The 144179-nt window shown below is 37.0% G+C and overlaps 2 protein-coding genes across 5 annotated transcripts; both read left to right on the top strand.

The window, feature by feature from the left end:
- The first annotated feature begins 78485 nt into the window (after positions 1 to 78485).
- On the top strand, positions 78486 to 118583 carry LOC140871448 (DExH-box ATP-dependent RNA helicase DExH5, mitochondrial-like). Of its 4 annotated transcripts, none has more exons than XM_073273969.1 (19): positions 78486 to 78971; positions 80317 to 80471; positions 80555 to 80642; positions 80967 to 81194; positions 82341 to 82436; positions 93242 to 93430; positions 93939 to 94098; positions 94179 to 94309; positions 104922 to 104984; positions 105068 to 105340; positions 110770 to 110964; positions 115088 to 115291; positions 115440 to 115509; positions 115595 to 115743; positions 116169 to 116474; positions 116776 to 116835; positions 116933 to 117085; positions 117213 to 117323; positions 117489 to 118583. In XM_073273969.1, the coding sequence occupies exons 1-19, from the start codon at positions 78606 to 78608 to the stop codon at positions 117957 to 117959; spliced, it is 3468 nt and encodes a 1155-aa protein (XP_073130070.1). In that variant the 5' UTR covers positions 78486 to 78605; the 3' UTR covers positions 117960 to 118583. The 4 variants fall into 4 exon arrangements, with proteins under 4 accessions (XP_073130070.1, XP_073130069.1, XP_073130068.1 ...); XM_073273968.1 differs by having other exon boundaries at positions 104817 to 104984; positions 115595 to 115651; positions 116173 to 116474; XM_073273967.1 differs by having other exon boundaries at positions 104817 to 104984.
- Positions 86799 to 92949, top strand: LOC140871449 (uncharacterized). Its single transcript, XM_073273971.1, has 5 exons — positions 86799 to 87236; positions 87332 to 89042; positions 89148 to 89267; positions 89352 to 90628; positions 90777 to 92949. The coding sequence occupies exons 2-4, from the start codon at positions 87336 to 87338 to the stop codon at positions 89754 to 89756; spliced, it is 2232 nt and encodes a 743-aa protein (XP_073130072.1). The 5' UTR covers positions 86799 to 87236; positions 87332 to 87335; the 3' UTR covers positions 89757 to 90628; positions 90777 to 92949.
- Positions 118584 to 144179: the final 25596 nt, after the last annotated feature.

Genomic DNA, 144179 nt, shown 5'->3' with positions numbered 1-144179 from the left:
CTTGAACTAGCCTAGAGGTACGTACACATTGAGTGAGATTGTCAGCGAGTATACATGTTTATATGTTGCATTTATTTGGCATTATTATGTGGCATGATGTATGTTTTATCGCTTTCTATATTCATATATCATGTGCACATACACGTTGAGCCTATACCTTGTTATACCTGATTATAGAGCCGCTCAGCACTATACTCGATAGTCTGTCACTGAGAGTACCGCGACGGCGGGGATATGTATGTCTGACTACTCTGGTGTACTAGACGAGTGTGGTTGCACCCAGAGGTTGATCCGTGCGGTGGCAGCACTCATGTGGCGCCGGTACTGAGCATGAATTTTCAGATGACCCTTTTTCAGTCATCATGTTGCATGCATCATATATATACGTGTACTCATGTTTATGTACTGGGCGTTAGCGCTCACGTCTTAGTTGTTATCTTGGACACCCTATTCCTTGGGGCAGGTCGCAGGATGGACGGATCCAGTAGCTCGAGGCAGGACTAGGGAGCCGAATCTTTTCAGGGGATTTTATACAACAGGATTTGTTTAGCTGTATAAATGTTTTAGACAGGTTACTTTAAGTTTTTCGATATGGTTGTATCACTACAATATTAGGCCTGGACTTGTTTTACTAAGCTGATATGTAAATTATGGATTATGTTTCCGCACGTTTTACTCTGTTAAGAATTTTGCTGTATTAAGTTTAATGCATGTTATTAGTTGTCAGTTAGTAGGTGATTCCATGCAGGGTCACTACATTTTTGATATCAGTTTAATGCATGCTATTAGTTGCCAGTTAGTATGTGATTCCATGCAGGGTCACTACATGATATTTCCTCAGTATAGACAAATGGAACATATCTAATCCTATCTTCCTGAAGAATAAAGATCCTGACGAATAAAGAAAACCCCTAACTCTGTCTAAAATCTCAGACAGTGCAGTTAAGCTTTTATGACAACTTCGTTCCTGTCCTATATCGTTCTATGTTCTACAAAGAACATATATCAAGTCTATGTTGTCATTCTTTTCACAGCTTCAGGATCTGATGTGAATCTTATGTATGAAAGGCAACACGATTACAACGAATCACACCTCAATTCGATAACAAAAGAAACAACGATTTTTCCCTATCTTTGAAACAAGTAAGTTTGCAAAACCCACCTCTAGTTGAACCCGTAACTAGCAACAGATAATTGCGGAATAAACAATCGATCATAACGGGACCTTCAAAGGAACCTGTATTTGACAACCCATGAAGATAATCAATCGACAAACACCACAAAATTGTTAAACTTTGATAAGTTTGATTTTGACAAAGCAAAAGCTTCAATAAAATTCTAGAGAGAATTTTAGACTGATAAAAATCAATAATATGAACTATGTTATTCAATAATGAATGTCATTGTTATATTTATAATACAACTACAAAATAATAAAATATATCGTAAAATAATTCAAAATATATCTAAAGATATCTCCTAAAAATTTCCTAATAGAATTATAACACTAAAAAATAACGCAATATATCAAAATATATCAGAAATCCCCGAACATACACAAACACGCCGAAGTGTGTGAAAATCTCGATAGCGCTGGCGCGCGAGTAAATAGCGCGGGCGCGCTTGACATGCGCAGAAACGGCGCGGGCGCGCGGGGTCTTCGCAGGAGTAAGGCGCGGGCGCGCGGATGTAGGAGCGCGGGCGCGCTTGGGCTTCGAACCAAATAATTTAATTTCGTGATTTTTTCAATGTTTTCTCCATTTTCTTGATCCTTTTGGCCTCCGAAAACATTACAATAATGTTCAAAGTTATTTTCATGCTCTCCAACCAAGTTTCCATGGATCCCAAATCCTTCAATCTTTGATGACATTTTAAGAGACATCTCTTGTAACAATATGAATCGTCGGATGCCTCCTAGATTCATATCAGACTCCCCTTCTTCAAAAAGATTTTTCCTCAAATCTTGCCCCTTATCTACAAAAACCAAGTAAGAATGAGAAACTTGAAAATTATTTCCCATAAGCAATAATATACCTTGCACACTTATAATAAGATCAAAGAACATAAAATCCTTCATGCTTAAACTAAACTCCTTATAACCATTCACATGCTTAAACATTATTAAAACTTCATTAAGCATCACAAACACTAAATTCCTCCCCTTCTTAGACCTAGTTAATACCATCACAAAATTCATAGTTATATATAACCATTGTACCCTAGGAATAAGAATTAATTCGCATACAATTTATTTCACACAATTCCACTCAACAAACCTCTTCATATTCAACCACAACAAATATTCATTTAACTTATTCATTGTTCTATAATCGTCTAAACAACATATCAACTTTATACAACATGCTCCCACAACAAGTAACTTATTCAATGACGAAAATGGAATAAAAGTTCTATTCGTCTTAAACAAAAACTTATTGTTCACATAGAATTTCTCAAGAGTTTCATGAAAACATAGCTCAAACACATCTTTCAAACCATTATCCAATGCATATAACTCATTGACATTCTCAATCCATAAAAACTTTGTAACCAAAATAGATAAGAACTCATACATTTGTGATAGTGTAGTAACTACCACATATTCCTTACCTTGTTGACAATTAATCACCTTTTCATCAAGAACTCTCTTTCCTTGAGGACGCACACCATAAAAAAATACAAAAAGTTCTCTTGTGCACAATACACACACTTTTAAATTTTCATAAAAATCCCTTTCACTATGTGTAGATAACACAAGTATCAAATGTTCAACATACCCATTCAAAATTTTGCTACATACTAGGATATAATCAAAGTATACCACAACAAATTTACCCATAGATGCATGCAAAACACAACCCATCAATCCCATGAAAGTATTACGCATATTAGCTAGCCCAAAAGTTAATACTAGCCACTCAAGCAAATATGACTTTCCACCTATGCTATTCATGCAACACTCGCACACAACAACATAAACCAAATCACTCAATCTCATAACATACAACGATTCAAACACCTTGAGATCAAAAAGTGACTTCAACAAATCAATATGATCCAAATCAATCACTCTTGTAGTATGCAAAATTTCAAGAGACTTAAAATCACAATTTGAAAGCATATTTCATAGATATCATAGTCACAAATCTCTCAACAAAATAATTAAATCCCAACAATTGAGAATTGAGATCATACCTTTGAAAGTAGGCATTTGATTGGTATCCAACATTTAAAGTTAAATCATACCTCTCGAATGGAACAACTCTCAAATATCTAACCTCACTTTGTGTATGACCAACTTTACATGGATCCAACATGTTGTATCTTCTTTGCTTACTCATCCCAACATCTTTCACAACCTGCAAAGAAGAAAGAATACTGCTCGGGATTGAACCGGCTATTTCATCACAATGAGATAAAACCTCTCTGTACATAAGTACTTTAAAGATCTTATTCAATTGCACAAATTTTTCAACCTCACAATTTTGGATCATAATATTTTCTTTTTTTATTGGTCTCTTTCCTCTCTTTTCTTTCCTCTATTTTTTTACCTCAAAGGCCATCTCACTCTTTTGAACTCTCTTTCTTTCGCCCTCAATTATATCTTTTTTTTTTCCATGGCTATCTCACTTTTTTCATCACTCTTTTTTTCAGCCATATCACTCAATTTTTCAAATTCCAATTGATCCTCAAGAAGTTCTTTTGGACTCAATTGAATAGAAAGATTACAAGACTCATCCAACAAATTACTATTCCCACTATGAAAATTCATAGGACTCTCATCTACCACAAAAATATTAGACGACTCTTCAACACATAAAAAATCATCTACCACTTCACATTCTCCAACACTTAAATCACTATCAACCACACCATGCACAATAGAAGATTTTTCATCAAGTCATTCACCTTCTACCGCACAAATTTCAACAATAACTTCATCATTCAATGAAGTTTCATCCTCAATTTTCTCAACTACTTCTACTTCACATTTAGATTCAACCTCTATACGAGAATCCGACACTTTCATCATAGCCTCCGTAAAACATTGGCTCATATCATGCTTATCTTTTCTACGACACCATAAGCATGCAATATCAAAGGTACTAGAATTTGAAAGTTTAGATGTACCTTTATGTTCACGTTTGGAAACTCGACGTTTCCTCTCATTAGGAGCAAAACGTGTCCGCATAGCTCTCTTCAACTCATCCCATGTAGAAATAGGATTCATTCCATGTCTTTTCCTGTTCACCACAACTTTATCCCACCAAGTGCAAGCATAGTCGGTAAACTCTTGTAAAACAAGTTTAAACTTCCTAGCTTCAGAAAAATCACGACCTTTAAATATATTATCTACTCTTTTCTCCCAATTCAAGTACGATTCCGAATCCGAATATGCATCAAATGACGGAATTTTATTTTTCTTAAACATATTCAAATAATAATTAAAATCTTTTTCTCCACAACAACCATCATCATCTCTATACACATCAATTTTTCTCTCTCTCTTACTCCCATAATCAAACCTCCTTTCACTCTCCCTATACCCATTGAATTTTCTTTCAAACATTGTACCTGCAAGAAAAATGTTAGTAATAAAATATCCTCACCCAAATTCTCACTAGTCACTCCAAAGAAAATCACTCAATCACTCTTTTTTTTTTTCACTCAAATATATGGAATAGCTTATGCTTTGTGATTTTAAATATCAAACTCACAAGTTCAAAACTTGTGAACACTTGCCAATCGACCCACGTAGATTGCACAAAAACAAGAAATTGACTTTATGAAGATTGAAATAAACTTGGCACCCAAGACTCACAAGACACAAGAAATTTTGACCACAAGTTATTTTGCTTCCTTTTTTTTTGACAATTTCGGTCTCTCTTTTTTTTTTGACCGATTATTGATTTTTTTTTTTTTGAATTTATAACTTGTAGCACAAGACACGAGACTTGGATAACAAGTTTGAAAGAATGGCACAGAAATTTGAGAAGATATAGATGAAGAACGAAGAACAAGGAAAGATGAACGAAGAACGAAGAAAGAATATAGATTAAAGAAGGATACGACTTACTTGAATCAAAATCTTAAGCTTTGATACCAAATGATGTGAATCTTATGTATGAAAGGCAACACGATTACAATGAATTGCACCTCAATTCGATAACAAAAGAAACAACGATTTTTCCCTATCTTTGAAACAAGTAAGTTTGCAAAATCCACCTCTAGTTGAACCCGTAACTAGCAACAGATAATTGCGGAATAAACAATCGATCACAACGGGACCTTTAAAGGAACCTGTCTTTAACAACCCACGAAGATAATCAATCGACAAACGCCACAAAGTTGTTAAACTTTGATAAGTTTGATTTTGACAAAGCAAAAGCTTCAATAAAATTCTAGAGAGAATTTTAGACTGATAAAAATCAATAATATGAACTATGTTATTCAATAATGAATGTCATTGTTGTATTTATAATACAACTACAAAATAATAAAAGATATCGTAAAATAATTCAAAATATATCTAAAGATATCAAAGATATCTCCTAAAAGTTTTCTAATATAATTATAACACTAAAAAATAACGCAATATATCAAAATACATCAGAAATCCCCGAACACACACAAACATGCCAAAGTGTGTGAAAATCTCGATAGCGCGGGCGCGCTTGACATGCGCAGGAAAAGCGCGGGCGCGCGACATTGTGGAGCGGGCGCGCGGGGTCTTCGCAGGAGTAAGGCGCGGGTGACCGGCTAAATCGGTGTGATATAAATCTACTGGCAAGCGTACCAGGTCAAGTAATAGTAAAGTGGACAGAGAGTCCAAGTATCGATCCACAGGGACTGCAGTCAATTCTCAAGAATAAATTATTTTACTTAATCTAGACAAAATAATAGAAGGATTTTGAATTAACTAAAATAAGAATATAAAATAAAAACTGATTAAGAAATAAGAATAAAAATAACTGAAGATAAAAATAATCAAGACAAAGACAACCAAGACACACGTAGGTACCGAACAAATTTTGTAACATGTAGTCGATTCAGGACTCAGATTTAATCTTAATTCACGGGAATTCTCCTAATTTGTTCAAAGGACTATTTCTAGAACAATCAAACCTATTCAAATATTGATGAACTAATCTTTCATAATTCTAATCAAATTTGAATGCATTAAATATTTGTGAAAATTCAGTTTACACCTAAACCGCACACTGAAACCGAATTCTATTTCTAGTCGGTTTTACAATATGTTAATTATCAGAGTGATCAAAATCAAAACCTCCTCTGTACAAATTGGAATCGATTAACATGCAAGCAAACAGTTGATCAGACTATTCACAAGACAACTATAAATCTGACAATCAATAAAATAAAATCAACTCTGAAAAATCCCAAAAAAACATCCAAGTTTTTTACATGAATTTGTTCGGCCCAATCACACCGTCTTGGTTGAAAATAAACTACTCAATAATTAAAAACAATAATTCAAAAATAAAAATAAGAAGAAGAAAAGAAAGAAGAAATCTTCTCTCCCAAGCCTTGTAGCCGCCTCCTCTTGCGTTGTGCGCTCTGGAGCTTCCGAAACCCTCAAAAATATGTTATATCTTGTATATATATGGTCCGGAACGCCTATCAGTTAATTTCCTCTCAAAACAAGGATTTTTTGGAACACATATGACCCCCGAACACGCGCGCGCGCGCGCAGAAGTTAAAAACAGAGATCTGATCACGAAACTCGCTTGCGCGCGAGCTTGATTCTCGCGCGCACGCAGTACAAGTTTTCTGCACCGAGCGACAATTTTCAAAAATTCATATCTCAAGATCTAGCCGTCGGATTGAGCTGAAATTTGGACAGCAGCTTCAAAACATCGGAACTTTAATCTGACCGGTGGAGATCGGATTTGGAGCTCTCTAAAATTAAATTTGATTTTTTGAACAAAGCTGGTCCGCAATTCACTCTTCAACAATATATTTTCCTACAAAATTAACCCAAAGAGTGAAATACACACACATGCACTAAAACACATAAAAACACATAAAAATAATATGAATGCACACAAAATAGACATAAAAATAACATGAAATAATGCATACAAAATGCACTTATCAACACCCCCATACTTAACTCTTGCTCGCCCTCGAGCAAGACATGCAAAAACAAAATGCAAACAAAAACATAAGTAAGGACGATTCATAAATGTGCAAAGCCTCTGAGAAGTTTAATCACAAAACAAAAAACACAGACATGCTCTCAAATTTTCATAATACACCTTTGATTTAACGTGAACGTGTGTGTGTGAAATGTCATTCGAGTTTCATACAACTTAGACCGAATTCGTCTCAAATCTGCTTAGCGACCTATGACAAATCAGTGCAAGTTTCACTCTTCAAGTGCCCATTCTTTCCAACGACCTCTAGACTAAACCCACCTCCCTTGAGATAATGAATTACACACCTCCGGATTTTGCACCCGGTATTGCATTAGCCCCAATAATGACCCGCTGACTTAGCTATAACTGGCTAGGATACGAAAAATCATTCTATTTTTTCTTTCTAATCCCCTCGTCTATAGCCCGGATGGAGCATCAATCCCATTGAATCCGCATACTTAGCCTTAAATTAATTTTTTTTTTTTTTTTTTAGGATTTTAATCCTTTCAAGGCCCGGATGGAATTGTAAATTTTTTTTTTCTAGGTGCGCCCAAGATCATAAGTGTAAACTAGAGCCTCATCAAAATTCATAAAACACAATCAAGATCCACAAACCACCTATTGCCGTGCAATGGTCAAACAGACAGAAACTTCATCAAATCTTTTGTTACAGTCCACTGGTCTAACATTAGTGCTTAAAAAATATTCACGGTTCAACCTACAGTATCTCATGTCCAGTCAAGAGCAAAATTTTTCAAAAAAACATTTTTTTCAAATAAACTTCATCATCATTGGATATCATGACTTATCCTACCCATGCAGGACAACACAAAAAACAACAAAAACACACTATATGCAAACAGACATGAAACGAACTTTATGCAACACAAACACAAAACATAATGAAATAAACTAGTCTACCCCCCATACTTATCCAAAGAATTGCCCTCAATGCTTCAGACAATGAACAGAATTCAAAACGAACAAAAACACAATGAAAACAGAAATAACACTCCCCTGGTTTTTGTTTCATTCTCTTCCTTCTTGACGGCATCAGCTGGGACAGTAGCATCAGTCTAGATATATCGGCAGGCATGACCAACTGGCATGGGAAAGAAAACAAAATCAAATAAAAACAAAATATAAAAAAAACAAAATAAAAACAAAAGCAAAAACACTGGGTTGCCTCCCAGTCAGCGCTAAAATTATAGTCTATAGCCCGACTATGCAGAAGCCACCATCAAAGAGCGGATGCCGCCCATAGTAAGAATCATACGATTCTACGTATGGGTTTTGAATTTCTTCGCCCTCAAGCTTGGCGTGATATTTGCAGTTTAAGCTTGTCGGTCCAACAGTACTCGGCATGAAATTTTTCCTTTGGAAAGAGACTCTGATTCTAGGCTGAAGCTCAAAGAGGATGTAATACTGTGGAGGTGGCGTCAATGGCAAAAAAGTATCTTCTAACGGTGTACATAAAACGACCACTGACGAGGTAAAATCTCTCTCCTTATATGGTTCTTCCTCCTCCACTATCATGTTTGGCTCATCCTCACAAGAAGATTCCTCAAAAATGATTTCTTCATGCTCTGGCTCAGTTACTTCACTCAATTGGCAGATATCCAAAATTGGTTCTCTAATAAGCGCAATCTGTTCATCCAAAAGACTTATGCGGCTTTCTAAAAATTGATTTGACTCTGTCTGCTGTCGCACAAGATTTTCCAACTGAGTCACATAATCTTCGGAATGCCCTATGCACTCTTCTTGATGCTCCGGTGGCTGGTTCGCAGAATTTTTAGAGTTGATATCTGGAGGATATTGATGACTCCAACCCTGCAGTGAAGGATCACAATGCCAATGGTAGTCAAAATCTGCCATATCATTTAACAAGTGCATCGCACTGTCTTCATCTCTTCTAAACAATTGACTGCCAGTGGCCAACGCTCCATAATCCACCCAACTTCTTGTAATCTCATCCAAACCACCATAAAAAAATTGAGTGAGGGTGTAGCTCGAAAATTTATGGCATCGAAATCTGTTCGCCAAATCATTGAATCTCCCCCAAACAGCATAGAATGGCTACAAGTATTGCTGGCCAAATCTTGTGAACACCTGATGATGATCCATCTCCAAGTACCTCACAAGCAAAAGAAAAGAAAAAAAATCAAAATTAAAATAAAATAAAAAAAACGAAAAGATAGAAATAAAAAAAAATGTCTAGCCTCAAGCAAATAATCTATCCTAATATCAACTAAACAGTCCCCGGCAACGGCGCCAAAAACTTGACCGGCTAAATCGGTGTGATATAAATCTACTGGCAAGCGTACCAGGTCAAGTAATAGTAAAGTGGACAGAGAGTCCAAGTATCGATCCACAGGGACTGCAGTCAATTCTCAAGAATTAATTATTTTACTTAATCTAGACAAAATAATAGAAGGATTTTGAATTAACTAAAATAAGAATATAAAATAAAAACTGATTAAGAAATAAGAATAAAAATAACTGAAGATAAAAATAATCAAGACAAAGACAACCAAGACACACGTAGGTACCGAACAAATTTTGTAACATGTAGTCGATTCAGGACTCAGATTTAATCTTAATTCACGGGAATTCTCCTAATTTGTTCAAAGAACTATTTCTAGAACAATCAAACCTATTCAAATATTGATGAACTAATCTTTCATAATTCTAATCAAATTTGAATGCATTAAATATTTGTGAAAATTCAGTTTACACCTAAACCGCACACTGAAACCGAATTCTATTTCTAGTCGGTTTTACAATATGTTAATTATCAGAGTGATCAAAATCAAAACCTCCTCTGTACAAATTGGAATCGATTAACATGCAAGCAAACAGTTGATCAGACTATTCACAAGACAACTATAAATCTGACAATCAATAAAATAAAATCAACTCTGAAAAATCCCAAACAAACATCCAAGTTTTCTACATGAATTTGTTCGGCCCAATCACGCCGTCTTGGTTGAAAATAAACTACTCAATAATTAAAAACAATAATTCAAAAATAAAAATAAAAAGAAGAAAAGAAAGAAGAAATCTTCTCTCCCAAGCCTTGTAGCCGCCTCCTCTTGCGTTGTGCGCTCTGGAGCTTCCGAAACCCTCAAAAATATGTTATATCTTGTATATATATGGTCCGGAACGCCTATCAGTTAATTTCCTCTCAAAACAAGGATTTTTCGGAACACATATGACCCCCAAACATGCGCGCGCGTGCGGCATAGGCCTCGCGCGCGCGCAGAAGTTAAAAACAGAGATCTAATCACGAAACTCGCGCGCGCGCGAGCTTGATTCTCGCGCGCGCGCAGTACAAGTTTTCTGCACCGAGCGATAATTTTCAAAAATTCATATCTCAAGATCTAACCGTCGGATTGAGCGGAAATTTGGACAGCAGCTTCAAAACATCGTGAACTTTAATCTGACCTGGTGGAGATCGGATTTGAAGCTCTCTAAAATTAAATTTTATTTTTTGAACAAAGCTAGTCTGCAATTCACTCTTCAACAATATATTTTCCTACAAAATTAACCCAAGGAGTGAAATACACACACATGCACTAAAAAACATAAAAACACATAAAAATAATATGAATGCACACATAATAGACATAAAAATAACATGAAATAATGCATACAAAATGCACTTATCAGCGGGCGCGCGGATGTAGGAGCGCGGGCATGCTTGGGCTTCGAACCAAAAAATTTAATTTCGTGATTTCTTCAACGTTTTCTCAATTTTCTTGATCCTTTTGGCCTCCAAAAACATTACAATAATGTTCAAAGTTATTTTCATGCTCTCCAACCAAGTTTCCATGGATCCCAAATCCTTCAATCCTTGATGACATTTTAAGAGACATCTCTTGCAACAATATGAATCATCGGACGTCTCCTAGATTCATATCAGGATCTATATCCACTCATTAATTCAAGTATTGAGCAGGAAAAACAGGACATGATGAATGTTCCTTATCCTAATGGAGTTAAAAGTATCATGTATGTCATGGTGTGCACTCGACCAGATCTTTCATACGCAATTTGTGTGGTTTCAAGATTTATGTCAAATCTTGGTAGAGCTCAGAAAACATTGGACTTATGTTTAAAAGAAAAGAAACTGCAGCAGTATCAGTAGAAGGATTTGTGGACTCTGGTTATGCAGGAAACATAGACTCAAGGAAGTCACTTACTTGATTCATTTTTACTGACTTTGGAACTGCTGTAAGTTGGAAGGCTATGTTACAATATGTGGTAGCTCTATCTACCACAGAGGCCGAATACATAGCCGTAACTGAGGCAATCATGGAAGCAATTTGGCATAAAGGATTTGTGAATGAGCTTGGCATGAAGCAAGAGACAGTGACTGTTCATTGTGATAGCCAAAGTGCTATACATCTATCAAAACATCAAGTATTCCATGAGAGGTCCTAACACATAGATGTACAACTCCATTTTGTAAGGGATATCATTGCAAAAGAGGAAGTGAAGCTAAAAAATATAAATACTGAAGAAAATCCAGCTGATGACTTCACCAAGGCACTACCTCAACTTAAGTTCAAACACTGCCATGACTTAGTTTGGGTGGTGGAAAGAACTTAGTTTCAAATGGATGATTGGGAGGTAATTCAAGAAAGCCCATTTAGAAGAATAAAGCCGTTGGAACTACTTTGAGCATCGGTTGAAATACGGCTGAGATGCAAGATAAGAGATTAACAGAATCACTTCTGAGAGACACTTAAAAATTCACAAGAGATCGACAAAGGGAATAAAAAGAAGCATTGAATCTAGGTCAAGATTAAGGCGATTGCATAGATAAGAAGGGGTGTGAGGAATTCATTCAAAAGCTCTGTAATCTTTATTATTGTTGTGTGATCGATTGATTGTGTGATTGTCCACTGTAATCTTTGATCGAGAATTTTCAGTAATAAAAGTGATTATCCTCCCCGTGGATGTAGGCTATGTAAATAGCTGAACCACGTAGATCTGGTGTATTGTTCTTGATTGTTTTCTTTCTGATTCTTTGTTGTTGATTGTGCTGCAAAATTTCTTGCATATTTTGGATTATATTTGACTTCTCTTTGTTCGATTGTTACTATATTTGATTCATTAAGTTTCTCAGTGAGTTGTGCATTAGAATCAGAAGGTTCTAATGTGCAATCATCAGAAACTTGGTGAGTGAAAGTCGAAGAAGGTTTGAGTCCCATAACAATTTCGAACAATTAGATCATCCCAACATTTTTTTCCTTTTATTTGTTTAAAAAAGTTTTCTTAAATTTTTTTTAAATTGGCGGGCTTCACCACGCAAGAGGGCTCCGCACGAGGCCCTTCACATCTCGTGTGCTAGATCCTCGACCCTTGGAGGGGCTAGGGATGTCAACAGGTCTAGGTACACCCAGACCCGCAATGGGTCTGCCCCATGTGGGCGAGTTTGGGCCCATTAAGTGGGTTTGGGGGGGGGGGGGGTGGGCCTTGGGTATATTTTTTCAGACCTAGGAGGGTATGCTAGGCCGTTCCTATTTGGAGACAGAATAGTCGTCCGGCTCCGGCCTATTTTTTTTCGAAGCCCATAATTTTGAAAAAAATATTATTATATAAAAGTGTAAATTGATCCAATATAAATTTATTATTCTTGGGCTTTTTTCATTCATATCACAGGAAATTATTTTTCCTTTGCCTACAGCCTAGTATAAACTTTTTTATTATTTCTGGGCCTATTGATAAATTTATTTATGAAGTTTATTATTCATAGATCTCTTTATAATTTATTTCCAATATAAATTATTTTTCATGTGCCTAATATAAACAAAAAACCTTATTTATTCCCTAAATTTATTATATATTTGTGTAATTGGACCAACATAAAAACATATTTTCTGACTCATAGGGGTTGTTCTGATATTAATGAGGATGATTTATTTTTGTAGTTGACATTTTTGAAGTTCTCATTACCAAAAAAAACAAAATCGGTAATTGATGTAGTGAATTACTTGAAAAATAATAGATGAATATTTCTCAAATGCTCACATTTTTTATAAAATCTTGTTGACTATACTTGTTACAACAGAACTTAGACATGCAATTAACTTAATCAAATAGTAAACCAAAATTAAGCTGCAGAAACAATAAACATTAATACAATCCCAAGGAAAAGAATCTGCAATACCCAAATAGTTATACAACCAAATCGAATACTGTATCAATCAATACAATAAAACCCTAGGCGAAGCTCCAGCTTGTCATCCACTGCCTAGCCCCTCTTGGATCCACCCGCCTCATCCAAACGCAAACCTGCCCAAAGAAATAAGGTGTTCAAATACACAAAGTACGAGATGTGAGCATAAAACGCTCAGCATGAGAGTATGAGTATACATGCATGCAAGTGTACCTCCTACTGACTAGAGGCCAAAAATTGGTTAACAAAGACAGACCGGGCCCTGGTATGTAGCACGCTGTGCCGTCGCTTCAGGAGGTGGCTCACATACCAAAAACCAGTGGATACTCCGGACCCAAATCGATGGAAGTCCATCCACTAACAGGATAGGGTAAAACCCTACTAACAGACATCTCAAAAGAGATAGATCAATATGCAAATGTATGCAGCATATAATCATGTCATATAAATCATGCAGTCACATAATATATGCATACTCAGTCATGATATCTCGAACATTACTTTCGTACCTCAAATACTAGGCAAGCTCTACCAGCTCTAGGTCCATGTCTATAATCCGCACTACACTGCCAAATGATACTAATATCATTATAGTGCTCTAAAAGCCTTAACTAAGCTATTGCATACTCCTAAATATTTTTAGGAAGCAAAAGCTATACCTGCGTCCGTCGTCAGCCCGTTGCTGTTGCTTGCCTCAAAACTAGGCCACAGCTTTGCTATGACACCTGGATCGCTGCGCCACTTCCTAATTCCCAATGGGACGCCTAGAATTTCCTAGATCTAAGCTAGAAGACTAAGGAATCGAGAGAAAAGAGGTGAAATGTGCATCTGAAACTGAGGTTCGACACCTCTATTTATAGACAACGAACGGAACGTCCGTTCCTCATCGTTGCGTCCGTTCATCCGACGAACGTTGCGTCCGTTACCCTTCGTGGCTTTCGATGTCCCATCAAGTGCATAAGCAATGACGCATTCTAATGGCACGAACGTTGCGTCCGATCCCCAGATGTTGCGTCCGTTCTGCCTGACCCTTCGGACCATTTCTGATCATTTTGGGTCTATTTCCGGACTCCATTTATCCATTTGAAGTTTCCTTAATCATGTTTAATCTAAACTAACATGATTTTTTGAATTAATAACAATTACTCACTAATTATGGGTACGGGCTACTACATTCTCCCCCACTTAAGATATTTCGTCCTCGAAATCAGATCTTAAGTACTGAAAGAACAACATGCAGAAACATCTTTTATTCAATCAGAATTTTACAGAGTTCATAACTGAATACAACTTGAAAAATGAAATCAAAATAACTCAGGATGTTCTGAACGCATCCTGCTCTCGAGTTCCCAAGTGGCTTCTTCAGTGACTCAACGCTTCCACTGAACTAAAACCAGAGGAATGACTTTATTCCGTAAGACTTTATCCTTATGATCCAGGATACGAATAGGTCTCTCTACATAAGTCAAATCTGTATCCACTTGAACTTCGGACGGCTGCAGAATATGAGACTGATCCGCCACATACCGTCGCAACAGAGATACGTGGAACACGTTGTGAATACTGGACAGATACGATGGAAAAGCTAGCCGATACGCTAAATCGCCAATGCTCTCCAAGATCTCAAATGGACCAATAAATCTGGGAGACAACTTGCCCTTGAGGCCAAACCTGAGAATCCTGTGGAAAGGTGAAACTCTCAAAAACACTTTCTCCCCAACATCAAACTGCAAAGGTCTACGCTTAGTATTAGCATAGCTGGCCTGACGATCCTGTGCAGTCTTAATCCGTTTCTTGATCTGATCAACAACATCTGATGTCTGTTGGACTAACTTCGGTCCCTCATCCTGTCTCTCCCCACTTCTTCCCAGAAGAGTGGAGTACGACAACTTCGTCCGTACAACGCCTCAAAAGGTGCCATCCCAATGCTAGTATGATAGCTGTTGTTGTACGCGAACTCAATCAATGGCAAATGATCCTGCCAGGCTGAACCAAAATCCATAGTGCACGCTCGAAGTATATCCTCCAAAGTACGGATAGTACGCTCTGACTGTCCATCAGTCTCCGGGTGATAGGCAGTACTCAAACTGAGAGTAGTGTCCATCGCACGCTGAACACTCTCCCAGAACCTAGAAGTAAACCTGGGTTCTCAATCGCTGACAATGCTCACAGGCACTCCATGAAGTCGAACGATCTCCTGAATGTACAATCGCGCCATACGATCTACAGAGTACTCTCGGCTATAGGCAATGAAATTCACTGACTTGGTGGGTCGGTCCACCACAACCCAGATAGCATCACAATTCCTTGAGGATACCGGCAAATGAGTCACAAAATCCATCATGATAAGCTCCCATTTCCACTCAGGAATAGGCAGACTGTGAAGCAAACCTCCAGGTTGTCAGTGTTTTGCCTTGACTTGCTGACAAACCAAGCATCTCGAAACATACTGATACACGCTGAGTTTCATTCCCTTCCACCAAAACCGAGTACGTAGATCCTTGTACATCTTGTTGCTCCCCGGATGAATACTCAGCTTAGTGCGATGTGCCTGAGAAAAAATCTCCTCTCGCAACTCTTCATCCTCCGGAATCACAAGCCTACCAGACAAACACAGAAATCCATCTGACTGATAGTGAAATCTAGATGTAGTACCCTCGTTGGCTAGACGAGCCAAACGCTGGGTCTTCGAATCAGACATCTGAGCTTCCCGAATCCGCAAATACAAAGCTGGCTCAGATAGTATCGCAAACATCTGGATACTCTGCATACCTTTCTTGTGCTTGAAGGTATACCCTGAAGAACAACAATCATCGATCACACTAGACATCGAACAAGTCTGAAGTGTGGATAGTCGCACCTTGCGACTCAATGCATCAGCGGTGAGATTTGCAGCTCCCAGATGGTACTTAATCTCGCAATCATAGTCCTTAAGCAAGTCAATCCAACGTCTCTGCCTCATGTTCAACTCCGCCTGAGTGAACAAATATTTGAGACTCTTGTAGTCGGTGAAGATCTCAAATTTCTCACCATACAGATAATGACGTCAGATCTTCAAAGCGAACACAATAGCTGCCAACTCCAAATCATGAACTGGGTAATTGTATTCGTGTAACTTTAACTGTCTAGAAGCGTATGCAATCACATGCCCATTCTGAGTCAGAACACAAACTAGCCCCTGAAGAGAAACATCTGTGTACACCACATGCCCTCCAAATCCTGACGGTAATGCCAACACTGGTGCAGAAGTCAACTGCCGTTGAAGCTCACAAAAATTCTCCTCGCACTCTGAGGACCACTCGAAATCAACACCCTTGCGGGTAAGCTGCGTCAAAGGTCAAGCTAGCTGCAAGAAGTTCAGAATGAAGCGACGATAATATCCTGCTAGACCCAGAAAACTACGGATCTCAGCAACCGTCGTCGGGCGTGACCAATTAAGCACAGCCTCGATCTTGCTCGGATCAACAGAAATCCCCTCCCTAGAGATGATGTGGCCAAGAAAGACCACTCGATCCATCCAAAACTCACACTTACTCAGTTTGGCGTACAACTGCTCATCCCGAAGAGTCTGCAGTACCAACCGCAAGTGAGAAACATGCTCGTCCGCATCACCCGAATACACCAAAATGTCGTCAATGAAAACCACGACAAACTTATCCAGAAACTCCCTGAAAACGCGGTTCATCAAATCCATAAATATATTCGGTGCATTAATCAAACCGAAAGGCATCACTAGAAACTCGTAATGCCCATAGCGAGTACGAAATATAGTCTTGGCTATGTCCTGATCTCGGACTCTCATCTGATGATATCCAGATCTCAAGTCAATCTTGGAGTAAACCAAAGTACCTTGCAATTGATCAAACAAGTCATCAATACGAGGCAAAGGATACTTGTTCTTCACAGTAACTTGGTTCAGCTGCCGATAGTCAATGCACAACCGCATAGACCCATCCTTCTTCTTCACAAAGAGAACAGGAGCTCCCCATGGAGATACACTAGGACGAATGTACCCCTTGTCCAAAAGATACTGTAACTGATTTTTCAACTCTCGCATCTCTGACGGAGCCAGACGATACGGTGCTCGAGAAATAGGCAAAGTACCCGACATCAACTCTATGCCAAACTCGACTTCCCTAGCAGGCGGAAAACCCGGAATCTCATCAGGGAATACATCTGGGAATTCGTCCACAACCGGAATATTCTCTATCCCAACACTCTCAACGGACAAATCAACTGCATAGATGAGGTAACCTTCCCCGCCAGACTCTAGAGCTCGACAGGCTCTCAAAGATGATACCAAGGGCATCGGGGGTCGCGCTCCCTCACCATAGAAAAACCAGCTATCACTCCCATCTGGATGAAAGCGTACTAATCTCTGATAGCAGTCCACTGAAGCTCGATAGGTAGTCAACATATCAATCCCTAGAATGCAATCGAAGTCATCCATCGCAAGAACCATGAGATTCGCTATTAGAATGCTTCCTTTGAACTCTAAAGGGCAACCCATCACTAGACGCTTAGCCAAAGCATATTGGCCCGTCAGAGTAGAAACAGAAACTACTACGTCTAGTGCAATGCATGGTAACTTATGTCTCTTAAAAAAAACATGCAGAAATGAAGGAATGAGATGCACCAGTGTCAATGAGTACAAGAGCAGGTATACCATATAACAGAAATGTACCTGCGATGACCTTCTCATTCTCCTCCACTTCCTGATCGTGCCTCAAGGCAAACACCTGGCCAGAAGTCCGCGGCTTCAAGTGAGAACTCCCAGTAGACTATCCCTGCGACATCAGCTAAACGGTAGCCTGAGAACCTGATCCTGAACCAGAACCGCCTCCCCCAGATAGTGGACAATCCCTCAGGATATGACCCACCTCTCCACAACGGAAACAAGCTCCAGAAGCTTTATGGCATATGTCGGTCGGATGGTTCTTCCCGTAATGGTCGCATTTCTCCTTCTTACCAAAACAAACAACACCAGCAGAACCAGAGGAAGAAGAAGTAGATCTGGACTTCTTGAAAGACTGAGCACGGGGACCCAAAGAACTCGCAGGCCTAGACTGAGAGAAAGACCTGTTACGCCGAATGTTATCCTTCGCTTGGTGACAACGGCTCACCAAACCATCGTAGGTCATATCATCACCGATCGCCACACGGTCATGAATCTTCGGGTTAAGGCCTTGAAGAAACAGATTGTACTTCATCTCAGAGCTGTCAGCAATCTCGGGACAATAGGATAACAAATCGAAGAACTTTTTTTGATACTCGTCAATAGACATGGCTCCCTGACGCAGACTCAGTAACTCACCCGCTTTCATTGACGGTCATTGACGGAGTGCAGGAGGAAAATACAGCTTCTGAAAAGCTGTGGGGAACTCGGCCCAAGGGGAAACTCCTCTCGCCGCAACAAAGGGTGCAGAAGTGAATCTCCACCACTTCCGGGCTCGCCCATCCAGAAGATAACCAAGTGTCTCCATCTTCTGCTCCTCAGTACAGTGAAAAGTCTGAAAAGTCTTCTCCATGCGATCTAGCCAGTTCTCCGCATCCTCCGGAGACTCGCCTCCAACCAAAGGCTTAGGACCCATCTGTAAAAATCGGCGCACACTGAAACGCTGGTCATCATGGTGACGATGATGGCATTCTCGACGACGCTCCTAATTGTCATCGCCCCAACGTCCACCTCCACTACCATGGCTACTCTGATCATCACGATCCGCCATCTACAAAATTAACCTCACGGTTACCTTATGCAGAATCTAAATCCCAAGAATACTACGCATGCTATAATACCATAAATGTAGTGACCCTTACCGAGATCACCTACTAAACATAACTTAGACATGCAATTAACTTAGTCAAATAGTAAACCAGAATTAAGCTGCGAAAACAATAAACATTAATACAATCCCAAGGTAAGGAATCTGCAATACCCAAATAGTTATACAAACAAATCGAATACTATATCAATCAATACAATAAAATCCTAGGCGAAGCTCCAGCTGGCCATCCACTGCCTAGCCCCTCTTGGATCCACCCGCCTCATCCAAACACAAACCTGGCCAAAGGAATAAGGTGTCCTGATACACAAAGTATGAGACGTGAGCATAAAACGCTCAGCACGAGAGTATGAGTATACATGTATGCAAGTGTACCTCCTACTGACTAGAGGCCAAGAATCGGATAACAAAGACAGACTGGGCCTTGGTATGTAGCAAGTTGTGCCATCGCTTCAGGAGGTGGCTCACATACCAAAAACCAGTGGATACTCCGGACCCAAATCGATGGAAGTTCATCCACTAATAGGATAGGATAAAACCCTACTAACAGAAATCTCAAAAGAGATAGCTCAATATGCAAATGTATGCAGCATATAATCATGTCATATAAATCATGCAGTCACATAATACATGCATACTTAGTCAGGATATCTCGAACAGTACTTTTGTACCTCAAATACAAGGCAAGCTCTACCAGCTCTAGGTTCACGCCTATAATCCGCACTACACTACCAAATGATACTAATATCATTATAGTGCTCTAAAAGCCTTAACTAAGCTATTGCATACTCCTAAATATTTTTAGGAAGCAAAAGCTATACCTGCGTCTGTCGTCAGCCCGTTGTTGTCGCTTGCCTCAAAACTAAGCCACAGCTTCGCTACTCCACTTACGGATTCCCAATGGGACGCCTAGAATTTCCTAGATCTAAGCTAGAAGACTAAGGAATCGAGAGAAAATAGGTGAAAGGTGCATCTGAAACTGAGGCTTGGCACCTCTATTTATAAACAACGAACGGAACGTCCGTTCCTCATCGTTGCGTTTGCTCGTCCGACGAACGTTGCGTCCGTTCCCTTTCGTTGCTTTCGATGTCCCATCAAGTGCATAAGCAATGACGCATTCTGATGGCACAAACTTTGCGTCCGATCCCCGGACGTTGCGTCCGTTCCTCCTGACCCTCCGGACCATTTCTGATCATTCTGGGTCTATTTCCGGACTCCATTTATCCATTTGAAGTTTCCTTAATCATGTTTAATCTAAACTAACATGATTTGTTGAATTAATAACAATTACTCACTAATTTTGGGTACGGGCTACTACAGTTACACTAGTAGTAAGTGCAAAACAAATTTTCTCAAATTTAAAGCTCATCAAAACATTTCCTCAATAACCATGTCATAAGAAAATATTGAATGAATTAGTTATGCTATTAACTGAGAAAAAAATTACTGAACAATTTGATTAATATTGTTAGCTCTAAACTGTCAGACGAGTTGTTTTATAGTGATAATTTTGTACATGTTTGATCTTATTACTCAATTAAAATAGAAATATTTTGACGATTACGCATTGTTTAAATCGAAAAATTTGTTATTAATCTAAAATAATATGAACGCATATTATGATTTAGGGGACTCTTTTTAAAGTTATACTCAGGATAAAAAAATTGTTAGGATCGGCCCTGGTTATGGAGGCGGGCAATGGGTCCTACAAGGCCCGCCCAAACCCGTCTCATATATAATGCATAAACTTCTAGGTTTTTAATTCTTCAAAGATTCTTCCTAGCCGCTCCCTCCCATTACTTGCGCCATCATATTTCCCGCTCTCATCTTAATTCTTATTGATTTTAATGAAATTCTGCTGCCCACCACTTGTCTGCCTTCCCTTCGACGTTTGTCTGCCCTCTGATGTTTGGCTAACCTCCAACTACCACCTACGTCCGTCGTCCAGTGCTTATAAGATACATGTTTCTATCATGAAAGACAAAATTTCATATTTGAATTTAAATCGAGAAGTATTTTAAAATTTTATTTTGCATATTACGTATGGAATCTGAATATGTGATATTTTAAGGTTTTATTTTGCTCTCTGAACACCAATTACGACTAAATCTATTTTTCATTTTGTAAAAATTGCGGGTCTTGTGGGTTTCACGAGTCCGAACCTCCACGTTTCGGATTTGGGGTGGGTTGTTCCAAGGCATAAACGGGGTGACACGGGTAATGGGTCCATATTTTCTTAATTGGACAGGTCTCAAATTTGGTCATACCCACCCCATTGACATTGTAGTAACCCAGATTCTATTTTAAGATAATAATATGTTAAACATGATTAAGGGTTAGTAATTAAACAATTCCGGGGTTTAATCGGACTTCAGAATTAAGAATTGGACTTTCAATATTTTGGCCAGTTCGGATGGTTTGAAGAGGACTTCGAACGATCTGAACTCAGCAAGCCAGGGGCTCCGAAGAATGGCAAGTTGACTTCGGAGTTAAGGCACGTTCGGACGGTTCGAACCAGGATCAGACGACCCGAACTCCCTTATGCCAAGTAGGCAGGATTACTCAGCCATAGATTTTGACAAGTGTCGGAATTAGAACACTTAGGACGGCCCGAAGTGGCGCTCGGACGGTCCGAACTCGATGTGTATCGCATGCAGGAAGTGAGCTGGATCGAACAATCTGAACCTGAGTTCGGAGGCTCCGAACTTGACCTGAAATTTTTCCTATAAATAGGGGTCTTCTGAATTCATTTTGAAATACGAATTCCGAGTTTCCTTCTTCAGTTATATAGTGTGAGATATACATTTGAGGGCCCTATCGGTTATAATAGAAGTTCTGGAAGAACCGAGGTGTGGTTATAGTCATCCGGGAATCTATTTAAGTTTTGGGAGTACTTATTAGCTTAGTTAAGGCTTATAGAACTTGTGTAATGATACGGTGAACTCTTGAATATAGGCTTGTAACCTAGGATCCTACTAAGACTTGACCTAGCCTAGAGGTACGCACACATTGACTGAGATTGCCAGCGAGTATACATGTTTATATGTTGCATTTATTTGGCATTATTATGTGGCATAATGTATGTTTTACCGCTTTTTATATTCATATATCATGTGCACATGCACGTTGAACTTATACCTTGTTATACCTGATTATAGAGACACTCATCTCTATTCTCGATAGTCTGTCACTGAGAGTACCGCGACGTCGGGGACATGTATGTCGGACTACTCTGGTGTACTAGACGAGTGTGGTTGCACCCAGAGGTTGATCCGTGCGGTGGCAACACTCATGTGGCGCCGGTACTGAGCATGACTTTCAGATGACCCTTTACCAGTCATCATGTTGCATGCATCATATATATACATTTACTCATGTTTATGTACTAGGAGTTAGCGCTCACGTCTTAGTTATTATCTTGGACACCCTATTCCACGGGGCAAATCGCAGGATGGACGGAGCCGGTAGTTCGAGGCAGGACTAGAGAGCCGAAGCTTTTCAAGGGATTTTATACAACATGGTTTATTTACCTGTATAATGTTTTAGACAGTTGTATTTTAAGCATTTCGATATAGTTGTATCACTACAGTATTAAGCCTGAATATGTTTTACTAAGCTGATATGTAAATTATGGATTATGTTTCCGCACGTTTTACTCTGTTAAGCATTCTTGCTTTATTAAGTTTAATGCATGCTATTAGTTGTCAGTTAGTTGGTGATTCCATGCAGGGTCACTACATTTTTGGTATCAGAGCATGCTTAGATTTTGGGAATTAGTACTTGGGATTTAGTCTAGTATTGAATTTTGCGCATTTGGTATTTTAAATATGAAAATCTTTTCAAGATATGGCCGGAAGAGGTGATGAGAGCCATGGTAGTGTTGGCCAGGAAGGTGGTCATCAGCATCATCACTATCACCATCATCATGAGGATCGACATCGTGCTCATGGGAGTAGACGTTGCTACACTATCAATAAGTTTATGCAAGTAGGACCGAAGCCTTTATTGGGTGGCGAAAATCCTGAACAAGCAGGAGGTTGGATGTCCAAACTTGAGAGTGCTTTTCAAGCTTTCGATTGCACTGAAGAGCAGAAACTGGAAGTTCTAGAATTTGTTCTAAAAGATCGAGCACGCTTATGGTGGGATGCCAAGGCTACTCAGGCATGTACGGAGAGAGGACGGGTGACTTAGGGGGATTTCTGTCAGCAGTTTCAGAAATTATATTTCCCTCCAGCAGTTCATCAGGCACGATCTATGGAGTTGCTGACTCTGAGGCAAGGATCAATGACTATTGATCAATATCAGCAACGATTTCTTGATCTGCTACCTTTCAGTCCTCATATCAATGACTGTGATGCGTCAAAGTATGATATCTTTCTGCAAGGCTTGAATCAAGATATCTATTCACAAGTTGTCGTCTATGATGATCCGACATCTTATGAGACTTTGGTGAACCGCTGCCGTCAAGTGAAGAACAACAATAGACGAGCACTATTGATTATTCGAGGACTGCCTGGTGGATCTCTTGGGCCTAAGGCTCAATCTATTGTGCAATTTGGACCTATATCTTCTTCTAATACTACTTCATCTGGTTCTTGTGGCTCGTGAGGTACGTTCCGTTTTGGGGAGAAGAAGAAGGAGGAGGAGGAGTTTTGCAGTCACTGTGGTGGGAAGCATCCTGCAGCTTCGTGTCGGAAGGCCACTGGTGCATGTTATATTTTTGGTGAGCAGGAACATTTGCGGAGAGATTGTCCTCAGCGTATGGGTTCTGCGAGTGGATCGGGATCATAGGTTAGATCTCAGGCTTCTAATTTTCCACGTCAGCAGCCAGCACCACAGAGTTCTTATGGTTACCGTTCACAGACTCAGGGGCAGGTATCTGCTCTGTCTCAGGAACAGGATAATGAGGGAAGCGATCGCATGTTGGCAGGTACCTTTTTACTATGTGGTATTCCTGCACTTGTTTTAATTGATACTGGAGTATCACATTCCTTTATTTCTAGTCGCTTTGTTAAGAGACATAGATTACCTTATGTATCATTAGATATGGATTTAGTTGTATCTACTGCGTTGGAGTAGGAGGTAGTAACTAAGCGTCTAGTGATGGGTTTCCTTCTAGAGTTTGAGGGTCATGTGTTATCGGCTAATCTGATGATCTTAGCGATGGAAAATTTTGAATGTATTTTGGGAATAGATATGCCAACTTTTTATCATGCTACTGTGGATTTTTATCAGTGTCTGGTACAGTTTCATCCTGTTGAGGGTGATAGCTGGTACTTTTATGGTGAGGGTGTGCGACCTCCGATGCCACTCATTTTGGCTCTGAAGGCATGTCATGTCTTGGAGTCAGGGGGGAAGTGCTACCTCATTTATGAAGTTGATATGTCCACGAGTAGTCCAGGTATTGATCAGTTACCGGTTGTCAGCGAGTTTCCTGATATATTCCTAATGAGATTCCTGGTTTTTCTCTGGTTCGAGAGGTTGAATTTGGTATTGATTTAGTACCAGGAACTATGCCTATATCCCAGTACCTTATCGTCTGGCACCGTCAGAGATGAGGAAATTGAAATAGCAGTTGCAGGATCTGCTTGATAAGTGATATATTCGTCCGAGTGTTTCTCCGTGAGGAGCACCTGTGTTATTTGTCAGGAAGAAGGATGGATCGATGCGATTATGTATTGATTACAAGCAGTTGAATCGTGTCACCATCAAGAATAAGTATCCTTTGCCGCGGATTGATGATCTGTTCGATCAATTACAGGGTACTTTTGTTTACTCTAAGATAGATCTGAGATCGGGATACCACCAGATACGGGTACGAGACTCAGATATTTCTACGGCTGCTTTTAGAACCAGATACGGGCATTATGAATTTCTGGTGATGCCATTCGGTCTGACGAATGCACCAGCAGTCTTTATGAATCTGATGAATCAGGTATTTCGAGAATATCTGGATAGATTTGTCATCGTCTTCATTGATGATATTCTTGTCTATTCTCATGACAGGGATGAGCATGCACAACATCTGAGAATTTTATTGCAGACGTTACGAGATAAACAGTTGTATTCAAAATTGAGTAAGTGTGAATTTTGGCTTGATCGGGTAGTGTTTCTCGGTCATGTGATTTCTAATGAAGGAATATCTGTTGATCCTAGTAAGATAGAGGCAGTGCTGAACAGGTCTCGTCCGAAGACGGCTGAGATTCGAAGTTTCTTGGGTCTAGCGGGATATTACCGTCGATTCATCGAGAATTTTGCACAGTTAAACAGGCCTTTGAATCAACTTACAGGGAAAGATGTTGCCTTCATATGGTCCTCGGATTGTGAGGAATTATTTCACGAGCTGCGTAGATGTCTTACTACTACACCTGTGCTAGTTTTACCTTCTGGATCAGAAGGGTATGTTGTCTATACTGATGTCTCTGGTCAGAGGTTAGGATGTGTTCTGACACAGCATGGACTTGTTATTGCCTATGCTTCTCGACAATTGAAGACGCATGAGAACAATTATTCGGTGCATGATCTCGAGTTAGCCTCCATTGTATTTGCGCTCAAGATATGGAGGCATTATCTTTATGGCGAAAAATTTGAGATATTCACCGACCACAAGAGTTTGAAATATTTATTCACTCGGGCGGAGTTGAATATGCGACAGAGACGCTGGATGGACTTAATGAAAGATTATGATTGTGAAATCAAATATCATCCAGGTTCTGCCAATCTTACTGCTGATGCCTTGAGTCGGCAGGTGAGACTTTCTGCACTTCAGACTAGTAAATTATCTCATATGATTCTAGAATGCTGTTCACTGAGTTTTACACTCAATCACAAGAAAGGAAGAAATGAGATTCGTTTGTATACTATTTTTTCTGAGCTGGCTTTGTATTCTCGGATTAGATAAGCTCAGATATCTTATGTTAAGACTCAGTATTTGGCACGTCTAGCCAATGGGGTTAATACATCTAGATTCCATTATCAGACATATGGTTTATTGTGCTTATTGAATTGGGTGGTTGTACCTGATGTTGCGGGGCTCAGGAATGATATTCTATCTCAAGCTCATAGGAGTCGATTGTCAGTTCACCCTGGAAGCATGAAAATGTATAAAGACTTGAAAACTAGACTCTGGTGGAAGGGGATGAAGCGAAGTGTATATCACTTTGTTTTTCGATGTCTTGTTTGTCAATAGGTCAAGGCTGAACACCGACGACCAGGTGGATTATTGCAGAATCTTGAAATCCCCGAATGGAAGTGGGAGCACATTACTATGGACTTTGTCACCCACTTGCCTATGACTTCACGTCAGTGTGATGCTATTTGAGCCGTTGTTGACCGTTTGACGAAATCAGCACACTTTATTCCTTACAATCGGGAGTATTCTTATGATCGCATGACACGTTTATACATCCAGGAGATAGTGCAATTGCATGGGATTCCAGTGAGCATAGTCAGTGATAGAGACCCGCGATTTACCTCACGTTTCTGGGGTAGTTTTCAACAGGCGTTGGGTACCACTCTGAGTTTAATTACTGCATATCATTCGGAGACTGATGGGCAGTCAGAACGGAAGATTCGTACTTTGGAGGAATGCTACGTTCTTCTGTCATGGATTTTGGTTTATCTTGGCAGGATCAGTTACCTTTGATCGAATTTGCCTAGATTAACTGTTATCATCGTAGTATTGATATGACACCTTTCGAGGCATTGTATGGTCTACGATGTCGTACTCCATTATTCTGGGATGAGATAGGAGAACGGAAAGTTGAGGGTCCTGAGTTGGTGCAGCAGATTGTAGACAAGGTAGATTTGATCAAGCGGAGGATCAAAGCTGCTCAAGATCGGCTAGCCAATTATGCTAATATTCACCACAGGCCACTTAAGTTCGAGCCTGGTGAATATGTTTTTCTGCGAGTATCACCTTTTCGGAAGGTGATGAGGTTCGGTTTGAAATGTAAGTCATCACCTCGTTATATTGGGCCTTTCCAGATACTGGAAAAGATCGGAGATGTTGTATATCATTTGGCGTTACTGTTGGGATACCGGATCTCTCGTGCCCAAGACGCAGCGAAAGTTTAAAAATTTTATTTTGACATTCAAAAATCTTGAACACTCGTATGGTTAATAAATTATTCGTAAGGAGTTTATGAAGTTATACCTTCGGTGAACAAATTCACTTGACTCCAACTATTTTGAAAAATCAAAATAGTTCTTGTTGTATATTCCTACGAACAATCAACTGAAATTTTCCTCCTTTCTTCAAATCAGGTCCACGACTGGATTTCCTGTTCCTCTTCTAAAACACACTTAAAGAAGAAGAAGAAATTTTTCTTTGAGAAAAAAAACAACGAAGAACACTGGCCGAGAGGAAAACTTTGAGCTGAGAAGAAGTTTTTCTTTGCTATCTTTTATCGAGAATTGATTGAGGCAAACAAAATGGGTTGTCGGCTAACAACTCATTTAATTAATTTTTTTTAAAATTATAATAATATAATATATATATATATATATATATATATTATAAACATAAAGTCCCACAATCATAAATATATATTATATATATTCATATATATATATATATATATTGTATGGGTCCTTAAATCCAAGTCCAACTTGAAAAAAATTAATTAAACCTTTTTAATTAATTTTACTCTTAAAAATTTTTATAAGCTCTTATAAACCATTTATAAGCTTATATATCGATCCAGTCTAATTTTTTTTATCATAAATTCAACTCTTTGAATTTATTATCTCAACGGGAACAGAAAAAACCAGTACTTGTGTAACCCTCAATGGTTCAGGGATACAGCTAGCTGTGGGTTCACAACTCTTTGTGATTCAGGAAATATTCCTTTATATGGGCTTACCCTTTTAGACCCATTTTATGTATCAACCCCTTGATCATAAAATGTCAGAACTCATTTTTGATTTAACCCATCAAATTATGGTAAAAGCGTTAAGTAGCACCGCCCCATGATTCCCTAGGTATCACTGATAGTGCCTGCAAGACCAGTCGATTATGGTTAACGTATAGTACAGTCCCTTCATCTCATATATCATGATCGAATCAGCAATCATTGGTATATCGAGAGCTGCCTTTGATTCGATAACGATATTATATCTTCTTGGATAATGCATAGTGATATTGTATATGTAACTAGAGAAAACATTTCCCTAAAACATATATCATGCTCTGGCCAGACACTGAATACACTATCATTTCCTCAGATCATATAGGATATCCACATTTCATAAATGTGCGGTGAATCTCCGACTACAACCACTGAGTCCCATGTATGTCATAGCTACACCCAATCATGCCACTGTGGTGCTCTCCTGGAGCCAGTAAACTGATCAAAATGCAGTATTAATACACAGAGCCTAGTGTTGTCCCGGGTCATAAGGACTAATGGTGTACAACCATAATCAGGACTTCATCCACTCGAAAACTGATAACCACTTGGAAAGTCTTACGAGGGTAGTTCAATGAACACATCCTATATGTCACCACCTGTATGCTTCGAACATCCTATGTCCATTACCAATGAAACATGGTACTCCACATCACAGATGATAGTCTCAATCTCAAGCAACCATTATCATTCTTTTGGGCGGCTTAATCGACTATGAACTATGTTTAGAATATACAGTGGAATAAAGATGTGTTTCATGACTATCATCCAATGATATCTTATCTCTCATGCACTATAGTATATTTAAGGTCTTTTATCAATGCAGCTTGCATGGGTATAGAGATAAAGATTTCCATATACAAAAGATAAATTGTATTAAATAAATATTGTTTGTACATAGAGTCAATAATATCCTGCCAACAGTTGGCCTTATGGGCACCTACTCTAACAATCTCTCACTTGCCCTAATGCTAACTACTCATTAGTTTTAAACCCATTGCTTCGCGATGCTTTTCAAACAATGGTCCTGGCAGGGGCTTAGTAAGCGGATCAACAACGTTATCTGTAGAGGATACCCTCTCAACAATGATGTCTCCTCTTCCCACAATCTCCTGTATGATGTGGAACTTTCTCAGTATATGTTTTGATATGTGATGAGATATGGGTTCCTTTGCTTGCGCAATGGCACCAGTGTTGTCACAGTATACCGGGACTGGATCAACAGCACAAGGAACAACACCCAAATCTTGTATGAAATTTCTCATCCAAACGGCCTCTTTAGCTGCATCCGATGCTGCTATATATTCTGCCTCAGTGGTGGAATCCGCTACGGTGTCTTGCTTGGAACTCTTCCAAGAGACAGCGCCACCATTTAGCGTGAATATAAATCCAGAGGTTGATTTCGAATCATCCACATCTGATTGGAAGCTAGAGTCGGAATAGCCTTTCAATTTTAATTATCCACCCCCGTATACTATGAACATATCCTTAGTTCTTCGCAAGTATTTCAGAATATCTTTCACATATTTCCAATGCATTGGACTGGGGTTTGCCTGATATCTACTCGTGACACTCAGAGTAAATGCAACATCAGGCCTTGTTGAAATCATACCACACATGACACTACCAATGGCTGATGCGTACGGTACGTGTGCCATCATCTCTATCTCCTCGTCATTTTTAGGGAACATTGACTTATATAGAGAAACTCCATGACACATTGGTAGTTGTCCTCTCTTGGACTCTTCCATAGAGAACCTCCTCAGTATGGTATCTATATAGGTGGCTTGGGTTAAACCCAACATCCTTTTTGATCTATCTCTATAGATCTTTATGCCCAAAATATAGGATGCTTCACCCATATCTTTCATCAAAAATTTACTGGACAACCAAACTTTAGTTGATTGCAGCATTTCTACATCACTCCCAATGAGTAGAATGTCATCAACATAAAGTATTAGGAATGTTACTGCATCCCTATTAACCTTTTTATACACACATGGTTCTTCAGGATTTTTAAAAAAACCAAACTCTTTGATAGTGTCATCAAATCTGAAGTTCCAACTTCTTGATGCCTGTTTGAGACCATAAATAGATCTCTGAAGTTTGCATACCTTATTTTCACTTACCATGGATGTAAACCCCTCTGGTTGAGACATATAAATCTCTTCTTTAATGTTGTCATTAAGAAAAGCTATCTTTACATCCATTTGCCATATTTCATAGTCATACCATGTTGCTATGGCTAGAAGTATCCTAATGGACTTGAACATAGCTACTGGTGAAAAATTTTCCTCAAAGTCAATTCCTGGCCTTTGAGTATAACCTTTTGCCACCAATCGAGCTTTGAAGGTCAATACCTTCCCATCCACCCCAAGTTTCCTTTTGTAAATCCATTTACAACCTATGGGAACGATTCCATTAGGAGGATCTACCAAGGTACAAACTTGGTTGGAATGCATCTAGTCAAACTCTGATTGCATAGCTTCAAGCCATTTGGATGCATCGACATCAGATAGATTCCTTGAAAGTTCTTGGATCACATCCAATATCAGGTCCTAACTGATCATTCTCAAGAAGCAGATCATACCTCATAGGTGGTCTAGAGATCCTTTCTAGCCAGAAGAGATCCTTTCGGATCTTCTTATTGTGTGTATATCTTCAATTGGCTGTTGGGGTGTAAGATCTTCTATAGGTTGTACTTGAACCTCTTCAAGCTCTATTACACTGCCTTTTCTATCCAATAGAAACTCCTTCTCGAGGAAGGTGGCATTCCTAGAAACAAACATCTTTGTTTCTTTAGGATAATAGAAATAGTATCCAATAGAATTCTTTGGATATCCTATGAAGTAGCATAAAATGGATCGACTATCCAATTTATTTTTCACTTCCTGCTTTACATAAGCAGGACATCCCCATATTCTCATGTAAGAATATTTAGGAACCTTTCCTTTCCATATCTCATATGATGTTTTGTTCACTGCTTTAGTATGAACATTGTTCAACAACAGCATTGCCGTTTCAAGCGCATAGCCCCAAAACGAAGAAGGTAATTCAGTGAAACTCATCATTGATCGGATCATATCCATCAATGTCCTATTTCTACGTTCTGCAACACCATTTAATTGTGGTGTGCCAGGAGGAGTTAACTGAGAGAGAATTTCATTCTCTTTTAGATAGTCTTGAAACTTGGTACTTAAATATTCTCCACCTCGATCAGATCGAAGAGTTTTAATATTTTTACCAAGTTGCTTCTCAACTTCATTTCTGAATTCTTTGAACTTTTCAAAAGATTCAGATTTGTGTTTCATCAAGAACACATACCCGTACCTTGAATAATCATCGGTAAAGGTAATGAAGTAAGTATGTCCATACTTAGTACCAATAATAAGTGGACCACACACATCTGTATGGATCAAATCCAATAGGTTATGTGCACGTTCGACTTTACCATCAAATGTTAACTTGGTTATTTTTCCTTTAAGACAAGATTCACAGGTTTGTAAAGAGCTTATATCGGTCATGTCAAACATGCCCGCTCCCACTAGCCTATTCATCCTTCCTTGGGATATATGTCCAAGTCTATCATGCCATAAGTGTGCAGGGTTGAGACTATCAACCTTTCTTTTTGTTGTTTGAATATAGTTCAATGAGATTTATTTAATTTCTAAGTTATATAGATCGTTTTCCAATTTCCCATTTGCAACCAAACATTCATTCTTGTATATTTTACAAAACCCTTTTGCAAAAATACAAGTGAATCCATCTCTATCTAGCATAGGAATGGAAATTATGTTCTTTACAAGATTAGGGACAAATAAAACATCTTTCAAATACAACTTGAAATTATTATTCAAAAATAAATAAACATCTCCAATGGCTTTTGCAGCAACTCTTGCTCCATTGCCCAATCTCAAGAAAGTCTCACTTTCTCGGAGCCTCTTGCTTCTTGTCATCACCTGCAAATCATTGCATAGATGAGAATCACATCCGGTATCTAATACCCAAGAAGAAGAATTAATTGCAACGTTTACTTCAATGTAGAATATACTTTTTTTCAGAACGTTTTTGAACTAGATAATCCTTACAGTTTCGCGTCCAATGCTCTGGCTGTTTGCAGTGATATCATACATCGTCTTTCTTGTTGGATTTGGGAGCGTTCTACAGACGCTTCTTGTTGGGTTTGTTTTTCTGGGTTGGAGCAGAACGTTTCTTGCCTTTGCCCTTTGGCCATTTCTTTGCACAAGACAAAGAGCCAACTAGGAGAACCGGTTTCTCCTTTTTCATGGTTGCTTCAAATGAATTAAGAATGTTGACCAACTCTTCAAGGGTGGCCTCAATATTATTCATGTTGAAGTTTACCACAAACCCATCAAATGAATCTGGTAAAGACAATAGCAGGACGTCAACTAAAAGCTCATGGGGAAGTACCATGTCTAGGCTTACCAACCGCTCAATGTACCTAATCATGCGTACACCATGCTCATGAACCGAAGTCCCTTCTCGCATACGTGTAGTCATGAGTGTCTTTACGGTTGTGAACCTTTCAGCTCTTGTTTGTGCACCATACAAGTCTTGTAGGTGTAGGTGAATGCTAGCAGCATTCACTGCATCCTCAAATCGCCTTTGTAGTTCATTTGATATTGAAGCCAACATATAGCACTTGACTTTAAGATCATGGTCCCACCACGTCTCAAGCTTCTTCAGCTCATCAGGGCTGATGTCCTTAGCTACCTCTTTTGGAGGTGCTTTTGTTAGTACATATGTTAACTTTTCCGATGCAAGTACGATTTTTAGGTTTCTTAGCCAATCAGAGTAATTTGGTCCAGTAAGTTTGTTGTTTTCGAGGATAACAGATAGTGGATTGCGATGAGCCATATTCGAAATTTTTTTACTGAAATTAGAAATAGATAAAATGTTACTGATTATTTAATCAATTTAATAAGACATAAAGTATGGTCTTTTATTTTATGAATTACTCTCCCACTGTTTTGACATTTTCACCACCCTTTAATGAAAACGAGAAATCATATTTCCTCAGTGAGAACATGAAGTCCAACTGGCTAATTTTGATCCCTGAATAATATCAGCCGATCTCAATTTCCAAAGGTAGTTTCCAATTACATCCAATGTAACCTTCATGTTATTCGCCTCATGATTATATATGAGCCCAATAATATGATGCCTCATATAAATTTCATGTCAAACCGACCCATCAATGTCGAGTTACTGTGGACGGTCCCATAAGATCCCCCAATAATATGAGCCGAAGTCATGAGAGTTCCACCTAACTCACATCACGTATGTCAATGGAAGTCACAGCTTTCCGATGTCCAGGCCTCCCCAATAATATGAGCCAAACCTGACCATGGGTAGCGTTCATCATGCAACCACTGTTGATGGAAGACAGAAATCATTAAACAATTTAATTTTATCTTTAACGATCTTGATATAAATTTTGAATCATATTCAAAATAAGGGATTTTAATTTTTAAATTTATCTCATCTTTTGAACATTTCAAAATCGTGTCATGTTTGTAGTATTTTTGCCGGATTCATGCAATTTTGTTATCGTATAACATACAAACTATTTTACCATATATATTGCATATATATAATAAATATTTAGGATGATCGATCACCGAGAGCTATGTCGATCCTTGTTTTACCGAGACAAGGATCTAGGTCGTACCCTAGGTAATGCAGATATGCAATACAATCCTATTGCATTGTATCATTTATTTTACACATCTTCGGTCTTCAAACTTGATCACCATCTCCCGTCTTTGAGCTCCCACTAATTCTAATGTCGTAAATTAAAATTCCATGGCACATAAAGGGATACATCACAAGGGTGGGGATTGAGTCATAGAACAAGCTCATTATGCAATGATAATTCATTATTACAAAACCGAATGAAAAATAAATCCGAGCATTCACCTAGCACATTGGTCATGACTCTCGATCATCCACGGAATAATAATATCATATATTACATAATCCATCAATTCATGTATCTTGTAATTTTATCACTAACCGCCACAATTATTCAATGAATTAACAAATTAAATAAACTCTTTTATTTAATTTCTAATTAATTCAATAATAATTGATTTCTTGTCAAACCCTTTTACTATAAATAATTAAAATCACATTACAATTATTTATTTCATAAGAAATATAAAAATCGCATCGAACCCGAAACTCTTTCGAAATCCCTCAGGTGAGACTACTCGAAACAATTTCGGGAAGCCCCATCAAGACCATACACTGCCCGAACAATTTGGGCAGTCTGCAATTTGTCTATCCACATTTGCCTTCAATTATTGCTATTGGTCCACATTTGCAATTGAATTAAATTTCAATTCGATTATTGCAATTCAATTGCAATTTGCAATTCACGTACTGCATTCGGTCCAATTGCAATTTCATAATAAAATGTTATTTTTAAGAATAAGCAAATATATATCTCTATATATATGTATCGCATATATATATATATATGTGTGTGTGTTTAAATTTTGAAAAATATAATATTAAGGCGTTGCAACTTTTTCTGAATTTTCTTATGCGGTTAGAAATAAAAATACTCAACATGAAATTTACCATATGATATAGAGAACCCGGCTTTGATACCACTGTTGGGATACCGGATCTCTCGTGCCTAAGACGCAGCGAAAGTTTAAAAATTTTACTTTGACATTCAAAAATCTTGAACACTCGTATGGTTAATAAATTATTCGTAAGGAGTTTATGAAGTTATACCTTCGGTGAACAAATTCATTGGACTCCAACTATTTCGAAAAATCAAAATAGCTCTTGTTGTATATTCCTACGAACAATCAACTGGATTTTTCCTCCTTTCTTCAAATCAGGTCCACTACTGAATTTCCTGTTCCTCTTCTAAAACGCACTTAAAGAAGAAGAAGAAATTTTTCGTTGAGAAAAAAAAAACAACGAAGAAGATTGACCGAGAGGAAAACTTTGAGCTGAGAAGAAATTTTTCTTTCCCATTATTTCTTCTGATAGCTTATGCTATCTTTTATCGCCTCAATCAATTATCAATTGATTGAGGCAAATTAAATGGGTTGTCGACTGACAACTCATTTAATTAATTTTTTTTAAAATTATAATAATATAATATATATATATATATATATATATATTATAAGCATAAGTTCCCACAATCATAAATATATATTATATACATCCATATATATATATATATGTGCATTTATATATATTGTATGGGTCCTTAAATCCAAGTCCAACTTGAAAAAAATTAATTAAACCTTTTTAATTAATTTTGCTCTCAAAAATTTCTATAAGCTCTTATAAACCATTTATAAGCTTATATATTGATCCAGTATAATTTGTTTATCATAAATTCAACTCTTTGAATTTATTATCTCAATGGGAACAGACAAAACCAGTACTTGTGTAACCCTCAATGGTTCAGGGATACAGCTAGCTGTGGGTTCACAACTCTTTGTGATTTAGGAAATATTTCTTTATATGGGCTTACCCTTTTAGCCCCATTTTATGTATCAACCCCTTGATCATAAAATGTCGAAACTCATTTCTGCTTTAACCCATCGAATCATGGTAAAAGCGTTAAGTAGCACCGCCCCATGATTCCCTAGGTATCACTGATAGTGCCTGCAAGAACCAGTCGATTATGGTTAACATACAGTACAGTCCCTTCATCTCATATATCCTGATCTAATCAGCAACCATTGGTATATCGAGAGTTGCCTTTGATTCGATAACTATATTATATCTTCTTGGATAATGCATAGTGATATTGTATATGTAACTAGAGAAACCATTTTCCTAAAACATATATCATGCTCTGGCCAGAGACTGAATACACTATCATTTCCTCAGATCATATAGGATATCCACATTTCATAAATGTACGGTGAATCTCCGACTACAACCATTGAGTCTCATGTATGTCATAGCTACACCCAACCATGCCACTGTGGTGCTCTCCTGGAGCCAGTAAACTGATCAAAATGCAGTATTAATACACAGAGCCTAGTATTGTCCCGGGTCATAAGGACTAATGGTGTACAACCATAATCAGGACTTCATCCACTCGAAAACTGATAACCACTTGGAAAGTCCTACGAGGGTAGTTCAATGAACACATCCTATATGTCACCACCTGTATGCTTCGGACATCCTATGTCCATTACCAATGAAACATGGTACTCCACATCACAGATGATAATCTCAATCCCAAGCGACCATTATCCTTCTTTTGGGCGGCTTAATCGACTATGAACTATGTTTAGAATATACAGTGGAATAAAGATGTGTTTCATGATTATCATCCAATGATATCTCATCTCTCATGCACTATAGTATATTCAAGGTGTTTTATCAATGCAGTTTGCATGGGTATAGAGATAAAGATTGTCATATACAAAAGATAAATTGTATTAAATAAAGATTATTTGTACATAGAGTCAATAATGTCCTGCCAACAGTTGGACTTATGAGAACCTACTCTAACAGTTACCGCCATATCTTTCCAGTATACATGATGTTTTTCATGTGTCGTTCCTTTGATAGTACATAGCTGATGAATATCATATTATCCATCCTACTGATGTTCAGCTAGAGGCGGATCTGTCATATGTTGAACGACAACTCTGTATCCTAGATAGGAAGGAGAAAGTTTTTTGAAACAAGACTATACCACTTGTAATGGTACAGTGGCAACGCCAAGGCGTTGAAGAAGCAACTTGGAAAACGGAAAACTGTATGCGAGCAGAATATCCTGAGTTGTTTGCTTTGTACTTTTGATTACCATGTAAAGATGTAATTGCAGTTGATGTAATAAAACATGGTTTGATGTTTCATATTGTTATCTTGATTTGTCTTTAGATTTTATTTCGCGGACGAAATATCTAAAGGTGGGGAGAATGTAGTAACCCAGATTCCATTTTAAGATAATAATATGTTAAACATGATTAAGAGTTAGTAATTAACCAATTCCGGGGTTTAAATCGGACTTCAGAATTAAGAATTGAACTTTCAATATTTGGCCAGTTCGAATGGTCCGAAGAGGACTTCGGACGATCCAAACTCAGCAAGCCGAGGGCTCTGAAGAAGGGCAAGTTGATTTCGGAGTTAAGGCACGTTTGGACGGTCCGAACCAGGATCAGACGGCCCGAACTCTCTTGTGCCAAGTAGGCAGGATTACTCAGCCATGAATTTTGACAAGTGTCGGAATTAGAACACTTCGGATGGCCCGAAGTGGCACTCGGACGGTTCGAACTCGACGTGTCTCGCATGTAGGCAGTGAGCTGGATCGGACGAACCGAACCTGAGTTCGGAGGCTCCAAACTTGACCGGAAATTTTTCCTATAAATAGGGTTTTCAGAATTCATTTTGAAATACGAATTCCGAGTTTCCTTCTTCAGTTATATAGTGTGAGATATACACTTGAGGGCCCTATCGGTTATAATAGAAGTTTTGGAATAACCAAGGTGTGGTTATAGCCATCCAGGACTAGCGACTCCAAAGGGCTTACTGCGGACGAATGTATGGTCCGGAAATCTATTTAAGTTTTGGGAGTACTTATTAGCTTAGTTAAGGCTTATAGAACTTGTGTAATGATCGGTGAACTCTTGAATATAGGCTTGGAACCTAGGATCCTACTAGACTTGAACTAGCCTAGAGGTACGTACACATTGACTGAGATTGCCAGCGAGTATACATGTTTATATGTTGCATTTATTTGGCATTATTATGTGGCATGATGTATGTTTTACCGCTTTCTATATTCATATATCATGTGCACATACACGTTGAGCCTATACCTTGTTATACCTGATTATAAAGCCGCTCAGCTCTATACTCGATAGTCTGTCACTGAGAGTACCACGACGGCGGGAACATGTATGTCTGACTACTATGGTGTACTAGACGAGTGTGGTTGTACCCAGAGGTTGATCCGTGCGGTGGCAGCACTCATGTGGCACCGGTACTGAGCATGACTTTTCAGATGACCCTTTACCAGTCATCATGTTGCATGCATCATATATATGTTTGCTCATGTTTATGTACTGGACGTTAGCGCTCACGTCCTAGTAATTATCTTGGACACCCTATTCCACGGGGCATGTCGCAGGATGGACGAAGCTGGTAGTTCGAGGCAGGACTAGAGAGCCGGAGCTTTTCAAGGGATTTTATACAGCAGGGTTTTTTAGCTGTATAATGTTTTAGACAGTTTTATTTTAAGCATTTCGATATGGTTGCATCACTACAGTATTAAGCCTGGATATGTTTTACTAAGCTGATATGTAAATTATGAATTATGTTTCCGTATGTTTTACTCTATTAAGAATTCTTGCTTTATTAAGTTTAATGCATGCTATTAGTTGCCAGTTAGTAGGTGATTTCATGCAGGGTCACTACAGACATCCTAGGAGGGGCAAGCGATGAAATGGGCCAAGGAGGCCCACCTTATTGCATGAATTCCTCAACCCTTAGTACATGTCATAAGTTGATCATAATAGTTTATCCAAATAATTTAACAACTTATTTTTTAAAACAAGTGGCTTACAAGTTCTTAAAACATCTATATATATATATATATATAAACAGAAAAATATTCTAAATAAACTAGCATTTTCATGCCTAAAGTTTCTTTCCAAAAATATATAGTAAAGACATTGAATAAATACAAATAAAGAAATAATTGAATTTAAAATTATAGAAAAAGATAATATTAAAATTCAAAAAATAAAATTATATTATAAGTGATAGACTATTTTATTCAGAAATTTTAAAATATATATAAAAACACGATTAAATTTAAAAAAAATTAAAATATCCTTTTTCGTGGTCAAACAAAATTTAATTTTGTTTTTAACAGGCTGGTTTTTTTTGCCTATATACATTTATACATATACGTAGTAGATATTCAAAATAAATGATATTATGAGTGATATAATTTTTAATCTAAAAATTTTAAAATCTAGATAAGAATATGATTGCATTTAAACAAAATTTAAATTAGCATTTTTTGTGATCAAACAAAATTTAATTTTTTTTTTCAATCTCCTACTTATTTTCACTATATGGTATTTGGTTAAGCTTATTAAAAACAACTTATAAATTCTAAGAGATTATAAGCTATTTTAGGAGCTTTTAAGTTGTTATGTCTTATTTTAAAAATAAGCGGTTAAAGTATTTGTATGAACTTATTTTAAACACTTAAAGAAGTTGATGTGTTTGATAATATAAGATCCTTTTATTTTCAAAATTACAAAAAAAAATGGCACAATACTATGAAGCAATATAAGTAATTATGTACATACAACTCGTCAAAACAAATATGTATATACAAATTAAGGTGGAACAATTTTTTAAAAAACACATTATAAGCGGTCAAATAGATTATTTTGATATTTTATAAGTTGTTTTTTTTATAAAAAAAATTCGAACAAATTTACAAAACTTATTAGCTCTGTCAAACACCCTCTAACCACAATGAATTTCAAGTGAATATATTTCAAATCATTCTAATATTCTAAGGATTTGAAATCCATTATGATGAGCTCAATTATAGTGTAAACTAGTACTCTGGTGTTAGAACTTTACATAGTTTTGATATTTGCGAAACTGACCAGTCAAAGTTGTTAAAGTGTACTCGCTCAACTTCACTTACTCAAGAAGCAAAACCAAAGAGGAAAAATGTAATGTCCCACAACTCGGGAATGCTACTAGACATGCATAACTTAAAGTTTGGGAAAATTGCGGAATAAAAATCTTCATTTAAAAGAGTGATTGTGTACTACAACTTAACGAAATGATTTCAAAAATCAATGCCCTCAAAAACCATAACGATAAAACTTGTTTCTTTCAAAATAAAATAGAAGTAAAAGTGTGCACAATAAAATTGTTCTCAAAACACAGCGCTAATGCATCTCCCGCCGGCCCGACCGTCGACTCCTCTTCATGCACGACTCCATACTCATCGATAAAATCATCGATAGCATCATTACCTGCACCATTCAAGTATAGCGAGTTTAAAGAATCAGGAAGAAAATGCATATAAACTCATATATAAAACTTGAAACTCAATGTAGTGCCACATGAACATAACATAAAACTTGTTGTTTAGGGTAATGAGATACATGTAATTGTGGTAAACATATCATATCGTATTGTATGAGCACATGGAATTCCCGTAATCAAGGTCATTGTACAACAAGAATATAGATGTGCCATCCCTACTAGCCTTGGCCGATATGCGCACTGAATACCGTTCCATATTGCCCTTGACCATTATGCATACCTTATTTCTTTGGAAACAACCCTCCGAAACTCATCCCAGAGGACCAATTTCGTACTTCTACCACAAGAACACATACGACATCAAATTATTTCATGCATCATTGAAACATCATCATACTTCTCATAGCTTAATCATTTCATGCTCTGGAAACTTTCGTGATAAACATCATGCATGCTTAAAACTGATGTAAAACTCATTCATGCATATAATTCTTCATAATATTTCATGTCTTTTATAATAAACATAGCTTTCATAAATTAATGTAACATAAAGATGCATTGCATAGCTTAATCGATTCACGTGAATCGTTCCGTCCGTCTCGGACATCAAAACTTGAAACTTTTTGCATAAGAACTCTTAAAAATACTTAAAATACCTTAAAAGAACATAAACATGTTTTTGAAACTCAAACCACAAAACCTAAAAATTTTGAGCACAACAAAATGCATTCGGGTGCGCATTTATGCGCGCCCTAGCGTGCACCCGCGCTCGAGCACGCGACCCACTGTCCGGGAAACCAAGCAGCGACGCGCAGGTGCTTATCGCAACTACCTCGGCCCTTTTTGGTCTTTTTCAACTTCTTTTCACCCAAAAACTTTTGACAATTGAAAAATAATAATCTTGAACATGTAAAAAAACTTCAAAACTCGAAAAGAATTTGCCTAACAACAACCAACATCAACTAACGTTGTTCAAAACTTAGATCGAAAATACTCTCCCAAAAAATATCAAAATTTTACATCTAAATCCATAAATTTCAATAAATTTTCACCCAAAAACATAAGGAACGTATCACGCTTCACGACTATGCATCAGACTTCAAAAGTTCTTCATAAATCATGCATAAAATCGACATATACACCTATGGTTCATATCAAAATAACTATACTCTTGAATGACGGATTCAAAACGTTAAAAACTTGCCTGATCATTGATGTGTGGATTTACTCTGCACTTTGGGAGAGATCTAGCCTCGAATCTCTTAAGAGCTCGACTCAAATCTTGGATGCAGTTTTGAACGTGAGAAAGGGGAAGGGGAAAGGCGGCGTCCAAAGTGAGAAAAAACTGGCATATTTTTTAACGCTTACTCAGTTTGTGACTGATGGGCTTAGTAGTGGCACATTAGTTGCAAACAAAACTTTTAAAATTACTCCACCCAACTTATAAAATACACTGCATCAAATTTTAAATTTAAATTAAACATAAAACATTTTCTTAAATCGTTCAAAGGCTAGTCTCGTTCTTTCAGTTCAGAATTAAATTCCAAAAATGAAAATATTAAAATAACTTCAACACATAAAATATCAGGCATAACATATTATCATATAAATCAGTGTTATAAAACGCGGCCTAGGTGGAGCCTAGGAGCTAGGCGGCCGGCGGCCGGCGGTCGCACCGAAAAAGTGGTAATCGGTCGCCCTACGCGTCATGGCCGCTTAGGCGGCAGTATACGGTCTAGGCGCTGCAGAAAAAGAAGTTGTAGGCGGCTGAAGAATGCTGCAGAAGAAGAAAAGATGGGCTGAAGAACGTCGTAGGAGAATGAGATGAAGGCGGCTGAAGAATGAAGACGTTTCATTTATGTTTTGTTTTTTAGGTTTTGTTTTTGGGCTTTTAGTTAAAAGCCCAATACCTTTGAAAAAAATGTTAAATGCCCAATAAAAAATTATTAGCCAATATTTTTTTAGAGGCCTTAAACTAAAGTCCAATAAGCAAAGTCAAGTCTACCCTAACGTGAAAGGTAATGATATATATTAATTTGTAATGAAAATTTGAGTTTGAAAGAAATTTCGAAGGGATTTATGATTTTTTTTTGTTGATATCGAGGAATCCGCCTAGCGGCGTCTAGTCCTCGCCTAGGCGGCCTAGTCGCTAAGTGCTGGTCAGGCGCCCGACTAGTGCCTAGCGAATTTTAGAACCATGATATAAATTAAACATAACAATTAAATATCATGCATAAAATCATATAAATCATTTAAAATCATCATGATCAAGCTAGTGGACTTTCAGATCTTACAACTCTACCCTCCTTAAAAGAATTTCGTACTCGAAATTCGACTTACCAAACAGCTCAGGATAGCGACCACACATATCCTGCTTGGTCTCCCATGTAGCTTCCTCTACCAGCTGGTTACGCCACAAACTTTTCACCATCTTTATCTCTCTATTTCTCAACCTTTGGACTTGAGTGTCCAGTATTCCCAACGTACTTCCTCAACATGGAGATACGAAAGATATTGTGAACACCTTCTAAGTTTGGAGGCAACATTACTCGATAATCTCGAGCCCTAACTTTCTATAGGATCTCGAAAGGTCCTATGTACCTTGGACTCAGTTTTTCTTTCTTTCCCAACCTTATCACTCCTTTCCAAGGTGACACTTTCAAGAACACATGGTCACCTACCTCGAATTAAAAGTCCCTACGCCATTGGTCGGCATAGCTTTTCTGTCGACTCTGAGCTGTCAACATTCTGTGTATGATTTTGATATCAGACTTACTGTCTGAGTCACTATCTCTGGTCCCAACACAACTCTTTCTCCAACTTCATCTCAAAGTAAGGGAGTCCTACCCTTTCTCCCATACAACGCCTCGTAAGTAGCCATATTAATAGTGGTTTGATAACTAATGTTGTAGGTGAACTCCACTAAAGGAAAATTTGACTCCCAATTTCCTCCGAAATTGATAATACAAGCCCTCAACATATCCCAAGTATCTGGATCACTCGCTCAGACTGTCCATCTGTTTGTGGATATAATGCGGTACTGAAAGCTAATTTCAAACCTAATCCACGGTGTAAACTCCCCAAAAACCAGAGGTAAACCTAGGATCTCTGTCAGACACAATTCTGGCTGGAACTCCATGCAATATAACTATCTCTCGAATGTAAAACTCTGCATACTGATTCATTGAAAAGTTAGTACTAACTGGTTGGAAATGAGATAACTTTGTCAATCTATCAACTATCACCCAAATAGAATTCATCCTTCGTGGTGTAACAGGAAATCTTACCATGAAGTCCACGGTAACATCTTCTCACTTTCACGTGGGAATCGATATTGGTTTCAGAAGTCCTGCTGGTCTCTGATGTTCAGCTTTTCCTACTGGCATGTCAGACACTCGTTCACTAACTTAACGATGTCTTTCTTCATATCTGGCCACCAATACAATAACTGTAGATCCTTAAATATTTTTGTACTCCCTGGATGAATGGAATACGGTATAGTATGATCTTCTGTCATCACCTCTACTCTCAGTGAGTCCACGGTTCGAACCCACATTATGCCTTTTTTATGCACAATACTATATTTCACTGTATACAATGTACCACCCTTGACCTAATCTCTTTGCTTCCACGCTACCAACTGCTGGTTTGAAGCTTGGCCTACTCGAATTCTATCAAGTAAACTCGATACCACTGTTAAAGCTGATAAAGTGCATGCTTCCTTCGGTTCGACCACCTGTAACCTCGATCTCTCAAAATCTGCAATCAAATCCTATTGAGTTGTCAACTGATTCAAATATGCGGAATTGCGACTCAAAGGATCTACTACTACATTATCCTTACCCGGATGGTAGCTAATGTCACAATCATAATCCTTCACTAATTCCAACCATCGCCTCTATCTCATGTTCAATTCCTTCTGAGTAAAGAAGTACTTTAGGCTCGTGTGATCGGTGAAAATCTGACACTTCTCTCCATACAGATAATGTCTCCATATCTTAAAGGCAAACACAACTGCAGCCAACTCAAGGTCATGAGTCGGATAATTTCTCTCATGAACCTTAAGATGTCAAGATGCGTAAGCAATCACTTTGTCATCTTGCATCAAAATATCCCCTAGAACACTCTTAAAGCATCTGTAAATACTACAAAACGGTCGGTTGTCTTTTGGAATTGCTAGCATTGTGTTGTCATCAGTATTTCTTTCAACTCAACAAAACTTTTCTCACACTGTTCTGACCATTTGAAATCCACACCTTTTTCTGGTCAACGACGTTAGTTGTAGAGATATCTTGGAGAAGCCCTAAATAAATCTCCGGTAGTAACCCGCTAAACCCAGGAAACTCCGTATTTCTGTAGCATTCTTTAGAGCAACCCAATTCCGAATCGCTTTGACCTTAGACGAATCAACTTCTATTACTTTCGCTGAAACTAAATGACCCAAAAAGGCTATTTGCTCCAACAAAAAATCACACTTACTAAACTTAGTGAATAATTGCTTTTCTTTCAGAATCTGCAAGACCGTCGTCAACTGCTGACGATGCTCATCCAAAATACGAGAGTAGATCAATATGTCATCTATGAAGACTATGACAAACTGATCCAAGAATGGATGAAACACCCGGTTCATCAAATTTATGAACACTGCTGGGGCATTGGTCAACCCAAATGGCATAACCAGAAACTCAGAGTGGTCGTATCGAGTCCTGAAAGCCGTTTTCTGCACATCCACATCATTCACCTTCAATTGATGGTAACCTGACCGCAGATCGATCTTAGAGAACACCACTACTCTTTGAAACTGATTGAATAGATCATCTATCCTTGACAATGGATATATGTTCTTCATCGTAACTCGATTCACCTCTCTGTAGTCAATGCACAACCTCATTGACTCATCCTTCTTGTGACCAAACAACACCGGTGCACCACAATGTAACACGCTCGATCTGATGAAGCCCTTGTCCAACAGTTCTTGCAGCTGATCTTTTAGCTCTTTCATCTCAGTCGGTGCTAACCTGTACGGTGTCTTGGATACTGACATGGTTCCAGGTACTAGCTTTATTCCAAACTCAACATCCCTAACTGGAGGTAATCCCGCAACATCATCAGGAAAGACCTCTGGAAAATCCTTCACCACCTTGAGTTCTTCAAGTTTCGGTCGAGGTAACTCCCGTTCACTAGAGATACTGGCTAGAAAACCTGTACACCCTTTATTCAGCAACTACCAGTCCTTACCTGCTGAAATCATAATAGAAAAACTCCTCCTCGGTGCAGCATAAAACACAAATGGTTCCCCATTCTGAGCTTTCAAGGAAACTGTCATCTGCTTACAATCTATGGCAGCTTCATGCCGAGACAACCAATCCATTCAAAATATTACATCGAAATCCACCATATTTAGCACCACAGAATCTACATACAACTCATGATCTTGCATTCAAATCTTAAAATTTCACAACATATTGTTGTTGTGCATTTTTTCTCCCGAAGGCAAAGACACCCTATAACCTGAAACCAGACTATCTAGCACTACCCCCGAATTAGAAACAAAATTCTCAGATACAAAAGAATGCATAGCACCCGAATCAATCAGTACACGTGCAGGAAAACCAGGGATACTTATAACAATTGTAGAGTCTGGATCCACCTGCTCCTGAGTCATAGAAAAAACCCATCCAATGTTGGGTCCTTTGGACAGTGGGCAGTCCTTCTTGAAATGTCTCTGCTTCTTACAAAGGAAACACACATTGGTTCCAACATGCACCCATATTCCACACTTCTGACAGACTGCTCCGTTCACAATTTTTGGAGCATTAATAGCCAAGGGTCTCGGTCCTTGCGGTCGAGGCTGTAACTATTGTTGTGGCATTTTTTGAGACGGAGCTTGATATGGTCTTTTTCGGATAGACCCCAGTTGATCACGACCTTGGTATCTTGTCCTCTTCGCTTGGGAATCTTTTATGATATCGTTTCTATCCTTCTCCGACAGCATAGAATGGTCCACTGCCTCCCTGTAAGTGGCTTCCCCACTTAACCTAACATCTCGTTGAATAGAGGCATTTAGTCCCTCCATAATGTGCTTTAGCTTCTCTGCGGGATTTCCAAAAATCATTGGCACAAAATATTGTCTCCTCTCAAACTTCTTAACATATTCAGCAATACTCATGCTTCCCTGACGAAGCTCCAGAAACTCCCTCGCAAGTCTATCCCTCGTGCTCATAGTGAAATATTTCCCGTAGAATACGTCCTTGAACCCATTCCACGTCAGTGTGATCAGGTTCACAACAGATCGGGCTCCTTGCCACCAGACACAGGTATCATCCTGGAACATGAAAATTGGACACCTGACTTGGTCTGCATCAGTCAACTGCATGAACTCAAAGATGGTTTCCAAGGACTGAATCCACTCCTCAGCCACAATGGGATCATCTCCTCCCTTGAATTTGGATGGCCCCAAATCCTTGAACATCTTGAATATGGGGTTCGTTACCACTCCTATGCAATTATTTCCTTCATTGGCCATCTAAGCTTGGAGCAACTACTAAATCTGCTCCCCTTGAGCACGGCTCTGCTCTTGCAGTAGGGTGGCTAGTCCCGCCAAGAACTGATTATTTTGGTTGTTCTGGTCATCGGTCTCATCGATCTGGATTCTACGGGTAGCCATAATCCTGATGTCCATCATTGTCCACAACACTCAGCCATGACTTTTTCATAACAAAACATAACATTTAACATACATAACTCGTAAATCTAATATGTTATCGTGCAATTCAATCATTCAAAACCTTAAACTTACAGACATGAAGACGAAGAATTCGGGTCGTGGCACGAGAATGCATGCAAGCGTTGTATCCCAGAGCGAACTGCTCTGATACCCATTTGTAACGTCCCAAAACTCAGAAACGCTACTAGACATGCATAACTTAAAGTTTGGGAAAATTGCGGAATATAAATCTTCATTTAAAAGAGTGATTGTGCACCACAACTTAACGAAATGATTTCAGACATCAATGCCCTCAAAAACCATAAGGATAAAACTTGTTTCCTTCAAACTAAAATAGAAGTAAAAGTGTGCACAATAAAATTGTTCTCAAAACACAAAGCTCATGCATCTCCCGCCGACCCAAACGTCGGCTCCTCTTCATGCTCAACTCCATACTCATCAATAAAATCATCAATAACGTCATTACCTGCACCATTCAAGTATAGTGAGTCTAAAAACTTGGCAAGAAAATGCATATAAACTCATATATAAAACTTGAAACTCAATGTAGTGCCATAACATGAACATAACATGAACATAACATAAAACTTGTCGTTTAGGGTGATGAGATACATGTAATTGTGGTAAACATATCATATCGTATCGTATGAGCACATGGGGTTCCCATGATTACAGTCGTTGTACAACAAGCATATAGATGTACCATCCCTACTAGCCTTGGACGATATGCGCACCGAATATCGTCCATACTGGCCTTAGCTAATAGGCGCACCATATCTGTACCGCCCATACTGGTTGTGGGGTTCGGGTCGCTAATTCAATTCATAGGGCACTTAATGACTAAGTCATAATTAAACCAAGTTCAAGGCATGAAAACCAATTTTTTTTTTTTTAAAGTGAGCACCTCGCTCGATCGGTCAAAAGTAATCGATCGAGCGAGCAGCAAACTTCAACCCTCGGGTTGGAACACTTTTTCACCTCGCTCAATCGGTCATAATCTACCGATCGAGCGAGCATAAATAGAAAACTCTTGGGTTTTCAAATGAACATGCCTCGCTCATTCGGTCAAGTTCAACCGATCGAGCGAGCATGCTCTTCTCGAACATCAGCAGATTCTGTTGCTGTCAATCCTATTCCAATCTATCTCAATCAAGTACAAACTCAATTTATCAACTTTAAACATGTTAGTTGTTGCCCTAGCAAGAACCAGTTTAGAACAAGAAAGTTTACAAGTGTATTCAACTACAACTATACATGATTGCTAGAAATATACATGTTTAGTTCCAACTTTCAAATACCATGTTTATTCACTACTTAGCAACATATACATGCTAAACTTGTTCAACACAACGTATTTGACAGCATTTCAACATCTAGACCCGAGTCCACACGTGCTAAATCTCTCTCCCGCACTATCAAGGCCTTCTCTGACCAGCTCCTGTCCCATCTATTGCCATGCACACATACAAAACAAGACAATAGCCGGATAAACTCCGGTGAGAAATCATTCTTAGTATAAGCGATATATATGTGATATCAACAATATAAATTCAAGATAAAAATAAAACGATAAAAGCTTCGTAAATCAACTTCAATCATCGAGATGTTTTAAGCCAATCACGGCCTCAAGATTCACATCTGAACCTCGGTACCAAGATTCGTATACGATTTTGATATGGATATATCTGGTCTTCTCATATCGTAATCGATTCGATGACAAGCTAATATCAACTAAAATCAAAGATCCACTACATGTGATGGATCAACAACTCAGTATAAATCAAAAACATATACAAGATCAAGTATGTGATTTTATTCGGGAATACTCAAGATTCATCAACCTTGAGTATCAAATTCCCTTTTTATTCGATATCAATTTATATCTTCTCGTTTCTTCTCGATTATTGAAGACTTCAATCTGAGATAAACCATCAAGAATACATATCAAATTCTGCTCCAAGTCATGACAATTCAATCAATCAAACTAATTTCAAACCTTCTTCAAATCGTGCTCGGTTCGAAGGCTAACTTCTCGACTCGATCATGCTCTTATCTGATCTGAAATAAGGTGTATTCAACTATACGTATCAGCTAACAACTCATAAAGTCTTCAGCTCAATCATAAGAAATCAAAACATCTTCAAATTGTAAACCGACGGCGTAACGACTAAAAATCGATAACCGAAATAATATCAAACTCGAATAACAATCTCATATCAGCATATATCCGCATAAATCAGCAATATCAGAAGAAATAGGTTATGAATTTCATAGAATAAATCATAACAAATTCAATCGGCATCTGTTCTTCGATCCGACTTCGAATATATCATCACCACTAGATCAAGAACCGATATTCATATTTCTAATCTGTTTCCCCCAATATACAACATCTCACAACAGGATGAATCATAAGAAAACTTACGTTAAATTGAAGCTCATCTTGCAAGGATCGCAACGCTATATTCGGAATTAAAATCGGATAACCCAAACACAAGATATCGAAGATCTAGCGACGTTGGAAAAATGAAAATGGCGTGAAGTATATGTATTGTGATATCTCTCTCCCTTCTTCTGATTGTTGCACGTGTGACGAGTGAGTAAGCAAGTTAAATTGATATATATATTACATAATTGTAGTTTAGTCACTGCACTTTTAGCTATTTGCAATTCAGTCCCCAAAAACTTAAAAGCATTCAATTTCAATCCTAAATAATTTAAGAAAATTAGAATTTAAATCAAAACTCCAAAATTCTCAAATTAAATATTCTCGGATTAAAATTATATAATTTCGGGTCTTTACACTGGTCTTGGCCAATATGCGCACCGAATACCGTCTATATTGCTCTTGACCAATATGCGCACCTTATTTCTTTGAAAAGGTCCCTTTGGAGCTCATCTAGGAGTATCAATCTCGTACTTCTACCACAATAACACATATGTAAGGCCCGAGATTATTTAGTTTTAATCCGAAAATAATTAATTTGAGAATTTTTGGAGTTTAGATTTAAATTCTAATATTCTTAAATTATTTAAGATTGAAATTGAATTAAAAAGATTGACCGATGAATGATTTGCAAATAATGAAGATTTCAGGGACTAAAGTGCAAATTTTGGATTTAATGACTTACACATGGAATTTGAGGGGATATCAACGTGTGTATGTATTACTTCATTCAGATTTTCATCAGCAAACAACCGAGAGCCTCTTAGGAATAAGATTTCATAGCCAAATTTCATTTTCCAAGAAAGATTCAAGAAGATTCGGCCATCCGATTTCAAAATCGGACATAGTTTCGCAATCCTTGTTGCAAGAGCTTCAAAGTAATGTAAGTTTTCTTATGTTTCAGCTCGTTTCAAAATTGTGTATATTGAAGAACTTAGAATTTGATCATGAATAAGTGTTCTTGATGATATGAGTTTTACGATATGGAAACTGGATCGAAGAACGAATGTATGCAATTGTTATGAATTTTCCAGCATGTATTCAAATTCTTGCACCTTTTATGTTGCTGGTTTATGCTGATATATTGATGTTATGAGTTGTATTTGGATTGTATTTGAATGTTAGATTGAATATATTTTAGTTTCGGTTACCGAATTTGTACCGTTACGCCGCCGGTTCAAGAATTTGATAGAGTTTGAATCCATTTGATTGAGCTGTGAGATATGTGAGTTTTTGCTGATGTTTCCTAGTTATATATGCTTTGATTTCAGATTAGAACAGGGACGTCGAACTCGAGAAGTTCAGATTCAAATCGAGAAAGAAAAGAGCAAGGTTTGAGATTTCTACATTGAAGTTTGATTGAGCTTTGAGCAGATTTTGATCAAGATCTTGTGTGTGCAGCTATATCAGATTTGAAGAGCCTTTGAAACCAAGAAAAATAGGTAAATGACAACACCTTTTGTTTGGGATTGAACACTCAAGATTGACTTACTTGAGTGCCCCTTTGAAACCACAAACTTACTTGTTATTTGCTTGTTGTTAGAGGATTTCTTGCTTGCTAAATTAGCTTGCTTATATTTGGTTTTGATTCTAATGCTACTAGACTTTGTTGCATTCATATTGAGCCAACTCTTTATTGAGATTTTGATGGCTGAGTTTCCAAGAAAAGATAGGATGTTTGGACTTATATCGAGGAGCTTAGGCGATTGACTTATCCCTATTGCTAGAATCTCGATATAGTGGGCCAAAGTCCATAAATAAGAACCCAAAGCCACCTTGAATGGGAGTGTTGATGGGAGAAGTGTTGTGCTCTTCTTCCCCGGGATCCCAAAAGAACCGATACCGAGTTTGGAAACCGATTTTGAATTCATGCATTGCCTTAGTTTTGATAGTAGAGTTGCTATTGCTTGATTAAAGTTGATATGAATTCTTGTTGTTGTTAGCAACATCTTTTGCCTTAATAAAATGCATGATTATGTTGTTTTATACTGGAATTAAATTCTCACCAGAGATATCTGGCTATTGCTCTTTTTTGTATGTGTGCATGGCAATAGATGGGGCATGAACGAGTCAAAGACGAACGTGATAGAGTGTGATCGAGATTAGATGTGGAAACTTTGGTTAAGACTAGAGTGTGTTGTCAAGAAGTTGCTATCCATACATTTGTTATTTAGTGAGAAGAGCTTGTATGTTATGCTTTAGCATGATCATGTGTAGTAACTTGAAGAATATGAACTTTGTATGCAACTTTTGAGTTTGTATATAATAAAGCATGTTAGATTTCATGTTTTAATCCTTTGAATATTGATATTGAATGAATGTATGTGACTATACATCAGAAAATAGAATAGCACAGCCAAAGAGCAAAAGATAAAATATTTCTGCCAGTCTGAGCGCACCCGCGTTGAGGCAGTGCACCCGCGCCCTGTTAAGAAAAGTTTCTGCCAGATTGGGTGCGGGGGCGCTGACCCAGGGCGCACCCGCGCTCGTACTTTAAAAAAAATCCGATTGATTATTTTGCTATCAGTTGTAATTAACTTTGATTGTGTATTAAGAAATGAGATTAGCACCCGAGGTCCCCACACATACGACATCAAAATATTTTCATTCTTCATTGAAACATCATCATACTTCTCATAGCTTCATTATTTCATGTTTTGAAAATTTTCGTGATAAACATCATGCATGCTTAAAACTATATGTAAAACTCATTCATGCATATAATGCTTCATAAGATTTCATGCCTTTTATAATAAACATAGCTTTCATGAAGTAATGTAACATAAAGATGCATTACATATCTTAGTCGATTCACGTGAGTCATTCCGTCCGTCCCAGACATCAAAACTTGACACTTTTTGCATAGAAACTCTTAAAAATACTTTAAAGACCCTAAAAGAACATAAACATGTATTTAAAACTCAAACCACGAAACCTGAAAATTTTGGGCAAAACAAAATGCGACCGGGAACGCATTTATGTGCTAGTGCGCACCTGCGCTCAAGCGCCCAAAAATGGTGGCTCGAGCGTGCGGCCCGCTGCCTAGAAAACCTGGCAGTGACGCACAAGCGCATCTCGCGACTACCTCGGCCCTTATCGGTCCTTTTCGACTTCTTTTCATCCAAAAACTTTTGACAATTGAAAAATAATAATCTTGGACATGTAAAAAAAGTTCAAAACTCGAAAAGGATTTGCCCAACAACAACCAACATTTTTCAAAACTTAGATCGAAAATACTCGCACCTAAAATATCAGATTTTTACCCCTAAATCCATAAATTTCAATAAATTTTCACCCAAAAACATCAGGAACGCATCACGCTTCACGATTATACATCATACTTCAAAAGTTCTTCATAGATCATGTATGAAATCGACACATACACCTAGGGTTTATATTAAAATACCTATACTCTTGAATGACGGTTTCAAAACGTTAAAAACTTGCCTGATAATTGATGTTTGGATTTAATCTGCATCTTGGGAGAGATCTAGCCTCGAATCTCTTAAGAACTTGACTCAAATCTTTGATGTAGTTTTGAACGTGAGAAATGGGAAGGGGAAAGGCGGCGTCCAAAGTGAGAAAAGAACTGACAGATCTTTGAACGCTTACTAAGTTTGTGACTAATGAGCTTAGTATTCGGCTCATTAATTGCAAACAAAACTTTTAAAATTACTCCACCCAACTTATAAAATACACTGCATCAATTTTTAACTTTAAGTCAAACATAAAATATTTTCTTAACTCGTTCAAAGGTTAGTCTCGTTTTTTCAGTCCAGAATTAAATTCCAAACCTGAATACATTAAAATAACTTGCAACCCATAAAATATCAGGAATAACATAGCATCATATAAATTAAAGATAACAATTAAATATCATGCATAAATCATATAAATCATTTAAAATCATTGTGATCAAGCTAGTGAACTTTTGGACCTTACAAAAAATGGTCAAGTTGCGGAGCTAAACTAAAGATATCAACTGAGTTGACTTTGACCACGAGCTAAACTGAAGACCATCAAGCTATCAAGTGGTTTCAAGCAATCGAGTAAATAAAATATTTTCACATAGCAAACTACATTCAGTTTAGGGAGCTAAACTGAATGAATTCTATAAGGCCAAACTGCATCAAAGCTCAGCTGAAGATTTGAAGTAAAATGCATTCAGTTTACGAAGATAAACTAATGCCCGACTCAACTGACCAAGAGACTGAGCAAGCAAGACTGAATCAATGCAACCCATTTGGATAGACTTTTTTGTGCAATACCAAATGCTGCATTTACAGAACATATCAGTGTATGTTGATGTCAGGGAATGTCTTCAGAAAGACATGTTAATGGCCAGATTTTAATTTGAAAGAGTCGTTGCCTGCCCAAGTATAAATACCCATCAAGGGCATCAGAAATATTATCCAACTTCTTAGAAAAGTAATCGCACACATATTTTCAGAGGTAAATTGAATACCTTCAGCTTACCCACTCATAATCAGTTGAGGAGTGTTAGAACCTAATGGGGGGATTTAGGTTCTATTGGCAACTTTAGCAATTTAAAGCGATTATACAAATACGCAAGCGGAAGACTTAAAGCAATTAATAATAAATGCAGTAAATAAATGCGTAATGTAAATAAATCTGTAAAATGGATAAGAGATGTTTATGAAAGTTCGACGATAAATTGTCTACGTCTCCCCTTCTTGGTTAAGATCGATTAACCAAAGATCCACTAGCACTTCAACGTCTTGGCCTTGATGGCTCCAAGGATAGCCGTACAACTCAACACGATCACCGCGCCGATACAACTCGAACACTTGGCCTTAAGGTCTCCAAGGATATCCTCAACAACAATTACACACTCGGGCTTCACACTCGATAGTACAACGAAAGCTCAACAACTCACAAACAATTTTTACAATCAACTCTCTAAATGAAAGAAATATGTATGAAACTCTTGAATGAACACTTGAGAAGTAGAGGAGAGGATTGCTTGAGTTTTGTTTGAAATGGCCTTGGAATGCATCTATTTATAGCTGAAAATTCGGGCTGGTTAGTTGCGTCCGTTCTTGCCTTCGTTGCGTCCGTTTGGCGCACATTTAATTCTTCCGGCATTGGTGAGGAACGTTGCGTTCGATCCTAGGTTCGTTGCGTCCATTTGGCGCATTGCGGCTTTGGTCGGGCGAATTTTTTCCTTAAAAATTGGATCATGTTTTTGATAGGAACTTTGCTTCCGTTCGGGTTCATTGCGGACTGAGCGACAAACTTCAAAAATTCATAATTCACAATCCGTCTATCGGATCGACTTGAAATTTGAACAGTAGCTTTAAAACATCCTGAATTTCATTATGAACGGTGAAGATTGGATTTGGTCGCTTCAAAAGATTCCAGTATTTTTCTAAAGTTACTTCATTGTATTTTTTCTTCTTGTTCTGCGCGGCACTTTTGAAAAATTCATTTCTCATGATCTAGCCATTGGATTGAGTTGAGATTTGAACCGTAGATTTTGAGCATCCTAAAATTTAATATGACTAGTGGAGATCGGAATTGGATGACTAAAAAAAGCTCAGTATTTTTCGCAATGTTCTTCACCATAATAATGTTTGTAATAATCTAATCTGCAAAGCCTCACTTTAAACGATTAGAAATAATAACCTAGTTTTGTAATTATCAAAACAAGATAAGTTATCGCATTAAAAACATTAATCTCGTTTAATAGATTTGTATGCGTTTAAGGCATAACAATCTTCCCCTTTTTGATAATCACAAAACTTGGTTAAACAGAAGATATAAAGTGCAATGAAAATATATAAAAAGCTCCCCCTTAATGTAACAATATTTTAAACAAATTTTTTATCACATAATCAATTTTTATTTATCCCACTTGAATATTTAACCATTATAAATTCTCCCCCTTTTTATGATAATTAAATAGGCAACAAATATGATAAATAAATAACTCAATATATAAAAACATATTTTATTGATAGAGATATTTACAAAATACAACAAAATATAAAACTAAGAGTCATCATCCGAAGCTTCTTTAAGAAGGTTTTCTTCCATCAAATTGAGTCGGTCATGGACAGTTTGAAAAGATCCTTGCATCTCCTCAGTCAAGTTTGCGATAGATGTTTGAATGGACTGAATGGCGGAGTAGTTGTGATCCATATTGATCTCAAGCCGCTGAATATACTCAAAGAGTCGATCAGAAGGTGGAGACGGAGTAGGTGGAGGCTGAGGCATCATAGGAGGAGAAAAAGGTAGATCGTCATAATCAAACGTATGTGAAGAAGATGGAGGAACCGTAGAAGAGGAAGGAATATCGGTGTCAGTGAAACCAACAGGAAATCCTTGCTCTTGAATGGAAGGAGGAATAAGAGAAAAAGAAATGTGAAAGTTGGTTACAGGATGATAGCGGGTGAAAATATGAGCTGGATCATGCACCCATCGAGATAATACAGGATTCCATGACAACTCCATTTTAGTGATGGAGGCATGGTCAAGAGTATAAGTCTCAGTGATAGGTGTCTTCTCCAAATCATCGAAGACAATGTCAAAGTGAGTCAGAATTCGGTTAATAAACCGAGCAAAAGGGAGAATGACTTTCTTTGAATTTTTGGCAGTGTGATGCATGGCCTGAATGAGAAACCTAGGCAGGTTAAAAGGTCTCTGAGCAACAATGTGAAAAAGGATATAAATGTCCAGATATTTGCACTTGGAGTGGTCTCCAGCGCGCGGAATGATCGAAGAAGTGATAAGCTTTTGGATAATTTGGAAATCAGGACAGAGCATCTTAAAGATGGTCAATCATCACCAGCGTGAGGTGTTCGATCGAGAATGCCAGAAAGGGCCTCGAAACGGTTAAACTCGGGACTATCCTCAGGCCATTTAAATGCAAAGAACTCACTGGGTCCATTTCTAGGAAGAGAGAACCATGCAGCGAGATCACCTGAAGAGAAACGAATGTACCAATTTTGAACAATTGTAACAGCATATATGTCATCGCTGTACAATTCAAGTTCAAAATTGGCGTAGAACTCATGGATAAGGGAGGAATAAATAAAATCTGGATCAGAAGGTTGGAAAAATGCGCCCCATTGTTGGAAATCAATAAGTTCCAACAAACAAAGATGAGAGGACGCAAAATACGAGCGATCAAGAATATGACCCGGAAGAATCTGCCTATCACTATAGTCGGCAGGAATAGGTCGTGAGATAGCGGGTTGGTTAAGGTTGTGGACAAAAGGTTGAGTACGAGCACGAGTGCGTCACCTCGGATTGGCGGGATCAACTTGGCGTCTAGAAGCCATTTTTGGAGAGATATTTTGTGCAAAAGGAAGAAAGAAGATGGATTTTGGTGTGAAAATTCTGAATGGGTTCGGCCACTATTTTTATAGGCAATGAACGGAACGGAATCAACGTTGGCAAACATTGCGTCCGTTCGTGCTGGCGGGAAAAATTAAGCGGGAAATTTGAACCAACGGAAGAAATGATAGGCTAATGTTGCATCCGTTACTGACTTGGCGGTAAAAGTTTCGCGGTTAATTTTGAAACTGAGGCGGGAATGCTACAAACGGAAGCAACGTTGGTCCTTCGGACGCAATGTTGGTGCTATTGGCGGTAAATGTTCGCGGTTAAAATTTTAAACAAATGCGGGAAAAATTGAGGAACAGATGCAACGTTAGACGACCGGACGCAACGTTCGGTCCTCCAACAGACGAAAAGTTGTACGGGACGGAAGCAACGTTTGGACAGTTGAAAAAATTTTCGGATTTTTCCTCTTAGAATTATATTTTAGAAAAATTTTATACCAAATAATACACATAAAATGTGAGCTTATAATTATGAATAAATACAATTAATTTGTATTATCCAACATTAAATTGCTCAAATTTAATATTAAGCTCCCCCTTAATATGACATTAAATTTTAATTTATGTCTACAAGTTATTACAACTGAATCATGCCAAGTTCACCACGCAAATGAATAAAAGTATTTTCATCTAGTGGTTTTGTAAAAATATCAGCACTTTGATTTGTCGTGTCAACATATTGAAGTTAAACTTCATTTCGTTCGATGTGGTCACGAATAAAATGATGACGAATGTCAATATGTTTGGTGCGCGAATGTTGAATCGGATTTTTTGTTAGACATATGGCGCTTGTGTTGTCACAGAAAATAGAGATTTTTGAAAAAGAGACGCCATAGTAGAGCAATTGATTCTTCATCCAAAGAATTTGCGCACAACAACTACCAGCAGCCATATATTCGGCTTTGGTCGTTGAAAAAGCAACACAATTTTGTTTCTTTGAAAACCAAGAAACTAAACAATTTCCTAGAAAGAAACAAGTTCCACTAGTGCTTTCCCTGTCCACCTTATATCCACCAAAATCGGCATCACAGTAAGCTTTTAAATCAAAGAAAAAAAATTTCGAATACCACAAGCCGAGATTTGGAGTATTTGAAAGATATTTGAAAATGCGTTTTAAGGCAAACAAATGTGATTCCTTTGGACATGATTGAAATTGTGCACACAAGCAAACACTAAACATAATGTCCGGTCTACTAGCAGTAGCATAAAGTAAGGAGCCTATCATACTACGAAAGGAAGATTGATCTACAGATTTACCATTTTCATCCTTGTCGAGTCTGATTGTTGTGCTCATCGGTGTGGATGATGATTTTGTATTCTCCATCCCAAACTTCTTCAGAATCTCCTTTATGTATTTGCTTTGGTTCACAAAGAACTCATCTTTGCACTGTTTGATTTGCAATCCGAGGAAATAGTTAAGTTCCCTCATCATGCTCATCTCAAAGAGTTCCTGCATAAGCTTGGAGAAATCTTGACAGAGAGTTTCGTTAGTAGAACCAAAAATTATGTCATCAACATAAATTTGCACAATCAATAAATCATCTTTGACATTTTTGGTAAATAAAGTAATGTCAATATTTCCTCTCGAAAAACCATTTGAGAGAAGGAAAGTTGATAGTTTTTCATACCAAGCTCGAGGAGCTTGTTTTAAACCATACAAAACTTTGTTAAGTCTAAACACATGATCAGGCAATAATGCATCAACAAAGCCATCAGGTTGTTCAATATAAACTTCTTCTTTCAATTCACCATTAAGAAAGGCACTTTTGACATCCATTTGAAATAACTTAAAATTTCTAGAGCAAGCAAAAACAAACAGCATGCGAATAGATTCTAGTCTAGCAACAGGCGCATAAGTCTCATCATAATCAATGTATTTTTCTTGAATATATCCTTTCGCTACATGCCTAGCTTTATTTCTAGTGATAGTACCATGCTCGTCAAATTTATTTCTAAAGACCCACTTAGTACCAATAATTGATATATCATGCGGCCTAGGAACAAGACACCAAACATCATTGCGCTTGAATTCATTTAATTCATCTTGCATAGCAATAATCCATACATCATCAAATAAAGCATCATCAATGCACTTAGGTTCAACATGCGAAACAAAAGCAAGATGATTGCAAATATTATTAAGAGAAGATCGAGTGGTTACTCCCTTCGAAGGACTTCCAATGATAAGATCCATAGGATGATCTTTGTGTAGCGTCCAATCCTTCGAAAGTGGTGTTTTCTCAACAGAAACATCTATATCATTTAAGCCTGAGGAGGCCATCTCTTCTTCAAGTAATTCTACATCATCGTTAGTGTTACGAGAAACTACAGACATAGATTCATCAAATACAACATGCATAAATTCTTCAACAAGTAAAATACGTTTATTAAATACTCTAAAAGCCTTACTTGAGGTAGAATATCAGAGAAAGATACCTTTGTCTGACTTGGCATCAAACTTACCAAGATTATCCTTACCATTATTATGAATATAGCATTTTGATCCAAAAGCCCGAAAATATGAAATGTTGGGCTTTCTCCCTCTCCATAATTCATATGGAGTTTTCTTGAGAATTGACCTTATTGATACACGATTGATAATGTAACAGACAATGTTCATTGCTTCAGCACAAAAATATTTTGGTAGAGAATGCTCACATATCATGGTCCTTGTAATCTCTACAAGTGTCCTATTTTTCCTGTCAACGACCCCGTTTTGTTGAGGAGTCCTAGGACAAGAAAAGTTGTGACCGATGCCTTTCTCTTCACAAAATTTGTAAAACTCTCATTTTGAAATTCAGTTCCGTGGTCACTACGGATCTGTTTTATTGAAAGATTTTTTTCATTCTCAACACGTTTGACAAAAGTTTTGAAATAATCAAAGGCATTATTTTTGTTGGCTAAAAACAGTGTCCACGTGAAATGTGAAAAATCATCCACAATGACAAATGCATAAAGTTTTCCTCATAAGCTAGCGTTCCTCGAGGGACCACATAGATCTAGGTGAAGAAGTCCAAGAGGCATAGAAGTTGATACAAAATTTTTTCTTTTAAAAGATTTCCCTGTGTGTTTGACAAGTTGACACGCATCACAAACAGAATCTAATTTTAAATTGTGTTTTGGCATACCAACAACTAAATCAAGTTTAAAAAGTTTTTCAATGGTACTAGGACCAACATGACCTAGTCGTCTATGCCAAAGAATGTTGTCATCAACATTCAAGGATACAAGGCTTTTAATATTTGATAAAGATAAATTATTTAAAGAAACCTTGTATACATTTTCACTTTTATATCCTTTGAAATTTATGGATTTGTCAGATGTGAGTGATATAGTGCAGTGTTGGGGAGTGAACTTGACTTCATAACCTCTATCGCATAATTGACTTATGCTTAGTAGGTTATGCTTAAGTCCTTTCACTAGGAGTACATCATCAATCAAGCAGGATTTAGAAATACATATTGAGCCGATTCCTTCGATAACTCATTTGCTATTGTCTCCAAAGGTGACAGTTCCTTTCTCCTTTGGTTTGACCGATTGGAGTAGTTCTTTGTTCCCCGTCATATATCTAGAACATCCACTGTCTAGATACCATATGCTAGGAAGAACAGTTTTCCTATTTCCCTACAAGAATTGATTTTGGTACCCTTTAGTTCTTTTGGGTCCACAGTGTTAGAAAAGAGAGATACAAAATGGACTTCTAAAAGTTCAGTCTCTCATAGAAACATCATCGCCACTTTCCAAGAGTGCTCCCAGTAGTAGGTAGGGCTATGGCCTCTTTAAAAACCTATTTCCTTGGACAGAGCAGCGTTCATCAGGAAGACCAGTCGCAAGTCAAGGCAGTTTAAACCGGTCTATGATGAACTCTCTTAGATCATGATCTCATAATGCCGACTGATGAGTTGTTAAGTACTCTTAGGCCTCCATTTCATATAGCTCTTTTGATCATATTGATATTTCAAAGATCTACATTTATGTCTAGCATGACCTATTTTACAACAGTAAGAGCATGTAGGGGGTGATCTCATTTTAGCTTTAGCAATGAGGCTAGTAAAGTCTATAGATTTCTTACCATACCCTATTCCACCCTTATCAAAACTACATTTCTGCATGCTTAGTAAACTATTCAATTTATTACTACTAACATTGAATTTATCAAATGATTTTTCTAAGTGAGCTATGTCATCCTTTAATCTTAGGTTTTCATGCTCCTTAGTTTCTAATTCATTTTTGAGGTTTTTATTTTCCTTTCTAAGTGACTTAGCCATATCAAACACATATTTATATGCATGTAGTAATTCATCATAGGAAGGTACCTCGTCATCGTCGTCAGAGACGATGTCATCACTCCTAGCCATGAGGCAGATGTTAGCTTCCTCCTCGTCATTATCGTTGTCGCTCCAAGTCGCTATTAGGGCTTTCTTCTTACCTTTGTCAACCTTCTTCTTGAGGGGGCACTCATTTGCATAGTGACACTACAAGAAAAACCGAAAATGACAACGGATATTATCCGTTGTCGTAGGGGTCGAAAAACCGTTGTACTTTTATGTGTTGTCATAAGTATAATATACGACAACGGTTTATATCCGTTGTGGATTCCAACATATGACAACGGATATGCAACATTAAATATCCGTTGTCGTACGTTGTCTTTTACGACAGTTATAAAACGTTGTCTATGTTGGCATACGACAACAGATTTGCAACCCTTTATATTCGTTGTCGTATGTTTAGAAATAACCACGTTTTAAAAATGATGTCTTATCTACGTGTACGACAACACATATGCAACTTCTTATATCCGTTGTCGTTTGCTTATTATTCAACCACGTTTTAAAACCGTTGTCGTATGTTATTTTTAACAACAATTTATAACCATTGTCTTAAATTGCCTTTTCACAACAGTTATTATTCACAATGAATTCAAAAACCATTGTCTATTTTAATTAGTGGTATATACCCATGCAAAATAAAATATTTACTACATACATAAAATATGTGAAATAATATATATCTTCAAGTCTCAAAAGCTGTGACATACATCTAAATACTTTTGAAGAAATTGTAGCGCTAGTAATTTCGAACCCAACATGTCATGGAAGTTGTACAAAAAATATAGATCTACTTATCTGATCGAATTTACAAGTATTTTCGATCACGATTTTCAAAAACAGCTTCTCCTCAATTGTTAAGAGTTCGATCTTGAAACAAAGCGCTTCTCCTCAATTTTCCAAAACAGCTAGTTCATTCCACATTCCCAAAATATCTAGTTCATTCCACGGCTTCATGCCCATGCCCGACATGACTTCCAGTCACCCGACAGCCAAAACTACAAGTAACAACAAATACCAAATAATGTTACAAGCCAATTACGAAATTAGGGCACATTAGTGTCCTATAACAGGCACATTTTAATACTTTACGTATTGTCATATTCAATTCATTTGCATACATTTTCAGACGTCAACACTGCATAAAATATCTTAGAGTTCCCTACATAATTTGAGCATCTTGGCAACACAACCCCGTTCTGGCTCCAAAAGATCCAGACTCGGGTAAAACATCAATTTGAGGCGACTCCCTATGGGTAAAGCTTCTAATTTCTCAATTTCTTAAATTATCAATAATGTCGAAAACAAAAATTACATAAGATCCCCAAACAAAGAAGGGTTAGAAGAACAAATTACCTATGTCAGAATGAAAAAGGCTCTCAGATTTAACTTGGCTACTCAAGCAACTCCCCATTACAATTCCCAAAAACAGCTTAAAAAGGACTGAATCTTTCTGAACAGTGAACAGCTCAAAGAAACAGGCCAAAATTCCACAGCCCACCTCAAGATTTTCTTTCCAATCAGTAAATGCAAAAAAAACAACAAACTAGCTTAGCTCACAGGCCCGAATGAACAAAAGAAACCACCATTACCATCCCCTGCAACCTTTCTCAATCAGCTGGTTTGATTGTGCTCTTAAGACGTTCATAGCAGAGTTTAACCTATCTCAACTATTTTCTAACAAAAAATTTTCGGTTACGATCAAGCACAAGGAATTATATATCACAAACCAAATACAATGATATCCTCATTCTTACATCATCATTTGGAGAACCATTTAAGAAGAACATACACGCTTTATTTTTCTTATCATGATAATCAAATAGACAGTAAAAAAATAAGTTGTGTAACATGGTAGCTAAAAATATTTTCCAAATGAAGATTTTTTTTTCCCGAAATACCCTTTAATCTGCAGTTAATTCAACAATATTTTTACAATACACGAAACGAAAAATCCAAGGAGATCACAAATTACCAAACAGGCGACCCAAAATGGCAAAATCTTCTTCTGTCTTGGACTCTTGGTGAGTATATAATAAGGAAAATATTGGAACGAGTTGATCTTTTCACATATTCGGAGTATGTTTTTTGATTAAAAAGAAAGCTGAAATATGTTGTCCCTTTGTCTCAGAAGCATCAGAAATTTGTGTTTTGTGACCATACCAGAAAATAAACAATTTTGTTTTTCTTTTTAAGGAAAAGAATCTCAACTCCCACAGAAAACAGAGAGAAACTACAACGGGATGAGTAAATAAATGCAAACCATGACTTTATAATGAACAAACAGATAAAAAAAAATATTAAAGAATTTTTAAGACCTTGGATTCATCAATTTCAGAGGGGGAGACAGGGGGACTGTCAGTTAGAGAGCCACAGCTCTGGCCTCCATTGAGAGGGCCAGATTTGAACAAAAATTTGTTTAAAAATGCAAGATTTGAACCAAATTAATCTTGCATATAACCAAATTAAACAAAACACTTAAATATTAAACCAAGAAATCTTGGACATACAAACAAGAATACTCTGCCAACCGTCTTGTTATACCACTTCATAATTCAACAAACCTATAATGCCCAGCATGCAAATGGAAAATATTCTACAAGGAGCCTTGACTTGGCCAGTAGAAATAGCAACTAAGTGGACTCACCAATATTTATTATGTGAGCACAAACGACTAATAGCAACTAAGTGGCCAGTAGAAATAGCAACTAAGTGGACTCACCAATATTCTACATGCAAACGACAAAATCATCAGGTCCTGTAGGTCTTGGCATAAACATGCAGCTGGAGATTTAAATCTGATAAGCATAAAAGAATACTTAATTCACACTGACAGTCATAGGTAGAGTACCTTATCTGTAAAATTTCCGTTGTTCGTCCATAAATATACGTACCTAGTAATGAATATAATCTTGTATGCATTCCGCCCATTCGGAATGAACTTCATTAATTTCTTCCATTGAGTACTCTGTTTTCACGAACTTCAAACCACAAATAAATTATATTATTACCCAAATAAATGTAAATGACTTTGGAAAAAAATAACAAGACAATTATTTGAGAAGATTTATTATAGCGGACAGTGAATGATTTTCACTGTTAACATTTCCTTCAATAATATCTTTCATAAATCTCATCACATAATAACCACATTGTTTTGCATCTGGTTGTCGAGGACCCTGTGTAAAAGAAAGCAGAATGTCTCATCTACAAATAATATTTTTAGATGAATCACAAGTAGACATGCATACATACCTTTACTGTTTCCCATATTGCCTGTTTTCTGCCTTTCCTTTCTTTGTTTGAATTAAACAATTTCAAGCTCCTTCATACATAATATTAACACATCAATGTTGAATCACATAATTAACTCCTCGATAAAGACAAAAATATGTACTCACATATTCACTACATATTTCCAGTCTTCATAACGATTACGATGACTCAGTGGATCCAAAAAATAAACCATCTTTATGTAAGGATCAATAATAGTGAGAATCCAATGAAACCTATGCGCAACAATATATTATTAGTGCATACATTTCCCTAAACAGTTTCCAAAAATAAATTTCATATGATATTATAACATTTGCTTACCCAACATTAACTGGCACCAAAACTAGTTGATTTCTCGATGAACCACTCAACCTATCTGCCAAAACAGTCGCTCTTTCATTGAAGTGTTCAATTTTACCATTTCTGTCAAGGTTGGTCACAAATGGAATGAATTGGATGGTGTGTGGATTCATGAACCTATATTTCTCAACCTTGTTATCACTTTTCATCTTTCTGTAAAGATGTCTGCCATTATCAACAGAAAAATGTTATTATGCTGAATTAATTAAAGTATGTACAACGTATATGCTAAAAAAATTAAGGTATAAAAGTTCATGTTAATTGAACACCTACCAAATGTAACAACCATACAATTGGCAGATACTGGCTCCAACTCATAAAAGGGAATGATGTCTTCAAGGTGCACAAGTAGTTCATATTCTTCGTCAAACAAATCATGATCTAAATTGATTGATATATTCTTTTCCTCATCAAGAGCATGCTTGAAGAAAAAATGCAACATATTCAAGGACTTCGGTACATGCAATGCCAAAACAGAACTACTTGTTTTCTTCACATTTTTCTTCTTTCCATGCTTCTAAAAATTGCAAATGTAGATGTATATGTTAGGTACAGTGCACTAAATTTTTAGTCCAACTATAATATCATATTTACCTCATCCCGCATCAATACCAAGTGCACAGGCCAAGCCACGTGAGAACCTACAGCATCACCAATAGTATCACATTCATTTGGAATTGGGAATGGCAGCTGTGCTGATTTCTCCACAGCCTCATCAATGGCGATGCACATACAATTTATGGGCAATGGAACTCCATGAAGTAAGTTACCACCTCCATTGACATGAACAATTGTACCATATGCAACTATAATATTAGATTCCAGTGTCAACGTAACCAACTTGCCCTATAAAACAAAGTTTCATCATGTTATAAATTGATTCAACTCCCGGGTGACATTCATTCAATTACATAATAACAGTAGCGTAGGCAATACCTGCAAGAAATCGCCTTTGCTCAGAATTTGCATGTCATCATCAATGAAAGTTTCATAATATGGGGCACTCTTTTCTGTTTTGATTTTGTCTTCATTCCTGAGATGTAACTTTACGGAGCAACTACCTTTCTCTTCAATCTCAGAGGCGCATGCACCATTTTTGAACATTTCTTCCAACTTTTTTATGCGTTCGTCTTGATCTGCAAGGCGAGTAGATTGTTCTGAAATCAATAGTTTTGCCTCTGACAACTCCTTTTTATGATGCATCAATAAGTGGCCATCACCAGTAGGACTCTTCCATAATGTACCAACATTAAAGTAGACAGTTGGAGTTATATGACCTCCAACACCCCTGACACGTCCACCATGCTCTTCTGAATCAAGTAAATTTGAAAGGATATCCTTTTTTGACCCTTCAAAGTGCAACTTACCATCCCATTTTTTTTTGCACATATTCATCCTGTCAAGCACAAGAAATTTTTTTTTACCAAAAACCAGTTTAGTTGAATAAATACTATTGGAATCATGTACTTATTACATACAATCTTTTCTATTTTCATTTTCAGATCATCTCCTTCAACTTCACCCTCCTTATTCACCCGTCCTTTCTTCCAAATAAGAGCCCGATTGACATCATCATCATCACATAATTCACTTACCTTCAAACAAGATAAAAAATATCAAATGATTGCCATTGTTATAGAAGATAGCTTATGAAAAAAATACTTACTATTTCATCAGCAAATTGTGCATAACCTTTACGGGATAGCCGATGTGGGTATATGTTCTGCATTCTTCTCTTCTTTTGCTCAGCACTTAAGTTCTAGATAATTCTCCACATGTGTTAATATATCGGTATATATAATAATGACATGTTAAATTGTATTTAAGAACTAATTAATAATCGATCTTACAATGAAGTCAACGGACATGCGAGTGATTACAAAGGAACTCCAATCATCCCGTGGAATACCGTAGCCACTTGGCGGTTCTTTCAACTCCTCTGGTTTATCAAGCTTCGAGAAAATGAACTTCTCAATTAGATGCGCCTTGTATTGCCGCCACTTACTATTCGCTGAATGCAAACAGCCCTTCCTCCAGCTTGGGCTAATATTGTATGTCAGCTGTAAAGAAAAATATATATCAACCCATACATAACATTTAATTTATTTAAACTGTGAAATACTTCTTACTTACATTAACTGATTCCCATATTAATTCTTTAACATCACTTGGAACTTGCTTCCAAGTCTTGTAACTGATCTTAATCTTTTCTCGAGCGAGAACTCCTATATAACTCTGCATTTCAGCCGCAAACTCTCCTATTGGCTGTCCAATTTTATTGAACATTACATCCTTTCTAACTCCCTGCACCCTTTGCCTAATGACCTTATCCAAACGTGTACGTCCTCTAGAACTTCTTGTCATCTCGGTCGCAGTAGATTCCACCGGTTCTGCCTCATTGTTTTCAGCAGCTTTACCATTGTGATAACCCTTACAAAACTGTTCACGAGCTTCCATAGTGCCAGAAATTAGAAGATTATTCAATGCCAAATCAGACCTCAAGTTTCCCCAATGATAGTTCCTGCAAACGAAAAAAAGAGTGATAATGAAAACGAACTATAAATTTCAAGATAAAATACAAAGAAAATAGATTAACGAGATTTATATACTAAACAGTAAAAAAAAGGATTTCAGTGGGTTACATTATGCATTGTCAACCCAAGTTCCATCACAATCTTCACGAATGCATGGTGGTTCATTTTCATCTTTTTCATCAACATCCAATGGTTCCATTGGTAGAAATCCTCTAGTAAAAGATTGATAATGAATTACAGAGTTTTCCAACACATCCTCAGATATGAATTCAATGTACTCCTTGGTAGGAGTAGTAAGTACAACATGCCATGTAGGATCTTGAGGATCTTCAATATAAAACACTTGCTTTGCTTGACTGGCTAAGATAAAAGAGTCAGATTTGAATCCAACTCTTTTTAAGTTCACCAACGTAAAACCAAGATCATCAACTTTAATGCCGTTATTATTCTCAACCCCATTACATTTAAACATTGAAACTTGATATTTGTGGTAATCGAGTACCCATATCTCTTGAATGACTCCAAAAAAAATCATGTCTGACACAACTGGATGTTTGTCCTTTGCACTGGCAACTTGCATTGTTTTTGCAATTAAGCTTACTCCAGAGTTTTGAACAACTCGTGTATCATCACACTCTTTTGTATGATAAGTTACCCCATCAATCAGATAGCTAGAGTACTTTAACACTTGATTGCTAGGTCCACGGGCTATCCACTTCAATCTTTCTGATATTTGACAGGTGGAATGACCAACAACACTTCCAACCTACATTTCACAATTTGATAAATTTTATCACGAACTTCAAAACTGACACTTACATGGTCACGTAACCAGTTAGCAAACGTGCGGTTGTGCTCATCTTGTAACCATTTTTTGGACTTAGCTTTATTGGGAAATTTTTCATTCAGAAATGTCATGTGTTCCCTAATAAAAAAAATAAATGTGTTTATGTTAACCAATAGATCAAAAAAGTTGAAAGAAATTACTAATAAGTTAGAGAAATTACTCGATATATGGATCAACGTCAACATCATTTTCCAACACATAGCGATGCGCTTGATGCAACTCATCAAGGCTAGTGGAGTGCACTACGGCACCAGATAAAGGCCTAGTAAGTTGTAATTGGCGATGCCTTGTTGGGATCCCAATTGTATGAACATTAGACATGTAGTCGGAGCAAAATTCCACAGCCTCTTCAGCAACGTAACATTTGGCTATACACCCTTCAGGCCGATTGCGATTTCGCACATAGCCTTTCAAGATCTTCATGAATCTTTCAAATAGGTACATCTGCCTATACCAAACAGGTCCACACAATTTTACCTCCCGCACAAGATGGACAGTTAAATGAACCATTATATCAAAAAACGATGGTGGAAAATATTTTTCAAGCATACATAATAGGGTAACAATCTCTCTTTGCAGACCATCCAACTTTGAGACATCTATCACTTTATTGCATAAAACATTGAAGAACCCACACAACCGGATGATAGTATCTCTAACATGTTTAGGCAAGACATCGCGGATGGCGATTGGAAACAATTGTTGCATCAAAGTGTGGTAGTCATGTGACTTGAGGTCAACAAGTTTCAAGTCCTTCATTGACACCAGATTTTTAACATTAGAGGAGTAACCTGTCGGGACTTTCATTCCAAACAAAGAATTGCAAAGTTTTCTTTTCTCAGCCCTACTTAGTGTATAACAAGCTGCTGGCAAAAAAGTTCTATTCTCCTCCATCTTTGGTGCCAAATCAGTCCTCACATTCATCTCCACAAGGTCTAGTCTAGCGGCTACCCCATCCTTTGTTTTTCCTGGAACATTAAGTAGCGTACCAATAAGACTTTCACAAACATTTTTTTCAATGTGCATCACATCAAGCACATGTCGAACATGTAGATGTTTCCAATACTCTAGTTCAAAGAATATAGATTTTCTTTTCCAACATGATTTTGTTTCCAACTCCTTGCGCTTAAGCTTCCCACTCATTTTTCCCAAATGATAGTTAATCTTATCAACTCTTTCCAATACTTCAAGCCTAGTTAATGGTTTTGGTGCGGGTTTAAACTCTTGTTTCCCATTAAAAGCTTTTTTTTGCCTTCGATAAGGATGATTTCTAGGAAAAAACCTTCGATGACCTGTATATGACATTTTTCTACTATGCTTCAACCTGGTCGAATATGTTTCTTCCTCATAGATAGGGCATGCTTGATATCCTTTCACAACACAACCTGACATGTTCCCATAAGCAGGAAAATCATTGATTGTCCATAGTAAGACAGCTCTGAGCGAGAAATATTCTTTCCGATATGCATCATACGCATCAACACCTATCTCCCATAAGCATTTTAAGTCATCAACTAGAGGTGCTAAATAAACGTCAATATCATTTCCAGGTTGTTTGGGTCCAGAAATTAATAAAGTCAGCATCATAAATTTTCTCTTAATACACAACCATGGAGGAAGGTTGTAAGTGATCATCACAACTGGCCAACAGCTATATGCAGAACTCATCAAACTATGGGGATTCATCCCATCTGCTGATATGGCCAATCTAAGATTTCTTGACTCCGATGCAAAATCCGGCCATTTGTGATCCACTACTTTCCAAGCCGGCGAATCAGCTGGATGACGCAAGTATCCATCACAAATTCTTTTATCAGCATGCCAAGTTAACTCTTTAGACACCTCTTTGTTCCGAAATAATCTTTGAAATCTTGGAATAGGTGGGAAGTACCAAAGAACCTTTGCAGGAATACTTTCATTCACCACAGAATTATTACCCAACTTCCACCTAGACATACCGCAAATAGGACAATTGGACAAGTCCTCAAACTCTTTCTGGTACAAGATACAATCATTAGGGCAAGCATGTATTTTCACATAATTCATTCCTAATGCACTGAAGCTTTTCTTTGCATCATAGTAGGATAAAGGCAATTTATTGTGATCAGGAAGCATTTCTCCTAACAAACTAAGCAAGTCAGTGAAACTTTTATCGCTCCAACTATATTTTGCTTTCAAATTAAATAATTTCACAAGTGCTGTTAACTTTGTAAATTTTGTGCATCCAGAGTATAAAGGTTTCTCGGCATCTTCAAGTATATTATGAAATTGGCTTGGATTCTCAGAATAGCTATCATATGCATCATGTACCATATCTATAGTTTCCTCTGCAAAATATTTGTGTTCATCTAGTCCTACTTGATCACTATCATTCATTGGGTTCTTGACCGTAGATCTTTCCCCGTGCCAAATCCATGTATGATATGTTAAATCCATGCCATTACAACACAAATATGCCCTTATAGTGCGAACATCTTTCATTTGTAGATTACCACATCTTGTACAGGGGCAAGATATTTCATTTGGATCGTTGGCATTTTGCATTGCAAATTGCAGAAAAGATTCTACCCCAACCTCATATTCATGTGATAATCTGTTCTTTGACATCCAAGCTTTGTCCATTACTCATACAAATAAGCAACCAGCACTGAGTCTAATCCTTCAAAACTTAAAAAAAATTAATCAATGTTTTATCATTCTAGTTTGTTGAAGAAATATCCCAGTTAACACTAATTTACTAATCTTTATAATAAAATCCTTAAATATTGATCTAATCCACCAATCAACGGACTCTGGAAAAATAAGGAAAGAACTGATTCTACTAAGCTGCAATATTTGAGTGAAAAGGAGCGAATTTCTCAGAAAAATAAATTTTATGATTTGATATTCAACCAGAAACATAATGAAAAATTGTGAAAATAATTCAATGGCAAATTAAGAACAAAAAATTAAATATTTATATTTTTTGACAAACAAAATGAATTTACCAAGTAAGAACCACTTTTTGATGGTCATATTTCAAAAATCAAAAATAAGAAATGAAGAAGAGGATTGTCTTACCAGCAGTATACCACAGGCAAGATTCACAGATCAGTTCCCATCCACAGAGACATTGGCACTGAAGTTATCTAACACAGCTGAAAATAATCCTGTATCAATTTAGAACACGCACCATTATGGCCAAGAAAACACACAGAGAAGTTATCTAACACAACTGGAAATAATCGCTATTTTATGCAAATATTTCCACCTTTTTCTTTCATGGATACCTTGAGTACTGTTGCATTCGAAATATAAATGATTTGTTAATGACAGCTAGCAAACCATCAAATGTAAAAATCAGAACATATCTTAGAAACATAAAGATTCAACACATACCATATAAGAGATCTGTTATCTAAATCTTGCTTTGGCACATCACGGCCATGCATTGTCACCAAATCTAGAAAAATAGCTTTGTTCTCACAGCATATGACAAGAAAATGACGTCCTTTTGTGGACGGTGCAGGGGAATTGAAAGCTGAAGTTAGATTATTGACAGCTGATGGAGCTTCAGCAGCAGCAGAACGATTATGCGAATGTTTCCAATAGCGAACATCATCATCGTAAAATCTAACCTGTTTGACACTTGAACCATGTGCAATGATATCAGGCTCAGGCCAAAGAAGTCACAACAGTATTAAAATCTAGGCACTGATAAATCTAGACCAAACTGTCTCCTCCATAAAGGAATGGCAATGTCATAAGATACCCCCTAAACAGTGCCAGCTAATATACAAATTCTCGATATTATGTTAAAAAAAAAAGTATCCAAACAAGATAAAGGAAAATAAATAGGGTCAAACCAGATCAGTTGAAACCCGATAGTCATCAATAAAAACAGCAAAAAATGTCTATGTCCATGACCATAACCTAAACACGTATAAATTCCAGGGTACTACCAAAAGAAGAAAAGGAAATTTTTCCAAACAGGTTCTCCATTAAGCAGTCTGGATTCTTTCTAGACTTTGGCAGGAATCAAAATAAAAACCAATAAGCCACCTTTATTTCTCAAGTATAAATTAAGCAGTCTAGACTTTGTATAGTTGATTGGATACGACTGCACCCAATTTGGAAACACAGAGACGGCAGTCTACAGTGTGGATATGTGGAAACATATTACTACATAATTTTATGGCTTGAATAAATATAATAATAAATAAAAAAAGTTATAGATAATTTTTTTTTCGAAAGGATCAATATATATATAATTATATGTATATATATATATATATATGTAGGCAAAAACGTAAACTTTTCTAAGCATTTGTTTAAGGGGGGGTTCTTGCACTAAACTTCTCTCACATTAAGTTTTCTTCTATTTATAGATAAGCTTATGGATAATATTTTTCTTTAAGGATCAATATAGATAATTATATATATACTAGCAAAAAGCAAGTAGGTTAGTGGACAATTTTGGGAAAATAAAAAACAGTCCAAGACACAATGGTTTTTATATAGTACTTAAATTTAATAAATAGTAAAGATATAGATATACACACAAGTATTATTATCTTTTCCAAACATTTGTTTATATGATTCTTAGCATTTGTTTTCCAAGCATTTGTTTACACTAAAATCCTTTTACATTACTTTTCTTCTATTTAAGTTCTCTAGCAACTATTTTTGCATTCAATGTGACATACACATTTGTTTTTAGATTGAATGCAGTAAAATGAATGCGTCAAATCTTACTTTGTGAGAGATCCATATAATATCCAACGAGAAGTGAAACTGGAAAAAACATCAAAACAGAGGATAACCCTACGGATGCCATGACCAAATACTAATGTCTCATAATTATAATTTATATATATAATTTGAACATGAGATTACTTTCAAAATACTAGCTTTTAATGTCTTCGTTATAATAACCCCTTCATGGTTTTTCATATAGCCAACAATTTCTAATGCCAACAGCCTAACATTTCATCTTCTTTCACTAATACACATCTTATATTCATTCACTTCACAAGGTATACCTATTTACAGATATTTCATCTTAACCATTCATGCCTCAACGACCCCATTCGAGACAGACCAACGGAGATTGATAGCTCAAAGGCGACGTACTTACAAAGTCGTTTCTTAAGTATAAATTAAATTTGACAGCAAAAACTTTCTAAATTTAATATACCAAAATAAAAACCAATAAGCCACCTTTATTTCGTACAGTATCCAATCAACTATACAAGAAAAAAAAAGGTCCATGCAAAAGCCTCTATCGAATACATTGCAAATCCATATGCAGATTAAACTAATAAACAAACAGCCATAATTTTAGGCAGTAAAACCATCGCCGAATTTCAGATGCACAAAAGAGGAATAAGATAACACCATCGCTAAACTAATATAAAAAGAAAACATGATAAGCAGAATGCCAAAGCTGATTATTCATACTTACATAAAGATTCAGCTTTATCGTAGATATACTCAACGGGGTAGCTCGATTCGCTGTAAATTCCTGCAAACAAAACAAATCAAAAACAGTTATGCAAGAAATCCGTATTAAAATTATTTCATTTCATCACACAAAATTCAGAAAATGCTCACGGTAGATTGAAATCGTGACTGCCTCGGGGAAATATTCGGAAACCCTAGAGAATCATAAACGACAACTACATCTCCTTCTCAGTGTCGCTTCTTTATCTGAGTTTTTTGGCTTAATTTGAATGAGAGTAAAGCACAAATATTATGTGCTTCGTCTATGCTATGAACATTTCGACATTCGGAGGTGCCCAAACAAGAAGGAACCCAAAAAAAAAAAAAAAAGCCCAAACAGATGAGCTAATGAAAGAACCCGAAAAAAAAAACACAAAATAGAGTCTCATTTTTCACCCTTTTCTCGACATTCACCGAAAACCCAAACAACAATAAATCTAGACCTCAACATCTACTAAAAATACCAAGAAACATGAGCCCGAAGCAAGAGAAGAAAGCAACGAAACGTACACAGTGAAAGTCGCGACACTGAAGCTCCGATCCAAGCTTTAAACTCACGATTGAAGTCACGATTGGCGTTGCCAAGGCTTGGGCTAGATGCAAAGAGGTCGGACGACCATTTTTCGGTGATCCATTGGCGCCGGAGGTGAGCTGGGTTGAAGGGGGCGAAGGGTTTGGCTAGGGATTGGGTTTCTCTGGTTCGATCTTCTTAAGGCAGACGTGTAGTGTAGTAATATATGGGTTAATATTATATGTATTATATTTTTTAAAATAGTATTATATTTTTTAAAATATTAAAAATAAAAAATAAATAAATAAATAAAAACGACAACAGATTACAATCTGTTGTCTTATACCTTCAAAAATATCTCATTGACAACGGTTAATTAAAACCGTTGTCGTAGATCATAAAAAACGCGCTCATTGACAACGGTTTTTAAAAACCGTTGTCTTTGACAAATATAAGACAACGGATTTTTAAACACCGTTGTTGTTTTTATTAAAAATACGGTCAACGACAACGGTTTTTGTAAAAACCGTTGTTGAAGGCCAAAAGACAACAGTTTGTGTATAAAACCGTTGTCTTTTTAGTGTTGTTAATTAGCATATTTGTTGTAGTGTGACCTTGTTGTTGACAGTTGTAGCATGTTACTTCCTTGTCCATCTTCTTCTTGAAGTTGTTTCCTCGCATAAATCTTTTGAACTTTCTAGCGAAGAGTGTTATATCATCATCATCTTCTTCTTCGACTTGGGTGGATAAGGAAATCCCCTTTGCCGTGGTCTTTTCATCCTCTCTCTTTGATTTTTTCTTTGTAGATACTTCTAACTCATGTGTCTTAAAGGTCCCATGAAGTTGATCAAGATCATAAGATGCAGTGTCGCCTTTGTTGGATTTGATGATGGCAGTCCTCTTTGCATCCCACTCCTTGGGTAGGGCGCGTAGAGCTCTCCTCCATACTTTCTTGGTTGGATATTGTTCTCCAAGTTGGGCTATCTCATTGATGATTTGAGAGAGCCTTTGGAACATTGTGTCTATATCTTCATTCGATTCCATCTCAGATGTCTCGTATTTGAGTTGTAGAAGATCTATCTTTGTCTCTTTGACTTGGTTGGTTCCCTCGCGGCATATATCTAATTTGTCCCAAATCTCTTTTGCGGAGGAGCACATAGAGATCCGGTTGTACTCGTTCATATCTAGGAAACAATGCAAAATATTCATAGCATTAGCATTTTGAGATATCAATTTCATATCCTCCTTTGAAAAGTTGTCCATTCACTTAGGAATTTTGACTCCCTCAACCTCTTTCGTAGGTATGTAGGGACCTTTCACAGTTACTTTTCAAAGGTCATAGTCTACGGATTGGATATATAGGGACATTCGATTTTTCCAATATCCGTAGTTTATGCCGTTGTAAAGAGGAGGACGATTGGTTGATTGTTCTTGAGCATAATCGCTAGCTAGATTTGCCATAGAGCCTTTTTGAAAATATTTTGTAAAAAGGTGGCTCTGATAGCACTTGTTAGAACCTAATTGGGGGGATTTAGGTTCTATTGGCAACTTTAGCAATTTAAAGCGATTATGCAAATACGCAAGCGGAAGACTTAAAGAATCAATAATAAATGCAGTAAATAAATGCGTAATGTAAATAAAGCAGTAAAAGGGATAAGAGATGTTTATGGAAGTTCGACGATAAATCGTCTACGTCTTCCCTTATTGGTTAAGATCGATTAACCAAGGATCTACTAGCACTTCAACGTCTTGGACTTGATAGCTCCAAGGATAGCCGTACAACTCAACACGATCACCACGCCGATACAATTCGAACACTTGGCCTTAAGGGCTCCAAGGATAGCCTCAACAACAATTACACACTCGGGCTTCACACTCGAGAGTACAACGAAAGCTCAACAACTCACAAACAATTTTTACAATCAACTCTCTAATTGACAGAAATATGTATGAAACTCTTGAATGAACACTTGAGAAGTAGACGAGAGGATTGCTTGAGTTGTGTTTGAAATGGCCTTGGAATGCATCTATTTATAGCTGAAAATTCGGGCAGGTTCGTTGCGTCTGTTCGGCGCACATTTAATTCTTCCGGAATTGGTGACGAACGTTGCGTTCGATCCTAGGTTCGTTGCGTCCGTTTGGCGCATTGCGGCTTTGGTCGGGCGAATTTCTTCCTTAAAAATTGGATCAAATTTTTGATAGGAACGTTGCTTTCGTTCGGGTTCGTTGCGGACTAAGCGACAAACTTCAAAAATTCATAACTCACAATTCGTCTGTCGGATCAACTTGAAATTTGGACAGTAGCTTTAAAACATCCTGAATTTCGTTGTGAATGGTGAAGATTGGATTTGGACGCCTCAAACGATTCCAGTATTTTTCTGAAGTTACTTCATCGTATTTTTACTTCTTGTTCTGCGCGGCACTTTTGAAAAATTCATTTCTCATGATTTAGCCATTGGATTGAGCTGAGATTTGAACCGTAGATTTTGAGCATCCTAAAATTTAATATGACAGGTGGAGATCGAAATTGGATGACTCGAAAAAGCTCAGTATTTTTCGCAATGTTCTTCACCATAATAATGTTTGTAATAATCTAATCTGCAAAGTCTCACTTTAAACGATTAGAAATAATAACCTAGTTTGTAATTATCAAAACAAGATAAGTTATCACATTAAAAACATTAATCTTATTTAAGAGATTTGTATGCGTTTAAGGCGTAACAAGGAGCAAAAAGCTTATTTCCAGATCATATTAAAAGAGATGAAGAACACGAGCGAGAATATCATCATATCAGATCAAGTAGAATCATATATTGCTCAATTGTTGAGTTGTATTTAAAGTGTTGTAATTCCAGTGTTATCAGTTGAGGTGCTGCAAACTTCATTGTAACAAGAACCAGTCGAAGACTGAATTCTTGAGTTTCTAGGAGTTCTGGGATTGAAAATAGTGTGTAAGCCCTAGTCGTAGAGTGGGCCGTTGCAAGTTGATTTTAATAGTCAAAGTCTTCTAGAGTGAATCATTTCGAGGTGGAAAAAGGAGTGACGTAAGAGTATTTGAAATTTTCGAACATCTATAAACAAACTCTTGTATTTCTTTCTTTCAGTTTAACACTCACTCACTCACCACTCCGATTAATCCATTGATTTACAAGTTTAATCTGTTAATTGACCTCATTCCGTACTTATCAAGTTGGTCAATAACATCGACACGCGAGAAGGAAAATAACTCAGTTGATCAACCTCAACTGACATTATATTCAAAGATTTAGGGGCCAACTTCTGCAATAATACTTAGTAGATTCTAGAAAGTAGTTTACCCACCAAACGGATCCCAACATCTGGTGCACGCGTTGCGTGCATGTACATTTTGTATTTTTTTAAAATGAACAAAAAAAGAAAAAAAATAAATTTTAAAATTAAAAATTACAAAAATACAGTGTTTTCATAAATAAATAGTCACTAAAAACGCAGCAAATACATCAAATTAACATACGAGTGGTATTTTCGTGAATAAAAAGACACGAAAGATTACAAAGTTAATGTCATTTTGGTAAATAAAAAAATCTAATAACTATGAAAAAATGAAATCATATAAAATTAGTAATTTGCCTAATAATTTTTGTTTTGTTGTGACTTAAGTTAGAATATAATCGTAATTTTATCTCAAACTTCACCAATTAATTTAAAGTTAGTTAATTAAAATTTAAAAGGCATCTATTATAATAACTAGCAGCGACGCACATGCGCTGCATGTGTAACTCCATAAATGAAAATAGTACAATGTATATGTTAGAAGAAGAATGTTAAATTAATGCATCAACCAGCCATGAGATAATGGGGAAAAAGACAAAACCGCTCAACCAAAAAACTGCTATGAGAAGTTTGTATTTTTTTTAGATAAACTGCTATAGAAATTAAGTGGAGAGTATAGTGGGGACGGTTCCAACCTTTTTTTAAATATCTTTTTATTTTTTATTTTTGGATTTTGCCATACCAAACGTATCAATTGGTTTATATGTTACACTTATGCTTAATAAAATAGAGAAAGATATAGTAAGATAAATATATGAATTTGATTTTTGTTTAAGTTATATAAATAATGAAAATACATTTAAATCAAAGATTTCAAATATTTTCATCAAACACAGCTTTAATTGATTTATATTTTAATTATTTATTCAAACACTCATACCTATTAATTTTTATCACTAATTACATGAAAACGACATCCCGTGGATCGTACGGTAGAATACGGTAGAATACTAATATGATATATATGTAACTTAAGAAAAAAATATAAAATTAAAAGCATTTGGCTCAATAATTTATTAAAAATGATCCTCCATCTCAAACGGATTGTAATTTGTAATCTATTTCAATTATTCGAATATTATTTTTATAATAATTGCTATAATTGGAATCTCTCAAAATTTCGTCAAAAATTTAAAATATGGTACAACATTTCACATAAGGGCTTTTCTCAAATTTTCTAATGCTAAAAATTTTGCTAAATCCTAATATTTATGGAAAAAATCAGCAGATTATTACAAGTTCCACAGATTTTACCCACGCGGCCACCTGCTGCCGCGAATCCCGGGACCGGCCGAACAGCCACCCTCACCGCCGACACCATTGTGCATCAGTTCCGGTTGCATGAACTTCATTTCTCTCCAATTATCCCCCTACATTTCGTACCATAAACTTCCAAAACCCCACTCCATCGCCGCACCACCACGACGGCCTCCTCCGCTGTTATGCTTACCGATGAAGAATCTCCCGACGTTTTCAGACGGCAGTGTGCGCGCTCCTCCCAACCAACGCCTCCGCTCTGAAATCACCACCGCCTCCGCCTCTACAGATTCCAAGACTACAAATTTGAGTACTTGCGGTGATACCGAGAAAGGGATTTCATGTTTTAATCTAAAATTTGATGCTAATGCTAATAATGACGCTGTCGATTCTTACCCGCACTTGCCACCTCATCAAACTTATGGTGAATTTGAGTGTTTGACGCAGCCTGTAAGTTTTATGTATAGCCTCGTTGTTGTGTCTCTGTTACTTTGTAAATTTGTTGTTTTTTCCCCCTTAAAAAATACTGACAAATATTTGACTGCCAATTGGTTTTTGTTTCTTATTATTTGGGTGCATGGATTGAAATTTCTGTTTGGGGATACGATTTTGAATTAACTTAGAAATTTTGTTAACTAACAATCAAAATGGATTTTTTTTTTCTAACAATCAAAATGGAATTTTTTTTTTCTTTAAACTATATTCTCGAAAATTACTCTTCTTTGTGGTTTATATTACTTGAAGGCTTAAGGAAAAATTTATCTGGAAGCATATGGAAGTTGTAATAATTTATTTGATGAGTTTGATTGATTGAAGCTCAAGCAGTGAAGCTAGATTAAATCTTGGTAGTATACCATGTTGTTTTGCATGTGCCCTGTTTAGTGACTAAAGTGTTTCGCCAGCCATTTTTGAAATTGAGGATTTTAATCTGTAAGCTACTTTCTAATGCATGAACTAAGCACTAACCTCAATTGTGCATGATGGTCTGACTGGAATATGTGGTGAGCGGTGATTCAGAATACACTGAAACATGATGAGTTTTTTTAACATAACTAGTATGCACACTTTGTCTGCGTGGTGTCAGTTATTTCAGGTGAATTTCTGGCTACAGAATTCTCTGTTGGGTCCTTGTGTTTTTTTTCTGAGGCGTTTTTGATTTTTTTGGTGCATATGTTAATTTGTTAAGAAACAATAAAACATCATGACCAAGTTTCCATACTAATAATTTATAATTAGAAATTAATACAAATTAATACTGCAGTCAAAAGAACTGAGTACCTTCATTTCCTTAAAGACATTGGACTTTTTTCTCCTCTGCGTTTTGGTTGCTAACAAAATATAGAGTTATATTGGTACAAGAAAATTGTGAAGGAGTTCATGGCAAGTGCTCGTAGAAAATATATTGCGAATATGATTTAAAGTTCATCCCCTAACTCCGAATCCTTCTGAAGTTATCTAATTAATCCTGTGAAAACTGACACACTCATACTCTGATTTGGATCCATAAGGAAGCCAACCAGCCGAACTAACGGGAGAGGTAAGAACCAGATTCCACCATTAGCAGTGGATGGTATTTGTTTTGTAGTGTAAAGCTTAAAACTTGCCTGCTTTATGGGGAGTAGGGAGTGGAAGACATTAGTATATGTGGAGATGGTAGTCCACCATACTCATCAGTTGTCCTGCATGTCGTTCAGAAAATGTAACTTTTAGATCTCACTTCTGGTTTGCACTTAATTTCCTCTTTAGTTTTTGTATAACAGCAATCGCTGGTTCTAAACTTTCGTTTTGTTCTCAGGATGCTTATTCCGCAGATAATATTGATGTATGGAAGAGTAAGTTAGATACTCTTTTACATGATAAGGATAAGCAGGAGATAGTGTCAAGAGAAAAAAAGGATAGACGAGATTATGAGCAAATAGCAGCATTAGCAAGCAGAATGGATTTATACAGGTATCTTTTGGAGTGACATGTATATATATGTCTAATTCTAAATGAAGCATTGAGGATTAGTGTCACAACATTTATTTTTTCAGCCACCTGTATGTGAAAGCAGTTGTTGTCAGTAAAGTTCCCTTGCCCAGCTATAGGTTTGATCTTGATGATAAGCGGCCCCAGAGAGAGGTATCTTCCTGGAATATTTTTTGCATGCTCTATTTTAAATAATATTGATGTTCGATTCTGCCAAACATTTTGAGTTATTTTAATTTTAATTTCATTTGCTAAACTCAACAAATTTTCACTTTTACTTACTAACTCATTTAAAATGGTGATATTCTTAAATTTTAGTTGATTATCACGAAGGTTTCTCATCTGTTCTTTTGATTTTCTAAAGCACTTCAACTCCCTCGTAAAAAATATGAAACAGTGAAAGAAACCACACTCATCTACAAGTACAAATCAATGCTTGTTTCTTATATACTCTCGATCGTTTTGAGAAATTTTTAGGTGTTCTTGTCCCTGAGATTGCAAAAGCGTGTGCAAGCCCATCTTTTGAACTACATTTCTGAAAAGCCTACGAGGAGGGGTATGTTTTCTGGATCAAGCAGTAATGCTACTATTGTTACTGACGATCTTTTTGAGAATCCAGAGCCATTTCCACATAGTAAGCCCAATGATGAGAACATTTTATGGAGAAAAAGTCTGCAAATGCGCGACAAGCAACGAACTTGGCAGGTCTCACTGCCTCAGCCAATTTAGATTGCATATTGCTTTCACGGTTTACTTGTTATCAGTTCCATAGTATTTTTGCTACCTGGATTCTGTTGGAATTTTGTAGACTGCTTATTTAATACTTTGAAATTTATTAAATAGAATGGGATACATTGAAATTCAGTTCTAGGACGTACTCTAATTTGGATAACGTATTGAAGGAACAATCGAAACACTTAGTCAGATCATAAGATTAGTTCCATTTTCTTGAAGTATAACAAATTACAATGTAATATGTCATAGAGTGGAAGCTGGTAAAGCACAACACAAAAAAGAAGGAAAAGAAAGAGAGAAATTTCCTAGGAATTATAATTACACGCGTAGTCATTGTATCAATAATCAATACAATGATAAAAAAAATGGCTACCAAAACTAAAAACTGAAAGTATGTGAAGTAGAATGGTGATTATTGTTACTGATCGGATAGAGTGGTTATACTCACATACTTTTTCCAAGATCACTTAGTAATGTCACATTGATGTTTGGTTGTAACCCCTAGTGTCGCTGCATAATTTTGGTTTGGTATTTCAGTCCTTTACTTGTGTAATTTCTTAGCTTTCAATTAGATGACTTTACCTTTTTTTAATATATATATATATATATATATATATAATATATATATAAGTTTTCATCTGCCCAACAATTCCTCCCAACTTCATGTCCGACCACTAAAACCCGGTGGTGGATTTTAGTTGTTTTTGTTTTTGATTTTTTTCACCACTAAAACGCACTTTCAGCTGCCCAACAATTCCTCCCAACTTCATGCCCGACCACTAAAACCCGGTGGTGGGTTTTAGTTGTTTTTGTTTTTGATTTTTTTCACCACTAAAACGCACCATCGGGTTTTAGTGGTCGGGGATGAAGTGAGAAAGAATTTGTTGGGCTTCTCTGTCAATATATATATATATATATATATATATATATATATATATATATATTGAGAGAGAAGTTTTCAGCTGCCCAACAATTCCTCCCCACTTCATGTCCGACCACTAAAATCTGGTGGTGGGTTTTATATTTCAACTTCTGCAAAGTATAATGGTTTCTCATGTTTATGATTGATAAAAATAATGGTGCAATCATTTGGGTTAAATATATCAATTTCTACAGGAATCGACTAAAGGCAGAGAAATACTGGAATTTCGTCGCAATCTTCCTGCTTTTAAAGAGAAAGACACCATTTTAAGTGCCATTTCCCAAAACCAGGTATACAACTATTTGGCTGTGTTGATGACAATTTGCATGCGACAAAACATTTCTTTGGCAGCCTTCTGATAAATTCTCAAAGTGATGCGTATCTTTGTGTCATTTTGTTAATGAAAGTTGTTTTGTAGGTGACCTCACCCATCATTACAGCAAGTCATTCCTATCCATGATTCCTTGTTTATTTAATCAGCATACTTGAGAAAGTTCGCAGATCCTTTTACTAGGATAACTAGATGCTATTACTTGGATAACTATCTTGGTACATGATCGTTTAATTTTCCCTTTGTGTGTACCCTAGTTTATGCTTTAAAGATGAAAAATAATTTTTGTATAACCAATCTAACCGTTTTTTAATTGAGGTGATGTGGTTGAGAGAGAGAAAATAATATTGTGGGTTCAGTGATCGAAACATGATAGTTGGACTGTGGGAAGGTTTAAAAGCACCAATATGGCCATTTGTAAGTTATGGTATAGCAGCACACACTTGTCTTGTTGTTAATGTCAAAATTAAGATCATAATGATGAATTCTCATTAATTACGAGTTAGTGGAATTATTGGGAGGATTATTGTTTTTTTTTTAATAAAAAACTCTAATATATTATATACGAGAAGAAAATCTTACAAAAGGCGGATAAGATATCCGCTAATTACAAAAGAAAGTAACGACTCCCTAATCATATCAACAATAAACAAAATACCAATCCCTTAATAAATCCGAGATTGCAATATTCTGAAATTCTTTAATAGATTTACTCCACATAGCAATCCTTATCTTAATCTTTTCCCAACACTCTTCCGCCGTTTCTTCCATATTCTCAAAGATTCTTCCATTTCTCTCCAACCACACCGACCAACAAATACCATGAACCACCAAAGTCCAAAATATTCTCCCACCCAAAAGAAAAGCAAGATCAGTAGTGAATAGCTCTTGTGTAGATCGAGGTGTTACCCACACTAACCTCATCTCCGTCAAAGCCCTCGACCACAATCCATACGAGAAAGAACAGTGTATAAGCATGTGATCCTGAGTGTCCCTCTCTTTCCGACATAACACACACCAATTCGGATTCAAAGCACATGAAGGCCATCTCCTTTGCATCAACTCCGAAGTCGGCAATTCACCTCCAAGAAAAAACTTGAATCTTCAAAGGTATTGGAAATTTCCAGATAACATTGAAAAAAGAAAACAAGGGATGATCGATATTAGGAAAGAAGGAATCAAAAAAGGATTTAACCGAGAAGATACCAGAAGAATCCCCAACCCACACTCTAACATCCTCAGCCCCATCAATCAATCTAACTCTCATCAACTCACGCCTACCTCAGCAATTTCCTGATCCCTCAAATCCCTTCGAAAATGAAAGTCCCATGAAAGGGGACCGATATTCAACGAATTTGCCGTTGATACAAAATGAGAATTATGCATATTATGTGCATAAGAAATCTGAAACAAGGCTGGAAATAGATTCCGAAACGAAGACTCCCCCCACCATCCGTGTTCCCAGAACGTCACTTTGGTCCCCCCTCTAACCACCGCCCTTGCCAATGAGTGAAAAGCCTAGTAAGACCTTGAAATAAACTTCCATGGGCTCCTAAACGTAACATTTCTAGCCAAACCAGCATCCCAACCATTATCTTGTAAGCCGTACTTGCTCTTGATGACCCTTTTCCACATCGTCTCTTGTTCCACTGAAAATCTCCACCACCATTTCCCCAGCAGAGCTCTATTCCTCAAACAAATAGTCCTTATTCCCAAACCCCCTAGAACTTTGGGCTTACAAACCTGCTCCCATGCCACCAGATGACAGTGTGAATCCCCGTCTACTCCATCCCAAAGAAAGTCCCTCATATACTTTTCCATCATATCTGCGATACTCCTTGGCGTTTGAGCTTTTGTGTGATTTAATATATTTGAATCAAATTGTTATCACATGTTTTAACTGTTGTTAGGCGTGTAGAGTTCGATCCTATTGGTTTATTTCTCAATGATTACAATTAGAGCAATTTACTTGCTATCAGCAATTCAGCATCTCCCAAAATTCATTCCCTTAGAGCTATTTGTGAATGTGTATTCTAGGTCAAAGTATTGTTTCCTCAGCCCTACTTACACAAGTGTTAAATTTTTGTTTTATTTATCCTTTGGTTTTTGTGAAGAGTTCCTTGTGTATACTCGTTGTTAAAGAAAATGAACTTGAACCTAACTCAACCCCAAAAGTCAGCACTTGAAGGAAGGGTTGTCCTTGTCTATATATTAAACTCCTAGGATATTTACCCAACGGATGTTGGACACTATTAACACACCAACACACACCTCTCATGTTTCATTCCTGAGCGTGGAGACATTAACGGGTGACCCAACTATGGCGGTCCAACAAATAACGGTGGAACCTGACTCTGATACCATGTTAAGGAAATTGCCAAATTGGACTTGGACCTAACTCTAGGGGGATGGTTGTCATGGTCTATATATTAAACTCTCAGGATATTTAACCAACCGATGTGGACACAACTAACAAACCAACACACCCCTTTCACGCTTCGTTCCTGAGCGTGGAGATATTAACGGATGACTCAACTATGGACGGTCGAACATATAACGGTGGAACCTGACTCTGATACCTTGTTAAAAAAATTGGACTTGGACTTAACTCAACCTCAAAAGTTAGATCAAAGGGAGAGAGTTGTCCTTGTCTTTATATTAAACTCCTAGGAACTCTATCCAACCGATGTGTGACATATGTCAACACCCCACATGATCAAGAATGAAACGATTGGAGCGTGGATATATTAACGGGTGGCCCAACAATAGGCGGTCCAATACATAACAGTGGGTCAGGGTCAGGGTCGGAATCTAGGCTCTGATATCATGTTAAAGAAAATGAACTTGAACCTAACTCAACCCCAAAAGCTAGCTCTAGGGTGGAGGATTGTCCTTGTCAATATATTAAACTCCCAAGATATTTACCCAACCGATGCGGGACACAACTAACAGAACAACACTCTTCTTTCTCAACATTAAAGAACAAATCATGCAAATGAATGACTAAATTATTTATGTGCTGTGCTATACAAATACCAAGTTATGAAATAAAATCAGCAAAAAAGATTCATTAAACCTCGATCGAAAATACTTATTAATATTGTTGAATATTATTTTTCCTTAATTCCTAGTATTCTCAATCTTTGTAATATGGGTATATTATATTTTAAAGTAGGAATAGATTATTTTCTTAATTTAACTTATTCAGATTTATAAATTAGGTTGTATCTTTCATTCATCATTCAATGAGAATAGAATTTTTCTCTACAATACATTGTTTCTAGTTTTTCTACATGGTATCAGAGACCGGGTTCCACCGTTATGTGTTGGACGGCCCATAGTTGGCCTCACCCGTCTCATATTTGGCCACCCGTTAATATCTTTACGCTCCAGTCGTTTCATTCCTGGCGTGAGAGGGGTGTGTTGGTGCCTTATTTGTGTCCCACATCGGTTGGCTAAATAACCTGGGAGTCCTTTATATAGACAAGGGCAAACCTCCCCTCTTGAGCTAGCTTTTGAGGTGAGTTAGGTCCAAGAAGTTGAACAAGCCCATACAGCTCAAAACAGAAGAAAGTTATTATCCGTGAGTCAACTTAATTCCTCTGCCCATTGCCGCACTGTTTTTAATAGTGACTCGTGTATCTTTCAGGATCTGGCTTCGGGGAAGACGATTGGCTGTGCTGATCTTAGTGCTGGTTTATTCCTTCTCCGGTTGGACGCTTCTCCCAGAATTAGGCCTCCAAGTGTTCCAGCCTCATTGTTTTCTACATCCTGCTCCGTTTTTAATTCCAGTAGGGATATTGACTTGTTATTATGGCATTTTCGCTTAGGGCATCCAAACTCTTTGTATCTCTCTAAGTTATTTCCGTATCTTTTCAGTAATAAAAACTCAAAAACTTTACAGTGTGATATTTGTCAGTTTTCTAAACACACACGTCACTCTTTTACGTCCCAACCTTACACACCATCGGCCCCCTTCTCCCTCATCCACAGTGATATTTGGGGTCCGTCGCGCGTCAATAATGTCACTGGCGCTTGCTGGTTCCTCTTATTTGTGGATGATCATACACGGCTCTCTTGGGTCTTCTTGATGAAAGATAAATCTGAAGCCACCTCATTGTTCAAAATTTTTAATACCATGATTCAAACCCAATTCTCAGCCAAGATCCAAATACTCCGTTCTGATCGAGCCCATGACTATTTTAATGTTGTATTGGGTGATTACCTTGCCCTTCATGGCATTATTCATCAAAGCTCGTGCGCTGACACCCCTCAACAAAACGGGGTCGCTGAACGTAAAAATCGTCTTTGCTTGAGGTAGCTCGTTCTCTTTTATTCACAACCAAAGTACCCCAACACTTCTGGGGCGAAGCCAATGTTCTAAATGGCGGTCGAGGCGGCCGCCTAGGCGGTGCTAGGCGGTAGGCGGCCCTCGACCGCCACGCCTCGGCATGAGGCGGTCGTTTCAGGCGGCCCAAGCTGCGAGGCGGTCGAGGCGGGTGAGGCGGGTGCCCAGGCGGTTGAAGCGGTTGAGGCGGTCAAGGCTTTTTAAATTCAGTCAAGGTTCATAGTCAACTAATTTTAAATTTTAGTCAAAAGTCAATACATTTTAAAATCCTAGTCAAAGTTTATCTATTTTAAAATCCTAGATCTTGACTCATTTCAAAAACACTAGCCACTTTTTTCATTTTTCTCTCCCACCCTCCACCACACACCTCATCCGCCCGCTGCCGCCAGACGCCACAAGCAAGCATGTTAGGTTAGTTTTGCATATTTCACCAACTTTTACATATAATTTCAGATTTCTTATTTCAAAATTGAAATTTACTGTTTTTTTTCTTTTATTTGTTGAAGATTAATGGCTGAAAATGATAACCAACCGGAGTTGGAATTTAAGCCAAAGTCAAAAGATATTGTTTGGGATTATGGGATATTGTATAATAAAGAAAAAAGAGATTGGATCACATGTAAGTTGTGTAAGAGGCTTATTAAAAGAGGAGTTTATAGGATGAAACTTCATATTGCGGGTATTGTAGGACAAGTTGAAGTTTGTCCTAAAGCTTCCGATGAGGACAAAAAAAGAGTGAAAGCTTATCTTGAAAATAGCAAGAATAAAAAGCGAGAAAGAATGGAAGAACTAAATGAAGAGAGAGCGGAGGTAAACATAGGTGTTGATGAAGAGGATGATGATTGTCAAGTGATAGGAGATTCTTCAAAAAAGAAGTCAAAGCACCTCGGGCCTATTGATAAGTGGGCATCCGCAATTGATCCAACAAAGGCAAGACAACAAAACATAAATGATGCCTTGAAGTTAAAGTTTACAAATGATGTGCATGAGTATGTTGCTAGATGGATTTATGAAGCGGGAATTCCTTTTCATGCAATTAATAATCAAAGCTTTAGACAACTTGTAGAGGCGATTGGACAATTCGGTCCGGGCTACAAACCTCCAAGTCAATATCTTTTAAGAGAGCCACTTTTGAAGAAAGAAGTCGAGAGGACCAAATTATCTTTAAAAAAGCATGAAGAAGAGTGGATGAAAAATGGATATTCAATAATGACCGATGCATGGACCGATCGCAAGAGAAGAAGCATTATGAATATATGTGTTAATTGCAAGCTAGACACTTCATTTCTTGGTTCGATTGAAGAATCCATGGAGGCACACACCGGTCTTTACATCTTTGAGTTTGTTGAAAAATATATCATTGAGATTGGCCCGCAACATGTTGTTCAAGTAGTGACGGACAATGCCACAAACAATATGGCGGCGGCGGATTTATTGAAGGATACACAACCTCAAATTTTTTGGACCTCTTGTGCTACCCATACAATCAACCTCATACTTGAAGCAATTGGAAAACTACCAAAGTTTAGTGGAATGCTTGAGAAAGCAAAGGCCTTAACCATATTCATCTATGCACATCATAGAACTTTGGCTATTATGAGGAAATATGCCAAGAAGAGGGAGATTGTGAGGCCCGGGGTGACTAGATTTGCTACTTCATTTTTGACTTTGGAAAGTCTCAAAGACAAGAAAGATCAATTGAGACTTATGTTCACATCCGAAGAGTGGAGCAAAACAAAATTACGAAGTAGTGTGAAGGGAAAAGCGGCGGAGGCGACGGTAACAAGTATATCTTTTTGGAATGGTGTTTCTTTGGCTTTGAGTGTTTTCACCCCTTTGGTGAAAGTTTTACGTCTTGTTGATGGTGACCAGAAGCCCTCAATGACATTTTTATTGGGTGCACTTAAACAAGCCAAAGAAGACATTAGAAAGTCTTTCAAAAAAGAGGAAAATGCCACCCCTAGTTTGAAGATTATTGATGAGAAGTCTAAGGGTAGACTTGATAGTCCTTTGCACTATGCCACTTACTTGTTGAATCCGGTCTTTTACTTCAAAGATTCAAGCATGTCAAATGACACCAAGATTATGAATCAGTTCTTGAATTGTGTCGAGATCGTTTTTCCCACCGATGAGAACATGCAATCTACCATTGCTAATGATGAATTGTTGAAGTATAAGAATAAATTCGGTAACTTTGGAAGAAAAATGGCAATCACGGTCTCTTTCCTTTATTTCTATTCACTAACATACATGTAGTTTTTTTTTTTTACCTATCTTTGGTTTAAATTTTAATTACTTTTTTTGCCTCTTTAAATTTTGAAGTTGGATGGTGGTCCAATTATGGTGGTGACACTGGAAAACTTACAAAAAATGGCAATGAGATTTCTCTCTTTGACAAGTAGTTCATCGGGATGTGAAAGAAATTGGAGTCAATTTGAAGGGGTAAATGTTAAGTAGTAATTCGTAAATTATGTTATAGACCATTTATTTTATTAATGACAATGGTTTAAAATTTTAAATGTTTAGATACATACTAAGAAGAGGAATAAGCTCGAGACATCAAGATTGAATGATCTTGTATATGTCAAATTCAATGCCAATCTTATGAAGAAGAAAGGTAAAAGAGAAATGGGTGGAGATTCGATTCTATGCTCACAAGCTAGTGAAGCTCAAGGTTGGCTTGTTGATGGAGGTGATGAAGATGAGGTCGAGCCGGGTTCCGGACTTACTTGGAGAATGGTAGCGGAGGCCTCCGGAGCGGATGAAGTGCTACAACCAAGAAGGAGTGCAAGGAACATCCCCATTAGAGAACTTGATGAAGATTTAGATACATCGGAGGAGGAGAAGGAAAAAGATGTTGATTTTGAGTCCGATGACGAGAGGATTATGAATGTTGTTGATGGTGCATATGTGGATGATTTAGAAGATTAGTTATGTTTAGTCTAGTACTTATTGGCATAATGTCCTAGTGGATTGAAACTTTGAATTTTAAACTTAGTGTTTTTGTCAAAGTAATTATATTACTTAGTATTAATATGATGATGAATCTTTATTAATTATCTGGTTAGTTTGAGTTTATATATTTATTTTCACCTTGTATAGATGGTATTTTATTTATGAAGATTTTTTTTATGCATGACTATATATGATTACCCATAAAAATGCTTTAAAAAAATTCAAGGCGGCCGAGGCGGTAGGCGGTCTCGGACCGCACCGCCACCGCCTCCCGCCATTTACAACACTGGGCGAAGCTGTCCTGCCACATACTTGATTAATCGCATGCCTTCTCTGGTACTGAAATTTCAATCCCCTGTCCATTCTCTCCTTGCATCGTACCCCAAAACGCATCTTATTCACTCTCTTCCCCTCAAAATCTTTGGTTGCTCTGCCTTTGTCCACGTTCATTCCCAGCACCGCAGCAAACTCGACCCTCAAGCCCTAAAATGCATTTTCCTTGGGTACTCCTCCAATCAGAAAGGCTACAAATGTTATTCCCCTGTCACTAGAAAATTCTATCACCTTGGATGTTACCTTCTTCGAAAATGAGCCTTTCTACCCCAATTTCTCCATTCAGGGGGAGCGTAGTAGTGAATCTCCAAATTGGGATCCTTTACTGCTCGAACCCTTGAGTAACCTACAGTCAACTCTGCCTGAGTCTCCGTCCGACCCCGACCCTCGTCAAACACCACTCAAGGTCTATTCTAGGAGAAATAAGGTTCAAACAGAGATGCCACATGAACCAGTACCAAATCATCCAGTCCATGACAATTCTTCAAAATCAGAATCCACAAAAGATAATCAAGGTACGTTGATCTCAACTATGACTCTAATAATGATGACATACCTATTGCATTAAGGAAAGGGAGAGGGCATGCACTCAACATCCAATTAGTAACTTTGTCTCGTTTGAAGGGTTATCACCTGCATATCGTGCTTTTGTTTGTGGTATAGATAAAGTTCAGACACCATCATCTATCGAGGAAGCCTTCAAAGATCCAAAGTGGAAAGCAGCAGCCTTTGAAGAAATCAAAGCCCTCGAAATGAACAAATCTTGGCAGATTACTGAACTTCCACCAGGAAAGCGAGCTGTGGGGTGCAAATGGATCTTTATAGTCAAACATAAGCCGGATGGAGGTATTTAACGGTATAAAGCACGTCTAGTAGCAAAGGGGTACACACAGTCATATGTAATTGATTATCAGGAGACGTTTGCACCAGTTGCCAGACTTAACACTATTAGAGTACTTTTCTCTATTGCTGCAAATCTCGATTGGCCCTTATTCCAATTGGATGTCAAAAATGCTTTCCTGAATGGTAATCTTGAAGAAGAAGTCTACATGGACATTCCTCCGGGATTTATGCCAGAAACAATGAAGAACAAAGTGTGCAAGCTAGAAAAATCTTTATATGGGCTGAAACAATCACCTAGAGCATGGTTACATCGGTTTACAAATGTGCTGACTAGTGATGGATATTTACAGTGCCAATCTGATCATACTCTGTTTGTTAAAAATTCTGATGACAAAGTTACAGTTCTTATTGTCAATGTGGATGACATTGTGCTAACTGGAAATCATGAGAGGGAAATGAATCGGATAAAAGGTGTTCTTTCAAATGAATTTGAAATGAAGGACCTTGGACCTCTTAAGTATTTTCTAGGCATGGAACTGGCCAGATCTTCACTTGGGATTTCAGTTTCTCAGCGGAAGTATGTTCTCGATTTGTTGAAATAAACAGGAATGCTAGGATGCAAACCAACCGACACCCCAATGGATCCAAATATCAAGATAGGAACAGAAGAAAATCACACACCTACTGACAAGGGCAGATATCAACGATTGGTGGGTAGACTTATATATCTCTCTCATACCCGACCAGATATTGGCTTTGCTGTGAGTGTGATCAGCCAACACATGAATAACCCAAGTGTAGAACACACGGAAGCAATATATCGCATACTGAGATATCTAAAGGGAACACCTGGGAAGGGATTACTCTTTAGGAAAACTACAGTCAGAAATGTGAAAATATTCAGCGATTCAGATTGGGTTGGCTATCCAATTGACAGGCGATGTACTTCCGGGTACTGCTCTTTTGTGTGGGGGAATCTTGTGACTTGGAGAAGTAAGAAACAGCCTTTGTAGCTCGCAGCAGTGCAAAAGCAGAATATCGCGCCTTGTCCAATGGGATATCTGAAGGAATGTGGGTAAAAAGACTGCTCACCGAGTTGAGATTGGAAGATAATCATCCAATAGATATGATGTGTGACAATCAGGCTGCCATAAGAATTGCCAGAAACCCAGTGCACCACGATCGAACCAAAACCAAACATGTTGAGATAGATAGACACTTCATCAGTGAAAAGATTGAGCAGAAAGTAATCAATTTCCAGTATGTTCCAAGCCACTTGCAAATTGCAGACATCCTTACAAAAGTTCTAGCTCGACCTACCTTTGATGAGTTGAAGTCCAAGTTGGGCATGATAAACATTTACTACCCAGCTTGAGGGGGAGTGTTGAATATTATTTTTCCTTAATTCCTAGTAATCTCAATCTTTGTAATATGGGTATATTATATTTTAAAGTAGGAATAGATTATTTCCTTAATTTAACTTATTCAGATTTATAAATTAGGTTGTATCTTTCATTCATCATTCAGTGAGAATAGAATTTTTCTCTACAATACATTGTTTCTAGTTTTTCTACAAATATATTTTGTGCCTAGTACATGGCTATAGTTTAAAGACATTTAGTTCATATTTACATACAAAAACTCGTAATTAGATTTAGTTCCATAAACATGAATCTAGATTTAAAAGAGTGGACTAGATTTCACTGCAATCGATGAACTTGAATCTCCATTTCTAAGATTACCCAGGTATCCATCTCAAGTTGTTGATTCTTTGCTGATTTGGTTTTGCACTTGGCAATGATGATGTTGCGTATATATGTCCGAACCACTCAATTTACTTAAAAACTTTATAATTTTATGATTTTATCCACACATTTCAAAATTTGAGCAAACAAACTATATAAGATATAAATGTTACCCAATCACACCATTTTCTCTCTACTATTTTAAGGGCAAATTTTATTTTATCTACCTTTTCACTTGATTGTGACATTTCACTTTATTAAACATGACATCAGCCATCAAATTATCAAAGTTTTTGCCAAAACAAAGCAATTTCTTTTAGTCAAATATCTTTAGTTGAATCAATTTGAGGTGAAATGAAATTTCAACCAAATGCCACCATTATTATGTGCACTTGGCTATGATGACATCATGTGACAATGGAGTGGTTACTCCTTTTCTTTTCTTTTCTTTTCGTTTATTTATTTATTTGTTTTAAATTGGAGAGTCTCTGAACATAAATTTTGATTGGGATATTAATTGGTGGAAAATTTGAATTTTAGGTTGTCATTATTTCCGGTGAAACTGGCTGTGGGAAGACGACGCAAATTCCACAGTTTATTCTTGAGTCTGAAATTGAATCTATGCGTGGGGCCATGTGCAATATTTTATGCACTCAGCCCAGGAGATTATCTGTCATGTCAGTCTCTGAGAGGATCGCCACCGAGAGGATGGATAAATTGGGGGAAACAGTGAGTCTTCCAGTCTAGCATACTGAGTTTTAATTTATCTTTCCCTTTTACGAGCTCGCTTTGGTTCAAGGTGTTGAAGGAGTTGGGTCTATTTTGGGCAATTCCGAAATCCATGAGATTTATTCGCAGCAGATCTTGGGCAGGTTTTAGGCAGAAGGGGTAGAATTTTCTGGGATGTGATAGAAACAGGACGATTTTTTAAAATGAACAAGATTGGTTTTATGATCTTTGGACAAGATAAGATTTAGGGCTCCAACTTGTACTTCAAGATTGTGGATTTCCAATATTCCGCGGTCTCAGACTTGTATAGGGATTGGAGTTTAATTTTTGGTTAACTAACTCCAGTTTTTAGCTTTTTTACGTGGACCTCTGGTCCGCTTTTTGTAATCACCATCTTTTTTTTATTATAATATAACGTCGTTTTTGAGAAAAATAAAAAAGGGTTATAATTTATCATTTCTGGATATGGCTTGTAATGTATATCTTATATTTGCCTCCTGTTTTATAGGTTGGATATAAAGTGAGGCTAGAGGGTATCAAAGGAAGGGATACCCACCTCCTTTTCTGCACAACTGGCATCCTGTTGCGTAGATTATTAGTTGATAAAAATTTGAAGGATGTAACACATGTTATCGTGGATGAAATTCATGAGCGTGGCATAAATGAAGGTATTCATTGCATTAATGCACTTTGTAAATTAAACTCTGTCCAGTATTTTTCTTTACAGTTCTGAATGTTTGCTGAACAGACTTTCTGCTGGTTGTTTTGAAAGATCTGCTTCCTCTTCGACCACAATTAAGGCTTATTTTAATGAGTGCAACCCTAGATGCAGATTTCTTCTCATCGTACTTCAGTGGGGCTCCAGTGGTACATATCCCGGTGAGGATCTAGTATTTCTTTCTCGTCCGTGTGCTTGGCTGATTTTTGGCTTAAATATCTTCATTCATCCAGATCCATTCTCTTTTTTACTATATCTTTAAGGAGTTCTGTTCATGTGTCATGCTAGTGATTGGAAGTATCATACTCTTTATGGCATGAAGGTTGAAGGTTTTGTTGCCGGAAGTTATGGATGAAGCATTTTAGTTATTGATATATTTTCTGCTTTAAAAGATGTACTTAACAAAATTATCTGAATTTGTGGTATTTCAAAAGACGTATTCTGGAGATGTGTTTTGGATAATGCATTAGAGAATGTATGTATGCTTGATTTTGTTTTTATGATGAGACATTTTCTAGTATATGTATGTTATGTCAGTTGAGAATATGTTGATGAACAATGTCGCATCATGCGGAGTATTTTGGAGAGTGACGCAAAGATGATTTAAAAGTAGTAGTTACATTGGGAGAGTTGAAAATGAAATGAAACTGTTGTTTTGGTAAAGAAAATGAAAATGAAAATGAAAATGAGATGGATTAGAAACATATCCGGAAAATAACTCCAATTAGAGGCCGGTATTTCGATGCAATTCTTTTGAGAAGAGTGTAGTGCACCTTGATATACTTTTCTTGGGCAAATATAGTTGGAACGTGTTTTTTTTTTGTGTGTTACTATATGTTGATTGATCATCATCTACTTAGTTGTTAGGATAAATAATTTTTTATTTTAAATTCCTTATCAGATTATGTTCACTAAGGTAGATTCTAGATTTGGCAGACTAGATCTATAAAAGATGTATCGTGTACTTCTTTTCTTCCATAGATCAATAATATCATTCGCATTCTCCCATCCCATGCCTAGTCTATTTTCTGCGACATGTTGCCAGAGAGCATAAGTGGACAATGACAAAGTACGCCATGGCCACGTCACCGGGTGATTCCTCTTCCCCACCCGATCCATTCTCCTTAAACCCTACGCAACATTTGGCAGGAATTTCAGATCACACGGCCATCCCCGTCACAAGTCATAAACTAAATGGACACAATTACTTGCAATGGTCCCAATCAGTGATGATGTTCATTTGCGGAAAAGGCAAAGATGATTTGTTATCCAGTGCATCTCGTCGTCCAAAGAAAGAGGACAAGGGTTTTAAAATCTGGAAATCCGAGAGTAATATGGTTATGTCTTGGCTTATCCACTTTATGATTCCTGAAATAGGTGAAAATTTCCTCCTCTATCCCACTGCCACAGATTTGGGAGGCTGCCCGAGATATACTTGTACAAGGAAAATATTGCTGTACTATTCGAGACAGAAGAGACTCCTTCATGATCTGAAACAGAGTAATTCTTCCGCCACGCAATATTTTTCAACCCTTACCCGCTATTGGCACAAATGGATTTATTCAAAGCTTATGAATGGAAGTGTTTGGATGATAATGCACGCTACAAATCCATTATTGAACAAAAGCGCATCTTCAATGTTTTGTTGGGGTTCAACCATCAATTGGATGATGTGTGTGGGCTGATTCTTGCCATCAGACCATTGCCTAAACTCCGGGAAGTCTTTCGGCAGTCCGCCATGAGGAGAGTAGGCGGAAATTGGTGCTGGGCTCTTCCTCCACGGCCCCACTGGTGGAAGGCTCTGCACTTGCTTCTCATCGACCTACACATTCTTCCTCCTTGAATGTTGATACTACAGATATTCTTGCTGGACTATTTTTGCAGACTTCAGCCCCAAGTCAGACTATTCGTTCGGGCAGACCTTGGTGCGAGAAGTGCAAGAAAAACACCCATTCCTTGGAGACATGCTGGATAATTCACGGGAAGCCTGCTAACTGGAAAGCTGCCCGCAACAAACGTGCAAACTTTGTCATGGCAGAACCTCCTGCTCAAGACCCACCACGCTTCAACAAAGAACAACTCGAGACGCTTCATAAGTTGTTGAGCCAGGCAATTCCCAACTCCAACCCCTCATTTATTGGTGCTAAAAGTGTTGCACACGAAGGTAATTCTCCAGTTGCACTAATTTCGCAGCATGCCTTAACCAATTTTTGGATTATTGACTCCGGGGCTTCGGAGCACATGACTGGAAATTTGAGGATTTTGCAGTCTTACAGCCCGTGTCACATCTTCCTCCGTTCGCATTGCCAACGGCTCTTGTGCTTAAGTTCTCGGCTCTGGGACAGTTACATAAATCAAATTATTTGACTTTACATTCTGTATTATTTGTTCCAGATCTTGATCGTAACTTTTTTCAGTGAATCGCCTCAATAGGGATTTGAAGTGGATCACTAAATTTTCCCAAAATTTTTGTATTTTTCTGGAATTGGACTCGGGGAAGATGGATGATTGGTAATGCTGAGTATTGTGCAGGATTGTATCTCCTAAAGATGCCTTTGCCACCACCACCCACGGCCTGGAGCAACATCTGTTCTTTAATTTCTACTTCTGCATTTCAGTCAACTATTGATGGCGACGTCCTGTTAAGGCGCTATCGATTAGGGCATCCCAATTTGTATATCTCGAAATTGTTTCCTCCGTTCTTTCTTAATAAAAGCTCCAGGTTTATTCAATGTGATGTGTGCCAATTTTCTAAACATACAGGTGCTAATTTCAAACCACAACCTTATAAACCATCCGAACATTTTGCAGTCATTCATAGTGACATCTGGGGTCCATCATGTGTGAAAAATATCACCGGTTCTCGTTGGTTTTTTTTATTCGTAGATGACCATACCCGTATCTAGGGTGTTTCTCATGACGGACAAACTTGAGACTTCCCAACTATTCAAAAAATTAAATGTTATGATACAATCACAATTTTTTACCCGTATAAAATTTTTAAAAACCAACCGAGCCAAAGATTACTTCAATTTTGTCCTAGGGTCATATCTCCAAAGCCAAGGAATTGTCCATCATCAAAATTCTTATGTTGATTCCCCTCAACAGAATGGAGTTTCAGAACACAAAAACCATCACCTTCTTGAGGTAGCTTGCCTTTATCCTTCAAGAACAATATCCAAAGCATTTTTGGGGCGATGCGGTCCTAAGGCATATCTCATTAATCGTAAGCCATCTCGTGTCCTCCGCTATAACACGCTGGTTGATACTTTTCTCCTGGCTTCTTTTCTTACCCTCAAAGTTTTTGGTGGTTCTGCCTTTGTGCACATCCACCAGCATGATCGTGGGAAGTTGGAAAGGGTAATCAAGTGCCTCTTCCTTGGGTACTGTCCCAACCAAAAGTACAAGTGTTATTCTCCCATAACAAAGAAGTTTTACACTTCCATGGATGTCACATTTTTCGAAAGTGATCCCTTCTATCCCAAATCTTCGATTCAAGGGGAGACAGAGCTGAGTGAATCTCACGACTGGGAACATATCACGACAGCCCCACCACAATTGGAACCACTCGAAACAACTAGCCATACTTCTGCACCTGAACCAACTCCTAACCTTTCAACAAATCAGCCGCTCAAAGTGTATACTTGGAGAAAACAACACCCTGAACAAATTCAGCATACCCACGAGTCTCCCTCAGAGCCAATATCTACTGAAAATATACAAGGTACGACTGCTCTTGATTACAATTCTCCTGTAAACTTACATAGTGATCATGAAGGTAGGCCTATAGCACTGAGGAAAGGCAGGAGATCTTGTACATTTCACCCTAAATGTAATTTTGTTTCTCTTGACCATTTATCACCTGCATATCGAGTCTTTGTTTCTAGATTAGATCGGGTTCAGATTCCATCAACCATAGGAGTTGCTCACAACCATCTAAAGTGAAAAGCTGCTGTCTTTGATGAAATATAGGCTCTTGAGAAGAACAATGCCTGGGTCATGACTGATCTTGTACCGGGAAAGCCTACTGTAGGATGCAAGTGAATCTTTTCTGTTAAACCCAAAGCTGATGTAAGCACAGAAAGATTCAAAGCTGTATTGGTAGCAAAGAGACACACAATCATGTGGCATTGACCATCAAGAAACCTTTGCTCTTGTGGCTAGATTAAACACCATTCAAGTCCTTTTGTCAATTGCTGCAACTTGGATTGGCCCTTACATCAGTTAGACATTAAAAAAAAAAACGCCTTCCTTGGTGGAGACCTCGAGGAAGAAATTTATGTGGATATCCCACCTGGATTTTAGATGGAGTCGACTATCAACAAAGTCTGCAAATTAAGGAAATCTTTGTATGACCTTAATCAATCACCTCGGGCTTGGTTTCATGATTTCATCAATATTCGAGTGTATTGAAAGGAAATGGCTACACCCAGGGTCAATTTGTTCTCACCTTGTTTGTCAAACACTCAAAAGAAAGGAGGATCACTGTTCTTATCGTTTATGTTGACGACATTGTTCTTACTGGAAATTGCAATGAAGAGATGATTCATGTCAAATCATAACTCTCAAAAGAATTTGAAATGAGGGATCTGGGACACCTCAAATATTTCTTGGGTATGGAAGTAGGTAGATAATCTTTGGGGATTTCAATTTCACAGAGAAATATGTGCTAGACCTATTGAAAGAAACCGGAATGTTGGGGTGCAAACCAGTAGATACGCTAATGAATGCTAATGTTAAACTTGTAGCAAAAAATAAAGGGAGGCATCAAAGGCTAGTTGGCAAACTGATTTTCCTTTCACATACTCGCCCTGACATTGGATTTGCTGTTAGTGAATTTATGACAACCCCATGGAAGATCATAGGAAAGCTCTGTATCGAGTTTTGAGATATTCTTTAAAAAGTCCTTAAACAGAGATATCAAGGTGTATAGCGATGCTGATTGGGCTGGTTTCCATGCCGATAGACGCTCTACATCAGCTTATTGCACATTTGTGTGGGAAAATCTCGTGACTTGGAGAAGTAAGAAACAGTCTGTGGTAGCTCACAGTAGTGTTGAATCCGAATATCGAGAATTGGTCCATGGTATATGTGAAGGAATGTGGTTGAAAAAACTACTTAATGAACTGAAACTTGAAGGCAGTCAACCTTTAGAGGTACTATGCGACAATCAACCAGCTATACGTATGGCGAAGAATCCGGTCCACCGTGATAGGAGAAAGCACGTTGAAGTGGATAGACATTTTATAAATTACAGAGGATTGGAGTAATAAATCAATATTCAATTGACTATAAGGTACACATTTAAATAGAATACAAAGAGAGAATCTAATCTCCTAAAAACAGAAAGATAATATACTCTTACCAAGTTACAAATATTTAACAAATCCTACCAACCATAGAAATATTCACACAATCTACTTTATATTTTATTTTATTCTACACTCCCCCTCAAGCTTGACTGTAGATGTTGATGAGACCAAGCTTGCCAACAAGAAATTCATGAGTTTGTTCGGACAATCCTTTTGTGAGTAGATCAGCAAGTTGATGAGTTGTGGGAACATATTCAAGCCTGACAATCCCTCCATCAATTTTTTCTTTAATAAAGTGCCGATCTACTTCGACATGCTTAGTTCTGTCATGATGAACAGGGTTGTGAGCTATACTTATGGCAGATTTGTTATCACAGTAGAGCTGCATAGGTTCTGTGCACTCCATTTTAAGTTCTTTCATCACTCTTTGGATCCAGATGAGCTCGCATACTCCATGTGCCATTGACCTATACTCAGCTTCTGCACTACTTCTTGCAACCACCGATTGTTTCTTGCTTCTCCAAGTTACTAAATTACACCACACTCGGGTACAATATCCTGATGTTGACTTTCGATCAGTAACAGAGCCTGCCCAATCTGCATCTGTGAATGCACTCACTCTTCGATCATCACATTTTGCAAAGAATAGACCTCGACCAGGTGTTTGCTTCAAATACCTCAATATTCTGTAAACTGCATCAAGATGACCTTGACAAGGTGAGTGCATGTATTGACTTACGAGACTAACTCCAAATGCAATATCTGGGCGAGTATGTGAGAGATAGATGAGTTTTCCCACGAGTCGCTGATAACTTTCTTTATCTACTGAATTTCCCTCCAACATTTGTTTTTTATTCCCCAATTCAATCGGCGTTTGGCTTGGCCTGCACCCTAACATTCCAGTTTCCTCCAATAGATCCAATGTGTACTTTCGTTGAGAAATAGAAATCCCTTTCTTGCTTCTAGCAATTTCCATTCCCAAGAAGTATCTGAGTGTCCCAAGATCTTTAACTTCGAACTCCTTAGCCATCATCAGCTTAATATTCTGCATTTCTTGATTGTCGTCTCCTGTGACAATTATATCATCAACATACACTATAAGAATGGTTATCTTCCCGTTCTTGGAGTGTTTAACGAATAGTGTATGGTCTGCTTGTCCCTGACTGTAGCCGAACTTTTTAATAACTTTGGAGAATCTGTCAAACCAAGCACGAGGAGATTGTTTGAGCCCATACAGAGATTTGTGGAGCTTGCACACAATCTGACTTTCAACCCTTTCCTCAAAACCAGGAGGTTGACTCATGTACACTTCCTCTTCAAGTTCACCATTAAGGAAGGCATTTTTAATATCCAGCTGATGAAGTGGCCAATCAAGATTGGCAGCCAAAGATAGAAGGATTCTAACAGTGTTTAATTTTGCAACAGGTGCGAAAGTTTCAGTGTAATCTATACCATAAGTTTGTGTGAATCCCTTGGCAACCAAGCGTGCTTTATGTCTTTCGATTGAACCATCAGCCTTGTACTTTACTGTAAATACCCATCTACACCCGACTGTATTTTTTCCTTGTGGCAATTGTACCAAGCTCCATGTATTATTCTGTTGTAGGGCGCTCATTTCTTCCAGCACTGCAGCCTTCCATTCTGGAACATTTAGAGCTTCTTGAATTGACCTGGGAATGATTATACTAGACAATGTAGAAGTAAAGACACGAAATGAAGAGGATAGATTCGAATAAGAAACAAAGTTAGAAATGGGATGTTTAGTACAAGATCTCACACCCTTTCTAAAAGCTATAGGTACATCAAGATCATGAGTGGTACCTGACAGAGAAGAATCTACCATCGGTTCATTCTCTTGACTGTGGCTAGGATTCACTGCATCTTTAGTTACCTGAGATTTGTTCCTTCGTGAATAGACATACAATTCTTTGCGTGGTGCTGATTCTGTTTCTGTTTCTAACACAGGAATATGAGGTGTAGTGGAATCATGTACTCGAGTGTTGGTTGTAGACGAGTCAGGACACGTGAAAAATAGAGGATCAATTGGTACAGGATCAATTGGTACACCAAGAAGAGGAGTAGTATCCCAACGAGCTTCATGAGAAGTCTCCCCCTGAAGCGGAGATGAGGAGAAAAAAGGTGTAGTCTCGAGAAAGGTGACATCACAGGAGACATACATTTTTCTCGTTTTAGGACAATAACATTGGTAACCTTTTTGAGAGGCAGAATAACCCACGAAGACAGTTTTAATGGCTCGAGGATCAAGTTTGCTGCGATTGTGATTATGGACATGCACAAATGCCGTACACCCAAATGTCTTAAGCGGAAGGTGAGTGGAGATATGACTATGAGGGAATTCTTTTGTAAGGAAAGACATGGGAGTTTGGAAGTGGAGTGGTCGGCTGGGTAGACGATTAATGAGAAAGGCAGCGGTGAGAACTGCATCACCCCAGAGGTATTTAGGAACATTCATGGTGAACAAAAGGGCACGAGCAACCTCAAGAAGATGGCGATTTTTCCGTTCGGATACCCCGTTTTGTTGGGGAGTATCAACACAGGAACTCTGATGGGAAATACCATGGGAGTTGAGATAGTCACCGAGAGTGGTATTGAAATATTCTGTACCATTGTCGGTTCTTAGGGTGCGGATGCGGGTATTAAATTTAGTTTGAATCATTTGGTGAAAGTTGGTGAATGTGGCATATGTGTCAGATTTGTTTTTGAGAAGATAAACCCAGGTGGCTCGTGTGTGATCATCTATAAATGTTAGAAACCATCGTTTTCCCTGAAGTGTCGTAACCGGGGAGGGACCCCAGATATCACTGTGAATTAATGAAAAAGGTGACGAGGGTGTATACGGCTTTGGAGATAAAGAAACTCTTGTATGCTTTGCAAGTTGACAAATATCACATGAAACCAAATCAAGATTTTTATTACTCACAAACAAGGAGGGAAACAAACGTTAAATATAAAAAACTAGGATGGCCAAGTCTATGGTGCCACAACATTATTTTTGAAAGATTCAAAACAGGTGGAGAACAGACACTGGACAAAAGAGACTGTCGATAGACGGACGGAGCATTCTCGAAGTAGTAAAGACCATGGTGAATCCTAGCACTGCCAATCGTCTTCTCCGATGGTAGTTCCTGAAATAAACAAGAGAAAGGTAAGAATTTGACGACACACTTATTATCCTTAGTTAGTTTACTGACAGATATCAGATTACACTTCAAGGAAAGGACATGAAAAACAGATTTAAGGATGATATCTCTTGACAATTGAATATTGCCAAGGCCCATAACACGAGTCAAAGAACCATCAGCTATTCTAACTGTGGTACGGCTAGTGCACGGAATGTAACTAGAAAAAAGAGTAGAGTTGCCCGTCATATGATCGGAGGCTCCAGAATCGACAATCCAAGACTCAGCATCACAAGAATTTATGGCAGACGGAATTTTACCAGATTGGGTGATGGAGCAAGAACCAACAGTTGGAGTTGGAGCTGGATTGAGGGAGGACTGATGCAGGAGACGACAATATTGTTCAATTTGCTCTATCTGTTCCTTTGTGAATGGTGCAGTGATGTCAGAAGATGCAGGCTGCTCTTGGGCTATTTGGGTTTGGAAACCACGACCTTGGGGTTGTTTCCGTGGTTGCCAGTCCACTGGTTTGCCGTATATTTCCCAGCACTTGTCCTTGGTATGTCCAGGACGTTTGCAGTGTTCGCACCAAGGGCGTTTGCCTTGACGCTGGCCCGGGCTGTGGAATTTATTTGAGATCAAGGCAGAGACTTCTGGGGCAGAAGATGCTGCTGGCAAGGAGGTGGGTAGCATGACTTTGCGGCGCATCTCTTCACGCCGAACATCAGCGAATGCATCTTCAGGAGATGGGAATGGCTCTCGTGCAACAATACGACCTCGAACATCATCGAGTTCCCGATTGAGTCCTGCCAGGAAATCAAAGACACGTTCTTTTTCCAGATTCTGACGAACTTTGACGCTGCAATCAGCACAAGTGGGAGTGTTGTCCAGGAAAAGATCCAACTCTTGCCACAAGTCTTGAAGATCAGTAAAGTATTGGGTCACGGAATTAGAACCCTGCTGTAGTTCCTTGAGTTTTGAACGAAGCTCGAAGATTTGCGAGGCATTCCCAAGGTCAGAATACATCCGACGAGCAGCGTCCCATACCTCTTTGGCAGTTTGGAACCACAAATAACGGCGGCTGATGTTGTTCTCCATGGAATTGATGAGCCATGCGAGAACAATGGAATTTTCAGCCACCCAAGTTTTGTATGTAGGATCCGACTTCTTAGGTGACTCGAGTTCGCCGGTAAGATATCCCATTTTTCCACGGCCACATATTACAATTTTGACAGATTGTGCCCACTGTAAGTAATTGTGGCCGTTGAGTTTGTGGGCAGTGATTTGAAGAGATGAATTATCACTCCCGGAAAGAGGAGCAAGAGACGCTGACGACTTCTCAGAATTCTCATTGGGTTTTGATGAGTCCGATGACATTTTTGGAGATGAAAATTTCGAGAGAGGAGACTGATTTCGAACTTTATGGCTCTGATACCATATAAATTACAGAGGATTGGAGTAATAAATCAATATTCAATTGACTATAAGGTACACATTTAAATAGAATACAAAGAGAGAATATAATCCATAAAAACAGAAAGATAATATACTCTTACCAAGTTACAAATATTTAACAAATCCTACCAACCATAGAAATATTCACACAATCTACTTTATATTTTATTTTATTCTACACATTTTATAAGTGAAAAGATTGAGGAGATGTTCATTGACCTCAACTTTATGTCTTTATTCCTACACACGTGCAAGTAGCTGACATGTTGACTAAAGCTCTTCATCGGCCTGCGTTAGAAGATGTAGGTTCCAAGCTTGGGATGATCAACATATATGACCCAGCTTGAGGGGGAGTGTTGATTGACCATTATCTACTTACTTGTTAGGATAAATAAGTTTGTATTTTAAATTCCTTTATCAGATTATGTTCACTAGATTAGATTCTAGGTTTGGCAGACTAGATCTATAAAAGATGTATCGTGTACTTTTTTTTCCCAATAGATCAATAATATCATTCAAATTCTCCCATCCCATGCCTTGTCTATTTTCTACGACACTATATTTGGTTTTTGTGCTGCCAAAGAATCGATTATTTTTTTTACAAGAGTTGGGGGAAAGGATACAAGTTATTTTATGGGCTTTTCTATTATTAAGTGTGTTCTTGAGGGCTAATTCTTTTAATTTGTTTATTACTGATTCATTTCTAAGAATGTTTCACTGAAAATGAAGTTATCCTGAATATTTTCCTGTGTTTAGTTCAGGGTTTTACTTATTCTGTTCAACATCATTTCTTAGAAAGCATTTTGGAGACTTTGGGATACCAATTGACCCCTCATAACCAGATTGATGATTTTGGTGTTGACAAGATGTGGAAGATAAGCAAACAATCAACAAGAAAGAGAAAGAGCCGAATTGTTTCTGCAGTTGAGGTGTTCTGGTTTCTCTGCTGACTGCATTGCTTATATGATATTTCTTTGTGCTGATATCATGAACTTCTTGGAAAATGAATCAGGATGCACTTATTAATACTGACTTCAAGGATTATACTTCTCAGACACAAGAGTCTCTGTCTTGCTGGAATCCTGATTCACTTGGTTTCAACCTCGTAGAATACCTTCTGTGCAATATATGTGAGAATGAAATACCAGGTGCTGTTTTAGTTTTTTTGACTGGGTGGGATGACATAAGCGCTCTAAAGCATAAGCTTCAAACTCATCCTATACTAGGAGATACAAGCCGCGTTTTACTATTAGCATGCCATGGTTCTATGGCATGTTCAGAGCAGGTGATTGAGTTACTAGTTCTTGAATTATGGTTTGGTCTACTTTGCCATCACTGAAGTTGTCAATATGCTTATTATACGCCACATTTTGTATGCATACATGGAATTGTTTTATCACTGACCATGAGCTTGGTGGCATGTACCTCTTTTTCCCCATCTTTGAATCCTCTATTGATCACTCAGATTCATATTAACCTCGTGTTCCATTGCTAAGTTTCCAATGGTTCTCCCCTGACCTATGTCAACCACTATGTGAGTGGCATTTCTGTTTTTTTTTTTTCTGTACAGCTGTCACAAAATAAAATGAGAAAGTTATAATTTAGATCATCTAATTTTTGTCCTTTTCACTGTTGGTCTTTCATGATATTTTGTCGTGTAAGCTGATGATTACTGAAAATTCACTATCTCTAGAACCTGGCATATGGAATTGCTTTTGAATTTTCCTGCTCATAATGCTGCTTGGTAGGCCCTGACAAAGTAATATATTTAGACCAATTGAAGGATGTATGATGAGCCTCTATGCTTTTGAAACAAGAATTAGAAAGAAAACTTTTTTGCTTACATCTCATTAACAAAGATACACAATTTATACATGCTTGTCTACGTACAATTTAAGGAAGTAAATAATAAGAAAATTATATTGTAGATACTTTCCTATTCTATCTAAGGAAAAAATACAACAGAATATATTTTCAATATTCTCCAACACTCCCCCTCAAGCTTAGGAATAGATATTGCGCATTCCAAGCTTGCTCAGTAGATCTTCATGACTTGGTTTAGTGAGACTCTTTGTTAGGATATCCACCTCTTGTGCTTGAGAGGAAATATAACATTAATTGATGCCTCCTTCCTCAATTTCGTTCTTGATGAAGCTTCGATCAATTCTTACATGTTTCATTCGATCATGCTGAATAGGATTTTTTACAATGCTAATGGCAGATTTGCTGTCACTGTACAACTTTGTAGGATGGTGAATGGGAATTTGCAAGTCCTGCATTATTCTCTCAAGCCATATAACTTCACTCTTTCCTTGAGCAATAGCCCGATACTCTGCTTCTGCACTACTCCTTGCCACGACTGAATGTTTTTTACTCCTCCAAGTAACCAAGTTTCCCCATAGCTTGGTGCAATATCCTGAAGTTGATTTGCAATCCTCACTCCCTGCCCAGTCAGCATCAACATAACCTTCAATACTTATGTTCTCATTTTTAAGAAGCATCAGCCCTCTACTTGGTGTCCCTTTAAGATATCTCAGAATGTGATTCACTGCCTCTAGATGTCTCTGGGTCGGTGAATGCATGAATTGACTTACAACACTCACAGCATATGCAATGTCTGGTCGTGTAAGGGAGAGGTAAATCAACCTACCAACTAGGCGCTGGTATCTCCCTGTGTCCACAGAAGGGTCATCATCTTTAATCTTGCTTCTCCAATTTCTTTCCAATGGAGTTCCCACTGGTTTGCATCCCAAAGAAATATTTCAAGGGTCCTAAATTCTTTACTTGGAATTCTTCCTTCAGCTGATTCTTGAGCTTCTGGATTTCGGTAATATCATCTCCTGTGATGATAATATCATCCACGTACACAATTAGAATGACTTTTTTTTCATCTTCTTCGCTTATTATGAACATAGTGTGTTCTGCCTTTCCTTGAACATATCCAATTCGGATAAGAGTCAAACTGAATTTAGTAAACCATGCACGTGGGGACTGTTTCAGACCATACAGTGACTTTCTAAGCTTGCAAATTTTACCTTGTTCTTGTTCTAACTCAAACCCCGGTGGAATCCTCATATACACTTCTTCCTCAAGATTTCCATTCAAAAACGCATTCTTTACATCAAGTTGATGCAATTCCCAATCTAGATTTGCTGCCAGAGACAGGAGAACACGAATAGAATTGAGCTTTGCCACTGGAGCAAACGTTTTTTCATAATCAATTCCATATGTTTGTGTGAAGCCTTGTGCCACTAACCGAGCCTTGTAGCTTTCAACTTCTCCATCTTCCTTGTATTTTACAGTAAAGTCCCATCTACTCTCAACTACTTTCTTATCCTTTGGTAAGTCAACCACTTCCCAAGTTTTGTTTTCATGTAATGCCCTAATCTCTTCCTGCACAGCAGCATTCCACTTTGGGTCTTTTAGAGCTTCATAAATATCTTTTGGCACTTTTACATCATCAATCTTTGCTGTAAAGGCTTTAAAAGAGGGAGATAATTTGCTGCAAGTTAGAAAATTTGAGATAGGATGTTTAGTGCATGATCTTACCCCTTTCCGTATTGCAATGGGCACCTCCAAGTCATTGTTCGTACCAGAAACCGATTCTTGGTTCGATAATTGATTGTGCTGAGGAGCTTTAGGCCTGCGAGAATAGGTTTGAAGAGGTTTCATGGAATTCTGTTTTTCCCATTGAACTTGATGTGAAACTGGACTTGGTGTACTCTCGTGTTCATGCATTGGTGCAGTAGGTGCAGAAGATATATGCAAATGAGAGACATCTTGTGAGATAGTCAATGACACGGTGGGATCCCAATGACTGTTTTCATCAAAACTCTCCCCCTGAAAACTGTCCTTGGAATAGAATAACTTATTTTAAAAAAAAGTGACATCACAAGAGACAAACCAACGCTTAAGGAAAGGAGAATAACATTTGTATCCTTTTTGGGTCGGAGAATACCCAACGAAGACACATTTAAATGCTTTGGGATCGAGTTTACTTCGATTTGGCTGTGTATTATGGACATATGTAGTGCAACCAAATACCTTTGGAGACAATGAACTGAACAGATTAATAGTTAGGAAGTAATCAACAAGAAGATTCAAAGGAGTTCTGAATTTAAGTGTCTTTGAAGGTAGACGATTAATTAAATAGGTGGACGTAAGAATGGCCTCCCCCCAAAAAGAATTAGGAACAGAACTAGTGAACATAAGTGATCGAGCTACTTCCAACAAATGACGGTTTTTTCGTTCAGCAACCCCGTTTTGCTTAGGTGTGTCAACACACAAACTTTGGTGGTGTATCCCATTATCCCCCATATATTGACAAAAATCACGAGAGAAATATTCCCGACCATTATCTGTTCGAAGAACTTGGATAGTGGATTGGAAACATTTTGGACAAATTTGTGAAATTGTTTAAACCAGTGAAACACCTCTGATTTATCTTTCATCAAATAGACCCAGCAAACCCGAGTATGGTCATCAATGAAAGTATAAACCAGTGAGTTCGATTCAGATTAGATATGCGAGACGGACCCCAAATATCACTATGAATCAAGTTAAATGGTTTTGTGGGTTTATATGTATGGGGCAGATAAGTACTTCTGGGTTGTTTTGCAAGAACACAATGCTCACACTGAAACAAAACTTTCTTTTTATTGATGAAAAGATGAGGATACAAAATTTTCATATAAGAGAAACTAGGATGTCCCAAACGTTGATGCCATATCAAAATATCAGAATTGGAAACAACAGATAATGACCTTCTATTGTTTGACTCATACTACTGGAATTCTCAACTCTCGAAAGGTAGTACAAGCCATTTTTCTTCTCAGCACTGCCAATCATCTTTCCCGAAGAACGATCCTGAAATTCACAATGAGAGGAGAAAAAAGTCACTACACAATCCATATCATGTGTCAACTTACTAACAGACAAGAGATTGTATGTCAAACTAGGCACAAAAAGAACAGATTTCAATATCGTATTGGGTAAGCAAACCGTCCCCTGGCCCACCCCTGGTGAGGTTTTTCCATCTGCTACCCACACATTTATTCTGTCGTGACAGTTGGTATAATCATCAAAGACTTTTATGGACCCTGTCATATGATCTGAAGCCCCGGTATCTACAATCCAACAATTAGGCTGCTGTGACGTGGACAGAAAAGTTTGGCTGATTGTACCTGTTTGTGCCATAGCAACAGTAGGAGATTTAGAGTTGTGACCATCAGTATTTGTTGAAAGTTTGGTCTGATGGAGGAATTGTCGTAGCATGTCTTCAAGTCCAGCGTTGGTAGTGGTCTGTGATTCAGCCAAGTGAGCAGATTTTTGGTTCCTGTGTAGTTTTCGTGGCTTCCAATCAGCAGGTTTTCCATGCAAATCCCAACAAGTTTCATGTGTGATATGGTTTATTACAATAATCACACACAGGTTTGTCAAAAGACGAAGTGTGTCGACCATTGTTATGTTTGTTTGTCATAAGGGCAGAACCTCGAGTTTCCAAAGGTTGTGAGTCTTGCTGTGAGGAAGTGAGCATCACACGTTTCCTGCTTTCTTCTCGCCTCACTTCAGCAAACGATTCACGCAGACTTGGGAAGGGCTTCATACCCGGTAACCTCCCACGCACTTCATCTAAGTCTGGATTCAGCCCATGCAAGAAATCAAATATGCGTTCCTTTTCAAGCATTTTTTTGTACTTCTCTGCATCAGTCGGACATGCCCATCCACTTTCATAAAAAAGATCAATTTCTTGCCACAATTCCATGAGGGAATTGTAATATTCAGTAACAGCAAGACCACCTTGTTTGGTGTTATGGATTTTTGAGCGAATCTCGAAACATTGAGATGTATTTTCGAGATCAGAATAAATTTCTTGGACTGCATCCCAGATTTCCATAGCAGTCTGGTAAAAAAGATATGTTCGACCGATGCTTGGTTCCATAGAGTTGATGAGCCACGCCATGACAATTGAATTTTCAGCTTCCCAAGTGCTATATCCAGCTGTTGTTTTTCCAGGAGCCTTGATAGCCCCCGTTAAGTAGCCAACTTTTCCTCTTCCCTTGATGACAAGCATCACTGACTGAAACCATTCTCGAAAATTTACACCATTGAGTTTGTGCTGAGTAATTTGTAGTGACTGGTTGTCGAACGAGGGAGTAGGAGAGGATTTGGATGCGGGTACTGGAATTTCCAGAGTTGAGTCGTCTTTGGTGGTCATTTTGTAACAGTGAAACAAGACAAAAGTGAACAAAGACAAGGCAGCAGTATCGCCAGCTTTGATACCATGAAAAAAGAATTAGAAAGAAAATTTTCTTGCTTACATCTCATTAACAAAGATACACAATTTATACATGCTTGTCTACGTACAATTTAAGGAAGTAAATAATAAAAAAATTATATTGTAGATACTTTCCTATTCTATCTAAGGAAAAAATACAACAGAATATATTTTCAATATTCTCCAACAGCTTTAGTAGTTGAGATTTCATAACTAACTGCCTTTTGTTACTCCTATTTTGACAGATTGACATTAGGTCTTTTCTTACTCCTGAATGCCAGCAGCTATCCATTTTTTAATCTTATTCATGATATAGTGTTACCTCGTTCATTTGCTCAAATGAACTCTTTATGTTTTATCCTTTTTAATTGCTTTTTTATTTTTTATTTTTGCTCTTCATTCTTTTCTTATTTTGTTTTGGTCTGCAATGACGGAAGAAATTGATTTTTGACAAACCTGAAGATGGAATAAGGAAGATCGTATTAGCTACCAATATTGCTGAAACAAGCATTACAATTGACGATGTGGTTTTTGTTATTGATTGCGGTAAAGCAAAAGAGTCATCATACGATGCACTGAATAACACCCCTTGTCTGCTTCCTTCCTGGATTTCGAAGGCCACAGCTAAACAAGTACGTAATTATCCAGGTTAACTTTGTCGATATTTTGAATCAGTAAGGATCTGCATTTTGTTTTTCTAACATTACCAATTATTTTGTTATATTTATGAAATTTCTCATGTCCTATTTTATCGGTTTTTATGTAAACCAAAAACTTTTAGGTTTTATGCAATGTGATTAGCATCTAAAAATGTCTCATCTACACTAGCCTGATATTCTAAATGCATAATTTTGTATTTTTAGACGAGTACTGTATAATTAGCAAAGAGGCATACACACGATTACCATATTCTGTTCTCTTTCCATTTATTGGAGAATGAAAGATAGGACCCTCTCTGGACTGAGTTTGTATCAAATTTAAATTGATGGGTCGACATTATGAGTTGCTTTTTTTGTTTTGTTATTGCTGATGATGAGCATGAGAAACATCATCGTTGTTAAATGTCTCACTTTATTTAATGGGCTTGTCGTTTAAATGAGGTTGCAATGACGTGGTAGCCGAGTCAAGCTAGTAATGAGTTATTCGGCTAGAGTGTAAGCCACTGTTAATGGAAAGTAGTTCCACTTGGTTCTCATCACATAAGAATACCATTTGCTCATGAATAGATGCATTATAGAATGAAATGATGCTGGGATTAGATACGGAAATATTTTTCATGTGCGTTTGAACTACTAGTAAGATAAATCATTGTCAGCATTTAATCTCAATTAAAAGGTATATACATTCAGCCTTTATTGGTTTTAAATCCCCTCAAGTCTTTAGCATCAAATCCTTATTCAGATCATACTGTTAATTGGTTCTTCCTTGCACTGTTAGATCATTCGTCTTCTTCGTTTGATGAGATAGAATTTAACTTGTAGGAAAAGCTATGAAATGAAACTTCCTGGCCCGTCATTGACAAATAAACAGTATATTCGTAGTATGAGAGATGAGAAGACAGTTATTTTTACCCTTGGCCTTGCCTTTGGCTAAAATGTTGGAAGATGTTTGTTAATATTCCACCTTTTCCTGAATAGCATAGCAATGTTGCAGCTAAATCCTTAATGTGGCCAATTATAGCTTTGAATTTTTAAATTTGATGTTTTGTGAATATTCCACCATTTCCTGTTTAGTATTGCAATGTTACAGCTAAATCCTTATTGTGGTCATTATAGCTTTGGATTTTTAAATTTGATGAGTAGTGACATCTATAATAGATTGCAAAGTGGCACCTGATTTCACTGGTTAATAGGCAAAAAGTGTGAAAAAGGTGTGCATGAGTGTAGCTTCGTCATATGGTTTTCTGCACAACTCCTATTATTGCATTGAGCTCCAGAAGCCTTGTGCAGGTTTACCATGGTGCCGTTGAGTACTAAAATTAAAGTGGCTGCACTTGCTGTCAGACCCTTTTGTGTTTGGTGAAATTATTCTAGAATAAGATGACATCCTGTAGCTACTGGCTGCATGAATTATCAAAAAATTACTGAAAACTAACTTTTTATTTGGTTTAATTTCCTCAAACCCATTCTTTATTCACAAAACCAGCAACGAAAATCATCACCTCATTTTCAATCTTTTTCCCAGAAATATATTTTTAGAGTTATTTGCACCAAATACCCCTGTGAAATATTGAAAATGCACATTTCTTCCCTATGAAATTTAAATAGACATCTTCAACCCTGACCTTTTATAAAATTAGCACACGTGTCTCTTTATACGAGCGATTGTTGCACACGCGCCTCTCATGCGACTGGACAAACATTTTGATTTTTTTTGCACCAAATACCCTTGTGAAATATTAAAATTGCATATTTGACCCTTTAAGACTATAATTTTTAAATCTTTTCAATCTATAAGATCCAATTATAAAATATTTATTAAACATTTACATTTTATGAATTTTTATTTTCATTTTAAATTTATTATTATTAATTAATTTGTTTCTAAAAAAATATTATTACTTTATCTTGATATCATTATTTTATTAAACGTACTTCGTGCTTCCAACTTTTCATTAAATATGCATTCATAAACAAGGATTTAAATGCGTAGAAGTACCAAAATATTAAACTAATTAAAATGATAAATTCAAACATATTACTTTTTCGATTTAGGACTATATAGTATTGAACCAAAATCTAAATTTTTTAAAATATGCATTGCACAATTTGCAATAAATAATAAAAAAAAATAAAATGATTGTATAATGATAAAATTTACTATTAATTCTATATTTAATTGAATAAAATAATATTTTTAATTAAATAACTATGAAAAATATTAGTTATTTTATCTTAGTATTTAAAAACTATATTTTAACAGTAAATTTTATCACTATATAACCACTTTATTTTTTTATTTTTTACTGCAAATTGTGCAATACATATTTTCGAAAAATTTAGATTTTAGTTCAAACATATATAGTCTTAAATTGAAGTAATATGCATGAGCTTATCATGTTGGGTTTATGAATGCATGTTTAATGGAGAAATTGGAAACACAAAGTGATTTAATAAAATAATGATATCAAGATTAAGTAATAATATTTTTTTTAGAAACAAATTAATTAATAATAATAAATTTAAAATAAAAATTCATAAAATGTAAATGTTTGATAAATATTTTATAATTGGATCTTATGGGTTGAATAAATTTAAAAATTATACTTTCAAGGGGTGAAATATGTAATTTTAATATTTCACAGGGGTATTTGATGCCAAAAAAAATCAAAATATTGACCCAATCGCATAAGGGCGCGTGCGCAACAATCGCTCATATGAAGGGGCGCGTGTGCTAATTTTATAAAAGGTCAGGGTTGAAGATGCCTATTAAAATTTCACAGGGGAGAAGTATGCATTTTCAGTATTTCACAGGGGTTTTTGGTGCAAATAACTCTATATTTTTATGACTTACTTCCCAACATAATCTTTACATTTAATTGAACTTTTTCGCCACTTCCCTAAACACACTATAATTATATCATAATTTAATTAAACATATGATTTAAAACTTTGAAATATGTTACTCTTTATTATCATGCATACAAATAGCAATTTAAATATAATTTAATGGTATTGACCAAACAAAATCTTAATGATATGACATGAACAATAAAAATTATCTTCTAGAAAAGTAGACCAAATCTTCAACCACCCTAAACTATTTCAAAATTATTGGCCCTTTTCACGGAACTATTAAAATATAACCTGAATGTGTGTAAATGCCATGTTAACGTTTTTGTTTGCATTGTTGATCATACGCAAATGTTTGAACATATGTTTGCAAAAGACTTAATTTTGGTGTCAATTAAAATGATTTTGGAATTTCGAACACTGAAAAATCTTTCTCATGGTTTCTAACTGCTGTTTGACTATAATTAGGTATGCATTGAACTATTTAATCATGGATTGGATGGTAGTCAATGCAACTGCAATTTTTGTCTTCAACTAAATGGGTTGGGTCATTTATGCATTTATGGAACTTACGATTAATGGGATTTATGATGATGCCAGATCATTCTTTCTGTGGTTGGTAAAATTCATCTTTAGAAACTAGAAGGAGATGAGACTCAAGTATGTCAATTAGAGAACTCTTTGAGGAAAAAATTAAAGCATTAAAACAAAGAATTAACATTTTGTAGATAAGAATGCATATTAAAAACTGTTGGTAAATTAAAATAATAATCTTGTAAGAATCCCGTGATATAAGGGATTAATTGTGTAATTGATATAAATCCCATCATATATGGGATTATATCCACTTTCCTTCTTAGTTCCCTCCTCGTCTCTTTAAGTAATGTTGTATTGTATGATGTAAAAGTAGAGAATAAAGAAAATGGATTATCCCCCTTTCTCTCCTTTCTTGTAAACCTACAAAAACCTCTACTGAATGCCCTGTACAACTTTCCCTTGGAAAGGCCCTTAAAAATTGATGGACAAAAGTCAATGAGGTAAGAAGACCATAGGACAGGATGCTTCGACTGATATTTGATCATCTGCACTGCAAGAAGGTGCTGTGAACTATGTGGACTTCTATTGTTTCTCTGTACTAATTATTCTCTATATGTTGTGTATGTCTATATATATATATATGTATGCATATGTATTTGTTTGTATTTTTTTCTTTTTCTCCATCTAACAATCCATCTATTACCAGCGAAGAGGAAGAGCTGGACGCGTGCAGCCAGGAATATGTTACCATCTCTATCCAAAATGTGTGTATGATGCATTTGCAGATTATCAGTTGCCAGAAATTTTAAGGACTCCTTTACAGTCTCTTTGTTTGCAAATCAAGAGTCTGAAACTTGGCAGTATCTTTGAGTTTTTATCTAAGGCTCTGCAGTCACCGGAGTACCTTGCGGTATACTTGTTACTTGTCACTTGGAACATGTTTATCGGCTGTATGTCATGACTCATGAGACATTATTGTGATAAGAAGCATGAATGAAAGCATATTACACTTGCATAGTCTAGCATCGTTTAACATTTTGCATTACTTTTGATGGTAGGTTCAAAATGCTATTGCTTATCTAAAGACCATTGGGGCCTTGGATGAGAATGAAAATTTGACTGTTTTGGGTATGTAAATAGTCTAAGATTTCTCATCCTAATTTTATGCTCAACAAATTTCTATTCTGTTATTGACTCGCTCTGTCTTCTGCAGGAAACTACGTCGCCATGCTTCCAGTGGAGCCAAAACTAGGGAAAATGCTTTTACTTGGTGCAATATTTAATTGCCTAGACCCAATATTAAGTGTTGTTGCTGGTCTAAGTGTCCGTGATCCTTTCCTAGCCCCACTGGACAAGAAGGATGTATGTGTCACCTAAAAATCAAGAATTAATTAGTTGCTGTGTTGACTTCTATATCTCTAGGGAAAACATTAATTAAATTGAACCAAAAATCGAGACAGTAAATAATACAGTCAAATGAAAGGCATATTCTTGCATAAACAAATAGAAATAGAAAAATTATAAAAATAGAAGAGCATGCCTGGTTTTGCATAAACCCATGTATGGGATCCTGAGAAGATGCTGGCATTACAAAAACATTCTACAAATTTTCCTCACGTCTTGCCATGTCATTTTTTAACCACGAGGAAACAAATGGAGCATTTCTTTCTTTATAATTCTCTAACAATTATTGTATATGTCAATGGTTGTGTGGGATTTATGCGAGCTCTCTGTTTTGAATAGATCATTTTCTAGAATTGTTGGTAACATATGGTTCTTTTGTTTAGCTAGCAGAAGCAGCAAAAGCTCAATTTTCACATGATTTCAGTGATCATCTTGCTCTTGTCCGGGCATACGAAGGCTGGAAAGTTGCTGATAGGGATCTCACTGCTTACGAATATTGCTGGAACAGTTTTCTTTCCGCACAATCGATGACTGCTATCGATTCTCTTCGTAAGGAATTTTACAATTTACTTAAGGATACTGGTCTTGTGGACAGCAATCCAACCACATGTAATGTCTGGAGCTATGATGAGCATCTTGTACGCGCAATTATTTGTTATGGCTTATTTCCTGGAATTTGCTCTGTTGTGGTAAGCTATAATCTGGTAATTATGCATTTTTTTTCCCTCTTATTTAATCTCCTAGCCTGCTTCCTGGTTTTCGATGTTGTGCAAGGCTAATGTTGGGTTAATAACTACTTAATTAGGTTGCTAGTTTAGGAAATCTGATTGATAAAATTTTGTACTGTGATATTTTGTTTTCCTTTTGGTAGAATGATATTTATTAACTCATTTTGTGTGTGCGGCCAATTGACTGATTAGTTTTCTAGAGTGCGCTTACAAAAATTTACTTCCTATCATTTCCAACGACATGGTTTAAATGCATTGTCAGCACAATGACAAATCCTTCTCCCTGAAAACAATGGAAGATGGGCATGTGCTTATGTCCTCTGTAAGTGTTCCACTTGCTTGGTATCATTTTGCTGCTTTGAAAACTTAAATATGTAGTCTGATATTGGTTTTTCTTGTGCTCTGTTAAATTGGCTTAGAACTCGGTCAATGCACGCCACTCGAGAATACCATATCCATGGCTTGTTTTCAATGAAAAAATTAGGATCAACTCGGTCTTGCTGCGGGATTCCACAGCGGTGTCTGATTCAATGCTGCTAATATTTGGTGGAAGAATCTTAAGAGGGGATATGGTAAATTCTCGATTTTGAATATTACGTTTCCAAACTTTTGTATTTTGTTGATATTCAAGATTATGAGTCTAGGACAGTTTATATATGCAAGTCTTGTGGTGCTGAGAGCTGTTTTTGGCCTTTGCAGGATGGCCACTTGAAAATGTTGGATGGATATTTGGAATTCTTCATGGATTCTGCTACAGCTGATCTATATCTGAGCTTGAGGAGAGAAGTTGAAGAACTGATCAACACCAAAGTGAGTGAAAATTTAGCAAAATCAGAATGTCTCTTATTCTTTATCTTTTCAATGGTTTATGTCGTTCATCAACATAGATTGCTGTTTTTGCTAGGTGGTTCTCCTAGATGAATGAATGATGTGTATGCTGATTATTGACATAATTGTGATGATATCTGTATTCAGCTCCTTAATCCCATGATGGCCATGCATTTTCAACACGAACTTATGTCTGCAATACGTTTGCTGATCTCAGAAGACCAGTGTGGTGGCAGATTTGTGTTCAACCGTCAGGTAATACAGCACTCCAAGTCATTCACGACTGTGGCAACAGCGCAAAAGCCTGCCTCGATGCACAAGTCAGAAAGTGGCCCAGGGGGTGATAATGCCAAGGGCCAGCTACAGATGCTTCTTACTCGAGCAGGCTCTGCTACTCCAGTCTACAAGACTACTCAGTTAAAGAACCACCAGTTTCAAGCAACTGTGCAATTCAACGGGATGCAGATAATGGGGCAGCCTTTCAACAACAAGAAGCAAGCTGAAAAGGATGCGGCAGGAGAAGCCCTGCAATGGCTGCTTGGAGGAAATGGAGATGGTCATGGTTATATTGAAAACGTGTCAATGATGCTCAAAAAGAGCAAGAAAGAGCACAGATAAACTTGAGCTTCTGTTGAAATGTGGCATGGAGAACTACAGCATCACCTCCTTGCACAATTCAAAACTTGCTGCATTCTTGTGCGGTTTATTAATAGGAGCTTTTCCATTGACATGTAAGCAGCCGCAACAACAAAGCCATCATTTTGACACTCGTATCCATGTTTTTGGCGATGCTTTCTTGGTTTTTCAGAGCAGTTGGATTGAAACTTCTGGACACCTGTTCGAATAGGATTTTTTGATCTGGCAAGGGGGTGCCCAGAATTCTTCCACCTGCAAATTCAGTTGACACTCTTGTTCCCTTTGGTAGACAATTAAGAGTAGTCGCTAGTTGTGTAGCTTTGATAATTATAAGTAGGTTCCTTTGGTAGACAATTAAGAGTAGTCCCTATGGTAGACACTCTTGTCCACAAGCGGGTCCCGAGTTTGGCCAAACTCGTCCTGCCAAAATGTGTGTGTATATATATATATATATAGAGAAATTTTCAGCTGCCCAACCAATGATGTCCAACTCGTCCTCAACCACTAAAACCCCGGTACCGTGTTTTAGTTATGCGAAAAATAAAAAAAAACAACTAAAAGACGAGGTGGAGAAATACTGTTGGGCAGCTGAAAATATCTTTATATATATATATATATATATATTTAAAATATACATGTATATATATAAACAGATCTGATCACCTGTGTACTGGATTTTAGTGTTTGCACACAGATTTCTTGTACTCTAGGATGATCACCCGGGTTTTATTGGTCGCACACAGATTTTCTGCACCATAGGGTGCAGGAGATCAAATCTATATATATATATAAATACAAAATATATATGTAATATTAATAATATATAATTATATTTTTATACTAAATAATTAATATTTTGTTTATAATTTAAGTGTATAATATTATTGGATTTAAATGAATTTATCTTATTATGATACGTTTGATATAAAAATGTATCATTATAATGTTTTTTGGCTAATAAATATCAATTAATTATAAATTGATAAATTTTAATGTGAGAATATTTTTTTGTCTTAAATATTATAAATATATATTTGAAATTAAATTTAATGATTTTTGTTAATTTTTAAATTTTTAAACTTTATAATTTAATAAATTTAAAATTATTTAATTTTCGACGAGTCCAACGGGTTTAATCCGAATTAGAACCGTCAATTTCACGGGGCGAGGTGGGTCCAAAGGGAGGTGGGGCTGGTACTGGGTTTAGTCAGATTCATCCCGTTGTTACGCGGGATGGGTACTGGGTTTAGTCATATACGTCTCGTTGTCATCTTTAATTATAAGTTCTCACCTCTTACGGGTGGTCCCGGGAATTTCACTATTTGTTCTCTCGTAATTTAATATGACGTTTTCTTGTTCTTTCTTTTTTTTTTTTTTTTCTATGAAACATTTTGGGTAGATGTTTTGTTTACATTTATATACTTGGAAGGAAATTAGTGGTTATTAAATTGTGAGGTTATAGGCTTTTTCCGATGAACGTAAAGCCAACATCATCAGTATGTTACAACTGGTATATATGTGGGTATATGTTTTGTTTTTTTATGAGTAATAACCATTTTTTTAAAGTTTATTATTCGGGCAACTTACAAATCACTCCCCAATCTAAATTTAACTTCTTGTTTGCTCCCTAGTTGGTTAAAACTTTGTTTGAACTTCCTATGGCTTAAATTGTTCCTAAAATGCCCTTGTCTTAATGTTAATCATTATTATCTCTTGAATTATCAAATGTGGAGTCGGATTCAAAATCTGATTCATTTGATTCATCAAGATAATAAATATTTTCATCATCAGATGAAAACTCAATTATTTCAACTGGATAAAATCTAATATTGTATAATTCTTCTAAAAGTTTAACCTTTTTTTTTTTCGTTTCATTTTGGACATTCATTTGGATAATGTTTTTCTTCATTGCACAACCAACATGTGCAATTATTTTCTTTACCTTTTGGGCAAGGTGGTTTTTTGTTATCAAACTTTTTATAAAATTTTCTTCTATAAGGTTTTCTGAAAAAAATCTTTTTGAATTTTTTTTCCTTATAAGGAATGAATTTCCTATTAAATGATTTATAAGGTTTATTTGGTTTATTCTGTTTCTGTCGTTTTAGATGTTTGTGTGGCATGTCTGTTTTACAATCATATTCTTTTACTGTGAATTTCATTTTGTCATAACAGAGTTTATTGTTTTGTTTGTAGGATTTGAAAATTCTTTTATTTAACGTTATCTCGTGACATTTCTTTGTTATTATATCTTTGATGAATTTAATAGATCCTCCTAATGTTTTGGCGTAATAACTAGTTAAAAATTCATCTTTACTGTTTATTGGTATATTAGGTATTTTATTAAAAATACTCAATTTATAATGTTCTCTAAATAACATAAATTACAGAGTTTGATATTGTCTAGAATAAAAATTGCTCTATTTTGTTCTATGGTTTTGGCTACCAAATTAGCATCACTATTAGAAACTCCTAAAAATTCTTGGTACAAGGCATCAACAAATATTTCGAAATATCGGTGTCCTGTCATTCCTTGTGGTAGATTAGTAATTACCAGGTTTTCAGCCCAAGTTTTTAATGCTCCTACCAATGTCATTTTTATCATTCCATGGGTCAATACTTGGACGTTCTCACTTTTATCTAATAGTGTTGTTAATTGGATTTGTAATGATAGTTCGTTTGTCCAATGATCTATCCTTGATTTTCTTTCTTTAGTAGTAGAACATCCTAATTCTAGAATATTTTGTTTTACAAATCCTGATGTTTTTTATTCTTTGAGAATATCTCTAACATCTTTATATGATCCGAAATACTGGTCTTTATTATATTCGAATCCTTCATTTTTAGTGCCACTACCACTGCTTACATTTATTTGTAGAGTTAATCGTGGTCTAGAATCATCTTCTGATTCTGATTCTGAGATATCCATATCTCTATATTGTTCTGTTTCTTGATGAGAATGATATAGTTCTTCTGTATTTATTCTTATTTGTTCATAATCAGATTGATCTGTTTCACTAAACATCTCCATTACTTAATTTTTTCATAAATAAGGGGATTTCTATACCATGATTCAATTTTGAATGGTGGTTCTTCTTCCAGTTTTCTTTTTCCTTTATCTATTGGAAGAACTTCCTTAAGATAGTTTAATATTTCATTACCATGTCTTTCTTGTTCTATTATTAATCTAGTCGTGGCTAGGTCAATATATTCTTTGAAATTCTTTTCTAACTCTTGTATTACTAGATTGATCTTGTTAATTTTATTTTCTAATTCTTCCAAATCTTTTTTTAATTTTATTAAGGATTTCATTATGATGAGGTTGATTCATTAACAATAGCTTGTTTAATTTTAAGAATATTTTGATTCATTGTTCCAATATTTTCAAGGATATCTTCATCATTTCTAGCGAATGATAATGATCTCCTTGGTAAAGAATGTTTTGTTATTTGGAGGTCAACTGAACTTCACTTTTTATGGGGATTTATTTCTTCAATAAATACTTTCTTGGGTGTTTCAACCCTTGTGATGTCTTGAAAGATCGTTGGGATCTCGATCATTTCTTTAGATTGTGAATTGTGTGAATGCACACTGTTTTATAATGCTAACCCAACAACATAATGTATGTTGATTGGTGCATTTTCTGATCTCATTAGATCCTTTTTTTTTAAAATGGTATTCGAGTGTTAAAACTCTGTTAATATCCTTATCCTGAATAGAAACTGCGAATTGCATATATAAATAAAATTTAAGTATTGAATAACATAAATTTTCTGTTTGTTTATTCGCTTATCTCGTACAACAATTTCAATTGGTGAATCAATTCCTTCCCTGAAATGAGTTGAAACAATTATTTCAAGTCCTCCGATAAATATATATTTTAGTTTATTTCTTTTAGATTCTTTTGCTCGTTTCATAATTGACTTTACCTTTGTTGCTGTTAGAAACAATATTTCATTTTTATGTTCAAGATTTATCTGTAAAGATTTTTCTTTTGTTTTTAGAGAATAAAATATATGATTATTTTTCGGGTTTAATGTTTGAGATATTTTAGTAAAAATTCCTTGACTGATTTGCAATTGTTGCGAAGAACTGTCGTTTTTAAGTTTCTTAATTTTTAAAAACTTTTGTTGATTGAATGTGATATTTAAATCATATTATTTATTATTCTTAAGCTCTTCGATTTCCAGATCTGTCATCAATAAATAACAGAAGATCTTTTCTTTTTGAGATCTATTAGTCTTTGTTCAATATATGCTATATCTTGAATGATTAAATCATCTTCTTCAAGATTAGAAGAGTGATTTAGGGCTCTTTCATGAGCCCTTAATTGCTCCTTAGTCATATCTATTCTGAAACTAATATTCTTAGTAGCCAGATTAAATATGCTAAGTTTATATTTTGATCGTATTGAAGTACATCTCTTATTGATCCATCATTTTTGTTCTTGAATCTCATTTCTAAATCTTATAAACATATTTGTTTCTTTAAATGTTTCTTCAAATTATTTTCCTAGATGTGATTTGGATTTCTTAGATCTCTGATACCAGATTACGGAATTATTCATTATAATAATAATTAATCTATTCTTGTAAGCTGATTCTTCTAGTTTGTTCAATTAATTTGGATTCTAAATAACATATTAATTGCTTCATCAGATTATATTCTTCGTATGTCAAAAAGTATAATGAATCTGTGTTTGACATATTTTTGATTTGATCTTCTAAGACTTGAAGTTTTTTTATTTAAAATGCGTATTTCTAGTTTAATAGTCATTCCAGGAATGTTTAGAATTTTGATACCAGGTTATAACATATAAATGACAAAATTTATTTATAACAGATAAATGATTTAAATCAAATTTGGTTCCATTCATTAGTTACTATTATGATTTTTAATTGATAAATTGATTCGAAAATAGTTAAATCAAAATTATTTATATGAATTTCATGAAATATAACATATTCATGATTGATAAGTGCATTTTGTATGCATTATTTCGTGATATTTTTATATTCATTTTGTGTGTGTTCTTATTATGTTATTGGTGTTTTCTTGCATTTTAGCTTCACGTTATTCCCCTTGGTTTATTTCCAGGAAATAGAAGGAAACTTGGCATTTTATGTGAAGAGATGATGCTCCTATGTGCATGAATGAATGACAAGCTGCACCATAGTGAAGAACATGAAGATCATAGTTGTGCGTTTGGAAGCTTGAAGAGAGCTAAGTTTTTGGCGCCATTGCCTGGGACTGTTTTGATATCAGAATTTTTATTTCACTTGAGATTAGACTTTATTTATTTTCTTAAATTCTGAACTTTTGCTTTGTCTTTGATTTTCAGGTACTTTCTGCTTGTGCATGCATAGCAAAAGACACACCAAATATCTTCTACCACTTGATTTGGAGATCGAGCGCACACTGAGCAGAATTTGAAAGGCTAGAAGAGCTATTAATTTAGAACTTGAATCAGAGACCGAGAAAGAGATGGTGGACAATCATACAGTTCTTGATCTAATTCGTCCGCCAGTTGAAGGTTATGGATCTAACATAGTTCGCCCGATTGTTGAGGCGAACACTTTCGAGCTGAAGCCCTCTATTACTCAGATGATCCAGCTTCAAGCACGTTTTGGAGGCTCTTCTGTGGAGGATCCTTACGCTCATCTGGAGAGTTTTCTGTCGATCTACGACACGCTCCAGGTTAATGGGATAACATCTGATGCAGTGCGACTGCAGTTATTCCCATTCTTTTTACAAGGCGAAGCTATGGAGTGGCTAGATGATCTGCTTGCGGGTTCTATCACTACTTGGACCCAACTTTTTCAAACTTTTTTGAATAAGTACTTCCCTCCTACGAAGATGGCGAAATTGTTCTCAGACATTTTTTCATTCAAGCATAAGGAGGGGGAATCTCTTCATGCGGCATGGACCAGATTTAAAAAGATGTTGAGTATGTTTCATCAATATAATCTTACTCAGAGCCAGCAGACTCGAACTTTCTACATGGGGCTGATCAGTCTGTTCGATCCAAGTTGGATGTTGCTGCTAATGGAAGCCTATTCAGGAAAACACCGACAAATGCATGGGAGATCATTGGTAATATGGCAGAGAGTAAAATTGGGTGGCCGGATGTGAAGAAAGAGAAGAAGGCTGGAGTTCTAGAGGTCGATTCTTTAATGGCCCTGAATGCTAAGATTGACTCTCTGACACACCAAGTGGCACTTATGAAAGTAGCGCTAACGACTCAAGTACAAGGGAATCTGCAAGAAGAACAACAGTTGTTTGAAGTTTAAGCGGCTAATTTTGCAGGAAACCAAGGACGGCAGCCGTAAAACTTGTACAACAAAAACTATAATCAGAACTGGCAGAATCAACCTAAGCAAGAGGTGCAGAAGCCGAGCTTTGAGGAGATAATGATGAAGTACGTAGCTTGAACTGAGGATCGGCTACAGAATCAAGAAGCTATGTTGCAGAAGTTGGAGACTCAGATGGCTCAGATAGCAACCCAACTGTCTACTCGTACTACTGGATCTTTTCCGAGTAACACTAAACCAAATCCCAGAGGCGTGAATGCTATCATGGTCGTGACTCGAGCACAATCTGAAAAACCTGAGCAGACGGACGAAGAAAAAACTGTGGAGAGGCCGAAAAATTCAAATCCCAAGGAGGATGCGCGTGCTGAAAATTCCTCCACGGCAGGTATGAAAGGTAAAACTTAAAATTTTGAAGTTAGTGCTGATGTTGATATTTCTACTTTACCTTTACTCCATAGAGCTAAGCAGTTATTTTTTGATTTTCAATTTAAAAAGTTTTTTGAAATTTTCAAGAAACTGCATATTAACATACCTTTTGCAGACGCTTTAGCTCAGATGCCAAATTATGCCAAATTTCTGAAGGATTTATTGAGGAATAAAAAGAAGTTGAACGACGTGACACATGTTGCAATTAATGAGAACTGCTCGACGGTGATGCAGAATAAGCTTCCAACCAAATCTCACGATCCAGGGAGTTTCTCCATACCTTGTCATATTGGAAGTTTATCATTTGATAATGTTTTGTGTGATTTAGGATCGAGCATAAATTTGATGCCTCATGCACTTGCTAAGAAATTGGGTATATGCAACATTGAACCAGCAAATATTTCTCTTAAATTTGCTGATGGATCTATTAAATATCCAAGAGGAGTCGTGGAAAATATTTTAGTCAAGATAGACAAATTTATTTATCCTATAGATTTTGTTATTCTTGACATAGACAAAAATTGTGAAGTTCCCATGATTCTAGGATGTCCCTTTTTAGCCATGAGTCGAGTGTTAGTTGATGTTGAAAAGGGAGAATTGGTGTTAAGACTGAATGGAGAGCAAGTTGTGTTCCATATGTTTAATTCAGCTAGCGAGGGCCCAAATTTGAAGTCTAGTTCTGTTGTGAATTTTATTGGTATGACTCATGAAAATGTCTGTGCATGTATGCAGGGTAATATTTGTGAAGGAATCGAGCCTATGAATTTTTTTGAGCAAAGCGGAACTAGAACAGGCTAGAAAATTCCTAAGAATTGTTCCAAGATGGTGGATAAACCACCTTGAATGTCGCTACACAAGAGAGGAATATAATCGGGTTATAGATTATAAATTTAGCACTGACTGGGAGGAAACCCAGTGTTCTTTACCTTGTTTTTTTTAGTTTTTTTGCGTAGTTTTATTTTTTTTATCTTTATTTGATTTTTGCTTCTTTCTCATGCCAGTTTGCCGTGAATGCCGATTCACCCAGTCTGCTACTGTCACCTCAAAAGATGTCGCTGCTAGAGTGTGAAGAGGAAGAGAATGATGGAGATGATAGCGAATTAACCAGGAGAGTTTTAGTTTTCAGTTTCATTCTGTTTTTGTTGTTCGTCTTGCATTTGTTCTTTGTTTGTGCATACTGTTTGTGTTTCTAGAGCATTGAGGGCAATTCTTTGGATAAGTATGGGGGTGTTATTTAGTTTTGTTTCGTTCATCATTGTGTTTTGCATTCATATGGTTTAGTTCATTGTATATAGTTCTTATTCATGCATCTCATTATGTTTTGTGTTTTGTGTTGTGTGAATAAGTAGAACGATGAATGTTAGCCGATGATGATAGAGTTGTGAAAAAAAAATTTGTTTTTGAGTAAATGTTGCTTTTGATTGAACATGAGAAGCTGTTGGTTGAATCGTGAATCATTTTAAGCACGCATCTTAGACTGGTGTAATGTAGCGAAGTAATTGATGAAGTTCGTGTTTGCTTGACCGTTGCACGACAATAGGTGTTTGTTGATCATGATAGTGTCTTTGGATTCCTAATGATTTTATGACATTGCATGTATTATCTTGAGCGTACCTATAAATTTTTTTGAAAACTTTTGGTTTAAATTTAAGTTAACTCCATCCGGGTTACGAGTAAAAGATTGAAATCCTAATCGCTTGTTCTTGACTAAGTATGCGGATTTCATGGGGTTAAAATTTTAAAACTTTGAAATAACAATTCCATCCGGGCTTGGAAAATGATTGAAATTCTAATCATTCTTCCATAGCTAAGTTTGCGGGCTAAATGAGATTGTTACTCTATCCAGGCTATAGACGAGGGGATTGAAATTCGAATCCTATCTTAGTTATAGATAAGTTTGCGGGTAATTATTGGGGTTTAAGAAAACCGGGTGTAAAATCCGGAGGTGTGTAATTAATTTCAAGAAAATACATGTTTTTGTTTGGGATTGTTAGGATGAAGGAGTGCTGGATTGTGACACTTGCACTGACTTGTCATAGGTCGCGAAGCATTCTTAGGTCAGATTCTTTTGAAGTTGCACGAAACTGGAATGACATGGCACACACACACGTTTATGTTAAACTGACAGTATATTATGGACAATCAGAAGTTTGTGGTTTTTAGTTGTTGAATTTGAAACTTATCGGAGGCTAGGTTGTTCATGATTCATTCTTACTTATGTCTTTGTTTGCATATTGTTTTTGCATGTCTTGCTCGAGGGCGAGCAAGAGTTAAGTATGAGGGTGTTGATAAGTGCATTTTGTATGCATTATTTCGTGATATTTTTATATTCATTTTGTGTGTGTTCTTATTATGTTATTGATGTTTTCTTGCATTTTAGCTTCACGTTATTCCCCTTGGTTTATTTCCAGGAAATAGAATGAAACTTGGCATTTTACGTGAAGAGATGATGCTCCTATGTGCATGAATGAATGACAAGCTGCACCACGGTGAAGAACATGAAGATCATATTTGTGTGTTTGGAAGCTTGAAGAGAGCTAAGCTTGCGCCGATGCGAGAAGGAAAAGAGCGAAGTGAATATGTGCATTAATGAAGAGGAGCAGCAGCTGCACCAGCCTTGAAGAATGAAAATGCGCAGATGAGCTGCGCTATTGTTGAGGAAATAGCGCGATCGCGCAAGGGAAGAGCTCTGAATTGATCATGCGCTATTGGAAAATAGACATAGCACGATTGCGCATGTCTTGCGCTATTGAGGACTAGAGGATGCGCGATAGTGCATAAAAAGGGGCAATCGCGCGAGTCTGTGTTGCGAAGTTTTTTTTCGAGGCAGAAAAATTACTCGCCCGAGCGCAAGTTATTCTCGCTCGAGTGAGAAAAACGGGAAAAATAATTTTTACGGAGCAGAGAGTTGCTCGCTCGAGCGTACTTTGTGCTTGCTCGAGCGAGCCGCGCGTACATACTTTTTAAAATTGGAAATTCTTGCTCGGGAAGGATATTATCTTTTGGGGATATTGGACACATAAATACCAATTTAATCATCAGATTAAGGGTTCGAGAACGCAGATAACAGGGGAGGCGGCTACTACCAACTTGGGAGAGAATATTTCTCGTTTATTCTTCTTCTCTTATTTTTACTTTTAGTTCATGATTAAAAACATTGTTTGAATCATGATTTCGTTTCTTGAGTAGTTCTTTCTTTTCGATCAAAGCTACGTGATTGGGCCGGACAAATTTATGTAGAAAACTTGGATGGTTGTTTGAGTTTTTTCAGAGTTGATTTTATTTTATTGATTGTTAGATTTATATTTGTCTTGTGAATAGCCTGATCAACTGTTTGCTTGCATGTTAATAGATTACAAGTCGACATAGGAGGTATTGATTTCTATCACTTTGATAATCAACACATGGTAAAACCGACTAGAAATAGAATTCGGTTTCAGTGTGCGGTTTAGATAAAAACTGAATTTTCACAAATATTTAATGCATTCAAATTTGATTAGAATTACGAAAGATTAATCCGTGAATATTTGAGTAGGTTTGATTGTTCTAGAAATAGACCTTTGAACAAGATAGGAGAATTTCCGTGATCTAAGATTAAAATCTGAGTCTTGAATCGACTATTTGTTACATAATTTGTCTGGTACCTACGTGTGTCCTTGATAGAACTTTTCCCATATTTGAAGTTAATCCAAAATTCATGTTGCGTTCTTATTGAGTTAAATTTTATTTTAAATTTAATTTTTTAGTTTAAAATCTGAAATCGCTTTTATTGATTAGTCTAAATTAAGTGAAAATAATCGTATTTTGGTACTCATACTTATACAGTCCCTGTGGGTTCGACATCTGGACCTTTGTCCACTTTACTATTACTTAACCTGGTGCGCTTGCCAGTAGATTTTTAATCACACCGATTTTAGCGGTCAATGATCATCTTCTATTTCAAACAAATTTTTAATTATTAATTTTCCATTTTTTATAAAGGATAATGACATAATTTGTTTGGATTAATAGCACAAAGAATTGAAATCAAAAGATTAAGTTATACCTTGTCTATTGTCTTCGATTTTCTTGATTCGGCAGAGGCTCAACCCTTCTAGTCCTTTTTCCACTACCTGTGTATTTCAGCGACATACAACGGGCTCCAGAGTTTACCTGTCAAAGAAATCTTTTCAAATAGATAGATAAATCTATCTTTAGATTTTCAATCCTTTGGCTATATTTCTCTTAGCCAATAATTTGATTCATATGTTATGATTTTACAATTCGTCTTCTAATTATTCATAAGTTATTCTTCTTCTTATGATATTCAGAAGATATATCAATGCATGAAAGAGAATTTTTTTTGCACTGAAAATTTTTCTATATTTATTTACTTGAAACACAACTCCTTATATAGAGGAGTTTACAGGGTTGAAAGCGCGTGAAAAGATAAGACGCATAAAGTGATAAGATTCTCTTTACTCTTACAATAAATAAAAGTGATGAGGGACCACTCATCGACAATGCATAATGAAAAACAGTCCATTTTTTGTCTGAATGGACGTTTTTACACGTGGTGTGGTCTACGATTATAATTTTCTTACATTGATGATTCGATGTCTGTATCACTAGTGGCTTCATACCACTTCTTTATTGTTTTCTCTTCTTTGACAGCTGTTTCTTTTGTCTCTTCTTCTGTCTTTAGACAATTTCTACATTTGTGAGTGGAAATCATTGTACTCAATTTCTTGCATAGCATCTGTTGATTTTATCTGGTCAAGTCAACTCTTGCTTCATAGATCGGTGCTTCAAATTGAGCTAACATAGCTTGATGTTTCTTTTGGATGATATCCTTGTGTCCAGTGGTTAATAAAATTTTACTAGATGCAAAATTTATTTTAACCTTTGAATTTTCATCAATCTTTCCAGTTTTTGAGATCATGTCGATTAATGTCTTTATTCTTATCTCCGGAATTGTTGAGATATATCCATCACTAGTTTCTCTTCATTTGATCCTTCAAATAAGAACTTTTTTTTATTTCTTCGACATTGAATGTATATCATTGGTTGATAGAATTTGTCATTATCCCAATCTGAAAGGGTTGAATGAATGTTCAACGTTAATACTGGATCGACTTTAAAGACTTTTTTCTTGAATTGAATGATACTATTTCTCAGTTGGTATGGAAATAGTTTTATCTCTTGATTGTTGGGACGGACTTCTAATCCGCTTAATAATCCATTTGAAAAGAATCTTGAGACTTCATGCGCTAGAGCACCTTGTAGTGTTCTGTCTTTGGATATGTTCTGTGTATCACAAGTCTGTAACCAACAACTGCATTTGTCTTAACTGTCCTTACATAATTTAATGTTTCGAAAAACTCATTCTTGAATTTTTCTGCGAAATTTGTTTTCTCAAAAATTTGTTTTTGTGGTCGTAGATTGACCATCTTTCTTTCTCTTTTTTCAAGGAAGGTTTTAAAAGTCCTTTCTTCTTTTTCATTTTTCTCGGTGCTGGCTGCGTCCACCGTTCTTTTTTCTTTCTCTTTCCTGTCAGTGTTGACTGTGACCACTGACTGTTTTTCATTCATCTCCATTATTTTGTCAAATGGAGTTGCCATTTTGATTGGTGATTTTGGTGAGGATGATGATGACGAGGTTGTCATATTTTATTTTATTCTCTGAATTTTCCCAATTATATTCTTTTTTCTTTGTTGAAGAATCTGAATTTCTTCATCTATGTCGATCAGTTGTTCTTCTAATTGATTTAATTGCTCCATCCTGCACAAGAAAACATATATATATATATATATATATATATATATATATATATATATATATATATATATATATGGTTAGTAATTTAACTCTTTATCGTGAGTAATTCGGATAGTTTTATTATGCGTATCATTGCATTTATGAATTCTTTTGCAAGAATTGAACCAATCTTCATAATGATATTGATCATTTTACTCATAAATTAATTCATGTTTCTGAATATAAATCTCATTTCGTCAATTTATATTCTCCATGCTTTCTAAGGCATGTTCGGATGACTTGAAGCCATAAAATAATTCATGTTTCTGAATATAAATCTCATTTAATCAATTTATATTCCCCATGATTTTTGAGGCATGTTCGGATGACTCACATTCATTTTTTGGATCACTTAGGATTTCTTTTGTTATTCCGTTACTACGGATAGTAAAATTTGGATGAAGTTCTCTGGTTAATGCGTCGGGTAATGAATTATCCGTTCCTTTGACATGCTGCATCTCGAACTGATAATGGTTCAATTCCAATTGCCATCTAATTAATCGTGCTGTATTTCTCCCTGCATTTCTTGATATTTTCCTTGACTTAAAATATGTTAAATTTATATTATCTGTTCTTACTAAAAATGGTTTAGAGATAAGATAAATTTCATAAGTCCTAATTGTAAAACTTAAAGTTAATAATTCTTTTTCATTAGAGTTATAATTTAGTTGTGCGCCTTGAAGGGTGTCTGATGTATAATTACATTATTCTTCATTATTTCTGGTAGCTGTTTTAGTTAATTCTTCTAAATTTCTTTCTCTTGTATAAGTTTTAAAGACGCTCCCCAGTATTCATCTGATGCATCCGTTTTAATTATTATTATGTCTTTATTTGAAGAAAAATATAACTCAGAAAGATTACTAATTATTTTCTTTTTAATGGTGTCTATGTAATTAGTATCTTCTTTCGACCATTTCCATTTATAGTCTTGTTTATTTTTTTCTTGTAGAGGTTTTCTGATCTCTGCAAGTTTCTTAATGTAATTTTCAAAATATGTTAATAATCCTAGAAATCTTCTTAGTTGGTCTTTATCTTTGATTTCACTAGGAAAATCATGAATTTTCTTAAGTATATGTTGTTGTAAACAATATTTTTCGTCTTCAATTTTAATCCTAGATAATTTATTTTTGTTTTAAACAATTGTGCTTTCTTTTCAGATAGTATAATTCCATATTTATGACAAATATCTAATACTATCATAAGGTCTTTATAATGTTGATCTAATGTTTTTGAATAAATTAATATATCATCTATATAGACACAACAAAAATCTAAACTGGAAAAATATTTCATTCCTCCTATGTAAGATAGTAAATCATTCTTATTCAGGATGTAGTATCCATCCATAATTGTTGCATTATTTATTTTTCGATAATCAATCACCATTATTTTCTTATCAGTATCTTTCTTACTGACATAAAAGGCTGGTGAAGAGTGTGGACTCTTGCTTGGAATGATTATCTTAAGTTTGAGTAATTCTTGAACCTCTTTTTCGAATATTTTTACATCATCCATGTTGCATCTTCTTGGTGTTTCACGGATTATGATATTAGAGTCTTTAAATTTTATTGAGGCATTACATTGTTTTCTTTTCTTAATTTTGTCCTGAGGATTTTCAGAACAAATATCATGAAATTTTTTTATGATTTCTTTTTCAGGATTAATTGTTAAAATATTTTCTATTTTTAATTCTATTAGGTTTGTATTTTATTTATGAAAATTCTTTGTAAATCCTTCATTTTCTACACGAAATGATGTTCGTATTTTAGGAATATAAATCATTGATAATCATTTATTTAAAGTTATGTGATCTTCAAATTGTGTAAATGGAAGATATTGTCTTAGAAAATTATTCCCTATTATAATATCCATTCCTAATTCTATTTGGTATATAATTGGTATTACAAATTTTGTTTCCTCAATCTCTATTTTTAATTTTTCTACTACTGTATCTAGCATGATAATTGATCCATCTCCTATTCGAACTTTTAATCCTTTATCATATTTATTCCAATAATGACTTGGAAGTATATGTTTACTTTGTAAACACATACTTGCTCCTGTATCAACATAAGCATGTATATGATATGGTTTATGCTCCTTTATTTTTATTTGAATTTTTATATAAATACTATTTAGATTAGTTTTGTTTTTTATATACATTGTCCCATTTTTTTATGAGGGTATGTTGGAAATTTTTGTGGAAAAATTTCTCTTCCCATGGAGTGGAAAGAAAGTTTATGTTAGTAGGTAGTGATAAATAAGTTGAATTTAGGTTTAGGGATATTTGGCTAATTTTCCCTTATTCTTTATTCTTTCCCCTCCCCCTAGAGAGAAAAAAAAAATCACAAGAATATGCATAACTTGAAAAGTGTAGTATATAATCGTGATTTTTTGTTTTATTTGAATAAATGTGAAGTTGTATAAGTAATTATTTAATTAAATTTCAATTTTACCTCTACTTAATCTTGATATATGTTTTTTTTTACGAAAAATGTCTGTTGTGGCGAGGTTAGGCGGATTCATATCCGTTTATTAAGAAAAAAAATACAGGAGAGGGGGACTACGCCAAAACCTCTCGAGAAATAACAAGAGCCAAAAAAAATAAATAATATAAAGAATAAAATCAATTACAAGCTTTCGATCTAACTCTAATATAAGGAAATCTTGCTATGTCCATAGCCGACAAATACCCAAGAGCCTTTGATTGCCGCAGGTTGCAAAGTGGCCACTCCAATCATGTAGTGACCCTGCATTGAATCACCTACTAACTGGCAACTATAGCATGCATTTATTTTAATTAAATCATAAGTACTTAACAGAGTAAAACGTGCGGAAACATAACCCTTAATTTACATATCAACTTAGAGCAGTAGTTCAAAGCTTAAAATTAAGTAGTGATACAACCATATCGAAAAGACTTACAATAAAACAGTCTAAAACATTTATACAGCTATATCGAATCCTGCTGTATAAAATATCCACTGATGGCTCCTGCTCCCTTGTCCTGCCTCGAACTCCCAGCTCCGTCCATCCTGCAACCTGCCCCGTGGAATGGGGTGTCCAAGATAATAACTAGGACGTGAGCGACTAACGCCCAGTACATAAACATGAGTAAACATATATATATATATATATATATGATGCATGCAATCGTGATGATTGGTAACGGGTCATCTGATAAGTCATGCTCAGTACAAGCGCCACATGAGTGCTGCAACCTCACAGATCAACCTATGGGTACAACCACACTCATCTAGTACACCGGAGTAATCAGAGATACATGTCCCCGCCATCGCGATACTCCCAGTGATAGACTATATACAAGTATAGAGTCGAACGGCTCTATAATCAGGGTATAACAAGGTATAGGCTCAACGTGTATGTGCACATGATATATGAATATAGAAAGCAGTAAAACATACATCATGCCACATAATAATGCCAAGTAAATGCAATATATAAACATGTATACTCGTTGGCAATCTCAGTCAATGTTTACGTACCTCTAAGCTAGTTCGAGTCTAATAGGACCTAGGTTCCAAGCTTATAATCAAAAGTTAAATGTATCAATTCACAAGTTCTATAATCCTTAACTAAGCTAATAAATACTCCTAAAACTTAATAAGATTTCCAGACCATACCTTCTTCATTAGTAAGCCGTTTGGAGTCGCTCGTTCTGGAGGACTATAACAACATCCTTGTTATTCCAGAACCTCTCTATTAACCGATAGGGCCCTCAAGTGTATACCTCACACTATATATAACTGAAGAGGGAAACTCGAGAATTCGTATTCAGAAATGAATCTAAAGACCCCTATTTATAGGGAAAAAATCCGGTGAAAATCGGAGCTTCCGATCCAGCTCGATGCATACATGCGTGACACGTTGGGATCGGAACTTCCGATCTCTTGCATGCCCGACACTTGTCAAAATTCATGGCTTAGTCATCGAGCATTGTTGGCAGCTGGAGATAGGAGCTTCCGATCCTGCCTTAGTTCCAAAGTAATCAGGCCTCTTTTTGGTGCTTCCGATCTGCAGGGTTGGAGCTTCCGATCCTGTCCATTTTTGTAAGTCCAATTCTTGCTTATGAAGCCCAATTAAGTCCTTGATTTGGTTAAATACTAATCCTTAATCATGTTTAACCTATTATTATCTTAACATGAAATTTGGGTTACTACATTCTCCTCACCTTTAGATATTTCGTCCGCGAAATAAACTCTAAAGTAATGATCAAGATAATAATATGAAACATAACACCATGTTTTATTACATAAAACTGTAATTACATTATTACATGGTATTCAATAATACAAAGTAAACAACTCAGGATATTCAGCATGCATACAACTTTCTGTCTCCCAAGTTGCTCCCTCGACGCCTCGGCGCTGCCACTATACCATCAAAAGTGTTACTGTCGAAGTAACGATACGTGAAAAACATCATGTATACTGGAAAGATATGGCGGTAACGTCAAATGATAAGCAACGTCTACAATCTTTTTCAGTATCTGGAAAGGCCCAATATAACGAGGTGATAACTTGCCATTCAAACCAAACCTCATCACCTTTCTAAAAGGTGATACTCAAAGAAATTGTAGTAGCCCGTACCCAGAATTAGTGAGTAATTGTTATTAACCCAACAAATCATGTTAGTTTAGATTAAACATGATTAAGGGGACTTCTAATGGATTAGTGGAGTACAGCAATGGACCAAGAATGATCAGAAATGGTCCGGAGGGTCAGGTGGAACGGACACAACGTCCAAGAATCATACGCAATGTTCGTTCCAGCAAGAATGTGTCACTGCTTACGCACTTGATGTGACGTTCGGATGCAACGATGGCGAACGGACGCAACGATGGAGGAACGGACGTTCCGTTCGATGTCTATAAATAGAGGTGCCGAGATTAATTTCCAGGCACACCTTTCACCTCTCTTCTCTTGATTCCTTGGTCTTCCAGCTTAGATCTAGGGCATTCTAGGCGTCCCATTGGGAATCCGAAAGTGGCATAGCAGGCTTTGTAGCGGATTTGTGGCCTAGTTTTGAGGCAAGTGACAGCAACGGGCTAACGACGGACGCAGGTATAGCTTTTGCTTCCTAAAAATATTTAGAAGTATGCAATAGCTTAGTTAAGGCTTTTAGAGCACTTTAATGATATTAGTATCATTTGGCATTGTAGTGCGGATTATAGGCGTGGACTTAGAGCTGGTAGAGCGCGCCTAGTATTTGAGGTACGAAAGTACTGTTCGAGATATCCTGACTGAGTATGCATGTATTATGTGACTGCATGATTTATATGACATGATTTTATGCTGCATACATTTGAATCTTGAGAGATCTCTTTTGAGATGTCAGTTATTAGGGTTTTACCCTATCCTGTTAGTGGTTGGACTTCCATCGATTTGGGTCCGGCATATCCACTAGTATTTTGGTATGTAAGCCACCTCCCGAAGCGATGACACAGCGTGCTACATACCAGGACCCGGTCTGTCTTTGTTATCTGATTCTTGACCTATAGTCAGTAGACGGTACACTTGCATTCATGTATACTCATACTCTCGTGCTGAGAGTTTTATGCTCATGTCTCATACTCTGTGTTTTTGGACACCCTATTCCATGGGGCAGGTTTGCGATTGGATGAGGCGGGTGGATCCAAGAGGGGCTAGGCAGTGGTTGGTCAGCTGAAGCTTCACCTAGGGTTTATTCTTATTGTATTGGGTTGATACAACGTTCGATTTGGTTTTATAACTATTTGGATAATTACAGATTCCTTTCCTAGGGATTGTATTAATGTTTATTGTTTCCGCAGCTTATTTCTTGTTTACTGTTTGATTAAGTTAATTGTAAGAGTAGGTGCCCAGTGAGCCAACTGTGTGGCTATGGGCTTTGATGACTCTTTGTATAAACAATCTTTTGTTTAATATTATTTACACTTTTATTAATGGCAATGACTTTATATTACTTCATATTGTTATATTGTGATATACTATTGTTGTTTTGATAAAGACCTTGAATATACCATAGTGTATGTAAGATGTGGTAGAACATGGGGATGTCTATCATGAAATACATCTTATAGTCACTGTATATTCTAAAACCGTTCCTAGTCGATTGAGCCGTCCGATAATAAGGATAAGGATCGCTCGAGTTTGAGACTAGCATTTGCGATGCGGAGTACCACGTTTCATTGGTAGGGAACATGGAGATGTTCGAAGCATGCAAATGGATATTCATAGGATGAATAATCGAACTACCCTATCCGGACTTTCCAAGTGGTTATCACTTATCGAGTGGATGAAGTCCGCGGTTTTGGTTGTACACCATTAGTCCTTACGACTTGAAACATCATGGAGACTCTATATGCTAGTACTGTGCTTTGACTCGTTTACCGACTCTGAGGGGGTCATCAGGTGTCGAGATTGGGTACAGTTACAACACATATAGGAGTCGATGCATTGTTGTCAAGGATTCACCACATACTTGCGAGTGTGGATATCCTATGCGATCTGAGGAGATATTAGTGTGACAAATCTCTGGCCAGAGTACTTGATGTGATTTAAGAAATGGTTTCTTAGTAGCACATGCGATGTCACTAATTTGATCTTCAAGATGTATTGCATAGTTATCGAATCTTGAGCGACTCTCGATATACCAATGGTTGTTGATTCGATCGGGATATATGGATGAAGGGACCGTACTGTACGCTAACCAAAATCTACTGGTTCTTGTAGGCACTATCAGTGATACCTAGGGAATCATGGGGCGATGTTGCTAGGCGCTTTACCTTGATTCGTTGGGCAAGTCGGAAAGTGTTGTTCCGAGTCACAAGGAGTTGTGAGCCCACGGCTAGCTGTATCCCTGAACCATTGAGGGTCACACAGTGTAATGGAGTTTTAATCCCCGTTGAGATAGTTAAATTTAAAGAGTTAAATTTAATGAACTAAGGAGTTGGACTTCTTAAATAAGAGTAAGGGAGTAGGATTTCCTAAAATGACATAGGGATGGACATTTTTGGAAACCACTGAATTCGGATTCAGGAAAATTTATTTTGACTTTAAAATGTGCAGAAATGGTTTCTGTGTACATTGGTGAAATCGGTTCATCAATCGGAGTCACGATGAATTTTATATTAATTTCTGAACGTGCGGGCTTTGCTTGTCGGGCCCTAGCTTATGACTAATGGGCCCTAAGGTGTTAGTGGCCTGCATTATAAATAAGTTATTGCAGTACAGAAATTAAACACAACAGGTCATTATTTTTGAGAGCAAAAAATTTCGAACCCTAGCCCCTCTCTCATAAAGTTTCGGCCGAACACTCCCACTATGTCAGAGAAAATTTCGGTCTGTGATTTTGAATCGCAGTCAGGAATAACGAATCAGATTCGTTTAATCTCTTCGCAGAAAACTTCTGATAGATTTTCTAGTGCAATCTATCAGAGGGATTTAAACCCCATTCGTGGACCTGATTGAAGGAGTTCATCAGTTCCTGGGAGATACAAGAAGCGCAGAGAAATCTGTGTGGTGTCCAATAATCTCGCTTCGAGATTGAAGGTAAAATTTAATTAATTGTTATTTGAATTTTACACACACAATAATTTAATCGTTGAATGGTTGATACCCACACCATGGAATTGTTCCATGATAAAATTTTTAAACTTCCGCTGCACCGGGTATCAATCGTGATTGATCTGATCGCCAGTTTTCCAACAGTGGTATCAGAGCCAGGTTGCTCAGATCAAACGATTAAATTAATCAATTGTACAAAATTTTTGAATCTCGGTTTTTGGAAAACAAAATAAATATTTTTAAATAAAAATAAAATTTTTCGGGGCAAAACCCGGGCAGCGATTGGATCGCTGCCCGGTGGGGCAGCAATTGTTGCTGCCCCGGGCGGCGCACGGCGCCGCCCTAAGGGGGCGCACGGCGCCGCCCAGGACGGCGACCGTCGCCGCCCAGGGCAGCGCTCGGCGCTGCCCAGGGCGGCGCACAGCGCCGCCCAGCGGCGCCGCCAGGCGCCGCCAGGGCAGCGAGAGTCGCTGCCCTAAGGGGGCAGCCGGGCTGCCCCCGGCCCGCGCCCCGGGTGCGGGCCGGCCCGGGAGTGTCCCAGGCGGCCCGCGGGAAAAATTAAATTTTTATTTAAAATTAATTTTAATGTGATAAAATTTTATTTTTGGTCCGGTCAAAAATTGTTTTTGATTGGTTCACGAGATTTCGGATCGAATTGTTCGAGTCCGTAAATTTTAAAATTGATTTTGGATAAATTTGAATTTTTGGAAAATTTTAATGTTTTATCCGTAAATTGAATTTTGAAATCAATTATTTTGGTACAATTGATGATAAGATATGATCTTATGATATATTGAGTAAAATATGATTTTATTTGTAAAATTGGATTTTATAGATAAAATATGATTTTATTTGATATAGAGATAAAATATGATTTTATATGTGAAATGAGATTTTATATATAAAATATGATTTTATCTTGTTTAAATTTGAATTGCCACTGCATGTTATCCAATAAATTAATTTTGAATTAAATGTTATTGGATAAGGATGATCGATTGCCATGACCAATTTTGTAGGTGTATGTTAGGAATTTACATTTTGTTTTTATTGTTGTTGGTTTTATTAATGGGCCTGGTTTATGGCCCGATATGAATGTCATATGTAATAAAAGTGGGCTTGGTTTATAGCCCGTTCCCACCCCTAAAAATGTATCCCCTACTTGTCATTGTTATTTATTGTAAATGCATTAGATTTAGTGGGAGATCAAGATTTGAAGATGGTGGGCCCAGCAGACAATAAAGACTGAAGAAATGTAAATTGGAAGCACATGTAATAGGATTGCATTGCATACTGCATATTACCTAGGATTGGACTAAGACCCGTGATTGGCAACCACGGGTCAATTAGAAATGGAATCGATCATCCTATATAATATTTGATATTATGATTGTATGCATGTTTAGACATAAATTGCGTGAATCCGGCAAGCATGCAATAAAATGAATATGATGAGACAAATATTTTTATAATTAAAAATACCTCATTTTAAATATGATTTAAAATTTATATCAAGATAAATAAAGGAAATTTAAATTTGTTTAAATGTTCCCACCTTCCATCAACGGTCAATGTATGTGATGCTACCCGCGGATACGGTCCGGCTCATATTATTGGGGGGCCCGTTCGTCGGAAAGCTGTACATTGGATCGACAAATGTTGTAAGTTGGGTGGAACTCCCATGGGATCGGCTCATATTATTGGGGGATCCACATGGCGACCGTCCATCACAACTTAATATTGATGGGTCATCTTGACATGTCACTATAAACGGCGTCATATTATTGGGCCCTTATTGGACATGAGGTAAATACATGGGGGTTGCTTTGGAAGCAATTGGGCTCTACCTTTTGAGAATTATGGTTGGCTGATATTATTCGGGACCATAAGTTTGTCAATTGGACTCCATGTTCTCACTAAGGAAAAGTTTCCCGTTTTCACTAGAGGGTAGTGAAATCGTTAAAATAGTGGGAGTGAGATTCATAAAATTAAATTCGCCTATTTTATGTCTTAGTAAATTGCTTAAACAATCATCGATAATTGTCTGTTTCATCTCAGTAATCCACATGTTTCTATTCTCCAACAAAACAAACTTATTGGCGAAAACAATACAGAATGATTCCATAAGTTAAGATTGTCCTAAGTTCGGAAAAGATTTTCTAAAGTGTTAGAAAAGGCTTCTCCGAAAACAGCCCCGGCTGATGTAACTGCCGAAAGGTTGGCCGAACTAGAGAAATGGTTGGACCATGATCTCAAGGCCAAATGTTACATGCAAAATTGGACAAGTCTAAACAAGTTTGCCATCATTGCAAGAAACCCGGTCATTGGAAACGTAACTGCAAGGAATACCTCAAGCAGTTGCGAACTGCAAAGGGTATGTTTTACATTAAAATGTTTTCTTAATACTACTTCTTGGGTATTGGATACCAGATGTAGATCTCATATTTGCAATGAGTTGCAAATGATGACAAGAAGTAATAGGCTAAGGATGGGTGAGACCCAGTCAAGGCTCGGGAATGGTTCCAGAGATAAATCCAAAGCTATAGGAGACATTTTTGCAGAACGGTTTTAAGTTATTTTAAGAGATGTTTTATTTGTTCCGGATTTAATTAAAAACATTATTTCTGTTTCTATGCTAGATAGAGATGGTTATTCTTGCAATTTTGTGAATGGGATTTGCAATATTTACAAGAATGAATGTTTGATTGGAAATGGACAACTTGAAAACGATCTATACAACTTAAAACTAAAAGACGTTCCAATAAATTATGTTGATAAACCGGCGACAACAAACAAAAGGAAAATCGATAGTCAAAACCCGGCAAACCTTTGGCACGCTAGACTAGGTCATATTTCCTCAAGGAGGATGAACAAGCTAGTGGGAGAGGACATGTTTGATATGTCTGATATTAACTCTCTACCTACTTGTGAATCCTGCCTAAAAGGGAAAATGACTAAATCTCCTTTTAAGGGGAAACCTGAGCGTAGTCAAAATCTGTTGGATTTGATCCATACAGATGTTTGTGGTCCATTTAGAGTTGGGACTCAACATGGCCACACCTACTTCATTACCTTTACTGATGATTATTCAAGGTATGGGTATTTATATTTAATGAAATATAAGTATGAAGCATTTGAAAAGTTCAAAGAATTCAAGGCTGAAGTAGAAAACAAGCTAGGTAAAAGTATTAAAGCACTTCGATTGGATCGAGGTGGAGAATACTTAAGTACCGAGTTTTTAGACTATCTAAAAGAGAATGGGATTCTCTCTCAGTGGACTCCTCCTATGACACCACAGCTGAATGGTGTATCGGAGCGTCATAATCGAACTTTGTTGGACATGGTTCGATCCATGATGAGCTTCACTGAGCTTCCACCTTCGTTTTGGGGCTATGCGCTTGAAACGGCGGTATTGTTGTTGAACAACGTCCACACTAAAGCAGTGGACAAAACACCATACGAGTTATGGAATGGCAAAGCTCCTAAGTATTTGTACTTGAGGATTTGGGGATGTCCTGCTTACGTGAAGCGGACAGTGGGAGATAAGTTGGATAGTCGATCCAGCTTATGTTATTTTGTAGGGTATCCGAAGAATTCAATCGGATATTATTTCTATTATCCTGCTGAAACAAAGGTGTTTGTTTCTAGGAATGCCACCTTCTTGGAGAAGGAGTTCTTATTGGATAAGAAAGGCGAGATGATGGAACTCGAAGAAGTTCGAGAAGAACCCGAAATACAAAATAACGATCCTACACCTCAGGAACCATTACTGGACACGCCTGAACCTAGAAGATCCGAGAGGACTTCTAGACCTCCTGTTCGATATGGTCTTCTTCTTGAAGGGGATCAAGATGAACCCGACATTGGATGTGATCCAAGAAACTTCAAGGAAGCAATTTCTGATGCGGATTCAAATTTATGGCTTGAAGCTATGCAGTCTGAATTGGATTCGATGCATACAAACCAAGTCTGGTCTTTGGTAGATCCTCCCGACGGAATTGTTCCAATAGGGTGTAAATGGATCTACAAGAGAAAGCTTGGGCCTGATGGTAAGGTATTGACCTACAAGGCGCGATTGGTGGCTAAAGGTTATACTCAAAGGCAAGGAGTTGACTATGATGAAACCTTTTCACCAGTTGCAATGTTCAAGTCCATAAGAATCCTAATTGCCATAGCTGCATGGTATGACTATGAGATATGGCAAATGGATGTGAAGACTGCTTTTCTTAATGGAGACATTAAGGAGGAAATCTATATGAAGCAGCCTGAAGGGTTCACATCCATGGGAAGCGAGCATAAGGTATGCAAGCTTCAGAGATCAATTTATGGTCTAAAACAAGCATCAAGAAGTTGGAACCAGAAATTTGATGAAACAATAAAAGATTTTGGTTTCATCAAGAACCCGGAGGAACCATGCGTGTACAAGAAAGTAGTTAAGGATGCGGTGACATTCTTAGTACTTTATGTTGATGACATCCTACTCATTGGGAATGACGTAGGGATGTTGCAGTCAACAAAGATATGGTTATCAGGTAGATTCTCGATGAAGGATTTGGGTGAGGCATCCTACATTCTTGGGATACAGATCTATAGAGATAGATCTAAGAGAATGATAGGACTCACTCAATCAACCTACATCGATACCATATTGAAACGGTTTTCAATGGATGGGTCCAAGAGAGGACATCTACCCATGTGTCATGGAGTTTCTCTATCCAAGTCTATGTGTCCCAAGACTGATGAAGAGATAGAGAATATGACACATGTACCATATGCGTCAGCTATAGGTAGTATCATGTATGGGATGATATCTACCAGACCGGATGTAGCATTTGCTCTGAGTGTCACGAGCAGATATCAGTCTAATCCTGGTCAAATGCATTGGAAAGCCGTGAAGGACATTCTTAAGTACTTGCGAAGGACTAAGAATATGTTCATGGTGTATGGAGGACGAGATCTCACATTGGAAGGCTATACCGACTCTAGCTTCCAAAGTGATGTGGATGACTCGAAGTCAACCTCTGGATTTGTGTTCATGCTCAATGGCGGTGCTGTCTCTTGGAAGAGTTCCAAGCAGGACACCACAGCGGATTCCACCACTGAGGCTGAATACATTGCAGCATCAGCTGCTGCTAAAGAGGCCGTTTGGATGAGGAAGTTCGTCCAAGAGTTGGGCGTCATTCCTGAATTTGTTGGTCCAGTCCCGGTGTACTGTGACAACACGGGTGCCGTTGCTCAAGCAAAGGAACCAAGGTCTCATCAAAGATCCAAACACGTACTGAGGAAATACCACATAATCCGGGAGATTGAGGAAAGAGGAGACATCATTGTCGAACGAGTGGCCTCTGCAGACAATATCGCTGATCCGCTTACTAAGCCCTTGCCAGGACCATTGTTTGACAAACATCGCGAAGCAATGGGTCTACGTAGTATGACTAGTTGGCTATAGGGCAAGTGGGAGATTGTAAGAGTAGGTGCCCAGTGAGCCAACTGTGTGGCTATGGGCTTTGATGACTCTTTGTATAAACAATCTTTTGTTTAATATTATTTACACTTTTATTAATGGCAATGACTTTATATTACTTCATATTGTTATATTGTGATATACTATTGTTGTTTTGATAAAGACCTTGAATATACCATAGTGTATGTAAGATGTGGTAGAACATGGGGATGTCTATCATGAAATACATCTTATAGTCACTGTATATTCTAAAACCGTTCCTAGTCGATTGAGCCGTCCGATAATAAGGATAAGGATCGCTCGAGTTTGAGACTAGCATTTGCGATGCGGAGTACCACGTTTCATTGGTAGGGAACATGGAGATGTTCGAAGCATGCAAATGGATATTCATAGGATGAATAATCGAACTACCCTATCCGGACTTTCCAAGTGGTTATCACTTATCGAGTGGATGAAGTCCGCGGTTTTGGTTGTACACCATTAGTCCTTACGACTTGAAACATCATGGAGACTCTATATGCTAGTACTGTGCTTTGACTCGTTTACCGACTCTGAGGGGGTCATCAGGTGTCGAGATTGGGTACAGTTACAACACATATAGGAGTCGATGCATTGTTGTCAAGGATTCACCACATACTTG

The sequence above is a fragment of the Henckelia pumila genome, unplaced genomic scaffold (assembly GCF_033568475.1).
Source record: "Henckelia pumila isolate YLH828 unplaced genomic scaffold, ASM3356847v2 CTG_461:::fragment_3, whole genome shotgun sequence".
NCBI lineage: Eukaryota > Viridiplantae > Streptophyta > Magnoliopsida > Lamiales > Gesneriaceae > Henckelia > Henckelia pumila.
The sequence above is the reverse complement of the archived record's forward strand: the minus strand, read 5'-3'. Positions and strand labels throughout refer to the sequence as shown.

Excerpts from the sequence above, each read along its gene's own strand:
- LOC140871448 (XM_073273967.1), top strand. The coding sequence starts at position 78,606 with ATGAACTTCATTTCTCTCCAATTATCCCCCTACATTTCGTACCATAAA. Across the intron at positions 80,472-80,554 it reads AGCAGAATGGATTTATACAG|CCACCTGTATGTGAAAGCAG; the intron begins GTATCTTTTGGA and ends TTATTTTTTCAG. Across the intron at positions 110,965-115,087 it reads CGAAGGCCACAGCTAAACAA|CGAAGAGGAAGAGCTGGACG; the intron begins GTACGTAATTAT and ends ATCTATTACCAG.
- LOC140871449 (XM_073273971.1), top strand. The coding sequence starts at position 87,336 with ATGGCTGAAAATGATAACCAACCGGAGTTGGAATTTAAGCCAAAGTCA. Across the intron at positions 89,043-89,147 it reads GAAGAAAAATGGCAATCACG|TTGGATGGTGGTCCAATTAT; the intron begins GTCTCTTTCCTT and ends TAAATTTTGAAG. Across the intron at positions 89,268-89,351 it reads ATTGGAGTCAATTTGAAGGG|ATACATACTAAGAAGAGGAA; the intron begins GTAAATGTTAAG and ends TTAAATGTTTAG.